The sequence below is a fragment of the Panicum virgatum genome, chromosome 9K (assembly GCF_016808335.1).
Source record: "Panicum virgatum strain AP13 chromosome 9K, P.virgatum_v5, whole genome shotgun sequence".
Classification (NCBI taxonomy): Eukaryota; Viridiplantae; Streptophyta; class Magnoliopsida; order Poales; family Poaceae; genus Panicum; species Panicum virgatum.
Genome location: NC_053144.1, coordinates 55,207,483 through 55,346,786, shown reverse-complemented (window position 1 = coordinate 55,346,786; position 139,304 = coordinate 55,207,483). Strand labels below are relative to the sequence as shown.

Here is a 139,304-nt window from a genome sequence, read left to right as displayed (position 1 = left end):
GAGTGCCCCTGTCAAGCCATTTCTTCTCGCCTCTACTCCACATGACATTTTAATATTCTGTATATGTACATGTTCCCTTCTTTTAACTTGTTGTATTGTATAAAATGCCTGTCTATGATGTAATGTAATCTCTTTCTAATTTACTGTATTTTATCTATGGTTTTCTTTTGCTCTAGTCAAATTAATAGAAGAATTTGTATTGCTTTGTATATGTCCAAGGTATGTATGAGGTGGAATGTATTATGTAATGCTGCATAAATTTCTTGTATTGTTAAGATAAAATTACAGGGTGCAACCTTGTGTACATCAAATCAATCTTGTGTTTTAGTAATATTAATATTTTCTTGTAATCTATTTTTTTCAATGGGTCTGTTTCCTCTTTTGTTTGGCATGGGGGATCTGCTTTTTATTTGTATGATTATGCTGTTTGTTTTAGTTGAGCTTAATATTAAAGTTGCCTATGTACTGTGATGTCATTTATTTTGGCCAGCTCAATTTAATGAATGAATTTGTAATGTTCTGTAAATTAAATATAGTTTTTGAAATATAATATAAACACAAAAGCGTGCATCCACATACACTTACCTTTTTTGCAAAATATAATATAGACACGAACGTTTACATACAAACACGCACACTCGCTGTTATCAATACAATCACATACCCTACCCCTATGGTCACCATTGAGAGACTGATCCGGAATATCTTGAGATTCATGAGTCACCACAACCACTTCGCTATAGTGGCACATTGTATAGCACTAAAATAATAGATCCGCTAATTCTTGAAATGAGCTATAGAGTGGCACATTGTATAGCACTAAAATAATAGATCCGCTAATTCATAAAATAAATCTCGAAAACTATGAACACTCATGCCAAATCGAGGACTAGATCTTGATGGGTAGGTTCCACCATAAGGAACATTGCTAGTTGAGCTACGCTCAAATAATGGCAAGTCAAAGTTATGTTTAATATTATTTATTTATTTTGTATATTTTAAATTTGAGTCTGTTGAGGCCATGGTCTTTTGTAATCAATTGCAAGAAACCCTTCTCCTTTGTGCACGGTGCGTCTAGTTTATGCATAGAAGTGGGGTATTTTTTGAGTGATTTGTAGCCAAATTTTCAACCGATTCCTGAATCCAGAATCCGGCTGATCAGTTAGCAAACTGAGTGATTTTTACCCATCATCACTCAATTTTTGGCAGCTGTCAATGCTACGTGGCCCTCATTCTATTGGCTCTGAAAAGTGAGTGAAGGCACTATCATTGCTAGAAAACGGCTCATTCGTCCATGTCAGTTAGTATCGGACGCACTTTGGTCCGGTTAAGATGCTCATTTAGTACTGGGCTGAAGCTACAGTGCCCCCCGGAGCCTTTTAGTTCGGGTAGATACAAAAAAGAGGTAGGGCATAACCATGTACTATTCCCTACTCTAGAATATTCTGTGCCTGTGGATAGTCCTATTGTCCCGGGTCTGACATGCCCCCGAGCTCTTCGTAGTCGAGTCCTGCAGGCATTGAGCGCTTCTGAGGACGTTCGTCGGGGTACTTCGAGAGCACCTGTACTTTCACCTGCGTAATCGAGCGCTTCGAGTGCTTTTAGAGCAAGTCGTCCATCTGTGGCGTCCATCGATAGTAGTCTTTTGAGTGCTTCTTCGGCTGCATCGAGGCTATGAGGTGCTCAAGCCCCGAATCTATATATATGGCGCGCGATGTACTCGCGCTACATATGGAGTAGCCCCCGAGCCTTAGTTTGATTTGATGAATTGGGCTGAGGATCAACTCGGTCCTCTGGGTTCTTTGATCTTCTGTCTGAAGTTTGGAACTTTTGAAAAAGTTGCCATTTATGACACGTATCCCGCAGCCCCCGAGCCTTGAGTTCGAATCCATGATTTGGGGTTAAGGGTCCAGGAGATAATACCGTGTCCTCTGCAATTTTTCTGAGCTCATCAGTGCTGCAGCGGATCTTCTGAAAAGGTGGCAGTGCGGTGTACTGTTTGCTCGTGGGTTCACGTGGCGGGTACTGCTGTAGAATCTTTTTTGTTTCGCCCGTGAATCTCCCTGCCTCTTGGATGACATGGGCTGAGCCATGGCTAGTTCGCCGAAGGAGGGTGATCGGGTGGCTGATTCTGCCGCTGGTGATGCGGGGAATCTAGTTGTCGGGGAGGCGGATAAGAAGTCTCCTGCTGCTAGCGCTGGTGAGTGTCTTTGGTTGCGATCGACTGGTATCTTCGTCGGTCTTTCGCTAATGTCTTTGTACTTTCAGAAAGCAGGGCGAGGATCAGCCGAAGAGTCCCTCTGCTGCTGCTAATGTTGGATTGGTCACGCTAGGTGTGCCGCAGCAGGAGGTGGAGAAACCGGTCGGGGAGTCTGTCGGTGTTGCCCAGGGGATTCTGGGCTGTCATTCTGCTCTCGTTGTAAGTGGCTTTTTTGTACTCGAGTACTTTGTGTGTTGTTGTCGAGTACCTTGTCGAGTACCTTGTCTTGATCATGCTTTGTTGGCAGAATCTGGCCAAACAAGTCACGGAGCAGGCTGAGTTCCTTCGGCGGACTGGAGAGGATCTTCAGTTGACGGCTGACCAAGCGTTGTAGCTTGAGAAGATGGCTGCTCTTGAGAAGTCTTCTCGGGAACAGTCGGAGAAGGTCAGGCTTCTGGAGGCCCACATCGAAGCTTTGGAGCAGGATAATTCTGCTCTGAAGGATAAGGCCTCCAGGCTGGAGGAGAGAGTCAAGACTGCTGCCAAGGAGAAGAAAGGTATTTTCTTCTTTCTTTTGTGTCTTTCGAGTAGTTTTCTTATGTTCTCATTTTTTCCTTGCTTTGACAGAGCTAAAGAGCTTATTGTTGCGAAAGGGTAATGATGTGACTGATCTGACAAATATTATGTATCATCACACAGATGTTGTGGAGAAGCTGACCAAGATCAAGGTTGATGCTGATAAATAGACGGTCAGTGATATGAAGCAGATCAGGGAGCTCTCCCAGCATTTGACTAATCTTGAGGCGGCTGCCAAAGTAGTCGTCGACATTGTCGAGAACGAGGAAGCTGGTGGCAAGAGTTTGCTGGATCGCCTTCATGAGGCCCCCCAGCGGCTCGACAGCTTCTTCTCTGACACTTCTAGAGATTACTTGGCTCATGCCTTAGGATTAGTTAAGTCCTTTCTCCCTTCCGTGAACTTGTCCGTTATTGGCGATGGGGTTGCCGTTGGCTGCTCGGAGGAGAAATTCTCTGAGTATGTTGCGGAGATGAAACCCATCGCTGATAAGGTTATCAGTAGCTTGGAGCCAGCATCAGAGGCTTAAACAGTTGTTGTAATATCCTCTTGGTTTTTGTGTAGATGTGAGTCTACTGGAGTACTTTTGTCATTGTAATGTATAGTACTTTTTCCTTTCGGTTGATGACCGATTGGCTGGTTGCCTTTTTATGAAGCTTGTCATTGGCCGTCTTGAATTATGTCTTCGAGTACCGTAGTAGTTGATTTGTTTGTCGTCTCAAGGATGAGTAGTTCCTTTGTAGGAATATGGAGCATGTCCCGTCCGAAAATCGAGTACCATGGTAGTCGATTAGGTTGTCGTCTCATGGACAAGAAAAATAGGGAGCTGGTCCCGTCCGGAAATCGAGTACCGCAGTAGTCGAATAAGTTGTCGTCTCATGGATGACGAAGATAGGGAGCATGTCCCATCCAGGGTTCGAGTACCGTGGTAGTCGAATAAGTCTTCTCATGGCCGAGAAAAATAGGGAGCTGGTCCCATCTGGGAATCGAGTACCGCAGTAGTCGAATAAGTCTTCTCATGGACGAGAAAAAATAGGGAGCTGGTACCATCCGGAAATCGAGTACCACAGTAGTCGAATAAGTCTTCTCATGGACGAGAGAAATAGGGAGCTGGTCCCATCCGAAAATCGAGTACCGCAGTAGTCGAATAAGTTGTCGTCTCATGGACGACGAAAATAGGGAGCATGTCCCATCCGAAAATCGAGTACTGCAGTAGTCGAATAAGTCTTCTCATGGACGACAAAAATAGGGAGCTGGTCCCATCCGGAAATTGAGTACTGCAGTAGTCGATTAGGTCGTCTCATGGACGAGAAAGTAGAGAACTTGTCTCTAGGGCCGAAGGCCCCGACTACACTATTCGCCGTGCCTTTGACTTTGAGTGAACAAAGAAAGGTTGGTATTCGAGGTAGTCGAAGGAGTTACCACCCCTTGGGAGGGGGAGCTCATGTCTCGTAGGTTTTACTCCTCAAGGTAGAGAGCTTGTCTCTATGGCCGCAAGGCATGTGTCCCTTAGCCCCAGTAACTCGATTCGCCGTGCCTTTGACTCTGAGTGAACAAAGAAAGGTTGATATTCGAGGTAACTGATGGAGTAAAGACTCCTGAAGAAGTAACCCCTTGGGAGGGGGGAGCTCATGTCTCCGGCGATGAGATCTTCTCTTTCCTTCAATTTAGCAGCACTCGATTTCTATCTTGGCCTTTATTGGGTGTAAGACCGTTCAATGATTTAAATATTTTTCTTCTACCAACTCGAGTAGTTTGGTGATTGAGTCAGAGCTCGGGCGAACCCATCCTAGCCTTTATTGGGTGTAAGACCGGGGGTAAGCCCAATAGATGACTCGAGTCAGAGCTCGGGCGAATCCATCCTAGTCTTTATTGGGTGTAAGTTCGGGGGTAAGCCCAATAGATGACTCTTCTTTTGGTCTTTTCTTTCTGTCAGTACGAGTGGAGAACTGAGTCAGAGCTCGGACGAACCCATCCTAGCCTTTATTGGGTGTAAGACCGGGGGTAAGCCCAATAGATGACTCGATTGCCAGTGCGGGTAACTTTGGGGTTGAGTTAGAGCTCGGGCGAACACATCCTAACATTTATTGGGTGTAAGACCGGAGGTAAGCCCAATAGATGACTCGAGTCAGAGCTCGGGTGAACCCATCCTAGCCTTTATTGGGTGTAAGACCGGGGGTAAGCCCAATAGATGACTCTTTTGAGTAACTGGCATGCTGAATTCCTTGTTGGAAGGGTGTATTGTTCGTGTTGGCTTTCTCTTTGTTGTCTTTGTTAGCAGAAGTTGGAGGTGCTCCGAATGCTTTGCAAAGAGTGCTGCATTGGAATGTCAAATGCTTTCCTTTTGGGTGCAGGAAGCAGAATCAATCGTCGATTGCTTTGGTTGAGAAGGAGGTGCAGCCTTGTCGCGACGTTGTTTTCGTGAATTGTACCCGTAGATATCAGGTATCCGGTAATTTGATGTCGGACTGTAGGCTTCGACTTCCTCATGATCTTCTCTTTTGTTAATGATGACTGTTCTTGTGTTGTGGCCAACGTTGATAACGTTGTGCAAGTCATTGTTCGAGTGGTTGAACGAGTTGATGAGTTGTTGTTGATGTTCTGTCTTGAGAATCATCTTCGGGTTGTTGTCTAGATGGACTGTGACTGTGATTCCTGGAGGGGGATTTTCGCATGTGGCTGCTGCTGTTTCAGTTGTCTCCGGTCCAGAGAGGAATTCGTCGTAGTCCAAGTCTTCCAGTGTTGTTGAATTATTTTCTCAGTTTGTAGCATCCGAAAGGAAAGCCATGAAAATTTCGCAATTGTGGATGCAAATTTTTGAATTGACGCTGTTTTCCTTGAGGGGAAAGCCTTGCTGGAACGGCAGTTCTTCGTCTTCTGAGAATTGCTGCCTCTCTCTTTGGTTTGCGGACTGCCGATCTCCTTTTGTATTGATTGAGGAAGTCGGCTTCTTGTCGGATTCGGTCTTCTTGTCCGAATCGGGTTGTAGTGTGAGTCGGTTTCCTTTAAGGACTTGGTCCGAATCTGGAGAGGATCCGAGAGTATGTCGAAGAAGGTCTTCGTCATGTGTGATGTGATCCGCTGGGGGCCATCCACCTTCAATTCGAACTGATAGTTCATTTATGAATTTGTTGTACTTTTCCAAATTGTCCCGCACTTTAGAATAGCCGCGGGGTGCGGTAATCTTCATGCAGAGTAGGGGAATTTTGAGTTTGGATGGCGTTCCACCAACGATTCATGTAGTCGTCGATTGAAATAGAGTCTTCTGCGGGGTGATTTTGAGCTAAGTGTTGATCCAGTGACCTGTGCGAGTCATCCCACAGCTTCTTTGCTTTGGACTGCTTCCAGAGAGCTTCAAGCTTGTCGGGACTGTTTAATCCTTCCATGAACAAGTCGATGTCATGTGACCAATCAGCTAATTCGTCTTTGGGAATTGGTTCATCCAATTGTTCGAGATATTTGATGAAAGCTTGATCTTGTTCTAGTTCTACAGAGTTGAGAGTCCATTGAGTGGAGGATTCTTCAAGAGTAGTGTTGATGCTGAGTATGTCTTCCGCTTTCTGGAGGCAGTGCTCGATCTTGTAATCGATATCATCGATGTTTGAAAAAGTGTTTTTCGAATGCTTCTTTTTGCGAGTGGTTTTCTTGAAGCTGGTCTTTGGCCTTTTCTTCCGAAGACTTGGTTCAGAGATGCAGGTGTAATTGGAAGGTGTGGTCTTTCTGTTCGTGGAAGTTTCTTGCTTGGAATCTTCTAGCAGTTTTTTCAAATCTTTTCCCAATTCAGAGAGTGTTTTGGCTTTGATTACATCGAATTCGGGTAGAATTTGGGTTTCGTCCGAGAATCCGACTTCTTCAAGTTGGTCGACGAAGTCGACGAATTCACGTTGTTTTGTAGCTTCCGGAACTTCTTGGGGATCTTGATCAATTGAGCAGCTTTCAAAGCCGCCTGATCTGTCGGCGATGAAGATCCAAGAACCGACGCGAAGGGAAGCCCCCTTTTTGAGCATAGGATTGTCATCGAGAGAAGCCATCGAATTCTTCTGATGATCTTTGGCGAGAGACCCCACGGTGGGCGCCAGCTGTCGGTGTTTTACCGTCGGGTTCTCCGAGGGGTATCCCGAGGAGAGTGGTTATGAGTAGGGACTCGCCGAGATCAGAACGCGATGGTGAAAGGAACACAAAGATTTGGACAGGTTCAGGCCGCCAGAGCGTAATACCCTACGTCCTGTGTGGTGGTTTGTATTCCCTCTGGTCTTGTTTGATGTTTTGGAGGGGTCCCTGTCCGCCCTTATATGATCGGGGGAAGCAGGGTTACATGGAAGTCCTAGTCGAGTTATGTTAGGATTATAGTCCGAGAGGTTCGGCTAGTTCTCGAGACCGTCGACTAGTTCTACTCCTATTCGGGTAGATACAAAAAAGAGGTAGGGCATAACCATGTACTACTCCCTACTCTAGAATATTATGTGCCTGTGGACAGTCCTATTGTCCCGGGTCTGACACTCCCTTCCTCCCTTCTCTCCTGGGCGATCGGGCGGCGTAGGCACGTGCGCGGCGCCCCCCGGACAGCTGCGCGTCGGAGGCGCCGAGGTGCAGGTGTGGCGCCCCCTAGCCGGCCACGCGTCGGAAGCGAGGGCGCGGCGCCCCCGGCCGGCCGACCAACGGCCATGACGTCGGCGCGTGGGGCCTCCGCGGGCGCCTCTGGCGCAGGGGCTCGCCGGCCTGGCTGCTGGCGCCGCTAGTCCGCTGGGAGGCTGGCGGCGGGGGCAGGCCGCCATAGGTTCCGCCGGTGCAGAGTCCCGTCGACCGAGCTGCGGGCGCCGCCGGCGCACTAGGAGGCTGGCCAACGGGCCACCCAGCGGCGGAGCAAGGCCTCCCGGCGTCGGAGCGGGGGCCCGGCCACTACAGCGACGGAGCAGGCTGAGGGCGCGGCCTCCCAGAGGAACACGCGAGCACGACCCTCCGGCAGCAGAGCCACCAAGAAATACGGCCGGTGAACTCTTGTAATTATTGTAAAATTCAGATATTATGATTCTTGTGTATTCTTGTGAAACGAAATCTTGTGATTGTTGTGTAGTACGTCTTGATATCCTTGTGTCTTGTCGAATGAATTCTTGTTCTTGTGAAATGAAATCTTGTGATTGTTGTGCCTCTTGTAAAATTGTGATTGTGTTATTTTGAAATTTATGATGACCGGCGCTGTGGAAAGAAAAAGGAAAGACAATGAGAAAAGAAAAGATAAAAAAAGCCACGAACATGGTAGATACAAAGCTATTTAGTACCGACCGGTGCTAAAAGGTCCGTTTAGTACCAGGTGTTTTGGTGCATTTAGTACCGACTAAGCGGTACCAGGCGCCTGACCGGTACTAACCGGGGGTTCCGGCCCGGTACTAATGCCCATTTTTCTAGCTGTGTATGTTTTTTTACTCGATTATCAAGTAGTCACTCCCGTAAGAAATTGGCAAAAACTTTGTTGAGCATCATGGCTAATCGAACCAAACGATACCGAAATGTTGTAGCTACGGCTAAAATTGGTTTGAGAGTGGGGTTCACAAATCAGATACGACGAACATGCCCTTGTATTTTGAAACAAGGAAGTACATTTTTTTGAACGAACGAAACAAGGAAATACTATAGTACTATACAGAGTAGTAAAACTATAGTAGTAGCCCGTACTATGCAGAGTGGGGTTCACAGATCAGATACGTTGCTCCTTAAAATTTACTGAGCATGCATGAGCAGCCCGTATCTTCGCTAGTACATACACGATCCTATATATTCCTATTACTTTTTGTAGTACTTACACGATCCTGATACTTTAGTAGAGGCTAGTAGGAAATACACGTCAGCCCATCAAAAAAAATACACGTCAGCACCAGCTAGTGGCTCTAGGTTAAAATGAAGCTGGTGGTCTCCGTGTTCCCATTATCCATGACTCCAACTGTGTAACCATCCGGCACGCCGGCGACTAGTCAGTCTCCCGGTCGACGTGTTCCCCGCAATGGACGGTCACCGGAGAAATTGCCCAGGCATTGCCGCCTGACCCTGACCCGGTGACCACCAGGCCAAAGGCCATCCGCGCGCGTGACCTCACGGTGCCTGTGTCACCGCGATGACGACTCCCTATGTGTGCCGTGACCGGCGACGTTTGGTAGACCGGTTTTCCTCCTCTGGGCATCCATCGGCGACGACGGCCAGTCCAGAGTCCACCGCCCCGGGCTCCACTCCCATGCTTTAGCTCCTTCCGTGTACCTTCCTCCCCGCGCTCTTTCCAACCTTTTCAAACCACCTTTTCCCCTCCGGGATAACCATCGGGGGGTAAACTACTAAGAACAATCGCACAATTCGCGAGCACCACAACCACAAGTTTGTTACTGGCAGAGGAGTGTACGTGCTGCGTGTGTATAGGTAGAAGCTTAGCGGAGAGCGACATGGGCGCGACGACGGCCTAGCTAGGGTGGATGGCGTCGTCGGGCGGGGACGTGCCGGCGGAGAGGGCGGCCGCGGCGGCGAACGACCTGGTCGAGGCGCGGGACGGCGCGGCGTCGCTCAGGACCTTCCTGCTGGAGCTGGACGACCAGCGCGCGCCGTGGGCGCAGCGGGTGGTCGACGCCGTGCTCAGCAGGCTGTCGAGCGCGATGTCGGCGCTGGACGTCGGCGGCGCGGCGACGGGAGGAGGCCGGAGCCCGGCCACCGGGTCCGGGTCCGGCGGCGCGAGCAGGCCGCAGCAGTCGGTGAGCTACTCGAGCAGGAACACGAAGGATAAGAAACGCAGCCTCAGCAGAAGGTGAGCGTGCTGCTTCTGATTTGCCTCTTCTACTTCGATCGATCTACTCACGATGCTGATGCATATGCTAGCTTCACCAGATCACAGCGCCCCTCTGACAAGAAGATCACCACTACGCTGGAAGACGGCCACGTATGGCGGAAATATGGGCAGAAGGAGATCCAGAATTCACCCTATCCAAGGTGCGTCTAATTGTTGATTAGAGCAGTTAATTTCATATGATCTATACTATAGATGCTCGAGTTTCGCCGTAATAAGGTGCAGATCACAAGATGCTAATGCATGCGCGCGCGCGCGTGTGCAGGAGTTACTACAGGTGCACACACAGCTCAAGCCAAGGATGCAACGCCAAGCGGCAGGTCCAGCGCAGCGAGGCGGACCCGTCCAAGCACGTCGTCACCTACTACGGCGAGCACACCTGCAGGGACCCCTCCACGATCCCGCTCGTCGTCCACGCCGCCGGCGCGGCGCCGGACGACCGTGCCAATAACCTCATCAGCTTCGGCCACAGCGGCGCCAGCGACAGCTCCGCCGCAGCCACCGGCGCCTACTCTTCTTCCCAGTACTTGGCGATGGGCGGCAGGAGCACCGCCGGTGACCAGCTATCCACGTCGTGGTGCACCAGCGATGACATGTTCAGCTCGTCGGCCGGCTCCTTCATGCAGGTTGACGAGCTGATCAGCGCGGTCGTGGGCTCGGCCGGGGTGACGTCGACGGCGACGGCGGGGTCGGCGGCGCTGGACCGCGGCGGGCTCGGTGGCATGGCGGGCGGCGGCGGAGGCAATGCCAGCTTCCCGCCGTCTCCGAACGGACTCGCCGGGTTCGTGGTCGGCTCGCTTGGGAGCATCGGCGGCGACGACGATGACTTGTTTAGTATGGATCCTTAGTGAGCAATTGAAGGCATCGACCGTGAAGCGCATGAACGATTCGGCGTGGTGATTGGTGAACCATGATTTGTAAAAGCCTAATAAGGCCTGCCGTGTCGGTGTAGCCGTGTATATAAACTTGGGTCACTTGAATCCAAAAGTAGACAATGTTAGCAGAAATGAGAAAACTCTTATTGTCGCTATCCCTCCACTATCGACTAAGATCTTATACTCTTTGTTTCTTTATTTCAAATTCTAGTTCACTCTAGTTTTGTCATAAATATAATCAATCAATTTCCAATGGTTGGGGGTAAAATGGATGGCTCACGTCGCTCGATCGGACAGCTGATAAGTGAGGAGGTACCTAGAGGTACCCAAAAGAGAGGTACCTACTATGCACCTGGTGCATACTAGATGGTGGGCTAGTATGCACCAGGTACCTCCTTTTCTTGTGGGGCCCGCGCAAAAAATAATAAGAGGGGTAATTGTCATTTCGGGATTAATTTTTTGTATCAGGGGTAAAGTAGTCAATCTATATTGACTGGGATAATATTTTGATAGTATAGTTTCGATTGAATGTTTGATCTAATATAGTTCGAGCCCACTAAGGTTGATCCCTACGCCGGCCAGTCGGGTACCATAATTATGGGACACCCTAACCCTGGGCTAAAACACCCTCAACACGCGCAAAACAGGATTCGGCACCCAGGCTGGACCTTTCCCAAACTCGGACGCCCGAAGCCACTTCAGGCACGGAAAACCCAAGTCACACTCGGCCCACGGCCCAGCACCACGATACGACCCCCCTAAAGCCTCGCTGGCCGTGGAAGAAATCTCCGCCTCGCTCGAGGGCGCCCTGCCGAGGACCCTCGAAGCAAAGGCAATCTCCGCCTCGCTCGAGGGTCACCCGACGGGGCCCTTCGATGCAAGGACGGCTCCGCCTTGCTCGAGGCACCCTCGGCCGAGCCCTTTACGGGGCCTCGGCGCAGGAGCAATCTCCGCCTCGTTCGAGACCGCCCTCGGCGGACCGGGGCGGCGGCCCAACCACCCGACGGGACGGGCGCATTTACTCACCAACTACTCCACAGCACGGAGCGGGAATTAGGCTGTGTCAGGAGGCGTCAGCTGGCGTCGGCCATCATGCCGCACAGCGGACATGACCGACGTCTCATCAACCTGCGCCCGCAACTGCGCCGCTGTTCCCAGTGCAGGACGGGTCTGCAGAGCCCTGTGCGGACTTGCCTGACGCCTCCCACCACTGTGCTGCCTACTCCTTGTACCTTTTCCCCTTGCAGGACCCTCGGAGGGCATGGGCAACGACCCCTGAACATAGTACGAGCCTCGACTGAAGCCAGGCCGGCGCCTTCCGCGCCCTGGATGCCTCACCTCATTCGACGTGGGGTTCTGCGCACTTCTACAGCTATCACCACACCGTTGACTGGCGCCATAGGACAAGGACGTGCTCCGGGCGTGGGCGGAAGGATTCGTAAGGACGATGACCATGACTTGCGCCATGCCCCACAGCGCTCGGCGACAGGGAAGACCAACTGTTCTCCCCCGGATGTAACCCTACCTCCATGAGCCTATAAAAGGGGGAGGGGTGTAGCAAAAATGGTCTCTCATGCCATATTTCAATATAATGTTTTGGTGATTGATATAGACAATACAACACTTGGACTAATATGATTGTTAAGATGACCATTCTCAGTCTTTTAGGTTCAAGTGATGACAAAGAGAAGATAGGCGTAGCTAGGCCCGAAGGGACAAGAATTGAAGAGATCGTGAAGAAATCCAAATCAAAAAGATCAAGACAAAGACAATTTGCTATCACCGGTTAAACCGATGATGAGCAAATTGCACTCATCGGTGCAATGAACTTGGCACCAGATTAACCGACGTTGGGTGTTTTACACTCACCGGTGTAATGGACTTGGAGGCCGAAGAGACAGCAGGAGTTTTACAGGCACCGGTTAAACCGACGATCAAGGCAAAGTGAGCATCGGTGCAGTTGTCCAGAGACTCCATTTTTCGGGGGGTTTCTAAGCATGCACTCACCGGTTAAACCGATGTTAGTTTTCAGAGCGTCTGTCGATTGATCAAAGTAGCCGTTGGAAGCTGTAACGGCTAGAAGAAGGGAAAGTACACTCACCGGTTAAACCGGTGTTGGCAAACCTGGAGCGTCGGTTTAACCGACGTTAAGAAATTTTGTCAGCCTTTCCCAATGGCTCTTTTGGGGTGTGTGGCCTATATATACCCCAAGGCCGGGTCATTTGCTAGTGCTGGAGTTGCTGAAAGCTTACTACACTTGAAGAACATCTCCAACCACCATAGAGCATCATTGTACATCATAGAGGCTTAAGCACACTTGTGAGAGTGCTTAGTGCTTGTAATAGGGATTATTTCTTGCGAGAGCTCCCTTGAGAGAAGCCTTGCTGCGGCAAGCATCTTGTGTACTCGTCGTGTGACCTTCCGACTTGGTGTGGAACGGCAACGACACTTTGTGCGGGGAAGGAGACCCCTCTTGGTGACAGGGGCGGGCCCAGGATTTGAGAGCTGGGTATTCAAAATTTCAAAAGGTGTAATTTTTTAATAGCTCCAAATTTATAAATTACAATGCTAAGTTTCAAAGTAAAGATCAAATTTATCACTAGTCAGTTCACCTTGTGCTCAGGCTTAATTTCACTCAGACCTGCTTTTACTTGCTCGCCCAAGACATGGGCACAATTGTTGGAGCGGCGGAGGAGTGGAGGCCCTACCACACTGCGCAAAGCGGCAGCCCCAAGATGCTCCATGCCGTGCATGCTCGAGCTGGTTGACGCCCACTAACAACCATTTCTAGGCGTCAATTTGATCAAAAAATCATGAGAGTTTGCATTTCTTACACGCATCTTTATCCAAATAAATTCCTAAACCACACTTCACCTTGTAGAAAATGCAAGATGTGTTTTTGAGCTAATATGCAGGTTGCAAGCACACTTTGGCCTAGTATAAAATTACAGAAAATACCAGAGCACCGATTCAGGCTCAAATGGACCAAGTGTAGCCCAAGAACCCAGTTCAAACCACTCAAGACAGGTCGAGACCAGCATGGATCGGACAAGGGAGGCCAGAAAAGCCCACTAGAAGAGAGTTGGGGGCTGTTGGCGCCCCGGGCTGGTCAGCCGACCAGGCCCATGGGCCCCACCGCATCTGCTTTGCCACATGGTGCTTCACCATGGCCGACCAGGCCCATGGGCCCCACCGCATCTGCTTTGCCACATGGTGCTTCACCATTGGTCCCTTAGGTCGGTTTCAAGGGTTTTAGCCCGTGGATCCCTCCTATAACTACAAGGGGAGGGGTAGAGAATGAACACACACTCACCTCTCTTCTCAAGCCCATCTTGTGTAGTCTATAGGCTTAGTGGAGTTTAGGAGAAGTTTAGTAGTCATTGAAATACCTGCAATCCCAATTGGAGTCTGCGGGTGTCATCGCTGCTTCCCGGTGGTGACGCTGGTAGGCGCCAACAGAGCCCTGCGCTCCTGCCTGGCTGCGGAGCTGACCTAGCCGCTACTCGTATCACGTCTCCCGCCCAGCTACCACGCCCGTGGCGCTGATCATTTACCCAGCCGTAGAGCCCCTACCAATGTCCATCCTCGCGGCCGACAAGTCCCTGCCTGTCTATTCGTCTGGCCCTTATCGATTGCGCCCTTGCTGCCGAGATCGCCAACTTGAGGAGCTAGAGTTCCGCTCTTGCAGCTGGGCATTGGGGAATCGAGGGACCGAGGGGACACACAGGCGCTTGGCTTGTCGGTCAAACTGGCTGACTGGCTGCCTGATCGCTAATGGGCCAGTGGGCCGTTGGGTGGGGAGGGGTGGGACGTGGGGTGCTACGATTTTCAGCACCAAACAGAAACTAGAAGTTTGGAAGCCAGTTATATTGTCCAGTATTCATAGTTTTAATTCATATACATATGCTACACTCTATATATGTAAAAGGTTTTGCCAAAAAATAATGGGTATTCACTTGAATACCTTTGATACAATGTAGGCCCGCCCCTGCTTGGTGAGAAGCTCCGATAGTGAAGACGGTGCCGTGGGTGACGCTTCGAGAGAGACGGTGGTGGTGGCCTTGTCTTGGTGACTTGGGGTCACTTAGCCTTCGCTTGCCGGGAGCCTTGGTGGCGAACGCAAGACGGTGATCAAGCGGAGAGACTCGGCATCACACTTATTCGTGTTGGACAAGTGGCCGTGGACGTAGGGAGGGACTTGGTGTCCTAACCGAACCACGTTAAATCGTGTGTCTTGGTGTCTTCACGGGAGTTTGTATATTCTCTCCCTTACCTCTTTACTTACCGTATTACATTTCCGCATTTACTCTATCTTGCGTGTCTTTACTTTCCTAGTTAGTTTGATTACGATTGGCTATAGGTTGCAAGTCTTTTAGGGGTAAGTAGAGAGTAGCATAGATAAACCTTAGTCATAACTAGCATGTGTAGGACGTGTTAGGTTTATCTTATGCAAATAGATTGAGCCCTAGGATAGAAAGCGATTAGCGACCCTATTCACCCCCTCCCCCTCTAGGGTCGGACACCCCGGTGATCCTTACAAGGGGGAACGGATCGAACGACGATGAGAACACACGTACTCGCTCCACCGATATTGGCACTCGCCTCAATCACTCCTAGTACACAAAGAGATCTGGGAGCTTCACTCTCTCTCTCTCTCTCTCGCCTCAGCTTGTACCCCCTACTACGAGCACTTTGGTGCATGTAATACAGTGCACAATCCTCTGCTGGATGTACGGCCTCATCGGCCGGAACCAGGATAAACCCAGTGTCATTGTGTTTCTTCTTGCATCAACCATCTAGAGATCAGGACATGCGGCATTTTCACTAGTTGGTGTTAGACCGTGAGGTCCGTACACCGACAGTTGGCGCGCCAAGTAGGGGCGCAGCATGACAACTCTTTTCTGTTTCCCAGTTGATCTCCAGATGGCGGGCAGACCAAACCCGTTTCCGATGGGTGTGTCGGATCCGTTCCCAGCTGGGTACGTGATCTGGTTTGAGAGCCTTGAGTTTCGGGCAACCAGCAACGGTTACCTCATCAAACACCTACCGCCCAAAGTCAGCCCCGACATCCCGGCACCGCCACCACGACACCAGAGCCGCACGGGTCGGCACGCGCGGTAAGAGCGCATCGAACGGCGCAGAGTGGCACCCCCTGACCCCCCCGCGCGGGTCGAGGCGAGCGTGCCACGAACTGGTGCCACAGGGGGAGACACTGCCCCTCCGCCATCAACACCGACAGCGACGCTGACAGGAGGCGTGTCAAGGCCACCGCTCTTCCCTTACGGGATGCGGTCTTCTGCCATGGCCAACGCGTCATCTTTCAGCACCGACATGAGTGCGTACGAGGATTTGCCTGGGCATCATCTGCTCTCGATCCGCAACCTCATCGCATCAACACCTGACAGCTCATACCCTGACTCCTCAGACGGGGAGTCTATCCCCGTGCAAGGTCGCATGAACCCGGTGTGGGATTACTCCGGGATTCGTGATCTTGAAGCTTTCTTATCATTTCAGGCTACAACGGACTATTGTCTCGCCTATTCCGATGACTCCAGCGAGGGGGGCTACGATCCGACTTGGGAGTGCTTCATCGCTGTGATAGGAGAGCCCCACGACGACGATGACGTCGCGGCAGACGCAACTCGCGCAGCGACGGCCGCGGCAAAACCAAATACGGTACCTGGGCCGTCTACCCCGGCAAACATGGCGGAGCAGCAGGCACAGCTGGCGCAACTCCGAGAGCTTGAAGCCAAGCTCGACGAGGAGCGTCGGCAAACGCAGAAGTTGCGCCACGCGCTCGAGCAGGGACGCACTGGCCATGGAACGGGAGCTCAGGAGTCGGGACGTGTTGCTCGGGAGCGAATTCTGGCGGAAGGCCACGAAGGAAGCCCCCTGGCGTTACCCAGGGCCAGCCAGAAGATCACCACGGTAGCACTCCTGATCCGCTCAATGCCTGAGCCATCTACGCCCGAGGGCCGCAACCTGCGCAAAGAGGCACAGGCGCTCCTCGAGGAAGCTGCAGTACAGCAGGCCGAGAGTTCCAGGGATTGTGGCTATTATGTGTGGATTGATCGTCAGGCCACCCAGTATGAGCGGATTTTGTTGTGTGATCTTCGTGATGATGTTTGGCAGTTGAGGAAGGAGAAAGCAGAGGAGGAGGAGGAGCAGGTTCAAAGGGTTCAGGAGGAAAATGGAGAGCTTAGGCAGATGATAGTGCTACTAGAAAAGGAGAAGGATGAATTGAAGAACAAGATGGAAGTAAAGGAGCAACTGGAGACCAAGGAGAACAACTACTTCAGTTGGTTTAGTAGGTGCATTGTAGTTTTTGCTTTGTTAGGACTATTGTTTGTTCTGATGTATTCGACAATGTGACTTGTTCTGTTAGAGCATGGGGTTTTGGTGTAACCGCTGGCTCAGCTTGCAGCTATTTCAAAGCAAAAAAAACTAGTTTGCAAATTGCAGTGGAAAACATCAGTTCATAGCATCAAATATGTACAGCAAAAGGTAGATGTCCTCATCATGCATGCAGACTTCTTCTATGGTGCCATGCTAGATCATGACACGTTGCACAGGTGACACTGGTGAGACCAACAGATAGACCCACAGGTCCTTGTTGCTGTGCTTGTTGCTGCATTCCCAGAATTCCTGGTTACCGTGGTAGTGCATCATGATAGCTCTCGCCGGTGAGACAGTTGAGATCACCAGACAAATAATGAGTAATTGTCCGTTGAACATGTCCTATCATCACCGGACGGATTTGTGCATGGTAATAACAGTTGCACTATCAGCTGAATTGATGATTTGAATTGATGCTTCTCGTATGAACTCAGGGTCAAGTTAGTGCTGTGAGCTGTGAACTGATAATGCTATCTGCCATCCATTTTCAATTTGCACTAAAGTTTGCAAATTAGTTCGATTTGCATTGAAATAGGCTGCAAGAGGAGCCAACATTTACATCAAAAGATCAGGAACTAACAGAAAACTTGCACCAAAAGCTCGGGCTCTAACAGAACAAGTCATATTATTCAGAACTACAAACAGATCTAACAAAAGAAAAGCCAAAATGCACCTGCTAAAAATACTGGAGTTGCTCCATATCCTAAGGAACAATCCTGAGCCAGCGGAAGGTGTCATCGCAGAGGCTTCGGATCCTGCATTTGTCGTTGCAGAAGGTGTCACGGCCGCTATGCTGACTCCACGAGGGTTTGGACAATCCATCGCCGTGACTAGGGACACCCTACCGCCGCATGGTTTGGACACTATGAAATGATACTTCGTCCAGCCTGTTTGGGCACTCTACCTCGGCGACTGTTTGGACAGGCAACCCAGTGACACATTGGACAACCTACCGCCATGATGATTTCGACACGCTACCTCCGCTTCGCATTGGGCGGGCATCCGATCTTCTCCGATCTGCACATCCAATAACACCAAGATTTCTTGGGGATTCTATGTACCACAAAGATTGTACTTAACTCTTAATGGCAAACATGCATTTCCATATTGAGCTAATACTTCGGTTACAAGTCCAGCGAGGAAGGTGTACGTCTATAGATACACCCATTGTAAACTGAGTATAGTACAATGAAAACCAGCTCCACCGATCTCCATGGGTACCATCAAACCAACTCTTGATCACAAGTCGTGCACGAAGAAGATATTGACCGACATCCTTGTTCTGTACAAGCAGGAAAAGAAATGATCATTTACCCATCGTAAAGAGGACTTTCTCAGCAAAGAAAAGAAAAAATTGTATGATGAGAAATGTACAGTTCTGCTGCACCGCCTTACCTACAAATCAGTCATCTAGCACATCTTCAGGGAGCTTTGTTTCCTACAAATTAAGAGGAACATTAGTCATAACTAGCATTTAGTCATAGCATCTTCAGACATCACCATGTAGCATTATATTGTTGAACTGAGGAGTACCTCAGCTCTCATGAAGCATGTACGCCGATTGTGACCCTTGCGCTTACAAAGGCTGCATTTAGTAACTGATTTACTGGAAGTTGACTTCACCTTTTTCTTTGGAGCCCCTCTGCCAGGCACATGCAAGGGATCCAATACATCTCTGATGTCTTCACAATCAGCCTCCGGGGCTTGTGGCAGCACCGGTCCATACATCTTGCCTTCATTCGCTCCTACATTTGGCAGGATCATACCTGCTTCCTGAAGAAGGGCGCTTTTGTGCTGCTCATATCCTTTAGTTGAACGAGAGGCTGAGAAGGATGCAGCCCGACTGATATTGTGTAGGTCACGGTACCTCAGAAGAGTTGTGGAATACTCATGCATGGTGCTTTTCCTTATTGGTGGAAAAGCACTCTTGACCCCCATTGTCCACCTTTCCAAAACACAGTAGTCCGGTAGCTTGCGTTCTCCCTGATGGCCCAATACAAAGTAGGCCTGGGCAAAAATTAGCCGAACCGAATTAACCGCACCGAACCGAACCGATTTAACCGTAAAATTCGGTTAAATCGGTTTTCGGTTATCGGTGCGGTTAAAATTTCTGTGCTATTCGGTTATCGGTGATCGGTTCGGTTTTTGGTAGCAGTTAACCGAATAACCGATTTAACCGACTTGTCTCCCCAGAGCCGAGAGCCCGGAGGCGAGCGCGACTGGTAACTGGTTGAGCAGCCCAGTAACAGGCCAACAGCCCACGACCACAGCCCTGTCAGCCCACTCTTCCTAACCCTAGGTCCCCAAGTATAAAACACGCACACCAGTCACCAGACCCGTCGCTCTCACCTGGTCACCCACTCACCCTCACGGCCTCACCTGCAGCCGCACGCCGCCGCCGCCGCATCTCCACTTGACCACTTCTCCAGTGCTCGTGCTCCCGGCCTCCCGCGCCCAGCAAGCCGTAGATCCGCGCGTGAGGAGGAGGTCTGCAACCGTAGCAGATTCCACACGACGGCGGAGACTAAACACTCATCCAATGTATGTTCATGTTCATCGTTTTCTCTCTCTGTCTCTCTCCATCTTAGTGTCTTTATCATGCACCAGTTTAATTTCAGTTAATCGATTTGGTTCACTTGTCTCTGTAGATGGGGGATAGGGAGACTGTCCAAACGGAAGCTGATGAAGGCATCACCACTGTGAGGACTAATGTTGGAGACCAAGCAGAACAGAAGGAGAACAAGGAGTCTTTAGAAGTGCGGTTAATTACGGTTAACCGAATAACCGAACCGTATTAACCGCAACCGAAAAATAGCGGTTAAGATATTTCTGTCTGTGATTTCGGTTAAGGTTTTCTCTTAACCGAAATTTTTGTAAACCGAATTAACCGAACCGTTTTGACCGCACTAACCGAATGCCCAGGCCTAATACAAAGAATATGTGTGAGCAGGGGGTTCCAACAGATTGCAACTTACGACAAGAGCAAGAAACCCCCTTCAGATTGCCCTCTACAGTAAATTCACATTTCACATAGATCATGATGTCTCCTTTGTCCTTCCTACCAACAATGTACTCTTCTGTATCATCGCCATCTAGGATCTCAATCAGATGACACTTGCTGGCTGCTTTAATGCTAAACTGCACCAACCCAAAAACATTAGGTGTGAACCTTTTCTTCGCATCTATCTCAAGAATTGAAGCATCTGGAGCTGTGAATGGCTCAGATTGCAAGGCTTTAATGTCATCATCAGCCTCATTTCTGCGCACCCTAGAAAGGCAGGTCTCATAGTGTTCAACCATTTCTAACAGTATCATTTTACCATCCAGTTGCATCTGAAGCCTAGCGTTGATGCTCTCACTCCATTGGTTGCTCCTCAATCCTAAATAGCACTTGTCCGCATGATACGCAGCACACCAGATTCTCCTCACCTCATACATCTGATAAAGCCAAGATTCCTTTGAAACCTCATTCTCTGCGAGGAATGCCCGCTATTTCCTCTCAATCTCTTCTATGGAGCACAAGTCATACATAGAGACCCTGAACGCTTCCTTCACTTTGTCATCGTGAACATTACGCACAAGGTTCTGCTCAATATGCCATCCGCAGAGCCTATGCGATGTATTCGGCCACACTATCCTTATTGCTCTCTGCATAGCAAGGTCTCCATCAGTGATCACTGAAATAGGATGCTTCTGAATATTAGCGTCGGAAAATGTTCTCAGTAGCCTCTCAAATGAGTTTGTATTCTCATGAGAAATTATTCCACAGCCAAAAACAACAGTACGTTTACAATGATTCACCCCAACCAAAGGAACAAGGGGCAGGTTGTACCGGTTTGTTTTGTAGGTGCTATCAAACACAATGACATCACCAAATGCTGCATAATCAAGCAGACACTGAGTATCACACCAGAACAGACTCAGCAGATGTCCTTGATCATCAGTGAAGCTCCTGAAAAAGAAATCAGCGTCTCTGCGTTCTCGTTCCCTAAGGTGTCTGATGACCGTTTGAGCATCACCAGCAGTAATTGTCCCCTGCTTATGGCGATGGCAGAAATTATACAAGTCCCTTTGTGTGTATCCAACTTTATCATACCCACCATACTGCATTTCTTGAATTTCAAAAATCTGGTATTTACGGATCCCACTAATCTCCATCTCAAGAATATCAGCTTTCTGCTCATCACTGATTCTTCGGTTGAAAGGATCTAGGTGATGCCTAGAGGGGGGGTGAATAGGCGAACCTTAAAAAATCTTAAAAATTCTTCGCAGCGGATTAGTCTGACGGAACTTCCGAACCTGTGAAGGAAGTTCCGATGAGAGTTAAGAATTTGAACGAAGTACCAGATTTCAGATGAACCTGGGAAAAGTGTTTGAATCAAAAGTTCACCAATATGTCCTAGAGTAACCTGCAAGTGAACTTGTGCAACGGAACAACACACAAAAGTAGATCAGGCTAAAACAAACTCTAGGTCAACAAGAACAAGATATGAACATGAAGAACAAGTGACACACGATTTGTTCCCGAAGTTCACTCCCACGAAGGGAGCTACATCTCCATTGAGGAGCTCACAAAGAGCAGGGTTACCCTATAACCCTTTTCCTCACCCAATCAACCACCAAGAAGGATTGAGTACTTATTATGCAAACCCACGAAGGATTGGGGTAATACAAACTTCCCGGAGCGCACACACACGAGAAGACGCACCACGGGCGACGCCGAACCGTCTAGAAGCAAGCTTCAAGAGTAACAAATGCGAATCAAAGAATGGAGATGCTTCAAGTGCTCATGAGAGGGTGGTGGCTGCTCACACAAGTCAAATCTCAAGCCTCACACTCAAATCTAGCTCTCACCCAAGCCCTAGCTTTAATCTCTCAAGGGATTGGCTCTTGGAGGGAGTGGGGAGGAGTTTTGGAACCTTGAGAGTGTGTTTGAGTCGGGGAGAAGCAGCAGCCAGCTAAGTGGGGGCGAAGGGGTATATATAGGCGAGCTCCAAAAACTAGCCGTTAGTGGGTCGGAACTCCCGACGAATTAAATTCAGCTAAACCGAGGACCCCAGATCGACACTCTTGAGAGAGTTCCGATGGGGGTCGGAACTTCCTTCCCCTGGTCGGAACTTCCGACCCCTGCTGTCAAAATAGGACTAAGTGTTCAAGTGCTTTGTGTCTCTCATGGGTTGTTAGCATTTCAGTTAATCACTTTAGCATCTCCACACCATCTTTTCGCATCCCTCTTAATAGTACGGTATTTCCTACACTCAAATTCAAAATAGAAATTTATAAAAGATCTTCAATGAAGCTCATACACCGTCTCTTAAGCAAATATGGCGTCGTTAATTGCTCTTTTTCATTTCAATGATTTTTGAACCTGTACATTTCTCAATAAACGCATTAGCTCCTTAATTGTGAGTGTCATTAACACCAAAACCCACTTAGGGGGGGGGGCAAATGCACTTTCATCGGTGCGAACGCAGCATGCAACTAAGATCTTCTGGCGCCAGAGGATGGTTGTGTTCGTCGATGAAATCCTTCACATACTACTGCCCCGTGTTCCTTTGTCGTGCAATCACAAATTTTGCACAGCATCCAACACGAGTTATACCTCGCGGCCTCCGCTGCTTATTCTCCATATTCATGTGCTTCTCTTCACGAAAACCTTCACGACTGCAAACAAACTTTCGAAGGGTCATCTCATTGTGGCCAGCGTCCCACTCAACATAGCTCCTCCTCACACTAAATCCTTTCTTAAGACCGTATGCATTATAAAACTGAAATCCTTCATCTTCACTAGCAAACAACCAGCTAACAATTTGACTGTACTCCAGCAAAGATGCAAGATCCGCCATTCCCTCTTGCATCCATCAACAGCGTTAGACCAATTAAATATCAGCTTAACAAATTCACACCTTTTGTTGATTGGTCGACTGAAATATTGACCGGTAATATGGAATGGTGATCACCGGTCGATTATGTGAGGGGAGACAACAGGAAATCGGCCGAGGGCATGGAAACATGTCAGGTGATGACAACGGTCTAACTGGGGAGTGCAGTTAAATAGCAACACGTGCTTCAGTACACCGGATATAAAATATTTGACCGGTGCATCTGATCAGTGTACACCAGTCAGACACGTGCGTGGAAACAACAAAACAATCAGCTTTAGTGCCAAGCTCAAGAATAATAGTCCGGTGGTAGTCACATCTAATCACCGGTCAAACACATGCAGGTCGAAGTCACATGCACTAATATGCTTTAAATTGATGCTACTCGTATGAACTCAAGGTCATGTTAATGCTGTGAGCTGTGAACTCATTACATCAAAAGATCAGGGACTAATAGAAAACTTGCACCAAAAGCTTGCAACAAGTCGAATTGTTCATGACTACAACAGCGTTATACCAATTAGATAAAAATGCACACATTTGGTCGCTTGAGAATGTGGTTCACGAACAAAACAATTCGCACCAATCATCCAGTACTATGTTATCATGTGATGAACACTAACGTAACAAGAAAAAACTAATGAGAAGAAGGCGGAGTCCAACTGTACATGTGCCTAGATGACAAAACACGGCTGCCGCGCGATGGATGAATCTGGTGTCGGCGGCAGCAAGGGGTCGACGAGGTCATACTGTGATCCTTTGGGGGAAGCAGGAACAAAACCGGCACAGAGGCGGTGGCGGTGGATGTGGCGGCGGAGCACAGCTGCGCCGACTAGGGCAACCCCGCGGACACGCTACCCACGGTGAAGTGGGGCGACATCCTCTGTGTAGGGCTGTCGATAACGAGCGAGAGAGGGCGACGGTGGGGAGGCAGCCCTGCGAACAGGCACCGACGGTGCTGTGGACAGGCACCGACGGTGACGTCCTCTGGCGGCGCGCGGATGAGGAGGCCAACAGCGAGGGCGTGGATCCAGTCGGCGAGGGCGACAGCGAGGGCGAGGGCGAGCGAGGCAGCCTTGCGGATAGGCAGGCTACCAACGGCGACGTCCTCTGGCGATGCGTGGATGGGGAGGCAGACGGCGAGGGTGTGGATCTAGTCGGCGAGGGCGATGGCAAGGGCGAGGGCGAGCGAGGCATACTTGCGGATAGGCAGGCTACCGACGGCGACAACCTCTGGCGGCGCGCGGATGGGGAGGCCGACGGCGAGGGCGTGGATCCCGTCGTCGCGGGCGATTGCGAGGGCGAGGGCGAGGGCGAGGGAGACGAGCGGGGGTTATGTCACGGAGGACGCGCGGGCGGCACGGGAATGTGCGTGCACTTTGTGGTGGGGGTGGGGTTTTGGGTGTGGACAGATGACTATAGTACCCTTGGCGGATTAAAATTCTCAAAAGCAATTAATTTAGGGAGGTACCTCCCAACCACCGTAAAAGGACTCAAATATAATACCTTATCTAATTTTGATTTTGTTTACACAAAAATATAGTAACATCTGTAATACTAAATAAATGTGCACTATCATAGAGATATTTCGAGCTGGATATAATTAAACAGTTTTGATGTCGTGAATGTTGATGCATTTTCCTATAAATTTGGACAAAGCTAAAAACTTAAGATAAAGATAAAAGTCAATTATAATTTGGAGCAGAAGGACGGTACTATATCCTATCACACTTACGTGCACATGAGATGCACCATTGAGTGCTAGGTCCATTTTGCACTAAATTTAGTCGCGCTAAACGAGTAACACGCGACCCTACTACGCTACCATGTGCATCTTAGTCCCTTTTGCGCTGCCACTTATTAGCCTATTATCTGCTCCCAACTTTGCAAGTGCCTTTCAACAAAAGGAGCAGCGTACGTATAGTCTCTGTTAGAGGATGTCAGCTTTCACAAGTGACATGAGCTATGAAAAACGGATATATTTTCTTAAAATGATCATTACTATATGCATAGAAACAAAATTCTATATATCCCTACAGTTTGCAAGGGAAGAAACAATGAATATAAAATAATATATTAGAATTGTGACTCTTCCATCTCCACGTGACTTTTGAGTGCCTGGATAATTTTTACAGTCTTCGTATCTAAATTGTAGATCTGAATATTCTAGAAATAAGTGAGAAATAACCAATTATCTAAAAGTAACAAATAAATAGAAACAAAAAAACCGTTTGTAGCCCAGAGCAGACGGCCAGCTCTTGGAGCTCCAGTCGCTGGCCCATGGGCCAGGGGCAACAAGGACGGCAGTGCGCACACGGCTAAGACACCCGGCCCACGAACAGGTAGCGCGCGCACACACACTTCGATTGTTCCGACTGCGATTTTTTCTTTTTTATATTAAAAAAAATCAAAATTTCAAAAATATATATCCGTTTCGAAAAATTTCGAAAATATACCCCGGTCGCCCGTGGGGTGAGGGACCTTAATGTAAATTTTTTTCTTCAAATTTACAAAAAAGTCCCTGGCCGGGGCGCGTGGGGCAAGGGGGCATGTCGCCCCCCACGGGCGACAGGGGGCCTGTCGCCCCCCCCCCCCCGTCGGGCGACTGGGAGGCCCCACCCACGGGCGACACGGGGGTTGTCGCCCCCCTCCTATATAAGCATTCTACCCCCATTCCCTCCTCATTTGAGCCCAAAAATTCCACCCAAAATCTAGAAAAAAAGAGAGGGATGAGGAGAAGGAAAGCGGCGAAGCCCTGCCGGATTGCGCACTTGTGATCTGCAGGTAAGTACATTTAGCTTATGTATTTTTCCATTAGTATTGTAGAGTAATTTAATTTAATTAGTGCTATAGTAGAACCATTTAAGTAAGAGTTTAATAATACTTTAGTTACGTAGTAGTAAATTAGTTTAGAAAATTAGTACTACGCGTTTATTATTACAATTGCAGTACTATTAGAGACGTGATTATAAATTAATTACGATTTAGAATAGAATTTCGCATATGCAGTATAGAATTTGAGTGTCATCACGTAGTTATGAATACTTATATGTTGTAGTTGAAATCCATACTTAGTTTTTACAGATTATTGAATAAGGTAATGAAGTAAAGAGTATAACTCGATAAGTATTCTGTGATATACAGATATGTCGAGCAAGATGCAATTTCAAGTATTTTTTGGTGACTACAATGTTTTGTATGGGCCAAATGGAGTAGACATTTCTGCCTTTAAGTGCACATCTAGCGCCATAGATAAACCTCTCGAGAGGAGTTTTGGTTCCATATATAAGTGGCTGCAGCGTGGGTTCCGTGTTGATCCGGAAACACATGTGATGACCGTCCAGTCTCTTGTTAATTGGGAGGGAGAAAGTGATTTATGGGAATTGATGATGATACACAGCACTGATGACTGGCAGAAGTACATGCAAGCAGCTCTAGAGCGTGGGTGGCCTCTGTCCATTCTTGTTCAAACCTAGGAGAAGACGCAAAATGAAATCCAACATGGTGCAGATCAAGCAACTCCGAGTATTCGAAGAGAGACCAACTATGTTGAGCAAGATGAGTCAGAAGAGATAGAGAACCAAAACATCGGACCACAGAGCCTTGCTAATGAGGGAGAGAGTATACAAAGCATTGTGGACGAGATGGAGACAGAAGACCAAACCGCAATGGAGATGGAAGAATATGAGGGCTTATCTGATGACGAGCTGTACTCATTGCCAAAAGAGTGGAAGGAGCATGGTTTTGGCAATCATGTCGTAGAAGACGTAAGAAATCAGGTGTGGGAGTACAGAGGGAATTAGGTAGTGCAAGGTGCAACATATCCAAACATTAAAGCCGTAAAAGATGCTGTGAGACTATGAGCCATATCATTGAAACGAGAATTTAGAGTTGTAAAGTCTGGCAGTAAAGAATATGAGGTGAAGTGTGTAAATGATGGATGTCCATGACGAGTACATGCATTCAAGGGAAAATGGAAGTCGAACTGGAAATGTTCCATTGTGACAGAGCACACTTGTTTGCTGTCAGAACTTCTTCCCTCGCATCGCAATATATCATGCGCAAAAATGAGCCAAAAATATGAGCAAATATATGGGTTGATTATGGACAACCTAAATTATGAGCCAAAAATGATTGTTCGACACATTGAGCAGACTTACCAGTACACCATTAGTTATTTGAAGGTATGGCGGGCTAAACAAAGGGTGTTCGAGATGCGGTTTGGCACATACGAGGCATCATATGATAACCTACCTCGTATGTTATCCCAGGTTGCTGCTAGAAATCTTGGAAGCTTTTATGCACATACCTCGTACCAGCCGTGACTAGGGGGCAAAGCATTCTGCAACGAGGCTTCTTTTGCCTAGGTGTCTGTGTTAGGGCATTTCAGTGTTGTTTTCCGGTGATCTGCATTGATGGCACATTTCTGACTGGAAGGTATAAAGGTCAGATACTCACCCCAATCGGGGTAGATTGTAACAACCAAATAGTTCCACTCGCATTTGCATTTGTTGAGAATGAGAACTTAGACAGTTGGTATTGGTTCCTTGAACGAGTGAAGGTTCATGTTATTGCTGCACGTCCAGATGTGTGCCTTATTAGTGATAGGCATGCAGGTCTGCTACAATCAATACTGAAATTGCAACGTGGAACTGCGACAACGCCTCCATTGTGGCCCGATGTCCAAAACAGGTGGTGCATTAGGCATATGGGTGCAAACTTCTATGACCACTTCAAGAACAAGGATCTTAAGAACATGTTTAAGAGGTTATGCACCCAAAATCAACAGAGAAAATTCAATGCATTATGGCAGATACTTGATCAGTTGACTGCAGAACAAGTGAAGGTAAGGGCATCAGGAACAAGCACGAGTCAGGCTGCAGAGGCTATGGATTCAATTGAGAAGCCATTTTCATACTGGATTCAAGGTGCACCTAAGGAGAAATGGTCATTTCTTTATGATACCAACGGAATACGGTATGGTATTCAGACAACGAACCATGCAGATTGTTTCAATATGGTTATGCGTTCTTGTCGTGCTTTTCCTCTTGTCGTAATTATTGAGTTCATCATGTATGGGTGCATGAAGTATTTCAAAGAGCGTTACATGGCTGCAAGCATAAACATCAGCAACCCCCAAATTCAGTTTTGCACAAGAGTGACATAATATATGCAACAGAAGATTGAAAAGGCCAAACTGCACCGCGTCATATCGACAGGTACAATGGAGCATAGATTTGAGGTTCTATGCAAGGATAGAACTGGTCGTGGTATCCGTAGAGATAGGGTGGTACATGAGAGTTTGATTACAGTAGATGGCAAAGCCTTCTGCTCCTGCATGAAGCCTAAGTTATTGCATTTGCCACGCTCGCATCTCATTGCGGCATGTGCAGAGTCTGGGTTGCAGCCAGGAGTATTTGTTTCACCTTACTTCAGCAAGGAAGGAGCTGTATCCACCTAGGAATATGAGGTATACGGGATTGGAATAGTGGGACCTTTCATTCAGGATAATGAGGATAAGATGTTTATTCCTGATCCAGCCACTAAGAAAGGCAAAGGCCGCCGTCAGACACGTCGTATTCGGAATGGTATGGACGAGTCCGAAGCAAACAAGGCACAAAAGCGTTGCAGCCAATGTGGAGCATTGGGTCACAAGTACAAGAAGTGTCCTCATAATGCACTTCATGATGCTGCTGACGTCGGTCCTTCTGGAAATCCTAGAGATGGAGCACCTCCTACGTTCAGACGACCATCGGCGAGAATTGCTCGTGGAAGGCACTCGGTGTCATGATCCACCAGTGTGCAGTTTGTACCTATATACTAATCGTGCGTGGAGTTTGTATCGAACCAATCTGTAATATGTAGTAATCGTGCGTCCAGTTTGTATGGAACATATCTGTAATGTATAAATATCGTGCGTCCAGTTTGTATCGAACCTATCTGTAATATGTAGTAATCGTGCATCCAGTTTGTATCGAACATATATGTACATATATGTTCTCATATATTTTTGAATGCAGGTATGGAGATGGACTCCTTGCTAGACCCAGTTATCGACTCGAGCCACAGGTCTTTCTTTGCAGCAGTTGAGCACCGAGCCCTAGAGGTGCTACGTCCTCGTCCACCTGGGGAGGCGATCTCTATACACCACGATTGGGTTGACATGTATGTAATGAAATATTTTTGTTTATCACTTATGTATTCGTCGGTATTCCTTTGTTTAAGCAATTTTGTTTATTGCAGGTTACGTGAGTCCGGTCTACTGACTCTGTGCCGTCTTGTTGAGGGTGGGCTTGTTCAGCTCGACCGATCCCTCCTGACGGCGCTCGTTGACAGATGGAGGCCGAAGACACACATGTTCCACCTCCCGTGTGGGGAGATGACTCCTACGCTGCAGGACGTGGCCTATCTCCTCGGCCTCCCTATCGTCGGGGAGGCTGTAGGTCCGCGTGTGGTGGCGGCCTCGTAGAAGGATGACCTGGAGGCATGTTTTGCTATGGTTGACCGCGTGGAAGAAGCAGGTCCGATCAACCCGCACCCGCGAGCAGCAGGTCCTTTGAATACCTGGTTCCTACAGTTTACAGTACGTATTCATTGCATATTTAAGTTTAATTGTTACAATTCAAATGTTGCATTATCAGTTGAAACCATTAATCTTAATTATTTATGCAGTCTACCCTGTTGGCTACGGATGCCGACGAGTACAGTGTGACCTGATCGCTGGAGGCATACCTACTTTGGTTGTTTGGTTACATCATGTTCGACAACACTCATGGCAACTCGGTCAATAGGATTCTCCTTCCGTATGCACGGGAGATTGCGGATGGGGACGAGGACGTACCGCCCTACAGCTGGGGTGAGGCGGTACTTGCAGCCACTTACCGTGGACTCTGCGACGGCTGCATGAAGACACATGGGAACGCTATCCTGGAGGGGTGTCCACTACTGCTGCAACTTTGGTTGTACGAGAGGCTAGCCATTGGTCGGCCCATCATCAGCCACGAGCCTTACCACGAGGCCATGTACGGCGACGAGGAGGACGACAGGCCCACTATGGGAACTATCTGGATCTAGCATCAGGTACGTTCGCAACAAATCTAATTTTGTTATTCATTGTTACACGATGCATTAGTGCACTTCTAATTTTACTTATTCGGACTGCAGAGGTCCTGGGCGCATGCGCAGGTTAGACGCGCATATCCTGAGTTTGTTTCGGAGCTCGACATGCTGACGCCCGAGGACGTTGTCTGGGAGCCTTACAGCCCAGAGGCTGTGGCTACCCGTGCACCAGCAGGCCTGTCTTCGCACTGCTCTGCGAATGCGAGCCTGTGGCTTACTACAGCCATCCTGGTTTATGACATCGTGGTTGAGGCATATTGCCCCTGGAGAGTCAGGAGATAGTTTGGGCAACGCCAGGAGTTTCCGGTGCCCACTGCGTTGGAGCGTGTCAGTCGCCAGGACCACAGGTAATTATGAATGAACTTGGCTCATACATTCGTGTCCAATCTAACGATTCTTCGTGGTCCACTTTTGTAGGTTGTCAAGGAGTGGCTTGCCGTGCTCTAATGATTGGCTCACCAAGATGCAGCCGTGGGTGGACCAATGGGAACAGGCAGACGAGCACTTGGTCCATCCAACAGGACCACACACAGACAGCTCCTTTAGGGCTTACCTCACCTGGTACTTACCCCGGAATCGGGCTCATCTGGTTTATGTTGACACTCACCCGCAGCCACACCAGGCGAGGCCTCAGGATGGCTATGCCCGACACCACGTGGAGGCACTAGCTAGCGCGGTGAGTCTCTTGATCATATTTGCATATATATATATATATATATATATATATATATATATATATATATATATATATATATATATCAATATTCATAAGATAATTCATGTGTTACTAACTGTTCCTTTACTCAATGGATGCAGTTTCTCCTTTGCAATATGATGGAGACGGACTGCTCGACTTACCTGACGAGGGTACAGGCTGGATCCCCAATGACCCAGTTTGAGCAGACAGAGGTATGGTCGAGGCAGCGTGACCAGTTGCGTTCAGTACTGCACAACTTGGGAAGCTGTGTGCAGTATGAAGACAGCCACGGGTCGTCCCAGGCCTCATCGTCGTTCCCGTGTCCGGCGACCGTGCACCGGCCGACGTCTCAGTACTACACAACTGCAGGTAACGTAGATATCTCTTTAAAATTAGATCAAGTGTTGCTACATATTTACTAATATTACAAACAAGATACGATCCAGCTACTGCGTTCGGCCATATTGGAATGTTTAGAGGGGCACCACCAGTTGGCGGACCGTATCCAAGGATGGTATCGGGGCCACAGATACCGGCCTACACAGGTTAGTTTATGTTTCGTATTTCGGTTTCTACATGTCATGGCGAAAGACACGAGCGTACGCTAACATCCGCATTTTATGCGTAGGATTCTACCCCGATGCGGGCGCCGGACCTTCTTCCTCCTTTCGACCTGGCACAAAACACTCTCTCAATACACTCACTAATATACCACGCAACATATGTTCGTTTATGTTTATATGTTACGTAGGGTTTGTTTCGAGTACGTTCGTTCCAGATAACGAGGGCGTCACCTTAGACGAACTCGACAGCTTGACTCCAGACTCACCAGGCGCGCACGGTGACCCCGATGTCTTGGGGTATTCACAGCTAGGAGGAGCACCATTTGGGATCTCTCAGCAGCAGACACCGCAACCCTACTCCAAGGGCCATGTCCGTGCCCAGCAGAGGGCTAAGAGGGTCCGACGCCCTAGGGTGGTTAGATATATCCGATGTTTGTATCTCTGATGTTTATTTGTAATGAGATAGATGTGGACCGCTTATTTGTACACTTCAACATTCGCCTCTGATCACTCTCGTATTTTCCATTACATACGATAGATGGTATATTTATGCTTCGATGCTCCATTACGACTAAGTACGATTCAAACTCGACATTATGTACATGTCCAGTGAATGCAAGTTAGGTACGAGACATACATACAAGCATAATACAACATTAACAATACTAAATGCGAATACATCTTAAACCGATGAACATCATAGGTTATAGATCATGGCATGAAATCATCTAGGTCGTCATCCCAGTTGACAGATGGTGGTGCTGCAGGTGGTGTAGTATGGCTCGACGAACCTCTTGCCTTTCCCTTTCTCTCTTTTCTGGATCTACGTTCATGTACAGGGGGAGGAACATCATGTGTTGGAGGCCATGGTTTGGGGGGCATGAAGTCATCCATGTCGTCATTCCAGTTAGCACAAGTTTGTGCTGCAGGTGGTGCAACATGACTTGACGAACCTCTTGCCTTTCCATTTGTCTCTTTTCTGGTTCTAGGTTCATGTAAAGGGGGAGGAACATCATGTGTTGGAGGCCATGGTTTGGGGGGCATGAAGTCATCCATGTCGTCATCCCAGTTAACACAAGTTGGTGCTTGAGGTGCTGCAGCATGACTCGACGAACCTCCGGTCATCTGTTCTTGCGCAGGCCAAGTACTATCACCCGAAGATCTTCTCCACCTCCTTCGCCTAGTTTGCGGTATAAGTCCACCGAAGATACATACCAATTTACGGAAATTTGGTATCGATTTGTTAATCAACTCCGTGTCCTCGGGGTAATCCTAGCATATAATTAAACAACAATGTTACTGTTTCATAAATATGGGTTCCAAATGACGGACGGGATTAGAACTGAATAAGAGTTACCTTAATATGCATCTCATACACCTCTGGCCGCATCCATATCTTACAAGAACTTTGTAGGAATCCAATGATATTAGGATGATTCGCTAGTTCACATACTCTCATGTATATCTTCCGACGTTCTAGCAGGTGTCCCTTTACATCTTGCATTTTAATACCTCGAAATAATGTGAAATCTTTAAACTCTACTACTTTGGACAACACCATCTCTATCGTACCATCCGCTAACGGATCCAACTTCTTACTGATAACAAGATGGGTCATGATATCAAGTATTATTCTAGATTTTTCTTCGGTCAAAAGGCGACATGTCCAGCAACTGAGTGTAGCAGAGATGCGGATATTGCGGTGGTTTTGCGGGCACACAAGGAGGGATAGAGTCCGGAACGAAGTTATTCGGGATAGGGTCGGGGTGGCACCAATTGAGGAGAAACTTATCCAGCATCGGCTGAGATGGTTTGGACATGTCCAACGAAGGCCTCCTGAGGCGCCGGTGTGTAATGGAGTTCTTGAGCGGGTCGATAATGTAAAGAGGGGTAGAGGTAGACCTAAACTGACGTGGGATGAGTCGGTTAAGAGAGACCTTAATGATTGGAATATCTCTAAAGAGATAGCTTTGGATAGGAGCGCTTGGAGACTAGCTATCAATGTGCCTGAACTTTGAACTTATTTCTTTCGGGTTTCATCTCTAGCCTACCCCAACTTGCTTGGGAAAAAAGGCTATGTTGTTGTTGTTGTTTCTTCGGTCCATGAAAATCCTCCACAATTGGAGGCAGTCATTGCCTTATGCTGCAATATCAATAAGGTACTGTCATAATTCTATTCTAATTCATAATTAATTTAAAAACAAGTCTGTAATAGTACTGAAATTGTAATACTAAACGAGTGTTCTAAAGCACCAAATCTAATTCAGCTAATCCGCTAATTAAATTAAATTGTTATACAATATCAATGAATTCATACGGAAGTTACCGGTAGATCACAAGTGCACAATTCGGCAGAGCTTCGCCGCTTTTCTTCTCCTCACACCTCTCTTTTTTCTGAATTTTTGGTGCAATTTTTGGGCTCAAATGAGAAGGGAATGGAGGCCAGGGCTTATATAGGGTGGGAGACCCCCTGTCGCCCGTGGGGGGGGGGCAACAGGACCCCTTCCCTCCACACACCCCCGGCCAGGGACCTCTTTGCAAATTCAAAAAAAAAATACATTAAGATCCTGTCGCCCATTGCTTGGGCGACAGGACCCCTGTCGCCCCTGGGGCGGGCGACCGGGGCAATTTTCGAAATATTTCAAAACAGACATATATTTTTGAAATTTTTATTTTTTTAAATATAAAAAAGAAAAAGCCGCTCAGACTCGTGGCACGATCCGGGCACGCCAGTGCGTGAGTAGGCGTCGCCACGCGCAAGACGCAAATTCAGTGACATTGTCGCGTGATAGTTTTGTGATATACGTAGATTTTACATGTCAGTGACTCAATGTCACGGGACAAAGTCACCGAATCTCAGTTCGCGCAGGACATCATTTGAAATAGAAGTTGGTTGAATCATTTGGTAGAATAAAAAAATTGCTATCACTACGTTTGACATATAACAGTAACATAGAATCCATTCGAGCTTTATATGCTGCTCCTTACCTGAAAATAAATATATGCTTCTCCTCCTGTTCCAAAATGTCAGGCACTGCAAGTTTCTTCCAAAAAAAACATTGCGGCTTGTTTTTTTTCTGAATAATGCACGCAATTTGGTTCCTATGCATGGAGTTTGCACAAGGGGTATATGACAGGTTGACACTCCTCTAGTTGCACTGTCAATAATAAGACTCCATTTGGTAGGGTTTCTCCTAAAATAGGTTTCACCTGTGAAGCTAAAAAAAAGTCGTTGCATCCGGCTTTTAGTTCAGTTTATCTTGACTTACAAAACAATTTCATGCTACGTTACTTCGATTTGTGCAAAATAGGTGAAGCCGAAGCCACTAAAAATACCCCAAATAAAATCTAAGAAAGAAAAATCACAATATAAGGGTTTTTCCTTCAAGCACGTGCCTGCCTGGTGAACCACGTGTTCCAAAAAAAAATCACATCACAAATAATTTCCGTCGCACTACTGTCCTAGGCCCTGGTTTGTTTGCGATAAGAGGTATAGTAAATTTTGACCAATAATTAAAAGTATTAAATAAAGATAATTTGCAAAACTAATTTCACAATCTTATATTATTTCGCGAGACGAATCTAATGAGGTCTTTGACCGCACGATTAGAGGTTAGTTACTGTAGCATTACTATAGCCAATCATTGATTAATTACTGTCATTAGATTTGTCGCAAAAAATTACATCAATCTATAAATTTTTTTTGCAAATAAACTTTGTTTAATAATTCATGCATACAAGATTCTTTTTTTGCGATAGGTGCAATAGATGGAACCAAACAGTTGCACTGCCCGTCGTGCCCGACGTGTTCCCTTGCGGCAGACTCTGGAGACTGCACTATCTGGAACCCGGTGTGTGTTTCGCGTGGCTCTGCGAAATTTACTTACGAGAATTTAGTTTTGTGTCTGCGTCTCGTTGTCGGAGATGATATCTCGCTTCATTTGATGACACGGACACCCTAACAGCGACCTGTTCTTATCAGCACAGTTGAGGACGACGCCGAAAGGAAAATTAAAACGCCACTAGCTCTTGAGCTTGGAGCCACGAAACTCCAAGCTTCGTTTTTCTACGTTTCCTTCCCCATGAAGCAAAGCAAGCGAAACTGCTGCGCTCCGCAGGCTGCAGCAGTAAAAAGTTAAAAATACTGCCGGTAATTGAGTACTATACTAACGCTCAAGATTTGAAGCGCTCCCGTTCGCTCTGGTCCCACGTGGGGTCCGGGGGTACTGTTCATGTGGGGCCTGGTACTGTTCATGGGCCCATGTGTACTGTTTAAGTGGGCCTGCGTGGACCCGGGTACTGTTTAAGTGGGGCCCACGCGTACTGTTTAAGTGGGGCCCGCGTATAAAATATATTTAATTTTTTATATAAAAAATAATATGATTTTGTATACTGCGTTCACATGTAGTAGCTCTACTGTTTGTATACTACAAAGTGGGAGCCACACCATTTGCGACCCATACACATTTAATGTGCCCCACTTAATGGACTCACGGTACTATTAGGTGCCTCTATCATTTGAAAAAAACATCAATGATGATTTCGTATACAAAATATAAAATAAATTTAACTTTTCCTATATATATGAAAATAATAACTTAGTACACCACGTTCATCTACGATAGCTCTAATAATTTTTATAATTTGTTTCCCATACATAAATTCAAAAAATAGGATCAATTATTCTTTCATCACTAATTTTATACGTTACTCTGTCAGCTATTTTTACTCACACCTAAAAATCAACGGATTTCTAAAAAAAAAAGTTATACTGTGCTTAGATGACCATTATGATAACATAAAATATCTAAATTTAATATTGGATTGAGTACAACAAAATATAAATTTATGTTTCATCATTCTTTTCAAGTTAATATCTTTCAAATAGACGCGCATCGCGCGTCAACCGGCCTAGTATAGTTAATCCCTCTTGTTGGGCGGCCCCGCCGGTCTTTCTTGACGTCCATGGCTCCATCCTAGGCATTTAAACTTGCATAAACAACTCAAAACCGCCCTACATATTTTTCCAAACAAATCCAAGGGTCTTCCTTTTTTGAAAAGACTACGTATTGTCTTCTGGTACCAAACGCTGCTCCTGTATCGAATCCGCCAAACCAGAGTGTCAAAAATAGGGCTCCATCACCAAAATTTTCCCTGAAAACATTATCATCCCTGAGCAAACTGGTTAGCATCGCACGAGATGTTGACCTGCAGGTAGGGGTGGTAAAGGGCCCAACATTTTCAACTAGAAAATCTAAGGATCGGGCCCTAAAAGGGCCGGGCTCTAAACATATGTATTTTTGAACTAAAAATTTTAAGGGCCATATTGGATTGTGAAGAGGCCACTAGGGCCATGGCCCATTACCACCCCTACCTGCAGGCCAGATCTCGAGGCTAATTAATTAAGATTACTACTACTAGGGAAAAAAACCAAAACCCAACTACCCTCTCAGGCTCTGACCCACGCAATCCCCGAGCTCGCGCCGTGTCCCACCGTGCACGGACGCACGAGGGCCGCCACGGGCCCGGCGCCCGGGCCCACCCATGACCGATCCAACGGCGCCGCGCGCGTCGCGACGCCGACGCGGACGGTCACTGATACCCTTCCGTGCCGCGTGGTTCGGTTAACTTTGTTGGCAGCGGGGGAGTTGGTTGGACTCGAGCAGAGCAGAGCAGCCGACGACTTCACCGCGCGGAGGCGTTCCAGGTCGTCCAACGCCTCCACCTCCATCCCCATCCCCAGCACCAGCCGATCGGCCTCGGCTGGATCTCGCCGGCCGCCTCCAATTGGCTTCCCCGCTCGGGCCGGCGGGGGTCTTTCTCTAGGCCTGCAGATCTGCGCCTGCGCCCGCGCCTCGTGGAAACCTCCGCCTCCTCGCGTTGGATCGATCCGGTTCCCCTCCGTCCCGCGCGAGTCCTTCCAAGCGATCGGAATTTCCGGCCGGGCCGGCGCGGGGATTCGGGCCTATATCGAAGCCAGGAGCCCCTCCGGGTGGTGGGATTCCGTAGGAGGGCGGTGCTCTGAGGTGATCAGGGCAGCAGGATGAGGGGGCCGGCGTGGCGGGCGCTGCTGGTGGTGCTGGCGCTGGCCTTGGCGGACGCGGCGGCGGGGAGGTTCGTGGTGGAGAAGAACAGCATCCAGGTGACGTCCCCCGACGAGCTCAAGGGCAAGTACGAGTGCGCCATCGGGAACTTCGGGGTGCCGCAGTACGGGGGCACGCTGCACGGCTGGGTCGAGTACCCCAGGACCAACCGGAAGGGGTGCCAGAGCTTCGACCAGTTCGACATCTCCTTCAAGCCCAAGAAGGCCGGGGGACGCCCCAACTTTGTCCTCCTCGACCGCGGAGGTGATGGAGATCATTATGTCTTTGCCCCCCCCCCCCCCCCCCCCCCCTTTTTTTTTTTGGAAATACTGTCTGCTTGGTCAAATTAGTGAACCGAATTAGATAGCCTTTCATGGAGGAAATACTCCTACAGCTGTCTAGCTCTATTTGGCATTAATTACTGGTCAGTTATCTTCCTGCTAGCTGAGGAGGTGCTGCGTGGCTTTCTATTTTTGGCTTCTATTCCGTTGGATGTAGGCATGTAGCAGTATATATGATCCTCTTCCTGTGAGCTATGGCTATCCACCTATTGGTCCGATTGAACACCTATATCACTTCTAGAGGAATTGCTTTAGTTTGCATCCGGGGAGCAGATCATTTGAACTACTTGTGGCATACAGAATTGGCAACACAGTAAATTTGATATTCATTGAAAAGGAGTTAAGAATATGCTCATTTGTATGAGATGGTTTTACCGTTTAGCTTAATTACTTTTGATGGCTATCTTTATGGTTTATTTCCATTTGTGACAAACTTGAAGTCATGCTTGATTTGTATGATTACTAATTATCAGCAGGTACCTGATTATTTGCCATATTTTAGCCTGTTGTGTTGATATTATTTGAACCTTTGTTTAGCTATGGTTCCTATGGTGTCAGAACCAGAGTATGCTAAATGATAAAATTCTATACAAAGCATATCTTCAAACTGGTGCCATGCAGAGCTGCAATAGCAAAATAAGGTTCATATTATATGTTTAAATAGAAACTATAACTGCATATGTTTTCACATTAAAGTTGGAATAGGATTCACAGGTTCTCCATATGATAGTATAGACTTTTCTGTTTCACAACCTATTCATCCTTTTAGGAGGGCTCCATAATCCATATCACCATATGGCATATAAGGCAGAATTGATCAAGGAAAATCATATATTCTCTGTTTGTTAGATAACAATATTGATGATGTTGCTCTTGTTGCAAAACATTAAAGTATTAATAGATCTTTTTTTAGACAAAGTATTAATAGATCTGCGTGCTTAAAAGTTCTGCTACGCATTACTGGAATTTTCAACCATGTTTGGAAAAGCTTATTCTAATTCTCTAGTCTATTTTGTTTTGAACAGAATGCTTTTTCACCATCAAGGCATGGAATGCCCAAAATGCTGGAGCTGCCGCAGTTCTTGTTGTGGATGACAAGTCAGAACCTTTAATCACAATGGACAACCCAGAAGAAGGCAAAGAACACCTAGAAAACATCACTATTCCCTCAGTGCTTATAACAAAGAAATTGGGAGATCAACTTAAGAAATCTGCAGAAGCAGGTGACATGCTTAGCGTTCTTCTGGACTGGAGAGAATCTCTTCCTCACCCCGATGAGCGTGTAGAGTATGAATTCTGGACAAACAGCAACGATGAATGTGGTCCTAAATGTGATATGCAAATGGACTTCGTGAAGAGCTTCAGAGGAACTGCACAAGTTCTTGAGAAAAAGGGTTACACCCAGTTTACTCCACATTATATTACATGGTATTGTCCAGAAGCTTTTGTCACGAGCAAACAATGCAAATCACAATGCATCAATCATGGGAGATATTGTGCACCAGACCCAGAACAAGATTTTAGCCAAGGATATGATGGAAAAGATGTTGTGGTTCAAAATCTACATCAAATTTGTGCATTCAAGATTGCTAATGAGACTGGCAAGCCATGGTTGTGGTGGGATTATGTGCACGACTTTGCACTTAGGTGCCCAATGAAGGATAAGAAATACACACATGACTGTGCCAGTGATGTTATCAAGTCACTTGGTAATTTGCTAATTCCCTATTTTTTATCTTTTTTAGTAATATATGACTAAGTTACTGTCAAATATCTAATGTGAAACCTCGTTACAGGATTGGATGTTGAGAAGGTAAACAAGTGTGTTGGGGATCCTGATGCTGATGAGGAAAATGAAATTCTAAAGGCAGAACAAGATGCTCAGGTATGACCGTATTCATAAAAGTAGCATGTTCGTTAACGAGCACTACATGGCTGCATATTTGCATTGATTTATGGTATGTTTAGTAGCTCTATTCTTTTATTGTATAGATCGGCCACGGTAAAAGAGGAGATGTCACAATATTGCCGACCCTTGTCATCAACAGCAGGCAATACAGAGGTCTGCCACTATTTTGTAGCACCGTCTTTTGGGTTCAAAATGTCAGTGCATCACATTTTAGTTTTTTACCCCTTCAGGTAAGTTAGACAAAGTTGCTGTCCTGAAAGCAATCTGTTCAGGATTCGAGGAGACAACTGAACCTGCTATTTGTTTGAGTGAAGGTATGTAAGCCCCCTTTTTCTTACTGCAGAAGTGTTTTCCTAAGATCTTATCTGATGTGATATGTACTCCCCCCCCCCCCCCCACCCCCCCAACCCCCGTCTCTATAGACATTCAAACAAATGAGTGTTTGGACAACAATGGCGGTTGCTGGCTGGACAAGGCTAATAATGTTACTGCTTGCAAGGTAGCTTTCTAATGACACACATGCTACTGGCACTTCACCTTTCCTTCTTTCTCAAATTTTATTTGGTAAAAGGTTTAATTGCCTTATATGAAAAATGCAGGATACCTTCCGTGGGCGTGTTTGTGAGTGCCCTATTGTGAAAGGTGTAAAATTTGTTGGTGATGGATATACCCATTGTGAAGGTACTCTATGATTTAGTTCTAGCCCTACAATGGTATTAAGTTATTTCTATAATGGATTTTTCTGATCAGTTAAGAATTATTATTACCTTGATTTTCTGTCTTGTCATTTTGGACATTACATGGCCTCCAATTCAATTACTTTTTTCCATGTTACAGATATTATTGATAAATGGATAGTATGGAAACAATTTTGATGAAAAAACCCATAATACTATTTCACAAATCTAAATGCTTGTACACCAGTGGTTCAAGTTTTGAAATGTTGACTACACACACAGTCTAAGAGATTGTTGTAATTTAATGTTGTTTGCCGTACTATGTAGCATTGTACTTTTGCACGATAGCATCTTTTATCAGATGTATGTTAGTTGATAGTAAATCTTTGATTGACATTTGCCATGGTCAGCTTCTGGTATTGGTAGGTGTGAGATCGGTAATGGAGGGTGCTGGCAGGATACTAAAGATGGGAAGACAATCTCTGCCTGCTCAGTAAGCAGATGTTCTCTTGAGACATTAGTTTTTGCTTTCCAGTTTGTTGACAGTGTAAAATCTAAATGTGGAATTCTGCAGAACGAAGTATCTGAAGGGTGTAAATGTCCAGCAGGTTTCAAGGGTGATGGAGTAAAAAGTTGTGAAGGTATCATTCAGAAACTAGATTTTTTACAGCCTTGAATGCAACATTATTCTGAAGGGGCATGAATTGATTTGTATATTGGGGCATAAGTTGATTTTTATATTGGATCAAAAAGGAATATCTTTACAAAGGACACACTGAGCATATAGCAAAGTTCTAAAATCCCAGGGACACAGATAAGAAAACTCAAGGTTCAGCTCAACCAACCATGAGCAAAGCCAATTATGGTAATATCAGAAAAGTATCGTATGAGCCTATGACACAAGATACTGTAAAATGAAGGTTTCTCAATCAGAGTTGCTACCGGCCTCCTTGCAATCACAATAGAAGACTATCCACCCTAGTGACCTGGACCCAAGAAAATTCAACTTATAATCCTACCAAATGTGTTGTTTTTGGTGCCATTTCAGCACATCTCTGATCCAACAGACACCTAAAAGTTATATGATCAACAGTTGCGCTCGTTATCATTGTCACACCCTACATCACCATCCCAGTCGCATTCAACATTGATTACCCTTATCGTTTTAGCACTTCACATTTATCCAAGACTGGTACTGTTTGAGAAGATAATCTCTTACTTGGAGATGCAGTAAAATTCACCCTATGAGCATGGTTCTATAATCCTGAATTTTGAAATTTCAGAGTAATATGAAAACATTTCGGTGATTTATTTTAATCTACCTATTTGCTGCAGATATTGATGAATGCAAAGATAAACTTTTCTGTCAGTGCAAGGGTTGCAGCTGCAAGAACACATGGGGAAGCTACGAGTGCAGCTGTGGTGATGAAAAAATGCTGTACATGAGAGAGCATGACACTTGCATCAGTGAGTAGCTGACCTGAACCTTTTTATAGCCATTGTTTCTGTCTCTTCATATTTCCCTTGCAAGCACCTGTTTAAGTGATGAGAAGCAACACACTTGCAAAATGCTTTCTTTTGTTTGAGATGATTGATATCTCCATTTAAAGAATGAAAGAAATTCGCTGCTTCTGAGTCGTCACGTAATTTCTGAAATAACGCCCAATCACGCACTAGTTGATTAATAAATAGTGATCAGCCTTACTGTGTGATCGTTCTAACAAAGCTATTATTAGTGAGATCACTGGAACTATATATCCTGGGAACTGTAAATGTATCTTCATCTACAAAGCATATGTGCCGTTTCAGTCTTAAGTTGATACCACATATGCTTTCATCAATGTGTTCTTGCCTCTTTAAAGTTTCTTCCTGTTTCTAATAAGATGCTCTATCTTTCGAAATTGCTTTACGTGAAACGGCATGTAATCATCACAGTTTTATTGATGGAATTTGTGGACCTACCTAAATGGAAATAGTTGTGTTCTGGTCATTATCAGTTCTTAGGTCTTCTTTTCCTCAAGCGTCACTCTAGTGGTGTGGACTTCACTTTAGCAGTAACTGATGCACGTGTGTATAAATAATTTTATATGTACTATTAAATGCAAGATATTTTGCGCAAGTAAAGTGGACAGCTATTCATTTCCCCTTTTTGTATACTAGTCTTGTACCATTTTCTAAAGTCTAAACGCCGTGCAGGCAAAGAGGGAACTACCGCAACTGTTGGCTGGAGCTTCCTCTGGGTTATCTTCTTGGGACTTGTTTTTGCTGGGGTTGGAGCATACGCAGTGTACAAATACAGGCTGAGGGTAAAACAACTACACGTCTCTCAATCTCCTCGCTACCCTTTAGTCTTTACTTGCAAGCGATCACATTTTGGACTTGTCTTTCTAGTTATTACTATGATGGCGATACATTTAGTCCTGCCTGATCCAAATCTTCTTTATTATTTGCCATCAGAGCTACATGGATTCGGAGATCCGCGCCATCATGGCTCAGTACATGCCCTTGGATAACCAAGAAGGAGCAAACCAGCAGCATCATGTCGCGCATGCGGATGATATTTGAAACGGCTCTCCTTTTCTGGAGCAGCATAGGATGAGCGTGCAGCATTTCACCTGTGCTGCCGCATCGGTGTACATCAGACTTTGCAGAGGTCAACTAGCCGTGAAGATATGGGTTGTGTGCGGGGAGATTTGCCGTACCATGTATGATTCTAAGAGACACATTGTTGTGCACCTCTGTTACGACACAGGATGAACAGCATAGGCATAGGGGATGATACCATCATAGTTTAGCCTTCGGTCACCTTTAGTTATTCTCCAAACTTTTGTGTGAGCTCGTGTTGCCACATTTCATACATGTCTGCAGTGTAAATACTGTTGTTCAACCTATAGATTTTCTCTTGCCATTACATGAATAAAGCTTGGGCTAACATGGCTACAAGCGCTATATGTACCAATGCTCCAAAGCATTGGTTTTACATAACTGTAGCTATGATTATGGGTCAGTATTTTACAATTGCTGTTGGAACCTGTCGGGTGCCATGATTAGAGGCACTCTAATTAGGGGACTAAAATCGCCCTAAAAACGTAAACACATGTGTTAGACAACCGGGCTTACGAAGTCTTACAGCCTCCTTTCAATCTGGAATAAAGGAAAGGACTCAAAGAAGTCCAACACGCGGTCCACGTACACAGTGCCCCATCCGCATCCCTCTCGAACCCGCGTCTCCGCCTCGCTCGAGGGTAGCGGGCATACCCTCGAGAGAGCAGATCAACTCCGCCTCGCTCGAGGCCACCCCTCGACAGAAAGGACAAACAGTCCTTCCGCTCACCTGCCCGCCGCACGGAGGCATTAAATGCCAACCACTCCTCCACAGAGCCCGGGTCTGACGGCGTCAGGCCGCCATTCCTCACAGTAGCTGTGACCGGAGCCCGTCCACCAATTCCGGTCACTACTCCACCATTCCGGACGCTGTGGCGACACTGTGGGAACCTGCGACGCAGTGAAAGACGTGCTCGGCACTGCTCCAGCCACTGTACTGCCAACTCCACATACCTCCTTCAAACTTCCCCCTCCGTGGATCCCTTGAGCGGCATGGGCACGACCCTCGGAAGCGGCTCTGGCCTTGACCAGGATATGACCCTGGCCTGCAGGACCCTCGGAACGTCGCCACGCCACGCCTGGAGGACGGTACCCCCTACAGCAACGACCACGCCGCCCGCTGGAGCTACAAGGACACCGGCGCGATCTCCGCAAGGCCAAGGACGACGCCCAGGACGACTGTCACGCCAGACGCCATACCCCACAATATACTTTCCACAGTGCTCGACCACTGCGCCCCCGCGATTCGGGGAGAAGACGACGACTTCCACGATCTCCTGTGCATGTACACCGCCCCTCCTTGTGTCTATAAAAGGAGGCGGGCTTTATCTTGGGAGGTTGGTCGATCCGGTAGAACACAACACTCAGCACTACTCACAGAGCACATACGCTCTTCTGAGCCCCGATATTGGCACTCGCCTCAATCAATTCCTCCTCTAGCAGAGACCTAGGAGCTTCCCTCCCTCTCTCACCTCGCTTGTACCCCCTACAACAGGCACCCCCGGAGCAAGACAGTACAGTGCTCTCACACACCCCTTTGCTGAACGTACGGCCCCCACGGCCGGAACTAGGATAAACCCGTGCGTGACTGTATTGCCTCTTGCATCAATCAAGGTTCTATCCGAAACATTATACTTGGAGAGCATTGATCTTGACATATCAATCAAGGTTCTATTTTTCCTCTCAACAAGACCATTTTGTTCCGGAGTGTACTTGGTTGAGAATTCATGCTTGATTCCTTTCTCATCACACCATTCCTCAACTCTTGTGTTTCTAAACTCACTTCCATTGTCACTCCTCACTTTCTTCACTTTGAGCTCAAATTCATTTTCGGCCCTTGTAAAGAATTTCTTGAATGTGTCATATGTATCGGCCTTGTCATGAAGAAAGAAAACCCATGTGTATCTTGAGTAATCATCCACTACCACAAGACAATAGCAATTTCCACCAATACTTCTATAAGTTGTAGGACCAAATAAATCCATGTGCAATAATTCCAAAGGTCTCTCGGTTGACATGACACTCTTAGTGGGATGAGTATTTGCAACTTGCTTTCCGGCTTGACATGCACTACAAAGCTTATCTTTATCAAACTTCACATTCTTCAAGCCAACTACTAAATCATGCTTCAAAAGTCGGTTGAGTTGTTTCATGCCAACATGACCAAGCCTTCTATGCCATAACCAACCCAAAGATGATTGAGTGAATAAGCAAGTGGACAAATTTGCCTCTTTAGTTGCAAAATCCACAAGATATACATCCTCATGTCTAAATCCCGTAAAGATGTGATCTTTTCCATCCAAGCTAGTCACTACAACATCATCTTTAGTGAAACTACACTTATATCCAAAATCACAAAGTTGAGTGACCGCTAAGAGATTAAACTTGAGAGAATCAACTAACAATACATTTGAGAGAGAATGATTGCTTGAGATAGGAATTGTACCAACTCCTTTGACTTTGCCCCGGCTATTGTCACCAAAGATAATGTCACTATAGCCACCAACATTCTCATCTAGAGAGGAAAACATCATTTGATCTCCGGTCATGTGTTGAGTGCATCCACTATCAAGCACCCAATGTCTTCCCCCGGACTTGTAATTCACCTACAAAGAGGAAGTAACCTTTTTAGGTACCCAAACTTTCTTGGGTCCTTGAACGTTAGTAACCACATTAGTGACCAAGACTTTTGGCACCCAAATGGCATTCTTTTTAGCACCATTTATAGGTATCCCAACAAATTTTGCACTAACATTGCCATTTGAATTTTTCATAAGCATGTAACTTGAATCAAAGGATATGACTTTCTTGTTGGTGCAATTCTTCTCAACATGTCCAACCTTCTTGCATTTTTCACAATATGGCTTGCCACTACTCTTCACAAAGGTAGTTTTGGTTTGCACAAAAGCCTTCTTCCCTTTCTTAGGAATATATCCAAACCCTTGCTTGTTCAAGGTGAACTTTTGGCTTGCCCAACAATGATTAAACTTTGCTCTACTATCATAGCATTTTCTCAAATCATTTGTCAAGCAAGTAACCTCTTTTTTTAATAAATCATTTTCCATAATGAGAGATTCATTGCAAGATGAGTTATCAATTTTAGTGCACAAAGAACTAGTAGAGCTAGAGCCATAAGATTTATCATCAATTAAATCACAACTAACACCAATGCTCAATGTTGCTTTTCTTTCATGACTAAGCAAGGTATTGTGAGCTTCCTCAAGCTTCTCATGAGTTTCTTTGAGATTCTCATGAGAAGTCTTTAGCTCCTCATAGGAATCTTGAAGAGAAGTAAACTTCAACTTCAAGTCCCTCAACTTAGCCTTTTCCTTTGTCATGAATTCATCGGCATCATTAAGCATTTCAACAAGATCATCATATGAAAGTTCATCAAGTTCACCATCTTGTTGTACCTTTGCACCACCCTTTGCCATAAGACAATGTGGCGTAGAGAAGAGTGATGGAGCCTCCTTGATGGCGATCCCGGCAACTCCCTTAGATGGCTTATCATCATCATCATCATCATCATCGGAGCTTGCATCGGAATCCCATTCAACAAAATATGCTTGGCCATTCTTTTTCTTCTTGATGAACTTCTTCTTCTTCTTTTCATCATTTTTCTTGTCCTTTTTCTTGTTTGGACAATTTACAATGATATGACCTACTTCACCACAATTGAAGCAAGTCTTGTCCACAAAAGGATTTTTTCTTGATGATTGACCTCTCTTGCCAAAGTTCTTCTTGCTCATCATTCTATTGAATCTCTTGACAAAGAGAGCCATCTCCTCATCCGATTCTTCTTCTTGGCACCCACTTTCTTCTTCATTTTTGCTATCTTGAGCTTTGAATGCCACACTTTTCTTTTTCACATCAATTTCTCCACCATGAGCTTCATCTTGAGACTTCTTGAACATGTCATGGGTGAGAATTTCTCCCAATATTTGTGTGGGAGTTGCGGTCTTCACATTTGACCTTACAAGTAAGGTCACAATTGTGTCATATCTTTCCGGAAGACATCTAAGAAACTTGTGGTTGAAATCCCCATCCGGTACCTCAAATCCAAGTCCCTTGAGGTCATTCACAATGTCATTTAGCCGGTTGAACATCTCGGCTATACTCTCATCCTTCTTCATGGTGAATTCACTAAAATTCCCTTTGAGCAAATATAACTTGGCCTCCTTCACGGTTGATGTGCCCTCATGAATTTCCATGAGCTTCTTCCATATGTCATTTGCATTTGTGAGACTCTTGACTCTATTAAATTCATTCACATCAAGAGCACTAAAGAGCACATTAACCCCTTGATCATTTAGTGTCTCATTTTCCTCATCTAGGGGTGTCAAACTCTTTGGGTCCAAAATGACATATCCATCATTTACTACTCTCCATAGCTTTCTACTCATGGCTTTGAGATGAGCCGACATCCTAGTCTTCCAATAATCATAATTGTTCCCATCAAAGAACGGTGGCTTCCCAACATGAATCCCATGACAACTAGTCATTGTTCTACTCCAAGATGGTTAAATCCTTAATTAATGGAGTACTTAGCTCTGGTACCACTTGTAGGATCAAGAACACCGACTAGAGGGGGGGTGAATAGGCGGTTTAAAATCTAAAACCAATAACACTAGAGAAATTTAATTAGTAACAAAGGAAAGCCCTATGTCATGCTATTACTATCTCTAGATGGGTTTGCAACCTAGGGTGACAAGACACAAATCAAGCTCTAGTAAAGTAAATTGCTCAAAGTAAAGACAAGAATAAAAGAGAGCAAGAGTAGTAACCGAGCTTGACACAAGAATATATCCCGTGGTGTCGATGACTTGCCGGTCACCCCTAATCCACGTTGAGGTGGATTCCAAGAATCAACCGCTCCTCTATCAAGAACCTCTTGATCTTGAGCCGGCTTGAATCAAGGAACCGCTCCACACCTCGATTCCACTAGAGTTGCTCTTCACCACTCCGGTGAGGTGAGCACAAGACCTCTCACAACCGAAATCGGGGCTCCTCAACAATCTCCTTGGAGGTGCTCCACGAAATCCACTTCTCCAAGCCGTCTAGGTAGCGGCAACTCCCAAGAGTAACAAGTTGATGACGCTTGCTTGAAGTTTCCCTAATGCCACAAAGCTCAAACTCTTGATGCAATGCACTAGGAAGCTCTCACACTCTTAAAAATGCAATCTCTAAGCAAGTGTGTGTGAGAGAGGGATGCCTTAGCTCTAATGTGTCAAGAATGCAATCCAAATGGCCAAGAGAGTCACCCAATGGCCGGGCATTGGGTATATATAGACATCCCTCCAAAAACTAGCCGTTACACTCTTTTCTGCGAAGTCGCGGACCGTCCGCGGTTCAAAAACCGGACTGTCCGCCGTTATAAACCAGTGAGTCAGAGTGCATTTAATGCATGTCAGAACTAGCCGTTAAGCCCTGGCGGACCGTCCGCGCACCAGTGGCGGACCGTCCGCAGTTAAGAGTTCCAACCCACCAGAGACTAACATCGTCTCTGGAACAACTTTGAGATTAGCCTGCGGACCGTCCGCGCCTCAGGAGCGGACCGTCCGCAGTTTAACTTTTCAGCCCAAACCAGAGAAACAACGTCTCTGGTACAAATTTGAAATTAGCCGGCGGACCGTCCGCGCCCCATGGCCGGACTGTCCGCCGTTCAACTTTGAAGCCCACACCAGAGAGACACCCTTTCTGGTACAAAAAAGAAATACAATAGCGGACCGTCCGCCCACCTGGGCCGGACTGTCCGCCAGCCTACCAGAGCCTCTGCAAGCTCTCTGGAACGATCGCGGACTGTCCGCCCCTCTGGGCTGGACTGTCCGCCAGCCCACCAGAGCCTCTGCAAGCTCTCTGGAAACAGGCGCGGACTGTCCGCCCCTCAGGTGTGGACTGTCCGCCGTTACTCAGTGAGCTCTCGAACTTAGTCTATTTCAAAACTTTTCAAAACGCCGTTAGCCCTCATGCATGCAACTAGACATTTTGAGCAAAATGGCACTAAAGACCCGTCAAGCATGAGTTCATAACCCCTCTTGATAGTACGGCTAACTATCCAACAAATCCGGTCACTTTTCAACCACTAAACGCCTTGTGACCGGTAAAATACAAAGGCCCTATTTTATACCTTTGCCTTGAGCCCGAGCTTTGCTCATCATCTCCAAAATTCCATACGTACACAACCGAATCTCTTTCATCCGTGGATCAACCTATACTCATTATATCAAATGAAATCGTTAATCCACAAACCGTTGTCATTAATTACCAAAACTCGAATTAGGGGCCTAGATGCTTTCAGAAGGAGACTTCATTGCCCTCTGAAAACAAAGATTACAAAGGGTTACTGGCTCGAAGCCGTCGAAAAGTACAAACACATTGCCACCAACGTGACAATTTTCCCTGTCTTGGGGAGGAGCGAGCGCCGATGAAGAGCACCGAGTCCTTGGCCGACATTACGACCAGACTGCTCGAGATTGCGAGGAGCAGCCCCTAGACCGCACAGGTCCGAAGGGATGCCCTTCTCGCAAACTTTCTTCTAGCTTCTCCTCCACCGAAGACCTTGCGGGGGGCCAAGCTGGCGGATAGCACCCTCTACGCCACCTCCCCGAGAGCAACATTGTCGCCAAGAGGGACGATGCGAAGAACGGCCGCCAAACCTGGCGCCGACGCCATGGTCAGGCGTCTCAACGACCCTTCAGGCTGAGGGACATCGTAGAGGCAGGGCCCCACAGGCCCAATGTTCTTCTGCTAATCCCACTGAAACTGAGGGATGGTGAGCACGCCCTCTCCAGTTTTCCCCCGCTGCTCGCAAACATTCTTCTAGCATCAAAGCCTAAAGAAGCCAGGCCACCCCATACGGGGGACAGCCGTGAAAGGCAAAGGGACACATTACGAGACTTAGGCATAGCTAGAAGTAAGAGCAGGGAAGTTGTGACACCCTAGGTGTCTGCACAGTAGTTGTGAATCTATTTTATGCATCATGTGCTTGATTTGCTTGAAAAAGGATCTTTTTGTAAATATAAAGGTTATATGTGTAATTATGATTTTATGCAAGGTCCTTTTTATAGTTATATTTGAATAGGTCGTGGAATTATAGCTTTTGTGGAGGGTGTTTTTGCAAAATTTAACGCATTTATTACATGGCAGCAAATTTTGCTTTTAAGTTTAAGTTTAAAGTGAATTTGCATTGAAAAAGACAAAATTCCTTGGAATTCAAAATCCCTCCTATGTTTTCAAAAATAGCTCTTGAATCTTTGATCAAATAAATTTTTGCACAACATCAAAGTTGTAGATCTTGAAAAGTTGAACAACTTTCATGTTGGGCACTTTTTCATTTGAGCCCTATTTTAAAAGTTATCGCTGGTTTACAGTTGGGTCCCTGGAATTTTTGGAAATTGCGTTTAGGTCCCTTTTCCCCTTCCTCCAGCTTGCTTGCCTGCTTCCCCTGCCGTCGCCGCTGTGCAGTGCCGCCACCCGCCGTGGAGGACCAGCCCGGCCACCTCCTACTACGCGCTGGCGCCCACGCGTCGCGCTGCACCTCCTCCACCCGCCCGTTGCCCTCGCGCTGTGCCTCTCCTCGTTCCGCCACGCGCCCAGAGGACCGCCGCCGGCCGCCACCTCGACGCCGCCGTGGGCAGCACGGGTCAGAGCCCGCCGCTCTCTCCTTTCGCGCGCATTAAAACCAGGAGGACCCCATCCTTCTTTTCCCTTCGCTCATTTGCCGATTCCTCGCTCCCACGCCCCAGAACAGCACCGCCGCTCCGCTCGAACACCGGCGAGCCCAGGCCCGCCGTCAACCCACCTCTCCGCAGCTCCTCCGCCCGCGCTGACCCCCTAGCGAGCTCCGCCGTGACCTTGCGCAGCTCGCAGCCCCCTTCTCCTCGCCCAATCCCCTCTGGAACCACCCCGCCGCCGTAGCCGAGCTCCGCCAGCCGCCGCTCGCCGTCAACGCCCGCTGCCGCTCGCCGTCAACACCCGCCGCCGCTCGCCGTCAACGCCCTAGCTCCGGCCCTCCTCTCGAGCTCCCAAGCCACCCAGAGGTGCGCCTCGGCCTGCTGAACCTCCCACGCCCCTCCACTCTCGCCGCCGCGCGGATTTGGCGGTCAAACCCTCGCTCCCCTTCTCTGACCTCGGCAAGGACCTCCCTGCTAGAATTCAAAGAAATCCGGGGGGTTATTTGAATAGCTTGTGGCTCAAATGAATAGTAGCAGCAAGGGCTTATTTGTTATTTCTAGCTGTAAATTTTGAAATTCAATAGAAATTCGTAGAAAATTCGTAAAATAGAAAATCTAGTTGTTCTGGAATCCTTGTGTAAAGCTCTATGCAGTAGAATCAAAATATGATGGATGTTTGTTGAAAGTTTTTGCTGTACAAATTGATTTGTGTTACTAGGTGCATAAAGGCTAGTTGTTTTATTTTTTTTCTTAACTATTACTTGAAGCCATGTCTTACAGTGAAATTTTCATGGTTATTTGTTCATGTTATACTAGTATTTCTATAAAAAATTTCGTGGTCAGTTCTCATGTGTAGCTATTTTTTTATTTAATCCTTGTTAGTAGACTTTAATTATGATAAATAGTTTGTTTTGATGATAAATCATGAAAATATTTATGAGTGTTCTTTTTGAATATTTTAGCTTGTCCATGAAGTTTGAGAACCAGTTCATGACTAGGATAGAAGTTAAAAATGAATCTTGTTAGATTGATGTCTGTTTTGTTTATTTTCTCATAATTATTTATATCCGGAATAAATTCTAAAAAATTTATGAGATGTTCATAATCATATGAAGTATGTTCTGTTAAATTTTGAGCTTCTGTTTTCCTCAGTTTTAACCTGTATAATTCAATATTATTATAGGTGTTGTCTGATTACATGAATTGTTCTGGATAATTGGCTACAAGTTTTGGGATGAATTTTTCAGGATAGATAGTTCTGTTTACCTTATGTTTGATGTAATTTTTGTTGAATTTACTACTATATGTGTGCTGAATTGTTTATTTTTTGGCAAACCATGAATTGCAAGCTATAGGATTTCAGTACCACTTGTTTATGAAGTTAGTAAGCTTCTTTTGTGCCGTTGATCATAATGCCTTGTGTAGTTAGATATGTTGAGTTACTACTCTATAAACAATTGCCCATGTGTGTATAATTTTGTTTGCTTAGCTTCACCACATCGTGAGCGTGTTTATAATTTCATCTCTTGCATCACATATAGATACGTCTGCTCTATCGGACGGGACGTACGAGCTGATCCCGGATTCCGAAAGAGGTGATCTCGAAGCCCAGGTGAACACTGCTGTACTAACTGAAGCCCCGGACCAAAGTTCGGAAGAGCCCAGGGCTGAAATAGTTAGTGACTACCGAGAAGGCAAGCCCCGGACATAACCTATATTTCAAATTATTACCATTTATTGTTATTACTTACTTGTGCATTTACAGTTCTTAGGATTTGAATTGAAACCCTAGGTGCATGATCCTAGGAACCTATGTACTGAACACTAGACCTGAGTTCGAATAACTACTAAGCTTATAGGACCGGTAAAAGTCGAGTGATTGTCTGTCACTCGCGAGCTCTATAGGAACTGCTTGTTTACTTTCTGTTATCAATATAAGGACGACAGACGGGGGTGTGTTCGATATCATGACCTTGTGTGAGACCCCGTCTGTGTTGATGAACTTGCTAAGGTCGCGGTGTGTGGTAGTGCTGGTTAAGTTTTTGAACGTACTAGCCACATGCCGTAAATATGGTACGCGGTAAGCCTAGTAGCCGATTGGACCGGGGAGTGGATATACCTATCACTCTCTCTTTAGAGACAGGCTTTTAAATTTTATTGTTGATCAACACTGCGACTTCGAGGGACAAGGTTGGACCTTGGAGCCCTGTAGTCGGTGAGAGTGACCCTATCCACAAGCCGGAAAGAAAAGGTAAACGGTTGTTTGGGAACGACCCGACGGTGTTCCAAACGTGTGTGTTAGGTCTGCCTGGCCAGGTTAACAAATTCGATTCGAATCGTCTGCTTCCCATAGTTTGGGACTGCTTGATCTCTTTGCCACACAGAGTAATAAGAGCAACATTGTTATGATCAATCTTGATGTTTGCTTAAAGTTCTACCATGGTTGTATAGTAGTTGCTTACATAGAATGGTTAATCAACTAGAATCTTGGAAGCTAAAATTTGAAAGTAAGGACCTACTCTTTATTGCTTTTCAGCAAAAGGAAAACCAGAGCCTCACAAAACCCTGCATAGTCTAGTTAAGTGGGCTACGTATACCCGTTGTTGGTTAAGTCTTGTTGAGTATTAGAATACTCAGCCTTGCTGTTGAAACCCTTTTCAGGTATGAGTTTTGAGGATCAGATCGCTAGCTTGACCTATCCCTGATCTTTGCCTCCTGGCTGGTCCGTAGAGTGGGATACGTCTTCGGCCGGCTTTGACCCTGACGAGTGATACCTTGCTTGGGCTAGCTTGGTATACTTCTGCGACGTGTTGTAGTCGTCGTTTTCTCTTCCGCTGTTTAAACTCTGAAGCTTTACCCTTATGCTTTGTATAACTGTTTTACAAACTTTGGTTCTGTAATAAGTACTTTGAAACATGTTGTACTCACTACTTTGCCTGTGTTGTAAAATTTGTGGTTGTAATATCTCTGAACTCGCCTTCGTGCAGGGTATGCTTCTTCGATCCGAGAACCGGTGGTTGTATCGGGACGTTACCCGACAGACCAAGAATTGTTCCGTTTGAAGTGCGTTTGAGCCGGTGTTGCCGTTATGGTGATGGCCTGCGCACTTGAGCCGGGATAATTCAGGTGGTTCTGCCACAGAAGTTGGAGAGGAAAAGGTGTCCCACTATCCCTATTTATAGCTGCGTCGGGCGCCAAGCCTTAAGCCTATCGCAGGGGGAAGGCTTGGACCGCCCGTGACTGCGCGTCACCCCACGAGTGAAAGATGCCCTCGGTTACCGTGCCGAGATGTGACCAGACAGGGCAAAGCCGAGCCCCTGGACGCTGAGCCGCGCAGCATCGGCGCTGGCCGACTGCCCTCGAACGGCGCGTCGCAAGGCAACCAAGGAAAGCAGGGCTGAGACCCTGAATGCGGGACAACGCGGCATTAGCACCGGCTGCAGAGCAGCAGGCGCCATCATGATCCTGGCCTGCTCAGCACGCTGACGTGTCTGGTCACCCCAAAACAAAATAAGAAGGGGAGCGTGCCTCGGCCTACTTTTTCTGCAGGCGCACTACCCCGACCGACGAGTTGTCATGTCCACCAGGCAAGCGCCCGGACGCGCACGGCGGGAACGCGACGCCGATCGGTCACATCAAGGGATAAGATTACCAAATACCCTTTGGCCGAATCCCCCGACTCGACCAAAGGCTCGGGGGCTACTGTCGGGTACAATGATTAGGGGCACTCTAATCAGGGGACTAAAATCGCCCTAAAAACACAAACATGTGTTAGGCAACCGGGCCCACGAAGGCCTACAGCCTCCTTCTAATCTAAAAGAAATGAAATGACTCAAAGAAGCCCAACACGCGGCCCACGTACACAGTGCGGCCCATCCGCACCCCCTCGAACTCGCGGGGCAATCTCCGCCTCGCTCGAGGGCTCCTCGCCGAGACCCTCGACCGCGCCCCGCGTCTCCGCCTCCCTCGAGGGTAGCGGGGTTACCCTCGAGAGAGCAGATCGACTCCGCCTCACTCGAGGCCACCCCTCGACAGGAAGGACAAATGGCCCTTCCGCTCACCTGCTCGCCGTACGGAGGCATTAAATGCCAACCACTCTTCCACAGCGCCCAGATCAGACGGCGTCAGGCCGCCTTTACTCACAGTGGCTGTGACCGGAGTCCCGTCCGCCAACTCCGGTCACTGCTCCACCATTCCGGATGCTGTGATGACACTGTGGGAACCTGCGACGCAGTGAAAGACGTGCTCGACACTGCTCCAGCCACTGTACTGCCAACTCCCCATACCTCCTTCAAACTTCCCCCTCCACGGAGCCCTCGAGCGGCATGGGCACGACCCTCGGAAGCGGCTCTGGCCTTGACCAGGACAAGACCCTGGCCTGCAGGACCCTCGGAACGTCACCACGCCACGCCTGGAGGACGGTACCCCCTACAGCAACGACCACGCTGCCCGCTGGAGCTAGAAGGACACCGGCGCGATCTCCGCAAGGCCAAGGACGACGCCCAGGACGACTGCCGCGCCAGACGCCATACCCCACAGTATACTTTCCACATTGCTCGACCACTGCGCCCCCGCGATTCGGGGAGAAGACGACGACATCCACGATCTCCTGTGCATGTATACCGCCCCTCCTTGTGTCTATAAAAGGAGGAGGCGGGCTTTATCTTGGGAGGTTGGTCGATCCGGTAGAATACAACACTCAGCACTACTCACAGAGCACATACGCTCTTCTAAGTTCCGATATTGGCACTCGCCTCAATCAACTCCTCCTCTAGCAGAGATCTGGGAGCTTTCTTCCCTCTCTCGCCTCGCTTGTACCCCCTATTACAGACACCCCCGGTGCAAGACAGTACAGTGCTCTCGCACACTTTTATGCTGGACGTACGCCCCCCCGGCCGGAACCAGGATAAACACGTACGTGACTGTGTTGCCTCTTGCATCAACATCTGGGACGAGGCACACGCAGCATCATCACTTGTTAGGTCCGGACCGCCGGGTCAGGACACCGACAGAACCTGTCAAACAGAATTGTTTGCTTTTGATGCACTGCGTATTGCCGTATTTACATGGTTATGGTAAGTACTGTTTATGAAGGGACTGCAAGCCTAGGCAACTCTGAGATTCTCCGTGCTCTACTCAAGAGAAGGGCATCAAAAGCAGCATTGCGTGCTGAACCATTGCGAATTGCGATGCTTTGCTAGGACTGCAGCGTACAGGCAGGTGCTTCAAAGGGGGAGCGAAAGAGAAGCAACAAAAGAAGCACGCGCGTGTTGCGGCTTTTCCTTAGAAAAGCACAGGCAGCCATGATACCGTGTGCGCATCGTGATATTCCTTCCTTTCTTTCTTTCTTTCGAGGGAGGCCGCTGCTCGATCGATTCCTTGTGCACTCTTTTATGCTGCTGCCATGCCATGCATTCTTGTTTTCAGATGCTCGCAGCGGCTACGATTGGTCAGGGTGGAATTTCCAACCACCCAGATCAATTCTTTCCGAGTGCTGGTGCTGGCAAATTGCTGCTGAAAAATCAGTGGGCTTCTTTCCAGGTTTGGCATGGCTCTCTAGGGAGCTAGGCAGCGGCTAGCCACGAGTCCCGAACTACCGATGCAGCCTGGCTCATCTGCAGGGTGCGGATACGGACAGCATCCGACTCAAAGGCAGCAGCGGCTACCTCTAGACCTGGTCATGGTTCAGGGCGATCCATGTGCTGCGATCGGGGCACTGTAACACCCGGATACTCCGGCCATTGGCCCGTAGACTCCGGGCGTGGAGTTACTATTTTCATAATTTGGTCATCTGGACCCACAACCATTTAAATGGAATATATCACTCTCTCTCTCACTCACTCTCACTCTCTCCCGTGACCTCTCTCTCCCTCACCTCCCTCACGGGCTCTCCCTCTCCTCCCTCTCCCCTAAGCTCTAGATTCTGAAATCTTCCATTTCAACTTGACTCCAAGGCCAAGGGAGCTTCACTCGGCGTGGGGAAATCATCTTCTACAAGTATTCCACCTTGGGGCGACATCATTTTCGAGTTTTCTTGCAAGAGGAGCTAGCTCAAGGTACTACAAGCTAGGGCTCGCCGATTTGGTTGTTTTAGAATGTTTTAGGTGATTTCCTTTGGTCAATCATCTCTATATGCATCCTCCAACTAGGATTCAAGAGGGTTTCAAATTTGGTGGGTTGGTTTTGTCACAATCAAAATTTCAGTTTTTGGGGCGAAAATGCTGTCAAGCCCGGAGACTCCGGGTATAGGCCCGGAAACTCCGGGTTTCGAAAACTCCGGGCGAAACTCCGGGTATAGGCCCGGATACTCCGGGTTTGGGACACTCCGGGCGAAACTCCGGGTATAGGCCCGGAAACTCCGGATTTCGGAATCCGGATACTCCGGGTATGAATCCGGATATTCCGGGTTTTAATATAACTGTTGGGTGTAGAATTGGGTAAATTTGGGGTAAATTTGTAGTGTTTCTATTTGGGCATTTCAAGGATTGTTGTTGCATATCGTGTTTGCATACATTCTCATATCATTGCATACGTGTAGACACTGCCGCCGAGGGAGCCGTATACGCAGTGGTTGCGGAGCCACAGGAGCCGCAGGGGCCAGCCCCGCAGGAGGAGGTTCGCGGAGAGTCGGCCCAAGGCCCAACTCACCCCAGTATTGAGCAGCAGACGCAAGGCAAGCCCCGGTGCACATCCTTCTATTTTTAAAATTATGACACCTATATATATGTTTCTATTACTTGTGCATTAGGTGTCGGAATTATCTGGAACCCTAGTTGCATGATCCCTAGGATCCCCTGAGTTATACTAGTATGTATAGGACGATAGAAGTGCTATGCTTAATAGTCTCGATAGAAGTCGAGTGACTTTTGTCACCCGCGAGATATAGGGCATTTAGAAGTCGAGTAATTTCCGGTTACTCGCGAGAATTAGGATATATTTACATTGCAGTACATGAGTTGTTGAATTTTGATATGGAAAGTTGGAGACCCGGGCGGGGAAAAGTTAGTCCCGTCTGTGTCGGTTAAGGACCGTTCGTTGTCTGGCCCTGTGATCGAGTTTGAATTGTACTAACGGCATGCCGGGAGTAGGAGGTAGTCGAAACCGGTAAGCCGAGTACTACTTTGCTTCGAAAGTACAGGAACCCGCACCCAACTCCTGGGGCGAGTCGAGTAGTCGCGGAGAATTGGGTTGCACATGTTTACTTTTGGTGGTCTCACGTTGAGCTCGGCTGACCATATGTCGTTGGGCTGGTTCCTGTAGTTCGAGGCGAGGAGGGGAATGGTTGGCATGTATAGTCCGACGGGGCAAATACGTGCCGTGTTGGTTAGGTCCACCTTGCAAGGTTAAATCGAATCGATTCGCCGTCAATCGCATCTCGGATATGAGCACCTTGATCACAACACCGCATCGTAGTAATGTTATATGGAATTAAAGTAATGTTGGAGATATCTATCATGAATTAATACCTCATGTTGTTATGATTGCTTAGCAGGTGCAAATATTAGTTAATGATTGTTATATATAGAATTTGGGCTAAAAGTGGAAAAATAAGGACCCACTTTTAGAAGCTTTTTATGCAAAAATAACCACCAGCCAGAAAGCTTTGCATGTCCAGATATGTGGGCTAAGTTATACCCACTGGTCGGGTAAGCCTTGCTGAGTATTAGAATACTCAGGGTTTGTTGCCACCATTATTATTTCAGGACCCCAGGACGTCGACTTCTGCCCCTGTTGCGCCAAGTTCATCCGTCGGGATGCAGAGGGGTGGCAGATCGTGGAGCGAGACCCGTAGGTTAGGTTTTCGTTGAGTCGTACACTTGTGGGCTGAGTGTGCGGCTATCTGTTTTGCGTAGACCGGTCTGGCCGGTCCGTGGGACCGGTCTGACCGGTGGCGTCGGCTAGTAGTGCCGACCGGTCCGACCGGTTGGTAGAACCGGTCTGACCGGTCTTGATAAATCAGAGTTGATGACTGCTAGTGTAGTCGTAGGGTCTGTTCTTTCCAAACTTCAATCATCTATTGTAAAGGAAGTATGTAAATTATTTGTATATATTTGAACTCGGCTTGTAAAACCTAATACTTCATGTCGTGATCGCCCTTGTATTTTTAAGTATTGTTGTCGTGCTTGTACCATCTACGCCCGCCTTCGCGTGGGATTTCCGGTGTTGTTTCGATCGGGCCGTGGGTTGAGAAAGGATCGCCAAATTAAGCCGTTAAGCTAATGCGCCCGATGTATTCAAATAATGATCATTAGGTTTAATTAGAGTTTTAATTTGGCGGTTCTCTCGCAGGCACTCGGCTAGCTCAGCTATGCCTGTGAATTCGTTTTCAGATCTAATCAGTTGCCACGAGCCCACCATGTGTACCAGCTGAAGGCTCGCTCTGCTGGTGAGGCTTTTGAGAGAGCGTGCCCGTGATCGATCATGCGAAACGCGGGCAATGTATCCTATTCAAGCGGCATGCACGATGTTGCAGATCTCTCTGAACTGCGGATGATTGTGGAGAAAGCCGCACCGCCATCATGGTCGTCTGCATGGATAATCATGGGCGATGAGCGGCTTGGAGATCTAAGCAGATGTAAGTGGTAGTATTTTGGGTTCTGCTAAGAGGGCCAGGATTATTTCAAAAGATACGAGGGCCAGGCCATCATCCCATGTCGGATCAGATGGCCGGACATATACTCATGAGTCTCATAGAGCTCCAACCTCCAAGTGTGATCTTGATTCAGCCCTGTTTAGATGCGTAAATTTTTTGGTGTAAAGTACTGTATCACTTTCGTTTGTATTTGGTAATTATTATTCCGTCATAGATTAATTAGGCTCAAAAGATTCGTCTCGCAAATTATAGAATTAGTTATTTTGTTTAGTAACATTTAACATTTTATACATGCGTTGAAATATTTGATGTGATGTGAAATCTTGTAAAGTTTTAAAATTTTGAATCCAAGGCCTCAGGTAGGATAACGATAAACTCCGAAAACAAAATTCAGCGACGGTAAAACCCCGTTTGGGCCACACGAATTCCGGAAAAGTACAGTTAGGCCCTGTTTAGTTCGTTTTACCTGTAAGCGTAAATTTTTTTGCGTGGGAATCTTGCCAATTTGATGTATTAAATGAAGTCTATTTACAAAACTTTTTGCACAGATGGGTTGTAAATCGCGAGACGAAGCTAATGATGCTAATTAATTCATGATTAAACAATAATTAGCGGATGGTACTGTAGCATCACTGTTGCAAATCATGGATTAAGTAGGCTCATTAGATTCGTCTCGCGATTTACAGCCCAACCATACAAAAAGTTTTGTAAATAGACTTCATTTAGTATTTCAAATTAGCAAAAAAAAATTCACTTTAATGCGTATACGAATTTTTTGTGTTTACGACTTTTTTTCACCGGTACGTGTATCTTTCAAGTTCACTATCTGACAGGCCGTGAAAGCGGAGATTCGACCGTTCATGGATGGGCATGGGCCACGGCAGCTTTTACATGCTAGGTGGCCCCGCGCAACACCTTCCTTGAATTGCATTGATCCTTCCTGCCTGCCCGGTAGGCAGGCCCACGCCGGCCCTCGCCGTCGCAGACGTTACTGCTGCTCTGTTCGGACCTCGCTGCCGCTGCGGCGCTGCTGCGGCGAGCCTGACCGCTGGCTGCTGCAAGCCTGCAACAACCGTGGACTGGCGAGAGAGAGAGAGGCGAAGGAACAGCGACGCCGGGCACGCGGTCGGCGGAGACGGGGATGGGCGCGCCCACAGGCCTCAGGCCACGCACGCACGGCGGGGGCGCAATGAATGCGTATTGATGGTGGCAATCAAGACCGGCCTGATGGCTGGCTCCCTCCGATCCGGCGATCCCCCTGTCCTGCGGGAGCAGCAGGGCGGGCTGGCGGCCGCTGCCGGGGCCGGGGCAGACGGCGCGCAGCGGCCATCAATTCCATTCCCGCCCGCCGCGCGGCTGGGCGCGCGCCGTTCTGCCGGGTGCGGCTCCCCGGCGTTCTTTTCTTTCTCAGCGCGCGGCCGATCTGCCAATGCCGCCGGGCGGGGATGCGGATCCGGGAAAATTTCATGCGCGGCGGGGCGCCGGCCGGGGAAGCGTTCGAGGGCGCGGACTCGCCGTTCAGGCAGCGTTCCCCTGCTGACCCTGCTCGCCCGTCCGCGCGTGCTCCAGCTCTGCGTTGGCACGGTTCGGGCAGCGCCGGGGGCGGCTGGATGGAACGGTGCGGGCGCTGCTGGCTCTCTCGTCTGGTGTAGCCGTGCACGGCGGCCAATGAATGGCCAGAGTGGCGGGTGCTACCAATGAATGGGTGGCCCGGCCAGATGTGCTAGCGGCGCTACGTGCTCGCCGTCTCATGGCGTGCACGCCCCGTGAAGGAGAGTTCTTTCACCCGTGGATCATAGCGGGCGGGCGGGCGGGAAGAATCCCATCACCCACGGATCATAGCAGACAGGTTCCCGTGACCAATGTAACCTGGGCGTCCGCGTATGAATAGCATGGGACCATTGCAAGGCTTGTGCCTTGGCGAGCTATATATAGATCCAATGGCGAATTTAGCAAATACATCTAGAGGGGGCTCATCTCCCTTCTCATCTTCTTTCTTCTCTTCTTTTCTTCTTCTTCTCCCCTTCTTCTTCATAATTTCTTCCTAAAAATGAAAGAGAGGCTTAGGGGGTATCCATTGATGTTGGGGAGGTAGGGGGCTTGATCCCCCCTAACCCACCCCCACCCCCCTTTGGATCCGCCCCTGTATAGATCTATGTATTCGCCTATTCAGTAGTAAACCTTTTGCTTACAGGACGCTATAATTATGCTTATAGATCTATGTATTCGCCTATTCAGTAGTAAACCTTTTGCTTACAGGACGCTATAATTATGCTTACAGTGCGAAAAGGGCAGAAGGGTCACATTCTAATTACAGTAGATGCTTACTACTGCACCCAAACAGCGAGCTTCCTAAAACATAGTTTTTGTTTTCATAATCTATAAAAGACATTGTACCAAATAGGACTTAATTTTACTGTTCAACATGAACTGAGCACAGCTGATTCCACACATACGACAGTTTCACACCATCCGCTCCAACGATCATAGTCCCCGTGGTCTTTTCACAATTCAACTTGACACATATTTTTAGCTTAAATTATATTTAAAATTGAATACAATTAGAATCTAGCTCTTTTAAAATATATTTTTAAATTATCTAAGCTAAATTTAAGACCTTTTACCACCCAAACGAAAAACCCATTATGAAAAAGAAAAACGGAAAACCGACGCAGCACCTGCCACAGAGCCACAGAGGCAGCACGCTCGCCTCAAAAGCCCCGACGACGACGAGTCCACGGCCGGTCCTGCTCGCCCGGACCGGTCCACTCACCTCCGCCTCGGTCGAACCGAGCAGCCCCCGCGGCCCTCCAGCACCCGCGCGAGTTTCGAGGAGGAAGACGCCCCCTCTCGGTCCATGCACCCGGCCCATCCCGTGCGCCCCGCCGCCCTTTTAGCCGGAGCCACCGTCCCTGCGGCACATCCCAACCCTCCGTCGTGCGGCAGACCTGTCCCTCGCCGTCCGATAAGCTCCGGTCCCTCCAGAGCCTGGTGGAGCTTCCTTTTCCACCCTTCGCTCGCTCGTGCTCTTTTTCTCACTCGCGACTCCAGTCCCCCAGTCCCCCAGCTCAGCCCACTCCCCGCTGCTCCCTCACTCCCTCTCCCCCTCTCCCTCTCTTCCATGGCGTTCTCCGACGAGGCGGCGGCGGCGACGTAGACGGGTGCATCCTGGCTGGGCAGGTACTCATCGACTTCCTCCGCTACTGAACGGGGCGATTTCCGGAAACCCATTTCGTGACAGTTTAATCACTGTCATTCGTGCTGTTCTCCTCTTTGAAATCTGCAGCGGAGAAGAAGGCGCCATTGGAAGCTCGGAGGCCGTCACCCGCAAATTTGAAAACCCCATCCCTCCCTGGAAGCTCCTTTCTTCCCTCCCAATCGCCTACACACGGCGTCTCTCGGAACATCAGGGGGCGCCTCTTGCAATTCGACGGCCAGAAAAAGTGAGGGGGGAAAAAAACTCAGCCCTTTCTTGCTGCTGGTCGTGCCCGTGGAGTCGCACCAATGCGGCCTCTCGCGCTGCTGGTTGTCGCCCACCTCGCCGCCCTCCTGGCGGTGGCTGCCGCCAAGGGCGGCGCGGCGGCGGCGGGGCTGAACGACGACGTGCTGGGGCTGATCGTGTTCAAGGCCGACGTGTCGGACCCGGAGGGCCGCCTCGCGACGTGGAGCGAGGACGACGAGCGGCCCTGCGCCTGGGACGGCGTCACCTGCGAGCCCCGCACCGGCCGCGTCTCGGCGCTCTCCCTCGCCGGCTTCGGCCTCTCCGGCAAGCTCGGCCGGGGCCTCCTCCGCCTCGAGGCGCTCCAGTCGCTCTCCCTCGCCCACAACAACCTCTCCGGCGACGTGCCAGCCGAGCTCGCCCGCCTCCCGGCGCTCCAGACGCTGGACCTCAGCGCCAACGCCTTCGAGGGCCCCATCCCGGAGGGGCTCTTCGGCCGGTGCCGCGCCCTCCGCGACGTCTCGCTCGCGGGCAACGCTTTCTCAGGCGACATCCCGCGGGGCGTCGGCGCGTGCGCCACGCTCGCGTCGCTCAACCTGTCCTCCAACCGCCTGGCCGGCGCGCTGCCCAGCGACATTTGGTCCCTGAACGCGCTGCGCACGCTGGACATCTCCGGCAATGCCGTCACCGGCGACCTGCCGATCGGTATCAGCAGGATGTTCAACCTTCGGGAGCTGAACCTGCGAGGCAACCGTCTCACTGGTAGCCTCCCGGACGACATTGGGGACTGCCCGTTGCTGAGGTCAGTGGATCTTGGGTCCAACTCGCTGTCCGGCAATTTACCAGAATCCCTGCGGCGGCTCTCCACCTGCACATACCTTGACCTGAGCTCAAATGAGTTCACTGGGAGTGTTCCAACATGGTTTGGAGAAATGGCAAGCCTGGAGGTGCTGGATTTGTCAGGGAACAAGCTTTCCGGCGAGATTCCGGGCTCTATTGGTGGGTTGATGTCATTGAGGGAGTTGAGGTTGTCAGGAAATGGGTTCACTGGCGCCTTACCTGAATCAATTGGTGGATGCAAGAGCCTAATGCATGTTGATGTCAGCTGGAATTCTCTTACAGGTGGACTGCCTAGCTGGGTCTTTGCTTCTGGAGTTCAATGGGTGTCGGTGTCGCAGAACACATTGAGTGGGGTGGTAACAATGCCTATGAATGTTTCTTCAGTGCTTCAAGGAGTAGACTTGTCGAACAATGCCTTTTCTGGAGTTATTCCATCGGAAATCTCGAAGCTGCAGAACTTGCAGTCGCTGAACATGTCATGGAACTCGATGTGTGGAAGTATTCCAGCCAGCATTTTGGAGATGAAGTCACTGGAGGTTCTTGATTTGACTGCCAACCGGCTAAATGGTAGCATTCCAGCTGCCATTGGAGGAGAGTCATTGAAGGAGTTGAGGCTAGGGAAGAACTCTCTCGTCGGCAATATCCCGGCTCAGATTGGCAATTGCTCTGCGCTTGCTTCACTGTAAGTTTAAGAACCTCTTTCTGATTCAATCCAACTAGTTGTATAGCCCGCGCATTTGCGCGGCTAGTATTTTAAGTTTAAGAACCTCTTTCTGATTCAATCCAATATGTAGGCAAATGTTTGGAGCTTTTACATGTTAAGCTTTCTTATTTTCTGATGTATACTTGACTACTATCTCTTGCAGGGATCTTTCAGATAACAATCTGACAGGAGCAATTCCAGAAACGATTGCCAACATTACCAGTCTTGAAATTGTTGATCTTTCTCGGAACAGGCTCACTGGTGGTCTACCAAAGCAGCTCTCTAACCTCCCCCACCTGCAGCAGTTCAATATTTCACATAACCAGCTCTCTGGGGATCTCCCTCCTGGTAGCTTTTTTGACACTATCCCCCTATCATCTGTGTCGGACAACCCTGGCCTTTGTGGCGCAAAGCTTAACTCTTCTTGTAATGGTGTGCTACCAAAACCAATAGTGCTGAACCCAAACACCTCTTCCGATCCAATATCACCAATTGAGCCTGTGCCTGATGGTGGCCTCCATCACAAGAAAGCCATACTGAGCATATCAGCCCTTGTTGCAATTGGTGCAGCTGCTCTGATTGCTGTCGGTGTCATTACCATTACTGTTCTCAACTTTCGAGTGCGTGCCCCTGGATCTCATTCTGCTGCAGTCTTGGAGCTCTCAGATGGTTATCTCAGCCAGTCTCCCACAACTGACGTGAATGCAGGCAAGCTTGTCATGTTTGGAGGAGGAAATCCAGAGTTCAGTGCCAGTACCCATGCTCTTTTGAACAAGGACTGCGAGCTCGGGCGTGGTGGTTTTGGCACTGTCTACAAGACCACTCTTCGAGATGGGCAACCTGTTGCCATCAAGAAGCTCACTGTGTCAAGCTTGGTTAAGTCTCAAGTTGAATTTGAGAGAGAAGTGAAGATGCTGGGCAAGCTTCGCCATCGCAACCTCATCGCACTCAAAGGGTATTACTGGACACCATCACTTCAGCTTCTTATTTACGAGTTTGTAGCTGGGGGTAACTTGCACAAGCAATTGCACGAGTCATCCACCACAAATTGCCTGTCCTGGAAGGAAAGATTTGATATAGTTCTTGGTATAGCAAGAAGCCTGGTTCATCTCCACAGGCATGATATTATCCATTACAATCTGAAATCAAGCAACATTCTACTCGATGAATCAGGTGAGGCTAAGGTGGGAGATTATGGGTTGGCAAAGCTACTTCCAATGCTTGATCGTTATGTCTTAAGCAGCAAGGTACAGAGCGCACTTGGTTACATGGCTCCAGAGTTTGCATGCAGAACAGTGAAGATCACAGAGAAATGTGATGTGTATGGATTTGGCGTTCTTATTCTTGAGATCCTAACAGGGAGGACACCAGTGGAGTACATGGAAGATGATGTGATTGTGCTCTGCGATGTTGTAAGGGCTGCTTTGGATGAAGGAAAGGTGGAAGAGTGCGTTGATGAGAGGCTCTGCGGGAAATTTCCACTGGAGGAGGCTGTTCCTATCATGAAACTTGGTTTGGTCTGTACTTCTCAGGTTCCTTCTAACAGGCCGGACATGAGCGAGGTGGTGAACATCTTGGAGCTGATCAGATGCCCCCAGGATAGCCCAGAGACTGAATTAGGTTAAAGCCCTACCTCTCCCTATTTGCTGGTTTTTATTTTTTGAGATCCTTCTTTGCTTGGTAACTGATCAGCTGGTGATGATGGAGGGAGTTCTATTCTATCTAGTGTGCTTAGATGATAAGAGCAATTTGTGAAGCGTCTAGCTAGTCTTTTGATGGATAGAGAATTATGTAACGTGTGCAATAGTTTGAAGGCCTCCCGGGTTGTTGATGTGTTTGACTTAGATCCTCATCAGTAAGGTGTATGGTGTGGATCCTCTCACATCAGTCCTGGTGGCTTCTTTGCAAGATCACTGTAATTTCTGCTTCGGTTACATGCAACTTGGCGCAGCTTGCCTGCTCTCCTATATTATTATGAAAATTGCCGCATTTTGGGTCTTTGCTATCCAACTACCTGTGACAGTTTTTTTTATTGTATTGTATTGTACTGCTAAACCAAACAAACTGGCAAGTACTGGGTAGTCGCAATAGCAAGTACCAGTCAGTCAGAGAAATCTTGTGTGTTTGTCTATCTAACCTGGAGTACCTGACTTGCTTGGAATCATGCAGACAAATCACACACAGTGACCCCACCTTGATGACTAACCGTAGCGTGTACAACTGTACAAGTACAAAGAACTGAAAATGCTAGTACAAGTGTACAAGGCTCTCTTTAGATCTTCACCCGTAAATGTAAAAAAAACATCACATCGAATGTTGGGACACATGCATGGAGTATTAAATAAAGTCTATTTACAAAAAATTTTACATGAATGGGCTGTAAATCGCAAGACGAATCTAATGAGTCTACTTAATCTATGATTCGTAATAGTGATGCTACAGTAATCATCCGCTAATTATGGATTAATCATAGATTAACTAGTATCATTATATTCGTCTCGTGATTTACAACCCATCTATGCAAAAAGTTTTGTAAATAGACTTCATTTAGTAGTACTTCAAATTAGAAATATTCCAACACAAAATTTTTACATGTAAAGAACTAAACACGGCCAAGATTGTCCATCTGTCTCTTTCGCATGTACTTGTTCCCCTTGCATTGCTGCTAGAGTATCTTGGCTTTTAGTCTCCTTCCCGAGGGAGATAAACATGGTACAAGGAAAAAACTAATCGTGCTACCGAACAGCATGGATTGGTCAAAGTTTGGTGATCTGACTGAACTTGGGGGCGTCTATTCATCGCTTTCTGCGATTGGAAGGCGTCCCATCGCATCAGCGAGCGCCGCCCCCGCCGCCGGCAGCTTCCGCGGCCTCCACCGCCGCCACGCTAACCGAGGTCGCATCCCCGCCCTCCTTCGACGCCACGTCCCCGCCCGAGACCTGGCCCGGCCGCCGGCGGCCACCACCCCGGCCGGCGGCGCTCCGCCGCGCCGCCTCGCCGCCCGCCCACACACCACCGTCCACCGCCGGTCGATTCCTCCCCCCCCCCCCCCCCCGCCCACCTTCTCTTCTAAGTCCGGTGGCCATGGAGCCTCCACCGCCGCCGCCGCCACCCCAGCAACCCCGGATCTAAAGGCGGCGGCCGCCGCCCTCCACCACCCCGGCCGCCGCCGGCCTCGCCGGCGGCCGCTCCCCCCACCAACCACCATCGCTGGCCACCCCCTCCCCTCCCCCGTCCCCTAACTCGCCGGCGGGTGCTCCCCTCTCCCCTGGCTGGAGGTGGAAGATGTACAGGAGCGCTTCTGCGATAGCTTGGCACGAGGTAGCACGCGCAATGAATAGCTTTCCCGCTGAGCCTTGCATTTAGTAGCTCGCAGCATAACTTGTTAGGTTTCCTAATGCATTAGCTGATCCTAATTAACAATGTCATGTATATCAGGGCAAGGCATGGCGTGTGCATAAACAAACAGTGAAGTATTCAGGTACCTCAAAATGCAGGAGGAAATGATAGATTATGAAGATTGTTTTGGCACTGCATCTGGAGCTGTGTTTTGCAGTGAGCATAATCTTGGCAGTTGTTTGGTCCCCAGGACCTACAACTATTCACCGGCCATGGCCCAACCACGTGGTGTCTTTTTTTTACCTTATTTAAATGTGCTCTTGTGGATTATGCTCTCAGCTCCCGGTTGCTTTTTTGACTCTCAAATCAAGATCCCTGTAATGTACCAGACTAACGTGTACGTGACCCCAGCCGGCTTCCTGTCGTGCAATCTGTCCTGGAAGGTTTGCGTTTGGCCGTTTGCTGCTTGGAAGCACTCACTCAATGGCATTCCCGGCTCGCCATGGTATCCCTTGCTCTGTCTGAATGGCAATCGGTGAGGGCGCACATAGTGTTACGCCTGACCTGAGGACTGAACACTTCTGAAGTCGTCTTAACATGAGATGGTGCCATGTGCAAGCGCATGCTTTGCTAGCGCCACTGGGTGGAGGACAGGTCACAAAAGAGCAGCCTTGCACTTGGCCCTTGGCAGCACGCTCTCTGTCCTTGGGTTCAGTCGCTCGGCACCCGCCGGGAACGTTTGAAGCAAAAAACAGGGCGGGAGAAGCAGGGTGGGGGAGGGAAGAGCAATGGCCACCTTTTTTACCATCGTCAATCAGATAGTGGTAGGGCAGGTCCAATGAAACAAAGTGCTTTTAGGAGAATCTGAGGGTCCTGCCGTGCGCTGCCTGGGTTGGGGCTTCTTTCTCTCAAACATATGATTGCCCCATGAGAATCCAAAGTTCAGATTGTTCAGGGCTCAGGCACCGGGGGGCATCTGTTACTGATTTACTCCATCTAGAATGCTTGGCATGATTCACTAGGCTATCTCATCTCATCTGGGATCGATGCATTTCCTTTCCGTCACGGGAATTCCATTCATCTGGAATTCACAATTGTTTGCTAAGGACTTGTTCGGTTGCACACGGTTTCATTCCGGGCCCGGAATGATAGAAACAATAAGAGATGTAACAAGAGACCCGGATTTATTCCGGGTCGAAAACTACTTGCAACAAAATAAACTCACAATAGATATAACAAGAGACCCGGAATCAATCCATGAGTCTAGAGACGGGGAATGAATCCAGGTCTTTTGTTGTATCTATTATGAGCTTATTTTGTTGCAAATAGTTTCCGACCCGGAATAAATCTGGACCTCTTATTATATTTCTTATTGTTTCTATCATTTCCGGCCCGGAATGAAACCGTGCGCAACCGAACAAATGGAACAAATTCCTGTATAGCTTGTCGCCACTAATGTTCCCAAATGGACAAGAGAAAGTAACAGGAGGAGCAAAGTTACCGGGCGGATTGGAGTTGGAACCTTTTTAGTTGGTGCTTTTAGCAATGGTTCAGTGGACCAAAAGGACGTGTGCGTTCATGATTAGTTAGTTGTATAGGAATGGAGAACAAAGTAAAGCAGGACTAAGACAAAAAGCTCGGTTGGTGGTTTGGAGCCTACTTGGTTGGATTTCAGATTTTTGCCCAAACAAACTCATAGCTTGCCAAAATCATACCATACCAAAATTAGAGCAAGATTTAAGGCCTATTTGGCACACATGGACTTTTTTGAAACTTTATAATGATAATAATATATAAACATTCCATAGAAACACAATAAAACTTATGGGTTCAAAATGGTGCTTATAGCTGGTTGAGAGATTATATAATAAAAAATATAAAAGCTAATTTTGTATGTTCTTATGCAAGTTGTTTCTCTTTTAACCCAACCAATGGCTTACTTTGATGCGACAACGCCCGCTCTATGATGAATGAGATGCTGCTGCATGGGCTCTTGGGTTATGACAGCCCAACGAAAGCCATGAGTTGTCATCTCAAATCAAAAGAAAAAGGTTCATACCCGTCAAAAAAAAGAGGAAAAGGTCCATAAATTGCTTTTGGTGAGAGACACATTTTCGACCTTATGCCTGGCCCATAAGAAATGTGCCCTGGAACTAATTCAAACAACAATACCGGGCCTCCAACAAGCACGTCATGCAAAAGGCCTTGTTTAGTTGGTGAAAAATTGTTGGGTTTAGTACTGTAGCATATTTCGTTGTTACTTGACAAATAATGTCAAATCATAGACTAATTAGGCTTAAAAGATTCATCTCGTACTAATCAGTTAGACTGTGTAATTAGTTATTTTTTTCAACTGCATTTAATGTTCCATGCATGTGTCCGAACATTCGATGTGACGGGTACTATAGAAATTTTTTTGAAAACTAAACATGATCTGGCATGGCGAGCTAGAGCGAACATATGGGGGGTGCACCATTAACACAATATTAGTTAGTTAAGAAAGCATGGCGAGTGATCCTGTGAGTGGTTTGTTTGTTTATACAAATATATTCTCTTTTGGGTGTTCTAATACGTGTTAGTCTAACTCATATTTTGTTCCTTCCGAGCTGCACCCATAACATTTTTAAGAAATATTTATGTCTTATTCTTATTGTTGGAGTAAAGGAGATCAAGCTTACTTCCTTAAAAGAAGATGCAAAGTAACTTTTTATGTATATTATTAATGTAAGTCTTCCTCTTTTAAGACTCTCTTCCATGTGCATTTAAAATTACCCTCGACATTCATGTTTCGAACCTTTATTTATTCATGGACTCGCTCATCATGATGCGGACACGCGTAGGGCCAACTTCCGAAATCCGAAGGATGCAATATGCGATATTTAAACGGGCCGGATTTAATCTTAACCCATCAAAGGCAACAATGAAAGCCTGCAAGCAGCAGCCAGGAGTTACTATGTCATTGTGTGCGTCATGGGGCTTGGGCTATGGCACCCCAGCTCATAGGCCATCAAGGCCCAGGGTCCACATTTGCCACCTGATCGCTGAGTCCATAGCTAACGTGGCCTGCAATTTGGAAGGACGATCCTGGGCCTCCAAGAAGCACGTCGTGCGTCGGCGTCGCGTCGCACGGCACGAGAGCTTCTCTCCCTCGTCCTCTCGCTTCCCAACCACATCTCCTCGGCTCGCCTCCTGCACACGCCCATCCACCATGGCTTCCCTCTACCACCACTCATCCTTCCCACTCTCCCCGCCCCAACAGCTTACCGCCCCCGAGCCCCCCCGCGCGCCGCCTCCCTCCTATCGCATCTCCACCCTGCCGTCCTCATCCCACCATGGCAGCGCCCTCCCTCGACCCTCCTTCGCGTGCCACTGCAAGGCCCCGCCCCGGGACCACGACGCCGAGCTCCTCCGCGCGCTGCAGTCCAACGGCAACGGCACCCTCCACGGAGAGCCGGCGCCGCCGCAGGTCCTGGATTCGCGCTCCGACGGACCGGGCGGCGACGGGAGGGGCGAGAGGCCTCGTCTCTGCGCCCGCGACTGCGCGAAGCGGATCATGGAGCTGCCCGTGGAGGAGCGGGTAAAGGTGCTCGACCTCCTGCAGCGCGACGACGCGGCGCTCACCGTCTCCGACTACAACGACATCCTCTCCGCGCTCGGGCGCGCGGGCGACCACGCCTCGGCCGTCGCGCTGTTCCGCGCCATGCCCGTCGCACCCGACGCCCACTCCTTCGCCACCGCCGTGCAGTGCCTCTGCCGCCTGGGCGCGCCCGACGAGGCCAAGCTCGCGCTCGACGAGATGGTGGCGCGCGGGTTCCGCCCCAACGCCGCCACGTTCTCCACCGTCGTGGGCTGCCTCTGCAAGCGCGGCCGCGTCACCAAGGCCATGGAGGTGCTGGACGCGATGCGGGCGCTCGGGTGCGAGCCCACTATCCGCACCTACAACAGCCTCGTCGGCGGGCTCTGCTACGTCGGCCGGCTCGAGGAGGCGCGCGACCTGCTCAACAAGCTCAAGGACTCGCCCACGACGCCGGCGGACATCTACACCTTCACCATCGTGCTCGACGGCTTCTGCAAGGTCGGGCGAGCGGAGGAGGCCACGGCCATCTTCCACGACGCTGTCGGGATGGGCCTCTCGCCGACCATCTTCACCTACAACGCGCTCCTGAACGGCCACTGCAGGGAGGGGAAGCCGCTCAGGGCGTTCGCGCTGCTCATGGAGATGTGCGGCGGCGAGGGCGCCTGCCTGCCGGACAGGATCAGCTTCAGCATCGTGCTGACGGCGCTGCTGCGCGCCGGCGAGACCGCGGCGGCGTGGCAGGCGTACAGGCGGATGGAGCGCGCTGGGTTCGAGGCGGACGGGCGCGCGCTTGACACGCTGGCGCGAGGCCTGTGCCGGCGGTGCGCGGCGGACGCGTCAGCGCTGGGCGACGCCCGGGAGGTGTTCGCGAAGCTGGTGGCGTCCGGGCACGAGCCGGTGTCGTACACGTACTGCCTGATGGCGCAGGCGCTGGCGCGCGGCGGCGAGGTGGACGCGGCCGTGGCGCTGCTGGAGGAGATGGTGCGCCGGGGGTACGCGCTGCGGAAGCGCGCCTACACGGACGTGGTGCGCGCGCTCTGCGACCGGGGCAGGGCCCGCGACGCGCTGCGGGTGCTGGTGCTGGTGATGATCGTGCGGGACTTCGTGCCGGGGCGGAACGCGTTCGACGCGCTGCTGGGCGAGCTCGGCCGGCAGGGGCGGTGGACCGACGCCATGGCCGTGTACGCCGCCGCCGTGAAGCGCGGCGTGGTGGTCTCGTGGAAGCACCTCGGCAGGGAGGAGGAGCCCGTCCGGCTGGGCGTCACGCAGTGACCGCTGCCTGAGCGCAGGATCACACCATCTCTGCCACTGCCACCACGAGGCGTGTTCGGATTCGGCTGCCGGCGTCGGCTCCCAGCTGCGTGCAGATGCACGACTCTCCGACGAGGAAGAACGCTAGGCTTGCATTGGCGTGCGTGGATTTTGGCGATTTTTTTGGGAGGAAGACACCAGGAATGTACCAATTTTCTGTAAATCATTTCTGCCTCTTGATCGGATTGACCGGGCAATCGAATTTTCGACCAGCGTCGCTCGGTTTCCGAAGGCTTACACGCCTCAATATTCGGTACGAGAAGCTGAATGTGTAGTGTACTAAAAGCTTGATTTCATGGCTGATTCCTGGAGCCTGGTACCAAAAGCTGCGTCAATTGCCTAACTCGGCTGCATGCCTGCACTGCTCGACTTTCACAAAATTCTCTCTTTTTCTGCCATCCATTCGAAGCTGTAAACGCCACAGAGGACTTTATTTATAGACAGCGCCACGAAAAAAACACAAGCACTGACTGACGCAGGTCAACAACAGAGTCTAGCAGCAGCATCCGTGGTGCACATGCTCCTTCAGGACTCAGGAGGAAGCAGAGTTGAGTGAGCATCGATCGACCTGACACCTGATCGATCGTCTGCTCGATAAAAGCTTCGAGCAGCTTCACTCCTTGGCCATCTGCTCGATGACCAGCGGCGGCTCCTCCTTCTTCCCCCTCCCCTTCTCCCTCTTCCCCGTCTCCGGGAACGACGGCAGTATCAGGGCCGCCTCCTGCGCCCGCACCAGCTCCCTGAAGTCCTTCTCGTGGGCGCCGAACCCGGCGGCGACCTCCGGCCCCAGCATCGTGCGGAGCACCGAGGCGGCGCCCACAAGGAACTGCGGCCGGTTGCGCCGCGCCGAGGTCGTGAACCCGAAGAACTCGAACGGCCCGTGTAATTAAGACTAATTTCGGCCATTAGTTTTAAATCTTCATAGTTAAATCGCTAGAGAATAATCTTTCTGTCAAAGTTTGGTTAGCTCGGCTCGACCGGTCTGACCGGTTGGGAGTCTTTTTAATTCCCTTATCCTCCCCTAATATTTATCTCTTTCACTCAGCTCTCTCTCCTTCCTCCAGACAGAGACGAGCATAGCTCGTTCCACCACCGCCGCCCCTTCCATCGATCTCCTCCCTCCGGTCGCCTTGCTTCGATCACTTGCGCATAGAAATTCCCCACCACCTCCTCCACTTTCCCCAACCTCTAGCCTAGTCTCTCCTCGGCCGAATCAGCGAGAATCGAAGCTCCAAGCCTCCATGGACAGTAGCTCCGCCCCTCATTGTCGATCCGCCTCTCCGGTCGCCTTCCGCCCAAACAAGTCCCCAAAATGGGTTCGTGGTGAGCTCCTCATCGTCCTCGGCCTCTTTCCCCATGGATTCCGGCACCGAGCCGCCCGAGACGCCGCCGGTCATGGCCCTGCGCCATGGCTCGACTAGGACCGGTCTGACCGGTTATAATAACCAGTCTGAAAGGTGGAGCTCTTTAATTCATTTGACGAAAACTTGCAGATTGCATACGAATTCAAAGAAAAATCCTAAAAATACAAAACTAGTTTTGTTTGAATGCTTAGATTTAAATCTCCAGGGGGGATTTAATTCTTGTGAAATGACCTTTTTGCCTCCGATAAAGTTTAGGTTGTGTTTTAGAGTTGTTTAATTATTTTCGGTAAATAGGTTAGTTCAAAAATTATGAAACTTGGGCAGTGGCTTGCTTTAGGAATGCATAGTTCATTGCAAAAGTTACAAGTCTAGAAAACATCGTTTAGTATGGTAATCAACATATCCATGTACTAGTATGTTTGTTGGATAATAACTAGTTTATGTTTAAGAAAGATAATGGCGCATACAATTAACACATTTTATCAGCGTAGTGTCATGCTAATTTTTGATTCATCATTAGAATGCACGGATACTCCAGAAAATTTGTACCCGGATAATCTGGGCTAAAACCCGGAGTCTCCGGACGTGTGGGTTTGTAGCTTTTTAATTGTTAAGTTCATCATGAGTAGGCTTAAATAAATGGCCGCCTTAGTAATAAGAACTAGCTTCTTATATGAAAAGTTAGTACTTAATTATGAATTGTTCCTAAACTAACATATTTCCCAATTAATTAAGGTTATACTTTTAAATAATCTCTTAGAGTTGTCTAACTATTTTAGCTTCCTATGTATTACTTCTTTGAATTCACCCCGAGATTGATTGAGTAAAGAAAGAGTCTATTAGTTGTAGCTTGCAATATATATACTTAGGACAGTGCTCGGTGAGGACCGGTCCGACCGGTCGGAGGGACCGGTCCGACCGGTAGGGTGCTTGGGGTATTTTGGACCGGTCTGACCGGTGTGGCGGCAGCTGAGCGGGTAGGGTTAGAGTAGTTGGTCCGAATCGTTAGCAATTCTCCTCAGTTATGGGTTATTTTTGTAAATATGTAATTCATATATGCATTCTCTCATATCATATGCATATGCACACATGTAGATTCCAGTGCATGCGATCTGGTGACTATGGAACAGGTGTAGCCATGAAGCCCAAGAGCTAGCAAGGCGGGATTGGGAAGGAATTCGTGAAGACCCGGCCCAATGGTCGGAAGGGCCCAAGGCCGGAAATAATATTAGCACTAACTTAATGTTACCCTCAGGCAAGCCCCGGTGCATGTCCTACTATTTCAATTTATGAATAACTATGTATGTTTATTACTTGTGCATTACGTTTCAGGAGTTATTTGAAACCTTAGTTGTATGATCCCTAGGTTTTTCTGGGCCTCATACTAGTATGTGTAGGGCGGTAGCACTGCTATGCTTAATAGGTTTCGGTAGAAGTCGAGTAATATCCTGTTACTCGCGAGATATAGTATATTTTAGAGTCGAGTAATTTTCTGTTACTCGCGAGATATAGGATGTCTCTATAAATTGAATATATAGAATATTGGAAGATGCAGGAAAGGAAAGGAGTTGGAGACCGGGCGGGAAATGTTTAGCCCCGTCTGTGTCGGTTAAGGACCGTACCATTGTCTGGCCCTGCTGATCGAGTTTGATATTGTACTAGCCGCATGCCGGGAGTAGGAGGTAGTCGAAACCGGTAAGCCAAGTACTGCCTTGCTTCGAAAGTACAGGAACCCGCACCCAACTCCTGGGGTGGTCGAGTAGTCACGGAGAATTGGGGATGCATATGTTTACTTTTGGTGGTCTCACGTTGAGCTCGGCTGACCATATGTTGTTGGGCTGGTTCCTGTAGTTCGAGGCGGGGAGGGGAATGGTTGGTGCGTGTGGTCCGACGGGGCATACGTGTGCCGTGTTGGTTATGTCCACCTTGCAAGGTTAAATCGAATCGATTCGCCGTCAGTCGCTCTCGGATATGTGCACCTTGATCGCAGCACTGCATCGTAGTGATATAATATGGAATATGGATTATACATTTATGATGATGATTATATTGAATTATAGTATATTTGCTCTACCATGTGTGCTCTAGTTGGTTTAGGCAAATATTAGATTATAGTTAATCTATATAGAGCCTGGAGCTAAAATATTGAAAATAAAGATTCACTTTTAGATGTTTTTTCTGCAAAATAACCACCAGCCAAAAAGCCTTGCATGTCTAGATATGTGGGCTAAGTTATACCCACTAGTCGGATAAATCTTGCTGATTATTTGTTGATCAGGGTTGGTTGTTTACCCTATTTCAGGTATAGGAACTAACTAGATTTCACATCGGTGGGCTCGATGTGGCGCATTATCTTTATGTCTCGGTAGTTCTCGAATTATTTAGTTTGTTTTATTTATTCTCTAGTAAAAATTCTCTGTAAGTTATATTCTCTTCCGCTGCTACTTTTTTTGTAAATTTTCCGCTGCTACTTTTTTTGTAAATTTTAAATTCAAGGCTGTTTTGTAAAAGTCTTAATTATATTTACTATTTTTGTAAGATTTTATCGTGCTGGTACCTTCCGCGCGCCTTCGTGCGAGACTTCTGGTGTGTTTCGATCGGCATGTGAGTTGAAAACAGCCTGTCAAGTTACACTTAATTAAACGTAACCGCCGCATTTTAACTCGGCGGGTCTGTCACAGCCCGCCCGCGACGCCACCTGGCAGAAGGGGGAAGTAGCGCGGGATCCAGAACACGTCGCCCTCGCGCACCGCCGCGCTCATCGCCAGCGACCCGTTCGGGAACACCACCTGGACCGTGCCCTCCCCGCCCAGCACCACGCCGTACTCCGTCGCCCGAGGGTTCACGTGCGGCGCCAGCATCGATCCCTGCACTCACGCAGCAGACGCGCATCAGCTTCAGCTAGTCATCTCTTCTCTCCGATCGCGCGCGGGAGGCTGATCTCAGCAGGCTCTTACGGCGGTGAGGTTGACGAGGTAGACGCCGATGTCGGAGTGCTAGAGGGGCTCGTAGCCGTGCTTGTCGACGGCGATGGTCCAGCCGTAGGCGTTCCGGAACCCGGGCTTGCTGTCGTACAGGTTGAACGGCTTCGGCGCGCCGCCCGTCTTCTTGCCCTTCCTGTTCGCCTCCGCGGCGCCGCCCGAACCTCCGAGCCCGATGAACCGATTCACCAGCTCCCTCCACGACCACGTCGGCCGCGCATCGTCGTCGATGTCTTCCTCTCCCCTGCCCCCCGGCCTCCACGCGCCGGCCACGCCGCGCCGCGCTCCCTGCTCCGCGCACCGCGCCCGTTGCTGCCCTGCCCACGCTCCTCGTCCCCGCCGCTCCCGGGCTCCGCGGCGTAGTACACGATTGGGCCGCGGGTTTGTGCCAACAAGACTCTTGCCAACTCCTCGTAGGTCGCCTAGTATGGATACAAGACATGCAAACAGTTATGCCACACATCAGCTAGAGATTGCCAATACATGTTGTACGGTGTGATTTGTTCCAGATTGATCTCACGTTGAAGGCAATGGCAAGCGTCTTCGGTTCGAAGCCGGCGAGCACTGACGCCGGGTTCCCGGCGCCACTGAGGAAGAAGGACTGCATTGGATCACGGCTCATCAGTGCGAGACTATATCTGGGGATTGCAAGTACATGCTCACTTTAATTTTAGATGTGCTAAATAAGAAGGAAACATATCAGGTACAAACCAACTTATCCCCGTGTAGGCGACCTGATACGTTCCCAAATAAAAAAGATCTAAGCTGAATAGCTGATAATGTTCTCTTCAATCAAAAGAAGAAAAGATGATAGATGTAGTGTAACACAAAGAGTCAGAGACCAGATACGGGGGTCCGAAAACGAGGCTATCGGAGGCGTCGATGCTGCAAATGATCTGCAGCCTCTGGCCCTTGCCGGTGTTGACCATGTAGAAGGTGGAGCCGGCGTCGATGTGCAGGACGTCGCCCATCTTGAACTTCCTCTCCACCAGCTCGTCCTTGTAGATATAACCGACCTTCACCTTCCCTGCCCACCACAAAAACAATCCAGCTCTTGATTCCGCAGGAATAATCAAAATTTCAAACTGCTAAAAAGCCGTGTGAAACTGCAAGCGAGATCCATACATACCTCGACGCACGAAGAGGGTGATGCTGGAGTTGAGGTAGTGCGGCACGAACAGCGTCTTGGGCTCCATGGTGATGAAGCCGATGTGCATGAGCCCCTCGCGGCACCAGACGGCGGACGGCGGCCACGGCTGGCCGCGCACCACGCGCACCTGCCCGCCCTCCGACTCCACCACCTTCTCCACCCGGTCCAGCACGAACAGGCCCTTGCCCTCCCCCCTCTCCTTCTCCTCCTCCGGCCGCCACCCCACTTCTGCCTCCTCCCACCCCCACTCGCTGCCGTGCCGCAGCGCCGCCGCCCCCGCCGGCGCGCACCGCGACGCCAGGAGCAGCAGCAGCGTGAAGAGCAGCGGCGCTGCCATCACGGCCACGCGACCCATCGCTTCGCTCGCCGTCGATCACTTCCGGAGTTCGCACTTGCTAGCTTGCTCTCGCGGCCTCGCCCCTGATCTCTCTTGGTCGGCTGTGTCCGCCCCACCGCTCTTGCGGTGCGAGGCCGTGCCGCCGTGGGATCATATAGAGGCGACGGGTGGGAGGGGAGGGGCGCACGTGTCGCCGTGCATGGCGCGCCTCATGTGCGCCACGTAGCGAGCTCACGGTCCAGCAGGGAGTTCTGGGTGGCACCGGTTTTCTTTACTGTTCGATCGAGAGGAGAGCGCGTGCGCGTCGTTACTCTGCGCACCGGCACACGGCTACGTGCCGGGATGATCTCTGAGCTGCTCTTTCCGTTGAAAGAGCTACAATATCGGTTGCAAATTAAAAGTTATTTAAATTATTATAAATTTATATTTTTACTATGTATCTGAACATAATATTTATCTTAAAGGAAGAGTTTTTTTTACACTCACGTGTAGCTACTCTCATCATCAATATACCACCTTACATATGTTCACATACTCATTTATCACTTTGAGTATGTTCATATACTTATTCTAACATACTTTAGAGGTATATACATGAAAAATTTCAAAAGTAGTCCTATTTTTAAAATATATATGATTATACCTTATTATTAGTATATAAAATAAGTATTTCTACATATTTTATGTATGGTTACATGCCTAATGTATATACCATCACAGATGTTCAAGTATGATCACATACTCTATGTACATACTCTTCGTTGAATCAGATACGTAATATATGATGAGATACACATGTGGGAGTAGCTACAAGCAAATGTAGAATGGAATTTTCCTTATCTTAAATATATAATAAAATTTATAGAGGTTTGTTACAATGATTATAAAGTACCAATTGGGTAGGTACTTTTGCTTTGAATTTTTTCTGACCATTGATCAATGGAAGAAAGAAGGTGATCCCAGAAATTAAATTAAATTAGTATTGCTCTCACTTTTTGGTATTTGGTCCTACATTTTTATGCCACCAGATACTTTAGTCTAGGTACTTCTACGTATTTTCTAGTATCTTGATCGCCATACAATTCTATCAGATAGACAGATCTTATTTTTCAACCATTATAAAAAAATTTCAAATTTATATATTTACATTTAAAATTAAAATGATTACAATTTAGAATAGAGTAATTAGGTACGTGCACTCTTTGTATTTTATACTTATACTCTTGACGTTAACATAAGCCTGCTCACTTTGTAGAACCGTGTACTGCCCATCTCAAATACAAGGTGCGGTTTTACCTTCGTTTTCTTTTAATTTTATAATACACATAAAAAACTAACTTCTCCAATTTGATGTAGTTCACTTTGAGGATCAAAAAATGTGGCCGTGGTGACTGGTGAGTGCAAGGAGCGGTTTACTTGGTACTTATTAGGCTGGCAGGCACGATTTTTTTTTTTGATCGTTCAGCACTAAACTTCGGGGATCATGGCCTCGTGGGCAAAAGAGAGTGGGGACCATACGCTCGCTAGTTGTGCACGCTGCACGGTAACGTTCCATTCCAACCAGCACGTCTCGGCGCGCGGCACGGACCCGACCCGACCCGACCCACTGCCGCACCGAAAGAGAAGGCGACCTGTTTCGCTCGTCTCCGTGGGCGCGCACATGCTGCTACGGTGACACTGGCCTCTAGGCCTCTAGCGCCCTCCCTCTCAGCCTCCTCCGGTCCTCCCTCCCCTCCAGATCCCACTCCTCCACTGCGCTGCTCCACCCCACCACCTCATAAAAACCAAACCAAACCCGAAAGCACCACGAAACACGGCAGCAGCCGCAGCCTGCGTGCGTGCCTATCCATCCTTCCTCCTCCAGCCTCGTCGGACACACCTCCCCGGAGCGGCAGCGAGGGAGGGGCGGGTCGGCGCCGGCCTCGCAATGCAGCACCAGCAGCAGCAGCCGGAGCCCGCCGATCCGCCGGGGCGGGCGTTCCCGCCCCCGCCCGCGCCGGCGCCGGCCGCCGCGCGCGGGGCGCACCACCGACGGGCCAGATCTGAGGTCGCCTTCCGCCTCCCGGACGACCTCGTCCTCGGCGGCGGCGGCGGCCCCGACGGCGACGGCTTCGACGAGATCGGCTCCGAGGACGACCTCTTCTCCACCTTCATGGACATCGAGAAGATATCCTCCTCGGGGCCCTCCGACCGCGACCGCGCCGCCGAGACCTCCTCGCCGCCGCGCCCCAAGCACCGCCACAGCAGCTCCGTCGACGGCTCGGGCCTCTTCTTCTCCCCCGGCGTCGGCGGCGGCTCGGGGAAGGACGCCGCCGCGTCGCTGGCCGAGGTCATGGAGGCCAAGAAGGCCATGAGCCCCGAGCAGCTGGCCGAGCTCGCCGCCATCGACCCCAAGCGCGCCAAGAGGTGCCGCCTCATCGATCTCTCCCCCTCCCTACCTGTCCATAGCAGCTTAGCTACCAGTGCTCGACTGCTCGGCATTGTTGCTCAGACCTGGTCTCAGTCGCCGAGTGATCGACCTACTCCAGTGATTGGTCGGTGGAGAAATGGTCGTATACTAGATCAATTCTTTCGTTTCTCCGAGGAGGCGAGTAATTAGCTCAGGCGTAGAGGACAATCATGCGTGCATGCTTTCTGATGGAAATGCCAGGTTGTTGAAGGAAAGATGTGCATCTGCGCCTTGTTTTTTCCCCTTTGTGCGCACTGTGCATGGATACATGGCATTGGTTGGTTGGTTGATTGGTTGGGGGGTTGGGAGTTAAGGTACTAGTGGCAGTGCTTTAGTGCTTGGTTGGTGGGATTATGGATAAATGTTTGTTTCTCTGAGGGTGACTGCTTGTGCTTTTCTATGCCTTTTGCTGGGTGTTGGGGGGTTGATCCTTTGATGATGATTGGCATATTGGGAAAAGGGGGTGGGCGAAAAATGGGTAACCGGAGTTCGCTTAATTTCTTACCTGCAAATGTTATATTTCCCTGTTGTGATTTGAGGATTTACTGTTGAAATGCAAAAGGCATATAAGCTGGATTGCTGGTTTCCAGGATTATATTGCTCAGTTTCGACACTTGGGAAAGATGATACTAACCTGTTGGGTGAGACTGAGAGAAAATGAAGCACATTCAAATAGAGAGTCATTGCGAATTATTAGAACTACGTGGATATATTAATATTGAAGGGAAGTAAGTGTACAATCATTGAAAGCTACCCAATCAAATCAGAGATATTATTCAGGCTCTAATCTTGCTTGCCTATTTTGTTTATGTTTCAAGCTCTGAACAATTTATGATTGTCATTGACTCATTGCTAGAAATTTTAGTGGCACCTTGCGAATGGTGTTGTAAGCAGTTGGGTTTTTCATCTCTAAGAATCACATGCTGTAATCATGCCACCAATTATAGTGATCTCCCTAATAGCAAATAATGTTATCCAAACCATGCACTGTGCAGTTGATAACTTGTTATCCACAATTTACAGTTAAATTTTTAATGCTTTAAAATTATACTGCATCATTACCAGTTTTCATCTTTATGGTTCTCAGACATTCCAATTGTTTGATTTGCAAAGTTAATAAAAAATGGCAGTCTTAAATATATTGCGGATAAATGTTGCATTCAGAGTTTAGTCACATACAAAAACAATTGATCGACAAATGTGTAGAAAAAGTTCATTCATGTATTAAGGCCTGTTTGTTTGCCCATGAGATTATATAATCCAGCTTAAAATCTAAAAAATAATCTCACAAGGAAACAAACACTCCGGCTTATTCACCAGATTATATAATCTACACTCCCTAATTATAATAATCCATAAGCTGCTAAAAACATGCTTATTTTATTTCAGATTATACTCAAATAATCTATGTTGCCAAACAGCTCATAGATTATATTTCTCAAGTTTATAATGATCCTGATTATATAATCCATCACCTATAAGCTAGATTATAAAATCTTGCTCGTAAACAAACAGGGCCTAAATTGTTCAACACTTCATCTTCTCTTTTTTAACGAAGCTCCTGCTTCTACTTAGTAGAAATGTAGAATGTGCTGGCTGTTGTAGAATTGTAGTATTATCCATCTGCTTTGGGACCTGATCCATTTTTCCTCTAAATTAATACTGGAGAAGAGGAAGTGAAGGTATAATAGTCAGGTTGTGGCTAATGTTCCATGCATGATTTTGTGATCTTTTCCTGTAATCATTTCTTCCAATGACATTGAAGTCTTCATTAACATTTTGTATTCATTTTCATGCAGAATTCTAGCTAACAGACAATCGGCGGCTAGATCAAAAGAAAGAAAGGCTCGTTATATAACAGAACTTGAGCGGAAGGTTCAAACACTTCAGACTGAAGCCACCACCCTTTCAGCACAACTCACACTATTTCAGGTACATTTCCATCCATCTGTTATCTCATGGATATCAGGTCAAGTTTAAGTTCATGCTGTTTCGGAAAGTGGTATCCTTCAGGAGCTAAGTGACCATTTTCCTTTGCAGTCATTTTAAGAAAACATGAATATATGAATCTATCCCCTGATCACAGGGCACTAATTAAATTGCAGCTTCTTTGCAAATTGCATCTAGCTTAATTCTTGTGTATCTTCTGACAACTTGTGTAGCTGTATGGACTAGGAGTCTAGGACTCTGCACATGCTGTGATCAGTCTAAGCATCCCTTGCATTATATTAATTCTGGCGTTGTGAAATTTCTGAAGAATTATATGTTGATGATCCGTATGTGGATTTTATTGATGTTGATTGTCAACTTTGACTGTCAGCTTCTGGTTATTGCTATATTTTTATATGGTGACTGTTGAAGTATTTTATAGTTTACTGGCTTGCTATACTGTTCTATTAAGTGCGGCCGTGACCTTTATATATTGCCTTCAATCTCTTGCAGAGAGACACAACTGGACTTTCTGCAGAAAATGCAGAGCTCAAGATAAGGTTGCAGGCCATGGAGCAACAGGCTCAACTGCGTGATGGTGAGCATTGTCCCCTTATTGAAGATAACATAGTTTATTTGTCTATTTGACTCCTTGTTTTTTTTTTATTTTCCTATAACATGAAGCAATAATAAGGCAGTGCAATATATTTTTGACAATATATAATCGAAGGTCATTCTATTTTTCTCAGTCCCCACTCATTCCTTTTCCATTTCAAGGCATTCTACATGGTCAATTGCAAAAATCTTTCAAAGTCAAGTGCCTTTTGACATGATACCCTTCACCTAATTGCTATTTGATATCCTTAGTTTTTCTATACGCGGGTTCAATTTTACTGCAACTTACATATTGTGCCATGAGCTAGAGTGGCTTATACTATATAGAGCATAATGCGAATTATTTTTTGCTGACATAAAACAAATTAATTACTAGAATTTGCATTGTGTGAAGTTCTATGTTCTACTTGTACATTATAAACAGTCAATCTGATATATTTTGCAGCTCTGAATGATGCACTGAAGCAGGAGCTGGAGAGGCTTAAGCTTGCTACTGGTGAGACGACCAATTCCAGTGAGACATATAACATGAGATTTCAACATGTCCCATACAACTCTTCATTCTTCCCGCTTTCCCAGCAAAATACAGCCCCACACCCGGGTAGTGCCCAGTTGGCACCATCGTTCAACCCACCTCATCCCAATGTGCCAAATCACCAGATGCAGTCCCACCCACACACTCTCCCAGATATAATGCAGCAAGACTCTCTTGGACGGCTGCAGGGTTTGGACATTGGCAAGGGGCCTCTGGTTGTGAAGTCAGAGAGCAGCTCGATCTCCGCAAGCGAAAGCAGCAGCACCTTCTAACGAGGCCTACACATCAGAATCCACAGTTTCATTAGATCACTTTGTTCATAGCCTGACATCCTTGTGCTGCTTTCAATTCTGTAAGCTTATTTTTTATTCAATTCATTCGTTTAGTTGAATTGTCCGTAAATGCATGGACAGATCATACCGTGTTGTAGAATGATCCGGCAACTCACGTCTTGTTTGTTTTGGGTTCATTTCCTGTGTGCCATGTTTGGTAATCAGGGCATTGGGAGTGGAATCTCTGATGGTATTGTGTTGTTTTTAGCCATGTTGTCTTGACCTCCATGGATTCTCTTTGGAACATCCATGTATTCGTGCTACCAAGCTAGTTTGATCCATGTACACTCTGGTTGATGAAATGGTGTCGCTTTGAGGAATTTCAAACATCCATCAGGCTACAGTACATGATGTTTCAACATCTGCGACTAAAAAGCAAAAAAAAAAAGAAATGATGGTCATGTTGGGGATTACACTAATTTGCATTTGGAACATTGGTAAATACACTTACTGTTGGTATTCGCTAGTTGGTAAATACACTTTACGGTGGCGGCGCAGACCACACGGGTTGCTGCGTCGCGAGCTGCGCGGGCGCAGGGGACAGCCGGGTGGAGATGCAGCTGGCGACTGGGGGCCAACTGCCAGTGAGAGGAGCTGCGGGACCCAGAGAGGGAGAAGAGAGGAGATTAGAGGTAGAGGACATTTCGCGCATTGAGCTAGGTAGAGGACATTTCGTGACCTGAGCTGACCGTGCGTACATATGAGGTCTGCGTGCCGTGACACATAGATAAATGTGGTAAAAATGAAATAGCTCCAAAATAAAGACGCTAAAATTGTAAACGTCGTTGTAAGAGTTATATTTGGATGATTGCGTAATGGTAAAAATTGTAAAAAAAAAACCCCAGCACTTCCGTCACTCCGTCAGGCCATGCTGGCATGCTGCTGGGGCCACAGCCCACAGCCGCGCTGCTTCGTCCCCGCCGCGCCGTCCTCCCGCGGCAGCGCCAGCCAAGACGGGGCCGCGTGCTGGCGCCGGTTCCAGCGGAGGCGAGCATGGCTAGCGGAGCTGCAGGCCTAGCGCGGCGGCGCCGCTGTTGCTTTCAGCCTTGAGGTGGGTTGCAGATAGGGTGTAATTTTTGTGAAGTAAGGAGCTAGGCTCGCTCGAGCTCGGCTCATTCACAGCCCTCCCTCTGTTTCTTAAAACTTTCCCTTCGCTCGGACTCTCTCCTCTCCCTTTCTCTTCCTTCCCTGGCGGCGACGGCTGGGCGAGCGGCGTCGCCATTCGTCCTGTCTTCGCCCAGCCCTTTGCCGGCGACGAGCGCATCCTCCAGGTATGCCCGCCCCTTCTCTTTCCTTCTGCTGTGCGAGACGGAGCACCCCAAACCCTAACAAAACTTTTTATATTCGGATCTGAATCCAGTTACAATATATTACCTACTAACTTCGATTTCGTTTGCAAGAATTATCGGGTGTGCATGTGTACACCCATGTCCTATGCTGGGTTCGCCCCTGATTTCTAGGAGATTAGGACATCTGTTGTATTCTCTTTGGCTATATGTTTACATATTGTCTCGGAAATTTGATGTCATCTGTGGCATGCTTCCCTACCAATGTTAGCAGATGTTGGTCCTGCTAGCATATTGTATTTGGTACCTTGGATGTGTGTATATGCTGTGTGATCCTGCATCGTGTTTCCAAACTAAGATCTTTCCATTTGTTTATAAAATGCCTCTGCCTGTCTATGCAATATGTCAGTGAATACATGTCGTGATCCTCAAAAGCTTGAGGATCCCAAGAATTGAGAATATACAGTATAGTCTTTTTTGTATAGGTTAAGAATCAAGTTTTGCTTGAGAAGATATAATGTATTATCAAGCTTTTATCTCTCCAGCATCATAAAGTGTATTAAATAAGGTACTTAGACATATACATGAATTGTTCTAAAGAATGAAATGGTAGTTTAATTTTCCGGTTATATCCAAATTGAATCATTGGATCTGAACTTGGGAGGACCTTGGCAAAAGGAATTGTGGTGTTTGACAAAAAGGCAGTAATAATGAAATGATATTTTTAAGGCATATTTTGTATTATCGAGTCCAAGTCACAAAGGTATCTAAATTGCAATTTGTTCAATTCAGAAAAGTTGTTACACTCTATAACAGGCTTTGGACTTTTCTCTGCAGCTTACACAAGAAATTTTCTTTTATCTCCACTCCACCTTCTTTTCTGATGGCACAAGCAGCTATCTGCAGCCTTTTCATCATTAACAAGTCTGGTGGCCTCATATACTACAAGGTATATTCCTGGTTTCCCTATCTCTTTTTTGAGCTATATCTGTTAATATGAAGAATCTGCACATTTCTCCAGGAGTATGGTTCAGCTGGGAGGATGGACACCAATGACAGTCTTAGATTGGCAAGTCTCTGGCATTCAATGCATGCTATCTCCCAGCAACTCTCCCCTATCCCTGGTTGTACTGGCATTGACCTCCTACAAGCCCATAACTTTGATCTCCACTGCTTCCAATCCCTCACAGGTATGTAAACTTCGATCTCCACTGCATCCAATCCATGGTTGAAGTTTTTTTTTTTGGGCACTATGGGGTTCCACCTATTGGATCCATTCAAGTTTTACTGTTGATAAACGTGCACAGATTTACCTTTTCTTGTTCTGCATGTCAAGAGATCTCATTATGTTGCATATTATACCCCCAAAGCATATGGTTATGTGCCAGGCCATCTGCTTTGTAGCCTTTGTGTGTGCAGGAATACCTCCATTATCACTGTTACTTTTCTACTTAAGTCAGAGGACACTAGGTTACTGGGTCGAGTGTTCACCAGAATCCAATGTGAGAACGTTTGCAGAATTGTAGCATATGACGTTACTTATCAGGCAGTATTGAGTGCATGAATATGCTTATGGTAGAAAATGAAGATTTTGAAACCCATTAACCACTTATCAGTTTGTTTGCTAAACCAATTTTGTTGTAACCATGGATAATTTCATTTGGACTATCCTGCAGCTAAATTGTACATTTGGCCATTCGGGTTAGACTGATTTATCTCTAGAGTAAGCTTGTGCTGCATCATTTATTATTTGTTTGAGATGTGGTCTATGTAAGTAAACTGCCCAAATTGGCCCGACTCACAGATTATCATGATCCGCCTGTCCCCCCTATGGTGTCTTCAACCACTTGCATTTGATATTATTAGTGCCTAGCTTTGCTCATATGCCATTGTTTGTTTGGCTAATTATATCACATTTGACACCAGTCCTGTTACTGGTCTGTTCCGGTTGCTTCAGGGACAAAATTTTTTGTTGTATGCGAAACCGGCGCGCAAAATATGGAGACTCTGCTGAAAGCAATATATGAGCTGTACACGGACTTTGTTCTGAAAAACCCGTTCTATGAGATGGAGATGCCGATCAGGTGCGAGCTGTTTGATCTCAACCTAGCTCAGGTGATCCAGAAGGATCGACTCGCCCTTCTGGGTCGGTGAAACTGAAACATGAAAACACTACCGTCCCAATAGTGTGATTGATAATTAATTCTTTTTTCTAAGTTATTACTCTCAGCTATGCTCAGCTGGAATCGTACTTGTACTGGTGCATAATCGATAACTTCAATATGGTGTATGTGTTTGCTGGAATATAGAGTTTTGCATACAGGAAATGCTGCTGCAAATAACAACTCCATGGAATGCAGCTCCCAATCGCCCATTCATACATCTACACATGTTTTGCCTGTGATGAGCTTCGAGGCTTGAGATTGCTTGCATCAGCAGTGTTGCAGTAATGTTCAGGTGGCATTCTATTCTTGGTCCGTCAATCTGAATCCTAATTGGAGTCTCGACAAATCAATCGGAATTTTAATCAAAACCTGAGTAAATCAATCATAATCTCAATCGGCACCCGAACAATCAATGCATCGCACGATCACAACATGGTTCGTACACAAAGTGAACGAGTGTAAAGTATCATATTACCTGTAGCAATGTACGGACACTATACTAGTATATTATGCTAGGCAATTATGCACGTATGTTGCTACGGGCAAAGTTGGCATAAGCATTAGGTACGTATAGTTGTCTGTACGTTAATTTATACAGATTTATGTGAAGAGCCATTGACGGAGGACTGGCTTGACTTGTATACGGAATGGGCCTCACTGAGGCCCAACTGTCAATGATACAAGATAGGTAAAACACGTAATTTTTTTTGCTTTAGTCTGCTTTGTGTCATTGACAGAAGCTTTTAGTCTGTCCCGTATGCAAGTCGGATCAGCTCTCCATTCACGACTCAATCCGAATAATTATACGTATTTGATATTTATACCAACTTTATCTAAATAATTATACGTATTCGATATTTATACTAACTTTATCCAAATAATTATATGTATCCGATGTTTATATAAACTTTATCCAGATAATTAGTATCCGATATTATACCAACTTTATCCGTAGCAACACACATGATTGCCTAGTCTATATCTATATACCTATACCTATACCTATTACTAAAGCGAGTAAGGTTTCCACCCAATTTTTTGGTTTGGTTGTTTGGTTTGGTCCGCCTATGTTATTGACAGGTGGGCCTTAGTCAATTCTGTATGCGAGTCGACCCCCTCCGTTTACGACTTGATCACGTAGATCCCTAACATACGGGCATCAATACGTATCCGATACTTATACCAACTTTGTCCATAGCAACGCACGGATATAATTGCCTAGTATATTATTAAAGTGAATAAACTTTCCACCCAAATTTTGGTTTGGTACATTGATTTAGTCTGCCTATGCTATTGACAGGTGGGCCTGACAAGCCCTGTCCGTCTACGACTCGATCACGTAGATCCGTACAAATTAACACATGGGCACCAATATATATTCGATATCTATACCAACTTTGTTCGTAACAACGCACGTGCATAATTGTCTTAGTGTATAAAAAAAAATCCAACAACGTGTGCTTTAAAAAAAAACATTCTAATATACTAGCTGTATAAATCTCACTTTTTTTACAATGCTAAACCGAATATGCCTAGGAACCTGTTTGTACAAAATCGGCATGTGTAAAAGGAAAAAAATAAATCTAAACCCTAATTTCCAAACCAAAGGGTACAGAACGAAGCGAAACAAGGAGGCGCCCCGCGGAACGCTGCTAGTGTCGCACTGTCGCCGAATTCTCTCTACCACCCCTCCTGCATCTCCACGGGCCAGGGCGGCGGCGGAGGCGAGGCCGGGAGGGTGAGATGGTGGCGGCGGGATCGCGAGACGACGAACTGGTGATCAAGTCACCCAACGACCAGCGCTCCTACCGCCTCCTTCGTCTCGCCAATGGCCTCTGCGCCCTCCTCGTCCACGATCCTGAGATCTACGCCGACGGTTACCCGCCTCAGGCCTCCAAGGCTCACGAAGACGAGGAGATGCAGGAGGAAGAGGGTGAGGACGACGAGGATAGCGATGAAGACGACGCAGGGTACAGTGGCGAGGAGGGTGATGATGACGATGGAGAGGATGAGGATGAGGACGTGGAATGGGAGGAAGAAGATGATGGGAGCGAGCCGAACAAGAGGAAGGAAAAGGGTGGCTCCGAGCCACTCGTTAAGAAGGTAGCGATTGATTTTCTGTTGTTCAACCATTACTTTATTAACTTAATTCTGGGGTGGATTTCTATAACGCTATTAATCGAACGCTAGGATCAAGTTTGATTTAGTGGTATTTAGGAAGGATCTGCTAAGTGGATCATAACCATTGTAACAAGCACCTAAAACCTTCCTTCTAGTTTTAGAGTGTTTTATACTTTTATGTTCGGACCTGATATCAGTTCAGTTGGTGCTCTTTAGTTGTCAAGAGCAATTTGTTGAGATTGAGGTGACACTGTTGGCTGTTCCATAATTAACCAAGTGCTCGGCGACACGAGTTTAATGTGTGCCTATGGTGTAAATCCAACACGACTTGATGTAGGGTGATGGTGTGAGAGGTATCACTCAGTTTTAGGGGAATTTAATTTTTGCTGTTTGGTGAGGAAGATAAGTTACTTGTTAAGAGTTTGGCTCCATGGTGGAAGTTGCTGTCTGTTTCCGCCACAAAATGACACATTGTGTTTCAGGCTGCTGCTGCAATGTGTGTTGGGATTGGCAGTTTCGCCGACCCCCCCAAGGCACAGGGCTTAGCGCACTTTCTGGGTATGTGATCTTTGTCTTTTCTATTGTACCAATCTTGCCCTGCCTGTTCATGCAAATGAAAGCTTTCCCTGTTTGTAGTTAAATGAAAGGTGGATTTGATCAGATATCATTAGTTGTGAAATCTGAAAGAACTACCCTGTATACCCTTGCTCTGTTCTGATGTGAAAGAATTCTACGGTTTTGCAGAGCACATGCTTTTTATGGGGAGTTCTGAATTTCCTGATGAAAATGAGGTTCGTACAGCATGCATTCTTTTGCCCTTCCTTTATGTATGGCAACATCTGTGATTGGCTGTACTGTAAACTTTTTGTTAGTGTTTAGAGGTGATATAGTGAGAATAGCATACTCTGCTGTTTTTGTTTGGTCATTCAAACTATGTTTGTCTGAAATGTGCTGGCAGACATGGCCACGGAAGATGTCTTATGTGGCAGAGATAGCACAGCCATTGTATCGATTTGTCTAATATATCCGGCAAAATAATTTGTGTTATAGAAGTCTGCTGCAGTCCACTGTGCACACAGTCAAACAAGTTTCTAACACATCTTGATCCTCAAACTCAGACTTAAGAAGTCAGAACAAGATTCATCCTTCCTTTCTGTCCATTGGAAAATTTTGTGTTGTGATGTCATACTTTGTACTCTGCCTTCTGTATATTTCATTTTTTTCTGGGAAAAGCAATTTATTGTTTGCTTCTCAATTATCCTTGTTTTCAATCTTTCCGCTGTTTCTTTATATGCATCATTGACTTACGGCCAAATAATCCCCTCTCATCTTGCCGAAATACTACCAGAAAGGTACTTCAATCTGTCCTTTTTCAAGTATTCAGTCACAGGATCAATGTATCTTTATGTTCAGTTAAAGTATACCTCAGAAACGGTATGAAGGTGAAAAGTCTAATGATACATGAAACCTGGCACATTATCGCTCATTTGTAAACAAGAAATGAGTTTATTTTGGAGTGCTAGTACTCATTAGACAGCAGTAGTACTGAAAATGTGCGCCAGAACTTGAACAATCACATCCCCTTATCGACCATGATGTGCTGCGAACAGTTGTTGCACCACGTATTTTATTTGGTTTACTTTAATGTTCCTTTGTTGCTTATGATGTCAAATGATGCTAAGTGATAGTTTTTTACTTTCTTTACTCGTTACGTTTAGAGTGTTGATAATTATATTTACCTGAGAAAATTATTTTTGGTTTCAGCGGGGGGCATGGCTCCCGTTGGTCATCCTATCGCCTCTGTCCCTGATTTGAGTTACTTGATGACTTTTCTTATGTAGTATGACAGCTACCTGTCCAAACATGGTGGTGCGTCCAATGCTTTCACTGAAACCGAGTACACATGTTACCATTTTGAGGTCAAACGGGATTATCTAAAGGGAGCCTTGGACAGGTAGCTCTCATCCGTTCACTGTTGTTCTTCATTCTACTGCTTTCTTCGTAGATGAATTCTGTATTACAGTTTGAAACTTATATCTGGTTCTGATTCCATTCTTAGATTTTCTCAGTTCTTTGTATCACCTCTTGTTAAGGCGGAAGCAATGGACCGTGAGATATTAGCAGTGGACTCAGGTCTGTGGTTATCTTGTTCTGGCTAGGCGTTGCAATTTCTTTGGATCTTTGAATAACAAACATTGTACAATTATATTGCAGAATTTAATCAAGTTCTGCAAAGTGATAGCTGCCGCCTTTCCCAACTTCAATCCCATACCTGTTCTCAAGGGCACCCTTTGAACAGATTTACCTGGGGTATGTTCATCAGCTAGACATATTTTTGAATGAAATCAGTTTGGCACTCTCATTCTGTGCTATTCATTGAATTGCATTGGACTGAGCTTTTGATATTATCCAATAGGTAACAAGAAAAGCTTAGTTGATGCGATGGGCAGTGGAATCAATCTGAGAGAAGAGATTTTACAGATGTACATGAAAAACTACCACGGAGGAGCAATGAAGCTGGTTATAATTGGCGGAGGTGAGCCTCAATCTTATTCTAGCTGTAAATCTCATCCATGAGGTCATGCTCTTGCTCTTTTAACTATTTATTAATGTTTTATGATAAACTTGTTTCAGAACCCCTTGATATTCTAGAAGGCTGGACCATGGAGCTATTTAGCAAGGTTAAAGCTGGTCCTCTGTTGGATATGACTCCAAAGACTGACATGCCATTTTGGAAGTCAGGGAAGCTTTACAAGTTAGAGGCTGTTAGGGATGTGCATAGCATGTACTTGTCATGGACACTTCCTTGCTTGCACAAGGAATATATGAAAAAACCAGAAGATTATTTGGCACATCTCCTTGGTCATGGTAAATGCTTTCAACACATTCACTGTCTTCATTGCTCTTCAATGAGGTTAATATAGCTCGATGCTTGAATGCAAAGCATGTGATTTATCTTCAATTTACATTCTGTTTGATGTTTGTGACACCCTCGCACCCCTCCCCTTGGAGTTCTCTAGTTGTTCACTGGCAAAACTTATACACCTTGGAGTTCTCAAGTTTTTCATAAGATAGTTGCAATCATTTTACCTGGTTTTGGATATGTGTTACTGAAATTATGGACAGTACTTGTAGCTATGCGCTACACATGTGGTGATTTGCTATATCCTTGTATGGACCTGAGTGTTCTTTTATCTCATATTAGCCTCTAGAAAATTCTTTGAATTTCCACAGTGTGCATGTTTCCTAGGAATCTTTCCATTGTTGAACCAAATTATACTGAAAACGATCATTTAAATGCATTTGATAGTTAATGTCTTTGTTTAATGTGGATTGAAACACATAAAGCAAACCTTTTTTTATGAGCCTAATAACAGGTTATTTTGTTTTTATTTCAGAGGGCAAGGGAAGCTTGCTTTATTTCTTGAAAGCTAAAGGTTGGGCAAGCTCACTGAGTGCTGGTGTAGGAAGTGGAGGATCAGAACGTTCCTCTTATGCCTATATCTTTGAAATGTCCATCCACCTTACTGATTCAGGGCTGAAAAATGTATGCAGGTTATCCAATATTTCTCATTTGACTCATATTTTTGATGGACCAAGTTCCTTCTCTTTTCTCAGAATGCTTCATGTGACTTGCATGACTCTTGTGTTTTCACCTTTTTTTTCACAAGCCATTATCCCATTATTTGTAGAAAAATAAAAAATGTAGATCTGCAGGGAATGCCTTCCTTTAAAGAATATTCAATTTGATATTTTTATGCATCAAGTCTTGCTATCTTGTCTGCCAAACATTGTAAAGACTAATCTGTTCAGTAGTTTCCTGCATAGACTGTTTTCATATTCAAACTGAATAATTTGGTTGATAGAAAAGACATTATCACCTGTCCATGTTGCATTCCTCAAAGAATGTCTTGAATATGTGTTGTGAGTCAATGTCTCAATTGGTTTTGTATTGTCACATAAATCTATCTTTGTCTGATCCTTAACGAGGGTTTGTTCAGATTTTCTGGAATCCTATTGGACATCAGAAAACTTAGTTCATCCCCTCTCCCCATCCAAACAAACCATCAGGACGAAGACAAAGCTCAAACCTGTCACTGATGTTAGTTATCAAAGTGTTCCTGGTGTCACTGTGACTGGGTTAAGTTAATGCATGCTTCTTTGGAAGAATCATATATCATGTTTTGTTTCAACTATTTGATTGGCCTTTAGAAAGTGCATTTGTGATGTTATTTATAGATTTTGCCATTTATTGCTTTGAATTTCATTTTTAGTGAAGTTTTCTTTGTCTAGAGACATCCAATTTGTTTGCCGTACCCTTCTAAAATATTGGGCATCATGTACTTTTTGCAGGTATTTGAGGTCATTGGTGCTGTGTACCAATACATAAAGTTGCTTAAACAGTCTGAGCCACAAGAATGGATATTTAAGGAACTTCAGGACATTGGGTACATGGAATTCAGATTTGCAGAAGAGCAACCTCCAGATGATTATGCTGTTAATCTTGCAGGTTTTAACCTTTTCTTTTCGTACTTGTTTCTCTTTAGTTTATGTAGCGGCGCCGTGTTTACTGAGTTGAGTTTTTTCTCTGCAGAAAATATGCTTTTTTATTCTGAAAAGCATATTGTTTGTGGAGAGTATATCTATGAGGACTGGGATCCGGAATTAGTCAAGCATGCTTTGTGCTTCTTCAATCCAGATAACATGAGAGTTGACTTACTCAGTAGATCATTTGATAAGCAGTCAGAAGGTAATCTGTTTATGATGCCACTCTCTGCATTGTGATCGTCTTGTATCTTAAAGCACCTTCGCTCCTGTGACAAGCTAGTTAACACTCGTTTATGCATTATTCTTTTTATATCTATCACATAGGTTGCTTTTGTTACTGATGTGGCTTATTAGTGCACTTTCTTTTGCTGCTGTTGCGTATAGCATTATTGGGAAGCATATTGTTTTAACATAACAATAGAATCTTACTTAAAATCATCTAAATGGATAGTCTCACTAGACAGCACAACTGCCAGCTGGCACTTAACGTCATAATAACCAAAGACTCTTGTAGTCTTGTTCATGAATGATCACAATATGTACCCTAAATTATGAGTAGCAAATGAGGGAAGTCTGCATTTTTTAGTATACATAAAAACAGTCCTTCAACCCAACTTTCTTAACATGGGAGTGTGCGCATCTTCTGTGTGCATGCATTTGTAGTTAGTTAGGAATGACAATGGCATTGAGGTGCTTTACCTTTGTGGCTTGTAGCTGTAGGCTTCTGTAGAGCTGCATTAATTTTTATAATCCTTGACCAGGCAAAATAATTTTCCTGTTGTGTTCATTCTGTTTGTGCAATTATTTAAAATAACATCCTGCTGGTTATGGAGTTGCTACTTTCACACTTCTGATGACATGACAAAAGCAGCTAAAAGGTTAGTGATGAAAATAAATATCAGATCTAATGCAGTTTGTTGCATGCAGCTGTTCAGTGTGAGCCATGGTTTGGTTCACAATACATTGAGGATGACATTCCATCATCTTTGATTGAAAGTTGGCGAAATCCTGTACGATTAGATGCAGATTTACATTTACCTACGAAGAATGAATTTATCCCAGGGGACTTCACTCTGCGAAACGCAAACTCTCCTAGATCCTCAAGTGAAGATAACCCTCGTTGCATTGTGGATGAGCCATTCATAAAGCTCTGGTACAAGATGGACATGACATTTAATGTCCCTCGTGCGAACGCTTACTTTTTGATTTCTGTCAGGGATGGCTATAGCAGCCTCAAAAACTCTGTCCTGACAGAGCTGTTCGCAAACCTTCTCAAAGATGAACTTAATGAGGTCCTCTATCAGGTTGGTACTGTTGAATTTTTCTATTTCTCTAATCACATGACAGAAGTCTACTCTTTTTATGCCAAAATTGAACCCTAAATTCACCTTCTAGAGTGGTACATTCTGAATATGTTTTTTTATAATTTGTGTTGTGGTTATTTTCATTGCCTTTTGCTTCTTTTTTCTATCATACTAAGAGCAACGAAGAGTACTAGACATGATGCAAATGGGAAGATCCAAGCTAGGGTGGGTATCTGCTGAGGATCCTTTTGTAATGTTGTTCAAGTGATAATATGGCAATATGTCTCAGGAGTTTTATTCCTTAAAGCTATGAATCTGCTTTTAGTTGCTATAAACGTCTCAAAATGCTATCGTGCTTCTACGATTGTGTTGTTTTTTTCTCATCACTCTTTAAAACCTTACCTATTAAATAAAGTTGCTGCCCTACCACGTATTCATGCTTGAATCTCTGTTAGTTGCCTTGCTCTTCTTATAAGATATCAGAGAACTGGACCGACCTTCTTTTTCGTATTTACAGTTTTATTTTCCCTGCTAATTATCTTTACCTAGCGTATCTGCCTCTTGATTTATTACTCGCCACTTTCTCAGGCTTATGTGGCTAAACTGGAGACTACGATATCTGTTGTTGGTAGCAAACTTGAGATAAAGCTTTTTGGTTACAATGATAAGCTTCCAATTCTGCTGTCCAACATCTTGTCGACTTTGCAATCCTTCTCTCCGAAGACAGATAGGTTTGAGGTAATGTATGTTATGTGAAACTTCTTTTAAAATAGGGTAGTCAGAATGTTTTTTAATTCTGATGCTGGCTAGGAAGTCTTAGTTTTGTTGTGTGAGCCTTTAATTTTAGGTAACATGACAAATGGCCTATGATAAATGCCCCATAATTATCAGTGCTAATTTCTGTAAGTCCCGTTATAAGTTTCCCTTTCCGTGTTAAGTGGAGCTTCTATGCAACAATATAGGATAATGGAAATTTTGAAGCATAAAAGATCAGATATCCAGTTGACAAGCAGGTTTTGTTATTCCCATTCATTGGCACATAGATCTATCTGAATATGTGCCACAAAAAGATGATTGGACAGACACCTCTTGAATTGCTGATATTTTTCTTTCATTTCTTGGTTTCATGTTTCTGATTCTGTTTGTTGCTTTATCTCTTTTTTTGCTTCTTAGAGAAAAGTAGCTTTCATGAATTTCAGATAATTGTCCTGTGCTTGTATTTTTCTTTAATTTTTGGGTTTCCTGTTTCTAATCTGTTTGTTGCTTCTTGCTAAGAGTTTTCATGATAACTGTCTTATGCCTGGGCCTAGTTATTTTACAGTGACTAAAATTGCCAACAGCCTGGCCTAAATGCTTGTTTAACCATGTTCAATAAGTTGTTTCTGGGTTTGCTTCGATTTGTTCCACCTGGCCACTGGCAGCCATAGTCTATGCATTTTTCCATTGGCAGCTTGGAGGGACCAAGGCGCTTGCTTGAATAATGTTTCAACTTAGTTACTATAGCGAACTTATATGTTTTTCTATCTCCCTCTTATGCCTGCTAGTTAACTTCTGTGAGGATTGAGATTAGATTTTCGAAGTATGCCACCAATTTAATGAACTTCTGCATGATGGTATTTCATCTGATGTTTCACTGTGCATTCACCAGGTCATCAAGGAAGACTTGGAAAGAGCTTACAAGAACACTAACATGAAGCCTATGAGCCATTCTAGCTACTTGAGGCTACAAGTCTTGCGTGAAATATTCTGGGATGTTGAAGAGAAACTAGGAATTCTTATGAAGTTAACATTTACTGATCTAGTAACATTTATACCGAAGATCCTTTCCCAGGTTCGAAGTAAATGACCTCCATCGCATTCGCATTACATTCTTTCACTCCGATACTTCTGCTACCACCGTTTCTTAATGATGTTTGAAGATGAAAGATGTCTTTTGACAGTGTGTTTCTGATAAAAAAAACTTGAGAAATTGGTGTTCTTGCCCCTACTTTGCAGTGCAATTGTGATTATACCCTCATTTTCCTTAACTTGGTGATTTTGCCCTTGCTATTCACAAGTCAATGTGATTTTGCCTCTATTCAACATGATTTTGCCCCTGTTTTGACTGTTGACTAGGTGCAAAATCACATTGACTAGGGGCACAATTGCGTTGACTTGTGAATATTAAGGGCAAAATTACAAAGTTAAGGAAAATGAGGGTAAAATCACAATTGCACTGCAAAGTAGGGGCAAGAACACAAATGCCCCAAAGATCTTTTACTTGTCATTTGATCCATGCTACCTTGTTTTCTAGACTATGTAAAACCATTATCTGTTTGCACATATGCAGTTGCACATTGAGGGACTCTGTCACGGCAACCTGTCCGAAGAGGAGGCAATTAATATATCAAAAATATTCTGCAGTACTTTGTCAGCTCAGACACTACCGGAGGAAGCAAGACATGGGGAACGAGTTATTTGCATTCCTAATTGTGAAAACTTCGTTAGAAGTGTGCACGTGAAGAATGATCTTGAAGAAAATTCTGTGGTTGAGGTGGGCTTTTATTCTGGTGCTACTATAGTACATTCCTTTTTGCATGTTCTTTTTACAGATGTGATTTGAAATGTCTGATTATATGGTAACAATATCCCTGCCGGCAGCCTTTTGTTACCTGTTATGAAAGGCTGTCCATGAGCAATGCACCACATTCTGAGAGGATGCAGCTCTAAATTAGGCTAGCATCTGTTCTTAGAATGTGACATGGTGTTGTAGGGGCACATGTCAGTGACACTGACACATTAGATGGTCTTTTCCAGCTAAATGACTTTTGCAACAGTACTGAGCAATGTTCCCCACAAAATGATTAATTTCACAAAGGATGCCTTGCTGGAATCCTGGAACCTTGGGTCTTCATTATTTCTGAATTCTGATGTATGCTTATTGTTGTCAGGTCTATTACCCAGTTGAGCAAGATATTGGAAAGGAGGCAACAAGGCTCAGGGCTATTACAGATCTTTTTAGTAGCATTATTGAAGAACCTTGCTTTGATCAGTTGAGGTATGAATATCACACTTCATTGTTTTGATGAGTTAGAGTAACTAATGTAATCCAGCTCCATGATACAATACTGTGGAAACTACACTCACATATTTTATGAGTATAATTATTTACAAATATGCTGGTTTAGGACATTTCTTACTTTTTCCTGGAAAGATAAACTTGGCTACTGTTTATATTGAAATATCTTTGTTAATTAATTTTCTTGCTATTCTTATTATAGAACGAAGGAGCAACTTGGTTATACTGTGGACTCTAGCCCACGGATGACCTACCGGATGTTGGGCTCTTGTTTTCGAGTTATGTCCTCCAAATATAGCCCTGTTTACCTGCAAAGTCGGATTGATAACTTCATCAATGGTCTATCTACTCTGCTGGTATGCTTCTATGCTTCTGCCCTATTCTCGAACATGTCTGCTTTAGTTTAGGGCGTGTAGGGCATGAACAATGCAAAGACTCTTAGACACTTCAAGAGAGAGAACAAGTGCTGCATCATCAAGCACTAGGGTCCTGACCTACAATAGGATCAACTATTTTATGATGCTTAAATAGCTTGATAATTTAGGAGCCCGCTTAGCATTCCTTGGTTCAACACATGCACAGCATGCTCAAGTGATTACTTGGCCCCAAGCACTTGCCTCCACCTTTCACGGCATGCCCAAACAAAGTGTTGAGTGCTTGGTCCATGATCCCTAACGCTAGCTGACACCATGTAAAGGGGATTAAACTGCCGCTAAGCATCTGCTAAGCATGAGTGTTGCATGTGGCCTTGGTCCCTTATTATATTAATTTATCTTTTCATTTGCACATGACAGATAGTATAGGCTAATCTGCATTTTTGTTTAATACTTCAATTACTAAATATTTAAACCGACATGGCCCAATTCAAACTTTCTTTAACCTAAGTATTACTGCATTGTGCATTTTATTCATGTCATCCAGAAACATAAGAAATATCTCAGATTCACATAATATTTAATTGTTAATATACGGTTTGTGGATTTTAGGGGTGCAAATTGGTGTCCCTTAGGTGCACCTCCAATTCTCTTTAGTTCAAAATTTTGTACTACTTCAAAGTGGAATTCTATTTTGGAAAAGTAGTTCAAAACTTTGAACTAAAGAGGGTTGGAGGTGCACCTAAGGGTCACCTATTTGCACTCCTAGTGAATTTTCAGCATTTTCATGCTGTTGTATCCATTTTCCTGCCTCAACTTTTTGGGCCAAACTACTAGTTTCTGGAGGTTGAAAATCAATCAAAATTCTAATCTAACAATTTTATCCTTTTGCTTCAACACGTGTGTACTCAGGATGGGCTCGACGATGAAACTTTCGAGCACCATAGAAGTGGTTTAATAGCTGACAAACTGGAAAAGGAACCATCACTTAGCTACCAAACTGATGATTATTGGTCTCAGATTGTTGATAAAAGGTATGATTTGTTTTCCCATGCAAATATTCTGCATTTTAAAAGTATTGCATAGCATATTCATGGAATTACTGTTCTGGTTATTAGTGCATGTTTAAAATTTTGTTTCAAAACGAAAATAAAAACAAACTAATATTATGAAATGTCATGCTTGAAAGAAAGAAAGAAAAAACTTCTAGTTCTCGAAAGCGAGTCATGCAGTGCTGTAACAAAACATGAGGGATTATGAGACTCATTGGCCGTTGGCCCATTGCTATTGCTTAAATTTGAGGGATTGTGCTTAAAGCAAGCATTGCTGTTTGGATTTTGTATGTTGCGAGTTTGGAATGGAATTCCTGTTCTTGTCCAATCTCTTCTCTTCCTTATTACACTCCCACTGCTGCTGCCGCAAGGCAGCTTTTGCCATTACCACCCTGGAGAGGAAGTCATGTGGTCATGCTTCTGCTGCCATCAGCTTGCTGCCATGCTCAACAAAACAGCGTGAGTGTTAGGCCATAGCTGCTGTGGATGGTGTGGAGTTGTCACCTCAACAGGTGAGCTCTGGCCAGTGGTGGATCCAGGACAGGAAGTTCTTGATCCCTATCCTTACATGCTAGATCTGCCCTGGCAGCAGTGTCTGAAGAAGGTTAGTAGTTGTTGTGTCAGCCAGAGCAGGGAACTAGCTAGAACAGGAACTATCGGAGAGAAGAAGGCAAGGGCAGACTTGACATTTTGGGAAAAGAAATTCTTACCTCACTTCAAAACACTAACTGCATCGGCGAAGCTATTGACATGATTCTCTTTAAAACGTAAAAAGCAAAAGTTCACTCTACGCCCCCAAAGTTTGTTTTGGTTTACTAACCCCCCTCCCCCTCTCTCAGATCACTTTTCACCTTTTGTTGCTTACCTCTCCTAGTTTTGCTACGCGTACCAACTGCCAAGGTCATGCCGGTATATGGCTGTTCTGGTCTTCAGGATGCATAGATGCCAGAGCTCACTTAGAAAAAAATAGAAGACAAAACAACGATCTAATTTCAAAGTTTGATGCACCAACATGACTAGTTGTACTTGTGGGGCAGCCTGCGGCGAGAGGCATGTTCGGATTTTAGTACTTGTATTTTTTTAGTTTGATGCATCAACATGACTAGATGTATCGTGGTCTGCTGTTGTGAACATGTAGGTACATGTTTGATATGCCAAAACTGGAAGCTGAAGAGCTTAGGACAATTAAGAAGGCTGATGTTATCGATTGGTATAATACATACATAAGATCACCGGCCCCAAAGCGTAGACGACTAGCAATCCATGTGTATGGTTGCAATGCGGACATCGCTGAGGCTGCCAAACTCCAGGAACAGTTGTGGACTGCGATTGATAACGTACAATCGTTTAAGGTTTCGTCTCAATTTTATTCAAGCCTCTGCTGAGGATGGCACTATCTGTTGCTGTGAAATCACAATTCCTACAGATGAGCATCTCCAAAGAAACATCACAATTCCTACATATGAGCATCTCCAAAGAAACAATTTTTAGCAGACATTTGTGGACGTCTGGATGCACAACTCGGACATTCCCGAGGCATGCCAAGGTGCAAGAGTGTCATGGACAGATGGACCATAACAAATGACTCAGGATCCTGCTGCTGATAGACGCCATGTGAACCTGTAGTTGGTCTACAGGCAAGAAATTGAAGAGCATTGTTGTGACCTAGCATCAACGTTCATAATCCCATTGTTTCTTATATAGTTGGGCAAGAATCAGTATAGGGTTTTCTTTGCGCATCATGCAGTTTCATTTTTTATCAAACAAAATATGGCTTTGTTTCTGCTTTACGCCAAAAGAAATATTGCGTTTCTGTTTGGCGTTGCAATTCGTGGATATACTCCTTTGGGTTTTGGGGGAGCAATATTTTGTCCGTTAACATATTTTGGATGGTTGGAATCAATCCTGAGAATTTTCGAAGACATCGGTTATAAATTATAGGTTGTTTGTCTTTTCTAGATACATAGCAAGCATTTTCTATGCATCTAGACACATATTTGGAAACTATGCATTTAAAAAGTCGAAATGATCTGTAATTTGGAAATTTCGAACGGAAGAGAAGTGCATAATATGTTTTTGTTTTTGCTTTACGCCAGGAAACGTTGATTTCTCTAATTTGGTGTTGTAATTCATGAATATATATACAATACAAGAAATCTCCTTTGAGGAAGCAGTATTATGCAGATAAACATATTTAATATGGTTAGAATCAATACTTGGAATTTAGAAAGGCAGGTCAAAAGTGCACCATTAAAGTTATTTTACATTTGTGGTGGATAATTGTTCGTCACGTTCGCGCCCCGATTCTTTCGTCCACGCTGTTCTCTTGGGTCTTTCAACCGATCGCACTCTGCTATCACAGTTACTGATGGACCTTGACGCCGATACGGGAACCTCTACAACCGGATCAAACTGAAGCCACCCCCCTCGGCGACAGCACACGCAACGCTCCCGGGCCATGGCGCGCAACAACCCGCTTCCCAATCGGTCTCCCCCTGCCTTCAATCTCAACAGCAAGTTACAAATCGAACGGCTCGCAGGTACCTCGGGTGGACGGTGCGTTTGCCCCTGATCCCGGCGTGGCGGCGTCCAGCGGCCCTGGCCACCGGCGGGAGAGCTGGGAGGGGATGAGGGAAGCGAGAAGAAGCAGCTCCTGACCGCGAAGACGAGAGCGCATCCCGCTCCTCACCGGCCAGGCAGTGCCGCCAGGAGCGCCCGCACGTCGCGGGTGTCGCAGCAACCACGGCTGCCCCTCGCGCGGCGAGCGCTCGGGAGCAGCGCGCTGCCGGAACACAACGTCGACGGAGTGGGCACGGGGTGAGTGCCTGTCGGTCTGCCACGGTGAGAGCATGAGCTTTCAGGCTGTTGGGCAGGCATGGAGCTTTCTTGCCAGCCCCTCCTCGGCAAAGGGCATGCTGCTCGCTGTAGCAAAAGGGGAAGGGAGCTGATTGCCAAATATTGGAACGGAAAGGTATTTACTCTCTTGCTTCTCTTTTTCACGAAGGTGTCTGAGCATGTATTTCATTAAGAGGAAAGCAATACGACCATTGTATTTCATTGCAGAGTCTATTAAGACGAACACAGAGAACCACCAAGCAAGTGAGGGACGACCATAACCACAAACAAGAATAGCAAGAACAACAGGAGAGCAGACACACCCGAACCCACGAACCTAGTCAAAACCACACCCCTGAACCTGCTAAAAGAAACTACACCACCAAAGATGTAAAGGTCTATAACACAAGTAAGGTGGCAAAGCATCCACCCGACCAACCAACAACGGCGGCAAGGCATCCGCACAAAGTGGACTCCAACCAACGATGATGGCGGTAAAGCATCCGCCAAAGCAGCACAGCGGCAAAGAATCCGCTAGCGAAGAGAGGGGCGGCAAAGCATCCGCCAACCGGCGACCAACACAACCTGAGCAATGTAGAGGAAACTAAGCGAAGGCAGGCAGAAGTGGATCCTCTACGAGAAGAGCAGGCGACCACCAGCGGCAAGAGCTTCCAAGACAACGCCTCCAAGGAGGGACCGGCGCAAAAAGCGACGTCGTCGTCCGACCAATATGGTCTAGATTTTCACCCGGAAAGCTCACCGAAGAGGAGGCATAGGGAGAAAAAGTGACGCCTTCTACAAGGTAAGTGACGCCCCCAAGCGTCGCCGTCACCGGCCCGCAACCAGACCAAGCCTTTCGCCTTCACCCCATACCAACCCAGAGCTGATGACAGCAAACGCCGCCACAGGGAGGCCCACCGGCATCACAACTGAACGGGCTACAACAGGCAAGCACCCAACGCGGCCAGGAGCCCCCAGCCACCCGCCCGAGGCAGCGGCGAGAGGAGGACAGCCCTGGGAGAGCGGCGTCACGGCCAGACGATGCAGCGGCGGCCAAGCCAGGGAGCCCTCAGCCCCCGAGGTGGCGGCGACGCGGACAAGAGCACCCCCGCCCACCCACGATGCGGCCAGGAGTGTCCCCGGCCACCCACGGCGGCGACGCGGCCACGGGCCCTCGGCCATCTGAGGTGTCGGCGACGCGGCCAAGGACGGCACGCCCACACCCTAGCGAGGCGGCAGATCCGGCCATTGGGGGCCTGGATCCGGCCCCGGCAGCCGTCGGCGGCGAGGAGTGACGAGGATGTGGGGTGGGAGGAGGAAGAAGGTGGGAGAGAGAGAAAGGGTGTGGGAGCGCTGGTGGAGCTGGCTTCGGCTTGGCCCCGGGCCGCCACCGGCGGCGGAGCACGGGGAGGGTTGTGGGCGGCGGCGCCGCCAGAGTCGCCAACAAGAGCGGCGCGGGGGGAGGGGGGGTGCGACGGAATCCAATGAACCTCGAGATACTCTCTTGCTTCTCTTGTGCCACTGAATGGAAATGTGTCTAATTGATTTGCAAAATCATGAGCATTTTCAGAGGCTGATGCATAGGGGGCAAAGTAGTGTATGCCTCATATCAATGCCTATCTATATATACTATGTAGACGGGATCCACTAAGGTCATTTACTTCTATTTTTCCTGCGACCATGTTACGCCACGTCACTTCTATTTTTATTGCCGTTAGATCATCGGTGTCCTCTAAAATCCATTCATCCATGTATCCACTATTGATGGCTTTTAAGCTCATCGTCTGACTTCTATGCTCTCTTCGTGCAACTATAAAAGACGCTCAGCCTCTCATAGTTTATAAAAAAACTCTCTCAAATCCCGCAGCAACTTGCGGGGAATCACCTAGTACTAGCTATTTTAGCGCACTGAATAATCCAATCGCGAACAAACATCGAGAGCAACCCATGCTACCTAAATTTCACAAATCTAGAATCTGTAGTGTGCGATTTCAGTTTCCTCTAAAAGCTTAACTGAAGGCGCACAGCATTGGGGAGCAAAGTAGCATATGAGTGAGCTGATTTTGTTTGTTTAGAACACGCCTGGACGCGTGTTTCATTAAGAGGAGAAGTGAGCTGAATTTGTTTCAGCACTTTTTTTATGTACTAGAAATGTTTTTTCAGAACAGACAAGCGAAGATCGCCCTAGCCCATGTACTCGAAATGTGATAATGCTTTTTGTTTACCAGCTTAATTTGGACCATTGAGGTCAGTTGTTCCAGTTGGAGCTTAGAGAGCATGGAGTAGTTCCAGCCTTCCAGGAGATGGAGTCAGGTCTGCAGCCTAATGAGGTTCTTGCGTGCGGTGTTGAGAACTTGAGATGCAGACACGAGGTGCCCAAGAATCCAAGATGGCACCGGCTTGACATCCAGCCATCCATTGCCGGCGTGCATCTGAGCATCTCCTGTTACAGGAGGTCATGCTTTCATCAAAAGCATCTTCCCGACACAACTTGTGAAAGCTCAGATGCCCTATTGGTATTTTATAAAATGCACCAGAGCCAATCTTGCAACACAATGGTTGTAGTCATATTAGTACAACTCTTGTGCATTTCAGTACGATTTTGTTAGTCCAGCTTTTAGAAACTAAACACGTACGTAATTCGACTCTTCCGTTGAAACTTGTAAAGTTTTATAGCATGAACATCAATATCTCATATATGAAAATGTCTTAAAAATCCAATGGTAATAAATATGTATGATATAATCTACAAAATGTTACGGTAACTCCTGATCAAAGATAACAAAATTTCGAATCTTGGGTTCAAAGTGGGATTTCTTCGGAAATGGCAGCTGTTCTGACAGAAAAGTTAATGGGCCCTAAATTTTGGCCCAGCAAGCTATACGAATAGCCAGCATGGATGATGGCCCAGCACAGGGAAGGCCCGCCAGCTCCAGGATTCCAGAGGCAAGATGGATGCGGCCGGCCGGCCGGCCGCCGTGCGTGCTCGACTGCTCGCCCAGCGGCTATTCCAGTGTTCGGACTCCCCCAATGTCGCGTGCGGCCACTAGATTTTTCCTGACGCGGTCGCTGCTCCCACTTGCTCTTCCCAAGTCGCAGCGGCGGCGGGGGCGGCTGGGGTCTAGCGTTTGCGCGGCGAGGGCTTTCCCCATGGCGGCCTCGGGGTTCGGCGGCGGCGAGGCGTTCCGGCTCTCGGCCGCGCCGGGGGCCGGCGCGCTGAAGCTGCACAAGGGAGACATCACCCTCTGGTCCGTCAACGGCGCCACCGACGCCATCGTGAGTGTCGCGCGCCTCCTTCCCCTTGCCGTCGATTCCGTTCTCGGTTAGGGCGCGATCCGTACATGCTTGGCGATTGGGTTGGTGTTGCTGCTGATACCCGTACCTGCAGATTCTAAATCAGTTGACTGATACCACCTTAGTTAATAGTTATGGACTTTACGCTAGCATGCCACTTTGATTCCAGAAGCCGGTTATAAAGTCCGGTGATGAATTTTAGATCAGGGTGAAAGGGACTAGTTGATAGATAGATGCACAGAATCAGTGACTTCCACGGATAAACGATTACATCATCCTTCTCGGTGTGCTAGCATATATTCTATTGCAGTGTTATCCACTTCCTATCTTTAGCTTGGTGCCATGACTATGATATAGTAAAATAGTTTACATTTCCTGGCTGCAGCCTGGAAAATGGCAGTTTAGTTTAAGTTGGTCTATGTGGCCTGATCCAGTTGGAAAATAGTCCAGATAAATAAAAAGGGATCTGAACCAAGTATGCATGTGATCAATAGCTTACCTGGATGGTGTATGATGGTGATTCTATAATTCTGAGCCTTCTTAACTAAACTGAATACATTCAATTCTGAAAATTAAAGGATCTAACCTAGTCAACTATCATCGTATGGAAGAAGCCTTTCTTTGTTGGAGGAAGCTACACTTGGCCAAATTCCTTGTTAAAGTATTCCTTAACTTTCTTGGAGCAATGATCTGAGTATGTGATCGGAAAATGAGGAAGATGACTGGTATTTATTTCGCAGGTTAATGCTGCTAATGAGCGAATGCTAGGAGGTGGAGGTGTTGATGGAGGTAACAAGTACAAAGAAAATGCTTTCGACAACTTTTATAATTCCATTGATCAGTGATGGGCTATCTCACATGAACTTCATATCCGTATCTCAGCAATACATCAAGCTGCTGGACCAGAATTAGTGCAAGCATGCCGCAAAGTTCCAGAGGTCAGACCAGGAGTTCGTTGCCCAACTGGAGAAGCTAGGATTACTCCGTTAGTGCCTTATTTTATTCATTTTGATTATTTCATATAAAATTGGAATGATCCCTTCTAAAGTTTACATATTCCCCCACTCGCTACTAAACGTGGGCAGAGCTTTCAAGCTTCCTGTGTCCCGAGTGATTCACACTGTTGGGCCCATATATGACATGGACAAGCATCCAGAGGTGTCGTTGAAGAATTCCTATGAGTAAGTCCTCCTGTTTGTTTTTTTTTAATGAAAAAGCTGTGCTTGCTGTTGAGTCATTGAAAGTCTTTCCTGATCTGCATGTGCTAATTGCAGAAATAGCTTGAAGCTTGCTAAAGAGAATGGCATTCAGTACATCGCATTCCCTGCTATATCTTGTGGTGTTTTTCGGTATGTGCCAAGTTTTAGTTATCACTCACTCGTGTACCTAGCTTCTGTGCAGTTGGGTCCTTTCTCTTTTGCAGGATCTAATTTGTAAAGTTTGACGTGACTTGATCTTGTGCAGTTATCCGCCCAAAGAAGCATCGAAAATAGCTGTTTCTACTGCACAACAATTTTCGGAGGATTTCAAAGAGGTTAGCTGTAGTTCTACTTCTAAACCTTTCACATTTCAGTACTACTGTGGAACTTGGGAGTCAAAACACCATTGCTTCAAAACACCATTGCTACAAGAAACTATAGAACAAATAATTGATAAATAAACTGAATGCGCATTACCATAATTGCCACGGACTTTTAGTGCTGGAAAACTGGACAAACCATAATGATCGTACTTCTGTAAATATGAAAGTATTTTCCGTTGTCCCTTTTGCTATGAAGGCTTTTCAATTATCTTGATTAAACATATAGGTCATTCATTGTGAAATATATGCGCAGGTGCATTTTGTTCTGTTTTCAGATGATTTGTACGAGATTTGGCGCGAGACTGCCCAGGAGATGCTATCACAATTTCAGAAATGAGTGGTCCTATAGTTTCTGATGCGGCTGTGTACTTGGCTGCTGTCCTTATTGAGATGCGAGAGCCAGAGGCTGTTTACCGATGTAACAACTATAGGACATTTACATCTTTAACCATGTCGTGCACTTGTGGTGTAACGTCGAATCAATAAGGTTTGTGATACCACGAAGAACTTGCAATTGTTAGTCACCTTATTTGTTAATGCTGAAGAAGGAAAGAGCAACTACCTGTCAGATAACCAGGTGCCAGGTTCTGCGAGATACCAGTTTGCCGTGTGTTTACAACACAGTAGTTATCTCAAAGTCAGAACGGTTCAGGGCTGACTTGGCTGTTGACAAAAGTAACTTTTGCGGTAGGTTCACCCGTCAGATGGCACAATATCATATGCCCCTTAGAAGCAGATATATCGTCCGCTGCGAGTATCGGCTGCTGTACGAGATTACGCAAACCACTTCATTTCACATTCCAATGGTAGTTACATGGCAACCTTTTACCCAGTTTGTTGCAAAAAAGCTCACCGAAAGCTGTACAGCGAGTTACAAATTTCTGCATGCCTTTTCGTCACAAACCTTATTGCTCAAGAGTACATTGCAACGGTATCTACGGGAGGCTTTCTTTTCCTATTGTCCTAAATCTTCACTTTCTCCCTGCTTATGGTACAAAATTGCTTGACTAGCTTCACCAAGTATCAGTCTTGTTTATCTCTGATAAAGCTTCTCGGTAGTCTACTGATCACATTTTCGTCAACTATCTTGTAATGCCTTGATATGTTCCGGTGGACCATTCCTGCATACCTATCAACGTGCCCCTGGTACTTGTTGTACAATGCAGGTATTGTGACCAAAGCAATGGTTCCTGTCACGCAGCCATTGCAAAATTAGCACTGTAATCAGACAGACAAACCGAATACAAACATACAAGATTCAGCCTGCCCCCTTCGATACTGTATATTCCTAAATGTGTAGGGCACAAAAGTCAGTCTGAAGTATGATATATGCAGAACATACCTATGTAAGCAAGAGTAATAGAAGAGCAGAAATTGCCAATTACAGATAATAGCCAAAGGACAAGCACAACCTGTGAAGATAATTCTGTATCAGCAACCACAGGAATACCAAATAATCAACAAGGATAAGCATATGCATGATAGCAAACCTGGAAAAAGAGCCGGAAGTCCTTGCCAAGAGTAATATCATGCGCTATCATTAGCATGTTATTGACTTTGACGCGGAATGAAGCTGCAGCGTTGCTAACCATCTCCTCTGATAGAACTAACTCAGGTAGTGGCCTAGGCTGCCTGGAGATCATTGACTAGTAAGAAAGCCAGTGAAAGGCAATTCCATCAAAATTTGAAACAGAGTGGAAGAAAGGATTTGGGTTTCTTACCTATTTAGCAATCCAGCTAGTTTAACCCTTAGGAACTGCACAAGTATTAAGATGAGAAATATATCACAGCAGATGGTCAAGAATGACAGTCCAGACTTCTCAAACAACAACCATGCCATAGTAGCACCAAATATAACACCAAATGTAACACGCCCTCGCCTCCATAAGATGAAATCAGCAGCTGAAAAGTAGGAATTAACATTAGCATGAATGAGACAAATGGATGACCTGATGCACTTTATTAGGACATAGAAGTAGCATATATAGCATTTAAATATTCAACAACAGAAATAAAGTGAAACCATGTACATTTGTATCAACATCTTTGCACACTTATGTCGTCGTCATTGACATACATTTTACAGTTCTTCAGAAATCATTGCTCACTCTAATTTGTGACACTAGCATTCCTTCTATTCAAATGTAAAGATCTCTAGAACCCTGAATAACCTAGTGTTTTCTTCAGTTCTTTAAAGGTTTTCACCATTTCTATGAGAAAGAATGGTTGGCCAATCTAGAAATATCTATAGAGACAGCCTGACTGGCAAGGGCGAATGTCAGTGCAGAAGAAAATATTAAATATCACATCACTTAAGATTATCAACTAAGTATAGGAGATGATGATAGAAATTGCCTGGCATCTGAGAAGAAGTACAACCACAGTGTACTTCACAACCTAATAGGACCCGAAACTCAATATGCTGCGTGCTCCTACATTACTAATCTTTCATCAGAATGGCTTCCCAATTTCAGCAACCAAGCATCAGGTCCAATTCAGTGCGACGAGTATTTGAAGCCTGATTGAGTTCATAACAACTAGAATTCCAATTAAAACAGCTTGTTACTCCTTGATTGCAAGCCCACATCCCAACACAGTAATATAGCTTCCGAACCACAGCACACAACCCCTATAATGGTCGCGCATGCTTGGCTGTGCTGTGCTACCCTGCAAATAGAAACCTAATAACTGACGAGACACCATTTCTTAAATTTGCAGGTGTAAACCCACCGCCGTTCAGCACAGACACGACGCTTGATCTAATCCAGAACGGCGAGGCTGTACCCAAATCGATATCCAATTCGACGCAAGCAAATCGCGCGGCCGCAGCAACAGGACGCGGAACTTAGCGCAACCCTGGGGGCACGGGGAGTTGGGGGAGGAACAGCGGACCTTTCCCGCCGCCGGCGATTTGGTGGACAGAGAGCTTGTGCCCGCCGGCGGCGGCTGAGCTGCAGGGGTCGGCGGAGCCCTCGATCCCGCCGTTGGCGGCGGCCTCCGCCCCTCCGCCGGCGTCCATGCGGGAACCCAGGACTCGCTGGTGGGATCGGAGGGGTAGAGAGGAGACGACACGAGACCGGCGCAGTGGAGCGAATGCTCCGGAGAGGCCGTCAAGGGGTGGGGAAGGGAAGCGGTTCGATTCTTCTCCTCCCACGACGCGGCGGCGGTAGGACCGAGCCGAACAAGGTCAGCACGAGTGCGCCGCCATAATTTATTTTTCCCTCCCTTTCTTTCCGTTAATTAAGCTGGTCTTGTGATGATTGATCGTGCCGCTGGGTGATTAGCGGGCATAACCCTTTCGGCGGACGGACGCGGTGGGCTGGATCGAGATCCGACGGCTGGCTGGACGAACTGGGCTCTCCCGGAGTAAATGGAGCTGATGAAGAGCCAACCGGGAGCATTCTTCTCCGCTTGGACAAATTTTGCTGGGTCAAAGTCAGGGCCCAATTCACTGTGACTCCGTTTAGTTGGTGAAAAATTGTTAATTTTGGTACTATAGCATATTTTATTGTTAATTGACAAATAATATTCAATCATGGACTAATTAGTCTTAAAAGATTTATTTCATGGTAATCAGTTAGACTATATAATTAGTTATTTTTTCAACTGCATTTAGAGCCATGTTTAGTTTCAAATAAGTCACATACTTATAAGTCAGGTGACTTAAAACCAGTAACTTATAAATCATGGGTGTTTGGTTGGTAAGTGATTTAAAAGGTGTGGGCCCCACGCGGAAAAGGGAGATTTATAAGTTGGGGTGGAGCTGCTTAAAACTTATAAGTTGAGGTGACTTATAAATTAGGATTGTTTGGCAAATTAAGTCACTTTTTAGCTTATAAGTAGATGACTTATTTGGAACCAAACGAGATCTAATGTTCCATGCATGTGTTCGAACATTTGATGTGACGGGTACTGTAATTTTTTTTGAAACTAGTAAACAGGGCCTATAGCGATTTGCTAATCTTAATTTAAAAGCCCACCTAGTATTTTGATGCTATCCCGATCCATTTTTTTAAAAAAGGATCGGTCCAAATTTAATATTCCATTCAGAACAATGCGCTTATACGCATGAAGTGTGATGCAATCCATCTTCTTTAATTAAGGTCGACGATTTCTGATCCGCGGGTTGAGATTTAGGCTGTGTTTAGTTCATAATTTTTTTTTGGATTTTGGTACTGTAGCATGTTTCGTTGTTATTTGATAATTATTGTTTAATTATGGACTAATTAGACTTAAAAGATTTGTCTCGTTATTTTCAGTTGAACTGTGTAGTTAATTTTTTTTCAACTGCATTTAATGCTCTATGCATGTGTCCGAAGATTTGATGTGACGGATACTGTAGGAAAATTTTTGGGACCTAAACAGGGCCTTAGGTGTTTGTATGCATGGTCGTCTTCTTCATGTCGGGGTCTTCTACCTTGAGGCTTCTTCATTCTGACACCCGACGCTGGCACAATTCTGCCTCTTGCGTCGGCCATCACCGTTGTGTCGAACTGCCGATGCCGATGTGCTTCCAGAAGCCGGGAAGTGCATCCGAGTCCACAAGCCCTCGCCGCCGTGCTCAAACTGATTTTCTTTTTTTGAAAACTATGCTCAAACTGATTGACTTTTGGGAAAACACACCATTTTCAGGCAAACAGATGAGCTGGAAATAGCGTGAAATACGCAGGCCAATTTGGCGAGACACGGGAATTCCTGCTTCGCTCTGCCTCCCTTGTCGGTTTCCGGACTCCGGGTGAGCTGATAAGGACGGGGCCGTTCGGCAGTTAGTGCTCCAACGGAAACCACCGCGCGTCCACGCCTCTCGCATCGCATCGTCGTCATCGGCCCGTCGTGCTGCGAAGAGGGCCGCACCAGGCGCCACGCACGCACGCGCCGCCGCCGGCCGCGAGAGGGAGATGATCAGGGGATGGACGGACGGATGGGTCCATGCGGCCTTTCGGTCGCGTCGCGCCTCGGCACTCGGGAGTCGGGAACGCCTTTCTTGACTGTTTCCTGGCTAGCTTCCTCCGATCCTTGTGGCCGCGGGCTCTTCCCCGCCCAAGCCCGGCGGCGGCGGCGGGAATCGGGATCGCGCCACGCCAGCGCGCGCGGGTGACTGGACATCGCGGCTCGCGAGGTGGACGGCGTTCTCGGCCGCGCGCCGCGCCCAGAGCGCGCGCGCAGGCCGGCGGCGGTGGAAGGGCGGCTGCTCGCGGCGACGACTTGGCCGAGCGGAACAAAAGGAAATGAAGTACGTGCGGACAAGCCGCGGACACGTTGTTCCTTCGGTGATGGAAATCGTGGCACCCAACCCAACTACTAGTTCCCTTTCCTGCGGTCAACGGCGCTCGGCTGGGCCTCGGTACGGGCGCTTGGCAATTGTTCCGGCAAAGACGCAAAGTCCCGTGGCGGATCGATCTCGCGTTCGATCATCATCCCTCAGCCCGCCACCGTTCAGGACTTTTGTAGACCCAGACGCCGCGGCCTGCTCCCGGATTCCTTGGGCACGTAAAGTTTTTTTCACTGCGTCTTTGGTAGGGTAAACTCGGACCGGACCAACCCAGCCACGGCATGACGCCAGCCACAAGTCGGAACTGGAATTGCTGTGTGCGGTCGTAACCGAGCAGCACTAATCCCATGTGCGGTTTTAACCGAACCATCCCGCCCGGAGTCAAAGTGTCCGATCCGTGCCATGCTGTCGAGGTGCCGGCGACCCGGCGTGTGCCGCCTCACTCCCCCCACCCCTACCCCACCGCAGGCCCACCACGCAGGGAGGAAAACCGCGGCCCACGGCCCGAGGCTGGGCGCGCGCGAGAGTCACCACGACGACGGTTCCACTGGGCACCGCCTGGTCCCATCCCCACCTCGGCGACGCGCACGCACGCAGGCAGGCTCGGCGACGCGAGCACTCACACTCGCCTATAAAATCCCGGATCCAGATAGGGACGGCCGCCAGCGCCAGGGCCTGCCCCACCACCGCCACCGCCTCCCCTCCGCGTCCACACCAGCAGGTTTCCTGTTCCTTCCCCTCCCCGGCATCCCCCTCCTTCCGCGCGCGCCCGACGCGGGGCACTCGCCTACCTACCCAGCCCACCCCCCCACCCCTGGAAACCCGAGCAGGCGAGCACCGCCCTAGCACTCGTAACGGCTCCGCGAAAACCCCAGGGACTCGGTAGCGAGTAGGGACTAGGGACCGACCAAAAATCCCCCCTCCCCCCAAGCACGTTTCCACGAGCTCCCCCTTTCCGTTTCGTTTCCACGATTCCGGATGGCCGCCGCAGCGAGGTAGCGGGCGGCGACTCCCGGGATGGCGGCGGGAGGGAGGGGGCCTCTGGCGCCGGCGCCGGCGCCGGAGGCGGTGCCGGCGGCGGCGGGGGCCGCGGCGGACGAGGTGGTGCGCCGCGTGCGGCCCACGGAGGCCTCCGAGCGCCGCCGCGCGGAGGTCGTCGACTACGCGCGGAGGCTCGTCGGCTCCGCGCTCGGCTGCGAGGTGCGTGCATCGTCCTCCCGGCAGCGCGGTGACGGCCGCGCGCGCGCGCGCGGCGCCGGACGCCCGGACCTGCCGTGTTTGTCTGTTCTCGTCTTTTCGCCTTTTCGGGTATTCGGCGTGGATGTGCTCTGATTTGGCGGGTAATTAGTGCACTCTCCCGTGATGCCACCCTGACATGTCTCGGGATTCTCCTCTTGTCTGCTTTGCTCCTTTGGGAGCCGTTTTGTTAGTTTAACCTTCGTTTTCTCTTGTTTATTAGTTTAGTTTGGTTTGTTTAGTCTTCTTCCATCGCTTTCCAAGGGATTTGACGCGATGACTTTCACGAGGGGCTTAACTTTGATTATTCTGTGAGCTTGTACGGATCCGGATTAGCTCGTCAACTATAGGGGGTTCACGAAGCCTTTGATTGTTCTGTTTAATTCGTACGGATCAGGATTAACTATTTGCTCGCCGCGGGTCGTTATTGTTCAGCTTCGTTTTTTTTAAAAATAAATTATGTTGTGCTGGCATTTACGGTGGCGAATTTGGGATCATTTCTTTTTTGATAGCTGGGTTCTTTTCTGTTGCCATGAGCATAGGAATTGTTGAGTACCTTTCCGTCAGTCTGTGACTGAGGTGTGAGCTGAGCTGTGCCTTTTTAGCTTATGTACACGTTCCTGTCCGACATCCTTTTCTCGAGCAAAACCGGACGCGTTTCTGTGCTGTTGATTAGAGGGTTTCGTGAAGCATTCAAAAGAACCTTTTGTGTCTGCACGAGCATTACGTCGGACGGAAGGGCGTGATATCCTGTAGGAAAACCAATTTCTATCTGGCAAGTTTCTTACCGGAGAAAGTATAGACAAACTTTTCTATCTTAGCAGAAAGAAAAAAGAAGTAAACAAAAAAAATTGGTTGTAATCATGGTTTAATTTTCAGTTTCTGCCCGTGATGGCCTGCTTTACTAGCTGGCAGCAGTGTCGGCTTCGAGTGTGCATATCCAACCACCCATCCATCCGTGTTGACTCATCCACGTGGAATTTACTGAATAGTTTGGCAATTGAGGAATGCTGTTGTGGAATCTTCCTGGCATGGTGACTCTGCGGTAGAGGATTTGACACAGACGGACTGAGACTCTGCTTTGCACCGACAGCTGCCTGCCAACCTCCTGCTTTCAATTCTGCATTTCTGCTGCCATGTACCTAGAGCCGTAGAGCGCGCATTGTTGGAACACAGTTTCATTGTTATTTTACTGATTGAAGTTCAGCAGGAACGCTGTTTGATGAGTCGTACTTTAAGGTCTGCACATTTATATATGTGGAAATTCTTAGCACCTCACCCACAGATGGTAGATCTTGAAAACTGGTCCTTATTTGTTGCTATTCTGCCAATCACTTTTAATGCGTACGTGATGCACCTTTATAGCTGGATTTCCTCACAGCGTGTGGCTGCTGTAGCATACAGCCATTAGCCCTAGATTTGGAGCCATGTTATGGTGCTTCTTCATAGCATTTGTCGATGTCAATAATTACGGTTTGCTCCTTGGAAAAAATTGGCATTGTGGAGATAAGTCTTTGCTGAATTGCCATCATGTGACTGTTACTGGGAGACATAAGTACAATGTTCCATGTTTTTCTGCTATGCCAAAAGTTTTTTTTTTCTCGGAAAACGCAGGAGAGCTGCGCATCATTATATTAAGAAGGAGGGGGTAGGAAACCCCAGGTGATACAGTTTAGGGCCTGTACCAACCCAAACAAGGAAAAACCCCGAAAAACTATTACAAAAACACTACAAAGCGGGGCCTGACCAACTAGGGCTAAAAACTAGAACTTATGCCACATGAGATCCGAGGGCGAGGAGGTGTGACACTCCTCGAGCCCCGGCAAAAGACCACTGATGCAGTTCTTCCCTGATACCCAAAATAACACAAGAGACACTAGGTGTAATCCCGTCGAAGACACAGCGGTTGCGGTGCTTCCAGATGGTCCATGCTCCCAAAATAAATATGGAGTCCAATCCTTTTTTAACTAGACCATCAACTTTAGTATTGACATCCATCCACCACTCGAAGAAGGATAGATTGTTCTGTGGGGCCAAGGTTTGCAGGTTGAACATTTGCAATACTCCGAACCAAACCTGTCGGGAGAAAACACATGCCACTAGCAGGTGGTCAGCAGTTTCTTCAACCTGATCGCAAAGAGGACAGGCTGCCGGGTGGGGGAGGCCCTTTCTGGTTATGCGATCGGCTGTCCAAATTCTGTTAAGAGCAGCCGTCCATAGAAAGAATTTGCACTTGCCTGGTGCCCAGCTCTTCCAAATCTGTTTCCAAGGGCCAAATCCAGTAGCTCCAATGGATAGAGCTTCATAAGCTGATTTAGTAGTGTACTGACCAGTAGCAGAAAATTGCCACACGTGCACATCGTCCACTTCTGTTTGCAAGGAAAAATTAGAGAGGACCTCCCATAACTCAAGGTATTCAGCTAGGACTTCTAGTGTGAGTGCTCCTTTTATGTCAGTGATCCATCTTGCAGCTGTTAATGCGTCAAAAACCGATCTTTTCCGAGCTCTCGGGGCTATCGCAGCAAACAGGTGAGGCACCAGCTGGTCCAACCTTTGCCCATGCAGCCATCTATCCGACCAAAAACAAGTATTTTTCCCATTACCTACCTCAGAAACAATGGCCACCGAGAAGAAAGCCCTAACCTGCTTTGGAGCCTGGATGGGGGAGAAATTCCAAACCTTATTGGGTTCCGTTTTTTGCAACCAAAGCCAGCGCAAATTGAGAGCCCAACTGAGTTGCTGCAGATTTGAAATGCCAAGGCCACCGAGTTCAATAGACCTTGTCACTTTGGGCCAAGCAATGAGACAGTGCCCTCCTCTAACATCTTTTCGACCCTTCCACAGAAACCCTCTTCTACACTTATCAATTGCCTTCAAAGCCCATGGAGGAAGGTTTAAAGCCATAAGCAAATAGATTGTCATGGAGGTGAGTACCGATTGTACCAGGATTTTTCTTCCAGCCTTAGTGAGGTAGAGTGAAATAAGCAAGGAACATTACGAGATGCCTAGTGGCATTCTACCATTTCTTTACCATATTTGTTATCTGAAGAATAGCCAATTTATAACTTTATATTAATAGCAAATCATTTCTTCATGAAATGTCTTGTTGAAGACCTGGAAATAATTCAAACTTTCAAACTGCAAGTTATAGCTATAGGCTTTATCTTGAGTAATGCAAGTTTTGGTTTTGACTTATATTAACCATTTTGTTACCTATAGAATGCCTTTCTATCTCATGTAGACCTGTTCTGTGTTAAACATGTTGGCACATTGATTTTATGATTAACTATCACTGTTTTACTGTATTGCTCAGGTTCTTGCATTTGGATCGGTTCCACTTAAGACTTATCTTCCTGATGGGGATATCGATCTTACTGTCCTTGGAAATACATCTTATGATAGTACTTTGGTTAATGATGTTTCCTGCATCCTTGAGTCTGAGGAGCAGAACAGTGATGCTGAATTTGTAGTGAAGGACTTGGAACAAATCAATGCTGAGGTTCATTCTCATTTCCATTTCTCTGATGTCGTAATCTTATCACTTCTCATTTCCTATACATTCCTAGTCGTTTTGGATGATGGTTTATGCAATCTCTGATGTCGTAGTATGATCACTTCGCATTTCCATTTCTGCTCATTTAATAAATTCTTATACATGTAGAGTTAAACTTCAGGGCTGTGTGTTTCATCTTCCTCTTTGACATGTTATTTATTGTTTTGCACACCGATCTAATTATCTGAATTATATGTCCATCCAGGTCAGGCTTGTTAAATGCACTATTGGAAATATTATAGTTGATATCTCATTCAATCAAACTGGCGGGATCTGCGCACTCTGCTTCCTTGAGCTGGTGATTAATGCATTTTATTGTGTGAAATCCTATTTCAAACATATACACTGTTCCACTTCAAAGCCTTTCCTGTTATTTAGGCACTTAGCTTGTTGAATGTGTAGGTTGCTCAACATTGGTTTTCATGCTGTCTAGTTATACTTTTAAGTTTTTATCATACCAAGTCATTGCAAATAACGATTCCTTCTTCAGGTTGATCGTAAAGTTGGTAAGAACCATCTAGTTAAAAGGAGCATCATATTGATCAAGGCATGGTGCTATTATGAAAGTCGCCTACTAGGAGCTCAACATGGACTAATATCCACATATGCGCTGGAAGTACTTATCCTTTACATATTCAATCTATTTCACAAATCTCTCCACAGCCCTCTGGAGGTATGTCTTGGAAGAATGTACTTGTTTCAGATATTGAACACATAGTTGCTCTTTTGGATAATGAAAAGCTCACATGTTTTCCATCTCCCTGTGTTTTTTTAATAGGTTCTTTATAGGTTTCTGGAATATTTTAGCAAGTTTGACTGGGACAACTATTGCATAAGTTTAAATGGCCCTGTTGCTTTGTCATCTTTGCCAAACTTAATTGGTGGGCTACCTCGCAATCTTTTCATTTCTTTCATTGGCAGAGTAATCACCCGATGCCTATTATCTGAATTAACTCTAAAATTTATCCTTCTTGCAGTTGAAGCTACAGTTACACGTATTGATGACTTACTGTTTGACAAAGAGTTCCTTAAGAGCTCAGTGGATAAAGCAACTGTACCTCCAAGAAGTTCTGATGCATGCTATACGAGATTTCGTCCGAAACATCTAAACATAATTGATCCACTGAAGGAGTGCAACAATCTTGGCAGAAGTGTGAACAGAGGTCTGAACTAACCCAAGATATGTCTATGAATCTTATAAGTAATCCTCTACATCTAGAGATGCAAGTCCTAATCATTTTGGGTGATTGGGTAGACCCAAAAAATTGATAAAATGAACCAGAATAGCATTCCTTGTAACTAAGAGAAATGATCTAGAATTGAATGCCATCGTAATTAATTAGTTGACCCGAAAACATCATTAGGGTACACTTGCATCCTTATACAACATCTTCCTGCCTTCAAAAATTACAAAGTGGATAAGCTTGCTCAGGCATCATAATTTTATGCCGTCCTGCTGTCTGTATGCAAGAATTGCATAAACCCATGCATACCTAGCTTCGTGTTTGTGGTACCTCATCAGCTAACTTAGAATGGTGATTTTGTGCAGCTAGCTTTCATCGTATTCGAACAGCTTTCTTATATGGTGCTCGAAAGCTTGGCCATATCCTCATGTTACCACCAGAAGTTATTCCTGATGAAGTTTACGGTTTTTTCAAAACCACTTTGGGAAGGAATGGAAGTGGGGTAAGACCAGATACTGGCAGCAATGGTGCATTTCATGCTTCCTTTGGTACTGGTGAGGCTCTTTTGGAAGATATATATAGTATGAATATCTCTTATGATGAACAGCATGAGAACACAATTTCTTATCATCTTTCAAAGAGCTTGGGTGATAAGAACTTACATTTTGGAAAGAATGGACCTACACATTTAAATAGTTCTTTTCCAAGGGTCCACAACACTGCATTAAGTACTGGTTTAAGTACGAGGTCATCCAATTCTGTCTGTCATGCACCCGAACAAAATTCATCATTTTACCAAAGTAACGGTCACGCTGGCAGTAGAAATTGTTACTCCAACCATGAAGTGGAGCAGGTATGTCACTATACTGCCAAAGCCTTCCACATGGATGATAGGCCATCAATACAGTCACAAGTTCCTGTGGAAAAACAAGATCTTCGTCCTCCACCATTGAGCTTGCCTGATCTATCAGGGGATTTGGATTCACAATTTAGATGCCTGCGCCAAGTTCAGTACCACCTCGAATACTTGTTTGATGGGTTTTTGCAGTCTGTTCACGAAGCATCTTCTGCTGATATGTTTCGCAATCACATTCCTGCCCATAGTGTCTTGTTCAACAGCGATGCAGGAATGCCAAGGCTACTATTGCCTTCATCTGCTAAAAGCAATGGAGGGAATACATCTCCTGTTTTTTGTTCTCGGAGCACGGAATATGTTTCACAGCATTTACAGAATGAGAACCCGTTGGACAGGACTTGGCAGAAGAACGTTTCATTGCCCTCTGGAACAAATTTTTCATCCAACGGACTCTCACCATCTTCTTCTAATGCTGATTCAGAGGTTTCTTCTGTTTCATGGTGTTGTAGCTCTGAGGATAGTGCTGAGATGCATGGAAGCGGAACCGACATGCACTTTTCAATAAAGGTATGGAGATGTTGTTTGCCAATATCTGATCTTTCGTCTGTGTGTAGCTACTAGCAATTTGATATTCTTCTGTTTTCACAACCTGGGTGATGTTTTTATTAGAGCTTGTCAGTTTCAAGAAAAAAAAAATTGGTCCAGTTTGACCATTTTTATTATTACTGCCCATCGTAACTTAAGCCGAACCAGTTAGTTTGCGAAACATTTACTGGACACTTACAATAGAAAACGTGCCTGTTAATATACTATGATTACAATGTAATTTTCCATTTGTTGTATTCCAGAGATATGATATTCACAAAGAGCGATTGGTGCCTTCAACAGAGAATGGGAAAACACTGTCAAATCAACCATTGAGGTTTGAAAGCAACCACAGCTCAGGCACAGGAGCAAGATTTGTGTCTCCCAGGGAGCAAGTTGCACAAGATGCTAGAACCAAGGAACTACCAATAGGTCAAGCATTGAAGATACAAGGATACGTTCGATCAGATAGGAAAATTGTCGAAAAGCTCAATTTTCATACTCAAAAGAAATTTGTTCGACACGAAGATGAAGCAAGGCATGTACCAAAGTACTGCCAGGATTTATGCTCGAACAAGAACTTTTTGCAAAAGCAATATGATACTGACATGGAGTCTACACCAGCTCCCAGTGCAATGAATCAGATGCCAAAACATCAATCATTTAACATTCCAAATACTACAAAGTGTGCTGGAGCTAGCCTATGCAAGAACTTGCCCATAAAGCAGAGATTTGGCACTAGCAAAGAGCATGAGATATTTGATTGGCCGACAAAGCAAAGACCGATTTGCGAGCCATTGAATCTGGAAAACAGACGAAGTGGCTGGGATTGCTCAAAGAAGATATCAGCTGGAAAACAAAATTGTTATAACCACAAGGAGCACCTGCCTTTTGTAGGAGGCACAGGGGACATGCCATGTAGCAATGCAGTAAACTCTCCAAATGGTTTAGAAAGGGAGATTAATTCAAACAATCTCGTTGAAAATGGAAGTCGCCTAAGGCCACTGCTGCCAGAGGTGTTACTTTCTTGTCATAACATCAATAGCCAAGAGATGCCTCCAGTATCTAATACTTCTCAATCATACTTCCCTGTTGCAAATGGTCAACCATTGGAGACTATTGAGTTTGGATCTTTGGGCCCTTTTGCATTGAAATCAAACAGAACTACTAACACACAAACTGCCATTACAGATGCCCCTCCATTGGTGTTACAGAGGTATAGAGCTGCCACAACCGAAAACAGGTAATTTGGTAGTAGTTCATAGCTTTAAATTATGAAGTCTACAGATTATACATTCCTGCAACTGCAACTGTTCATAGCCATTAAATGCGAGATAAATGACTGGCGAAGTATCTGGTATTTCTGTTCTAATTGGGAGTTGGGGACTTTTTTTTAGTAAAGGGAGTATAGGGACTTTGGGCCTGTTTGAATGTCCTAAAATTGAGCGCTAAACTTTAGCACATATTAGTACTCATATCCCACTGTAAACTTTTTTAAGTCTTGGCTGAAGTTTAGCCCACCCCATCCTGTTTGGATGAGCTAGTGCTAAAGTTTAGCACATTTAGACATTAGCATTGGCATTTGGATCGAAACACCCTCTTTGTCATGGAGTACCAATAGGTTTGTGTAGTAGCGAAATCTACCATACACTAGAATGTTACTCCCTCCGTTCACTTTTGATAGCTATATTTCAAAAACTCAAATGTTCAAAAATGATAGCTATATTTGCTATTGGCATGAGCTGTGGCAATAAATAGCACTAGTAATAAGGTGTTCCCAGTTAAAATATTGGAGGACCAAAAAAATCTATGTTGCATTTATAGATTGATAAGCACACTTGATGCTCTTGGTCATTGTGCTATATGGAAATATATCAATCAAAACTGAATGGAGTATGAATCAGTACATGTCTCAGTTCTGTACGAAGCTTTGAATATTTGACTTATGCATTTGTTTCAGGCCCCCAGGATCTTGCAAAGTGGGTGATGAAGATGAATTCCCACCTCTTAGTGCTGGGATCCGGTGAGAACTTACATAGGTACAGACGAATACAACTGATCATAGAGTTAGCGATAGGAGCTGACCAGTTGAGCTTTGTGCAGAATTTTCATGGGAGCATAGATACGAGGATTGCGAGTGGCATAGTATACTCTACCTTGTCAAATTTACTTTCATGTCAGTAGTTACACCGAAGAACGTTTATACAGTTATGTTCAGCACAGCTTAGCAGGATAAAAAAAATCAGGTAAAGTACTTGGGAGTTGGTTTAGCGCACTACTGCTGATGTTTGCTTGTTGCATTTACTTTTCTTTGCTTCAGCTTACTCCATTGGTCCCGCTTCTTGATGAGTCAAATAATTTTAAATTTGATCAAATGTATACAAATACAAAATTATTAACATTTATATCTTCAAATAGAAATAGATTTAGTATGAAAATATATTATATGACTAATCTAATAATACTTATTTTATAATATTAATGCTATTACTATTTTATATAAATTTGCTTAAATTTAAAAAAATTTGAATCTCGAGGAGCGAGAGTTGCATTCTTTTCTGGACGGTCGGAGTACAGTCTAGTGTCGTCTCCAACGGAAAAGGATTATACTACTTTGTACTGCAATAAAGATAGCGATAGAATTATAAAAAAAAAGATAACGATAGAATGTGAAGGTACGCCATCACTCCAGCCGGTCCGAAATTCTGGCGTCGGAAATGCCCGCTCCGTTCGTACGTCGTACTGTACAATACTGGTTCCTTTTCAGGCTCCCCTGAGGCCCTGACACCAAGGACATCTTCCTTTTCTCCTAAAATAAAAAATAATCCACCTTCGGACAAGGGCTGGCTGGGACTCCTTTCTTTTCTGATCTACTGTAAAAGGCTGCGCATCCATCCTCTGTAGTACAGCTCAAGGAAAAGGAGGTCATCCTCCGGGGCCGGGGCCGGGCCGCTATCGTTTTCGGCTTCCCCTTGGACTCGTACTGGTAGTGGCAGCTGCCGAAAGGCAGAGTTGCAGTGAGCCGTTTCACTCTGATAGCCGGACGTCTGATCGGCCTGCGGGCAGCAGCTGCCGACCGAAAGGTTTCGGCAGCGGTGCAGCCAACGTTTCACCAATCTAGAAACTCTGACGGTCTGTCCAATCAGACGTTGAAACCATTGTACCTTGACCTGGACCCTTTTGCCCACCATGCTTGATGTGATGATGTCCGCTGCAACTGCTGCTCTGTGCCGAGCAGAACATTTCCGATTGTTTCTCCTCAGCCTCCTCCACACCGCCGATCCCTCTCAACCCTCTGTTTTCGGGTGTTACCACTTTAGCTTGGGGTGGCTCCCACTTGATATTATCTCACCGAAACGAGTGCGGCTTCATGCACTTGTATATGAAACTTGATGACCTTATGCTGCTCCCACTTGATCGTTCGGTTCCCTTATCTAGCCTGGCCAAACTTGCTTTTCTTCTTAATTGATCTGGCACCTGTCTTCTTAATTGCTTGTGTCTTGTTCTCCAAAGAGGAAAAAGAAAAGCTCCTCTCGTGCTTCAATATAATACCCAAGATTGCTCTAACGCTTGATTCACAAGAAAAGGAAAAATTCCTTTCAAAAAAGAAAGGGAAAAACAAAAGGAATTGCAGTAGAATGTCTTCTGGCGGCACACTAGAAGCTTGTCCCTTTGTACTCTTCTCATGGAGCCCGTATCCAAACACCGAAGCCCACTACAGTCACAGTGCCAGTGATCACAGCTCGGTACAGATCAGTGAGCTAGCTCCTTACTTTTCCTCAGCACTGTTACTGCTGCGAGGACAAGCAGTGGAGCGCAATCCACCGGGCCCCCGTCAAAAGCTTCTTCTTTTATAGCTCGCTCTAGGCACCACGGTGCAGCTTTCGTCCAAGGCTTTTTTCTAATGTTTTCTTCTCATGCCCTGCTTCTCTCTGAATCAAAAGGCCACCTTTTGCCTCGTCGCTGCCACAACGCAGAGCAGGCGAGCAGCGATGCGCAAGGGACGGTGGCAGAGGCATGGCCGGATGGCCCCTGCCGCGGTGGCGCGGCTGCCATCTCCTTTCTGCTTTCCTCGCCTGGCAGGATGGCCAGGGGCGTGCGCGATCGCAGCTGAAAGCAGCTTCGTCCTCCGATCCGCCCTGGCGTGGCTGACAGCGCGATCCTGCGCGGCGTAGGGGATGGTCTCCGGCTTCGTGCGCTCGGCTGGCCCAGAAGCGAGTGGCGGCAGATGCTTGCGCGCAGGATGCCGGACATGGCGTCTCAGCTTACAGCTAGAGAAGGATGTGGTAGTGGAGGCTGCGGGCAGCAGATCTGTAGTTGTGGCCGTTTCACTTTCACTCTGAGTAAGCTTTTTTGTGGCCCATGGTATCCCGGGCAGTCGATCGGGTGTCCATTTCCCATGGACGGCGGCCTAACCTAAGCTCACCAATTCGCAATTTGCGATAGGCATCAGCCTCATCCTCCCTAAAGGTTGAAATCAAGAGGACGGAGACAGCACCACCTCATTGCGAACCATCATGGCAGACGACGACCGGCTCTACCACACAGGCACCGCGCGGTTGCGGGGTACGAACGCTACCGATGCGAGGCTAGTCGGCTGGTGGTCCGGCGCGGCGAGGCCGGCCGGTTCACCACCACCTTCGTCTCACCTACCTGCCTGGAGTGAGAGAGTGAGACCCAGCAGGAGGGCCTGGCCGGCCGGTCTCCAAAGGAAAATCCCGCAGGGTCGGTCGGGTCGGCCAGACCCAGACGGGTGATCAACAGCTCAGTCGGCATCGATCCCCTGCTGCATCGAGCTGTAAAGGGCGCGATTCGCTTCGCTTTTGCCAAGCAAAGTGGGGGGCGGCGGCCGTGCGTGCGTGCAGCGCGCGCCACCGGTTGCTCTCGCGTCGCGCGCGCGCGCGCTGCTTCCATCCTTGGACCTCACGGCGGCGTGCCGGGCCGGCCGACACGGCAGGTTCTGCAGCCAAGCTCACGTAATGCAGGTACAGTGTAAGATCCAGAGCGCGACGCGGTTTTCAGCAAGAATGTGCAAGAACAGTTAGTGAAGACTGGAGAGCAATGGAATTTGCTTGTCCTCAGGACGGGTAGTCGCTAGTCGGTCGATGGGCGGCCTGTACGGTCGGCATGGAGTATGAACACGGCGAGATCCGGGCACGCTGACGCAGTCATGTCATGCGCGCTCGATCGTCACAGCTCACACGGGGCAATACGGTTTGTTCTGGTGCTAGACGAGCAGCCTGTGCCTGGCGAGGAGGGACCACACGTGGCGGAACGCGGCGACGACGGCGCGGTGGTGCTCGGCGGCGTTGAGCGCGAGGTAGCACGCCAGGAGCTCCTCCAGGTCCTCCGGCGACCGGATGCCGTTGGCCACCACCATCTCCACCATGCTCTCCGCCATCTCCCGCTCCGGGTCCGACGACGCCTTCACCACCACCAGGCTCTCGTACAGCCACCGCCGCCGCCTCGCGGGCCCGTGCCGCCGCAACGGCGACGCCGGCTCCTCCGCCTCCTGCTCCGCAGCCACTGTCGCCTTCCCCTTCTTGCTCGCGCCTCCGTCGTGGTCGCGCCGCCGCCGATGATGATGCCGCCTCCTGCCGCCGGCCGGCTTCACGTGGAACCCGCGCGCCCTGGTCGACGGCGTCGTGGCGGCCGACGTCGTCGCGCTGGCGCTGCTGAAGCCGCCGCCGCTCTCCCACGCGTCGGCGACGGCCGGCCTCGTGACAATGCGCCGCAGCTTGAGCTCGGGCGTCCCCGGCGGCGCGTCGAGCCCGCCGAGCCGCCGGTCCCCCGCGCGGCGGTGCACCACGTCGACGCGGACGTCCAGCGCCATGTCGGCGGCGCAGGGCAGCTCCTTGTCCTGGCGCGCGCGGTCCGCGCTGGCGAAGTAGTAGGACGCCCTGTTCGGCGACACGGCGCACGCCGCCGCCGGCGGCGCCGGGCGCTGGCCGGTCGGACGATTGTCCGCGCGCGCCGCCGCCGCGTCGGCGGCTTCGCTTCCGCATGCTGCGGCTTGCTGCTTGCCCTTCTTCCTCCTGAGCTTCTGGAACCATTTGGGCGCCGGCATGGTGTGCACTGGCGGGAGCTGAGCAGGGGGACAGGGACAGAGACCGGAGTCTGGCGCGGGCAGGCTGCCGCCGCGCCGAGACAGGGGAGTTGGTGTGCGTGCGCGGCTGCGCTCCCTGTGGACGGCAGCGCAGCGCAGCCGTTTGTTGAGGTGGCGATCGCCTTGACCCGGGCGGGAGTCGGGACTCGGGGGAGGCTGGCCTGGGAGGATGATGGTGCACTGGCTCGGCTGGCTGGTAGCTGAGGCTTTGGGTGGAGCACTGAAGAGACTAGTGTTATATTGGGAAGTGGAGGAAATGCTGCACTGAAGCGGATGAACGAAACAAACCAAGGAGATTGATGACAGCTGCAGATCGGCAGCGCTACAAGTGTAGGCTTGCTGCCTGCATGGACCGTGTGAACTACCGGTGCTTTTGGTCAGGGCAAATTGGTTGGAGAGAGAGGAATACAAGTTTGGTGATAAGAGGCGAAAGAAATCTCCTGCTTGTTTGATGGAAATGCAAGTTTTAGAGTCAATTTGGATCCAAGTGCTAATAGGTGAAGGGCTAAATTTTAGTACTAGCTCATCGAAATAGAAGTAGTGGACTAAGACTCCGTTTGGATCCAAATGATAATAGGTGAAAGTGCTGAACTTTAGCGCCAGTGTATCCAAACAAAAGTACTAATATGGTGAGCTAAAATTTAGCCAAGACTCAAACATTAACAAATAGGTGATAAAGTTTAGCATTCAACTTTAGCTCCTCCAAACATGGCCGGAACTTTAACCAAGACTTCAAAAATTTAGCATATGTTTTTTTAGAAATTTTTTTAGGATATCTATAAGTGCTAATATGTGCTACCCTTAATGGACGGGGAATGGAAGTGGACGGATTGAGCTCCCACAATCACTTACTAGGAGTGGTGTACTCCTACTAGGTAGGAACTATCGTTTTATGTGAAAAATTGAAACACTCCTCTTAACCGTCCATTGTAAATGTGTGCGGGGCGCGCCGGCCAGCAAATGCGTGGGAGAAATGCACTGCACTGCTGCACCGCGTCTGCATGTTTGCGCACGGCAGACACACCAAAGTCGCCTCGCCAGCAGGGTCAAAAAGCTACACGGCCGGCCTCAGGACGCACGCATGCACGCATCAGAGGCTGTGTTTAGTTGCAAAATCTCTCACTCCAAACTTCACTATTCATTTATCACATCAAATCTTTTGACTCGTGTATGGAGTACTAAATGTAGATAAATAAAAAACCTAATTGCATAGTTTTGATGTATGTTGCGAGACGAATTTTTTGAGCCTAGTTAGCCTATGATATGACAATATTTACCACAAACAAATGAAAAGTGCTACAGTATACTACAGTATCCGATGTAATCCTTTTTACCACTTTTTTTCAGATCTAAACATACAGCCAGAGTTGTACGCGAGCTGCTGATGCGCCCCACAGGAGCTCCGGTTTCCCGCGGCGGTGAGGTGGGGCGCAGCACCCCTTGCCCGTGCCGTGCGCGCCGCGCTCGTCCGGTGCGGTCCCGAAACTTGGAGCCCGCGAAACGAATGCGTGCCACACCCATCGCCGGCGCGGGTTGCGCACGTCGTCGTTTCCCCCGCATCATAGGCCGATCGACTGCGGCGACGGCTGCCGCGCCGAGAGGGCCGTCGGTGCCGCTGGAATATTGGCGTGGCAGCGGACGGCGGCGGGCTCACGGCGGATCTCGAGCCGGCCGGTGGATCGTGAGCTCCTGCCACGCCGCGCTACTGTACGGCAGGCAGATTGAAGGCAGCATTGTGAAACGAACCGTTCGAGCGGGCTGGATCGAAGATTCGAATGGACGGGGGCGCCAGCAGCCTGCCTGCCTGTAGCAGCATTCACAGCTCTTAAGTCTGAACTGAACGGAATGGTCGGTTTGATGAGCCCGGTCGCTGCGTGCATCTGTAGTCTGTGTGTGCGTGTATAGTATGTCTGAACTCGTGTATCCGTAATAAGATGCACTGTTACTACTGTATGTCTGCTGCAGTTCTGCACAGGCGATGTGTGGGCATCCCACTAGACAGGCAGCGGCGGATAAGATGCCATCATGGCCAGAACGAAGATCCGGCAGCGGGCCGTTGGTCGTCGATCCGCACTCGGTTCGCTGCATCCGACCAATAGTATTTTTCTTTCACACCAAATCAGTACCAATCAACAGCCAGCAGTATTTTTCTCTCACAACAAATCAGCACCAGCCACCAGTCACAGTACAGTGAACAGAGTGCCAGTGCAATCATCATGCAGCTCGATCACGATTATTATAAAAATAGAAAAAGTTATGCAGCTCATGTTCTAACACATGCTTCCTCTATGCGTGCTAGTGCTCCCACCTTTAGAGTCCTAGCTGTTGAATAATTAGTCAATTGTATAATTCAATTTTGAAATAAAAAAATCATAAACATGACTAGATCTGGTATGAACAGTTCTACCATATTAGTAACAAGACGCAACAGGATCATAATCTCAAAAAATATGGTTGAAACAAATCAAATAACAGTGTATGTACTGAGCTTTGGCCTTCGGGAAGACCAACGACTTCGACGGGACGAAGACGGTCTTGCAGATGGAGTGCAGCAGGCGATGTCGTAGACGACGCGCCGCAACACCTGGCTTGGATGAAGGACGATCCGTGATGAAAATCGTTGAGCAGTCGCGCCGGGCGCTTTCCAAAAACCTTATTCACCCTCTCAGTGCAGGATCCCAAAGGCGAAAGTAGACATGCTCCCTCGTTCACCAGTGCTCGGGATGGATTAGGCTACAGTGGCAGCATAATAGTGAGAAGAGGCAAAAACCCTAGCTTAAGTTGATATATTTTCTGATGGCAGCCTATGAGTTGAATATATAGGAAAGTCATATGGTCTCCTCAACTTCCACTAGCAATATGAGATTAAAGATTTGCACCACATGGACCTTTTAAATTTATTTGAAATAGCTGAAATATTTAATGGGCCAAGCCCAAAATCCTAACCCCTATCATTTCTAAATGACGTGAAATGGTCATCAGAATTCAAATGAACTCTAAGGGAAGCCGTAGTCAGATAGGACACAGTATTAACCACCCTTCCTCTGAATTTATTTACTCCTATCTATATATCATATCTAGATATATAAGTAAATAAAATCTATCTATAAAATTAAATACGATTAATAATTTAGAAAGGGAGGGAATACGAGTCATGGTGCTATGTTGAGTATTGTTGAAACTTCAGGTGAAAGAGCTCGTTTGTGGTGCTCACGAGTCACGACACGTCGGCACCTGCGCTCGTCTGCAGGTTCTGTCTCGACGGAGTCGTGTCACCTCACCTCACCTCACCTCCCCCCGCCGCGCACGTGCCGAATCCGTCACGTCGGCCTGACGGGTGCCGCGGCCCGCCCGGCCGGCTGCCGACGCGACCCGATCCCTGGAATTCAGCCGGCGCGCACGCCCCCACCGGCAGGCGGCAGACGACGACTGGACTCTGGAGGCGCCGCGCGGCCTCGATCAGCGGCGGCCGTGTCGTCGCCCGCGGCGCGGCGGACCGGGGGCAGGGTGCCGCCGGGGAGATCTGCCTGGGATCCGCCCGCGGCCGTGGCGGGGGCCGCCCCCTCCTTTCTTCCGCCGTCCATATGCCGCTGTCGCGTAGTCGCCGTCTCATTCGCGGTCGGCTGGCCTGGGCTCGATCGGCCTGGCCGAACGAGAGCGAGACAAGCCAGCTGCAGTACGGCTACACCCGGTCGTCGTCTTGCGCTCGCGTCGCGGGGCACTCTCCATGCATGCATTGCCGCACGTGTGCGCGCCTTCAGCCACACGGCACACGTGCGCCGCAGTGCACGTGTACAGTATATTGCAAATGTAGCTTATATGCTGGTACGTTGTCATCATATACTGGATGTTTATACGTATATACACTACTACAGGCTTTTTGTCCCAGTTGAAAAATTTTGTTGTCCCGGTTTTCTAACCGGGACCGCTAAAGCGACCCTTTTGTCCCGGGTCAGGCAACCGGGACAAAAGAGGACCCAACCGGGACCAAAGGATCTGCCAGCGTCGACGTGACAGGCACCTCCTTTATCAAAAGATCATTTTTTCTATTTCTTTTGGGTTATTTCTATTCCATTTTAGATTCAATTTTGTATTGGAATTTAAGTGGAGTGTGAACTCCACTAATATAGAAAAATATAAATATATATTCATTTATGTAATATTAGTCCTTAATTTTTATCATATATATATATATATATATATATATATATATATATATATAGGAATTCACATATACAATGTGAATTCCTATATATACGATAAATATTAAGAACTAATATTACATATATATATATACATTTATCTATATTAGTAGAGTTTATATATATATTTACATACATATATGTATATATGCTCAGATACATACATATATACTTAATTACATACAAAGTGCAACACAAAAGTCAATTACATACAAAGTGCAACAAAAATTTTACTTAATTTTATCATATTTACTCCTATTATCTATGTTTGACACGCCATCATAGTAGAATTCTCCTGCCGGGTTCAGGATCTTGTGAACAATAAATCCGCTCATGGCTTCTTGAATCGCCAGGATCCTTTCCTCTGGTATGAGTGTATCATGCATTTCATCAAGCTGTGGAAAAATAAGAATATTGATTAGAACATTACAAAATAAGTTGCATGCAACTATGATAAAGTTTTTTACTTACTTCCTTCTCCCATGCGGTTTCGGTCTTTTGAGGACCTATTAGGCATTGATATTCTCTATGACATAGTATGCACATAAATTAGTTCCTTGCGCCTGCCTCCGACACTTTAAGAGAAATAAATAAAGTAATTAGCTATCAATGTATACATATATATTAAAGGATATGAAACATGCAAATAAAGTAGAATCCCATCCGTACCGGAAAGTTTGTCTTCCATTTTAGTTCGGCGCTGAAATTGCCACTATGCTTTCGAACGAATTTCTTCCAAACACTGAACATGAACCCAGATGAATAATTAAAGATAGTTGATTTCAAAAGCAATGGTGATTGAGGTGGTATGACAAGAATTAATTATTTGTTCAACATGTTGCTCATGTCTTTGTATTGGTCTGGATCTCTCTGCAAAGAGTCCAAAACAACTGCTAAGCTCAAGTCCGGAGATATGACAACTAATATCCAGTGATCTCTGCAAGATTTCATGTACGGTTAATAAAATTTAGTTATACAGAACTAAATAGTTACATGGCAGAAAAGACTTACGCAAAGTTGTACGGAAATAGAATAAGACCCTTGTAATGTTGAATGCTTAAGTACTTGTACAAGTTTTTGAATGTTTCTGTAGGATTGCTCTGGAGAGTCTTGCAATTCACAACCGTTGGGTCCACGAAGCCGATGTGATAATACCCTTTTTTCCGGCATGTTTGAATCTCCATCCTATGGGATACAAAACGAAGTAAGAAATCTCCATCCTTAGTTATATATGGTAATGAACAAGATTTAAAGAACGCACTTACAGAAGCCACAAAGTGACGATAGATATGTCGAGGGCGTCCTGATGGTATAGTTGGTACACTTCTTCCCAATCAATCCATATGATGGCCTCTCCACGAAAGAAATCTTCATCTCCAATATTTGCGCCATGAATGAAGTTGCAATCTCTCATCGCCTTGATGTACAAGTCATGTAGCCTTCGCATTTGCATTGGAAGCAACTGCACAATATGTGGGGGGACAAGGCTGGTGCCCTTCTTATATGGCCATCTCACCACTGGAGCTATCGGATACTCTTTCAGCGGATCCGGATCTTGATTCGAAGCCCCTATTATCTGATCAGTAGTGAGTTTTGCTGATTGCAAGAACCTAGAAAGACTTGTTGTTTCTGGTTTAGAACAACTAGCGGTTCTATTGATTGTTTCTGTTTGGCCCCGAGCTGTGGAACACCAGACGATGACGACCCTGATTTCCTCTTGTCGTATGATTTATTAATTAAGCGGTCGTAGTCCAAAAGCGGCGGTTTCTCAATAAACTTTCTCCTATTCGATTCCTTCATTTCAATAAAAAATTTTAATTTAGAAGGGTCCAGTGGTTTATTCAAATTCTCTGGCTCCGTCTTTTTCCGCTTCTTTGGCGGTAGCGGATGAGGTGAGCCAGGAGATGGCGGCTCGGCATGAGTAGTCGACGGCTGCCTAGGAGATGAACATGCATGAGAGTGTTCTTGGGAAGGTCCCGGAGACGGTAGCGGAGGAGGTGAACGACGAGCGGGTTGCGGCGATGCCGGCCTTGATCCCTGATCGGTAGGCTTGAGGATGATGTACCGCTTGTCCCATAGGATGTAATCATGAATGGCGTCTGCTAGTGTTGTCTCCCCGTCACCTCCAGGAGTATCGAGCTCGAGATTCTTCCAATCATTGCACACTTCCTCAACCCCAACTTTAGCGTATCCAGCCGGGATCTCCTGCCCATGGTACACCTCGCCTGTTGTGCTTGGCATGGCGGAACCGTACACTACCATGAACCTTAAGTTCTTACTGCAAGTTTGAAGTGCACAAGTTGTCCGCTGGGTGATCTCATCCACTAGATAGTGCTGCTCGGCCGTCGTATCAAAAGCGGCGATTCCCGTATCGGCAGGGAGGCCCGTGGAGGTGCAGCTGCTTTTACGTTGAGATAGGCTGGCCGCCTCGACATTAGGCTCTGCAGGCGCTGTTTGCTGTTGCTGCTGCTGGCTCATTGCTAAGGCCACCTGGCGTCTAACCTCATCTGCCATTCTTTCATCTTGTGAGAGGAGTTGTTCCTCTAGCCTTTGCAAACTAAATTTCCATCTAAATTTGCAATCTAAATTTTCAACTAAATTTCCATCTAAATTTGCAATCTAAATTTCCAACTGAATTTGCAAACTAAATTTCCAACAAAATTTCCAACAAAATTTCCATACTAAATTTGCAAACTAAATTTTCATCTAAATACATCTAAATTGAGGTTAAATTACAAACAAATTAGTGCACTAGACAAATTAATGTGAATCACAACAAATTAACTTCAATTACAAAACAAATTAACTTGAATTACAAACAAATTAATACACTAAACAAATTGAATAATAAAAAACAGTAGCCCTCAAATTTGAACCTAAAAGTTGAACCAAGGTATGTTCAAATTGAGGGCTATTGTTCCATCAAGCAGTGCCCTGCAGGGCCGCCCGTCGGCCTGCATGCCGGCGTGGGTAGGGGGATCGGGGTGCGGCTCACAACAGGGGACACCACTATTTTGATTTGTGCTTTTTTTTTATCTTGGACTGCCGTGTAAAATGTGTTCCTATTTAGCTCGTACCCTTGGTACGTTAAGATATTCCAAGACAGTCCCCTAGACAATAAGAATAGTTGTTCACCTATATCCATGTTATGCATTATATGTCTCCACAACTAGCTGCCGAAAGTGTCGATGTGTTGACGTGTAATCCAGATCTCAGATTTTTTTGGGAATTCCGCGGTTAGAATCTTCTTATGTTCCTCGATATACGGATCCACCAAGAACGATTATTGAAGAACCGCATAATGCGCTTTTTTGAATGAGTCATCATCTGTGCAGACATGAGATTTTTTTCTCTAGTGTGCCCTTTCTATTTAGTCTCCCCTCATACCGCAATTTAAGGACCCCAATCGGTTTAAGATCATCAATAAAATCAACATAAAAGTCAATAACCTCCTCTGTTTCGTACGCACTGGCGATGCTTCCTTCTGGACAAGCACGGTTACGAACGCATTTCTTTAGTACACCCATGAACCTCTCGAAGAGGAATATGTTGTGTAGAAATACAGGTCCGGGGATATCAATCTCTTTCACAAGGTGCACTAAAAGATGTGTCATAATGTTGAAGAATGATGGTGGAAATATCAACTCAAATCCAACAAGACATTGTACCACATCATTCTGCAGCTTTGTAAGATGGACTGGGTCAATTATCTTTTGAGAAATTGCATTGAGGAAGGCACATAGCTTCACGATGGTTGACCGCACGTTCTAAGGTAGCAGCACAATGGAAAGAAGTTCAGTCATAAGCACGTGGCAGTCATGAGACTTTAGGTTTGTCAATTTCTTATCTTGCAAATTTAGGATTCCTTTTATATTCGATGAGTACTTAGATGGGACCTTAACACTGCTCAAGCATTCAAACATGCTTTTCTTTTCTTCTTTGCTAAGAGTATAGCTGGCGGGACTTAAATAGTGTCGTCCATTGTCTCACTTTTCAGGATGTAGGGCATCTCTGTCTTCCATTCGTTACAATTCCTGACGTGATTCTAGTGTATTTTTATTCTTTCTGTACACTCCCAAGAATCCTATTAGGTTGATGCAAAGATTCTTTGTGAGGTGCATCACATCAATTGCATGGCGAACATCTAAGACTTTCCAATACGGTAGCTCCCAAAAAATAGACTTTTTCTTCCACATGGGTGCCAATCCGTTGTCGCTCGAAACAGGTTGGCTACATGGTCCCTTTCCAAATACTACTTCTATATCTTTGACCATTTCAAAGACGTTGTTGCCAGTACGGTGCATCGGTTTTGTTCAGTGGTCCGCCTGCCCTTTGAAATGTTTGCCTTTCCTTCGTACCTGATGTCTGACGGGAAGAAACCAACGATGACCCATGTATACACACTTTCTACAGTGAGTCAACCATATACTATCGGTATCCTCCAAACAGTGTGTGCAGGCTCTATATCCCTTGTTCGATTGTCCCGACAGGTTACTAAGAGCAGGCCAGTCATTAATGGTTACGAACAACAATGCTCATAGGTTGAAGTCCTCTTGTTTGTATTCGTCCCACATTCGTACACCTTCTTCACTTCATAGCAATAACAGTTCCTCGACTAATGGTCTTAAGTACACATCGATGTCATTTCTGGGCTGCTTTGGGCCCGAAATAAGTATAGGCATCATGATGAATTTCCGCTTCATGCATAGCCATGGTGGAAGATTGTATATGCATAGAGTGACATGCCAAGTGTTGTGTCCACTTCTTATCTTACCGAAAGGATTCATGCCATCCGTATTCAAACCAAACCTTATGTTTCTCGCAACCAAGGTAAAGACGATATACGTTCTATCTATTTTTCTCCACTGTGACCCATCCGCTAGGTGTCTCAACATTGAGTCTTGCTTGCGTTTCTCTTTGTGCCATCGCATAAACTTAGCATTTTCTTTATTTCTAAACAGACGATTCAAACATGATATTATAGGCGAGTACCACATGACCTTGGCGGGAACTCTCTTTCGGGGATGCTCCCCCTCGACATCCCAAGGATCATCTTTTCGGATCTTGTAACGCAATGCACCGCATACGGGGCAAGCATCCAAATTCTCGTAGTTACCTCGGTAGAGAATGCAGTCATTGGGACATGCATGTATCTTCTGCACCTCCAATCCTAGAGGGCAAACAAGCTGTTTCGCTTCGTACGTCGTGCTAGGCAATTCGTTGTCTTTAGGAAGCATTTTTTTTTCAAAAGTTTTAATAATTCACCAAATCCCTTGTCTGATACACCATATGTTACCTTCCATTGCAGCAACTCCAGTGTGGTGCCAAGCTTATTCAACCCTTCCTCACATTCCGAGTACACCAATTTGCGATGGTCCTCTATCATCTGCTGGAACTTTAGCCTCTCTTTTTCACTCTCACAATCTTCACGCTCATCGCACAATGCCTGCCCAAGCTCGTCTGTGGGCTCATTTTCTGCAGCATCTGCTTCAGGCTCTTTCATGGCAGTATCATCGTCAAAGGCACCGAATCCAGCATGGATAAAAAAAAACTAACATCATCACAATCTACTTCTTCATTGTCTTCAATCATAACACACTTTTCTCCATGTTTGGTCTAACATAAGTATTTGGGCATGAAACCATGACGGAAAATGTGACTGTGAAGGGTTGTTCTAGAGGAATAATCTTTATTATTCTGGCAGTGTAAGTATGGGCAGCACATGAAACCGTTCTGATTGTTTGCATCGGCGACATTCAAAAAATAATGCAAGCCATCAATGAACTCTTTGATACGTCGGTCAGTTTTGTACATCCATTGCCGGTCCATCTACATTGTTTGAATAACATGAATACAAAAATAAAAGTCCAAATTAATACTATTCTTCATACACTACGATTAATTAAAAGGTCTACATAATACATCACACAAATATAATAATTTAAATGGTCCAACCTAAAATAATAGCAAATACAATACATGCATGCTAATACAAACTACTCACGAGACCTATTGGACGAGGCCACGTGAACTGCCTCGCGAAGTCTCCCCATATTACGGTCAAATTCTGCTAGCCTTGGCGCTTCACACCTTGCATTATATCGAGCCATCAACTCGCGATTGTCATCCGTACCATGTAATTCGACATTAAATTCACGCTGAAATTTGTGATTTTCTCGACCAAGTTCAAAGCATTGAAATGCTCTCTTAACCCAACGACGAATACGACATCTCAGAAGTCCAACACACTCATCAGATCGGAACTCAAAGGAATGTCCGGTGGTCTCCAGTTGATTGCGTACCGCCGCACGAGCAGATGCACGATGCTCCAATGTACTCACAGGTGGCAAATTCATACTCCTTACACTTATGTTTACAACAATATAATGAAAACACATACAAAATACAACTAATTAGTCATAATACAATAAAAATTAATAAAATGCTAAATAGTCACATTGTAATATATACATACTCATATTCTAATATATATACTCTCATTGTAAACAAAAATCTAGTTTCAATTTGTAATAAAAATATAAACTCTCTATACATGGAAAATCACACATCAACTCTCTATACAAGAAAATCACATATCAACTCTCTATACTCATCTAGATAAACTAAAACAAGTAAATCTATCTATATATGCATAGCTAAAAGTACGACACACATTTGAGTTCAAATGGTATAAAAATGAAGAAACTTTCTGTGACATTCTGTCACATGGCTTAATAGGATTAATAGGATACTCATACCAATAAGTTATAGCTTCTTTTTCGGAAGCCGGTCTCCAAAGAATTTCGAGGTTAAGCGTGCTTGGCCCGGAGCAATTTGGGGATGGGTGACCGACCGGGAAGTTATTCCCGGGTGCGCACGAGTGAGAACAAAGTGTGCACAAAAGACATATGTTGGTCTGTGATGATATTTTGTGTCCTAGAAAGCTGCCAGATGTAAGCGGGCCCGGCCTCGAGGAGGCGGGACGTTACAGAATGGTATCAGAGCCGACTCTCGTGGTTTCACGGGCACGTACGGGCGTAAGTGTGCGGGCATGAGCACGGGCGCGTGGCGGATCAGTGCGCGGGCATTTGGGATGCGCCGTTGGCACTGGACGCACGGACGTGGCACATGGGCCATTGGCACTGGACGTACGGGACGTGGCCAAGAGAGGACGTTCCTGGCTTGGGATTGACCGACGAGGACGTCGGTCTCTAAAGAGGGTGAGTATGTGACATCCCGACCCAGGATTTAATAGGATTAATAGGATACTCATATCAAAAAATTGCAACCTCTTTTTCGGAAGCCAGTCTCCAAAGAACTTCGAGGTTAAGCGTACTTGGCCCAGAGTAGTTTGGGGATGGGTGACCGATCGGGAAGTTATTTTCGGGTGCGCACTAGTGAGGACAAAGTGTGCAGAAAAGACATGTGTTGGTCTGTGATGATAGTCTGTCCTAGAAACCTTCTAGATGTAAGCGGGCAGAAAAGACATGTGTTGGTCTGTGAGGATAGTTTGTGTCCTAAAAAGCTGCCAGATGTAAGCGGGTCCGGCCTCAGGGAAGCGGGACGTTACACTTTCTCAATCTAAAAACACCTCCCATTTTTCTATTTCTAAACCATAAAAAATAAGGTACACAAGAAATAAATGATGAGAGGAACAAGATCAACCTTTACAGCTGTTGAATGGACAGAAAATCAAAGAGTCTTCACAAATCGTGGACGAAATGGGCAAGAACTCCCCCCACCCGAGCCGAAAACAACAAGAATACTGAGCTGAATGGCTCGGGCGGGGGAAGGAAGAAAGGGAATATAGGCCGGAGTTCTTTTGTCCTGGTTGGAGCCACCAACCAGGATCAAAACCCCACCAGTGGTCCCGAACAGAGCCACCTACCGGGACAAATGTGGGGGCTTTGGTTCCGGTTGGTAGCTCCAACCGGGTCAAAAGGTCTCTGTACCTCCCATGCTGCCCAGCTAGTCGTTGGACTCGGGACTAAAACACTCTTTGATTCCGGACCCAAAGACAGCCGGGATAAATGGTTTGGAGGAAAGGCCTGTTCTGTAGTAGTGATATAGCGATACTCGAGTAGAGTATTCCAATTAGCGTGTGTGTAGTAGCTAGATCAACGTGTTCGTGCAAATCAAGGGAGGAGTAGGTACGTACTACCAAGAACTCGAGAAGAAAAGCGAGCCCGCTTTTCTCACGCCTGGCCGGCCGCGGCCGGGTTCATGGCCCGGGTTCGTGCCGGTGCTGGGGTCGGTCCCTGGAGACGGAGAGATGGATCTGCGCCGGACGGGTGAGGCCCACGCATGCCGCGGCTTTGCCCGGGCATCGGCATGGCGCTCCGTCGTCGCCACAGCGCCAGCGCCAGCGGCCCGGCCAGCAGTGCCCGCCCCCGCCCACCACGCGCGCACGCTAGCTAAGCTGCGGGCACTTCCTCTCTTGCTTGGCATCCCTGCTGGCGGTCCTGCCTCCTGCTGGTTTTGATTTTTGCTGGAGATAGAGACGACAGCTTCGTCCATGGCTCCGCGCGTGTGGGAATAATTTGATTTTTCCGGTGATCTTGTGTGCGGCGACGGCGAGAGGGGGATCGGCGAAGTCTCCCCTCGTGTACGTACGCAGCATGCATGGACTTCGGCCGTAGGTTGCTGGAGCTCCGGACAGCCGGTGACCGGTGTGGTGCTGGCGCGGCGGTGTACGTGCAGTACGTGATGGCCTTGATGGGACAGCGAAAGCGATCGCGATGGAGCTATAGACATTGGCCATTTGGCCCCGTGTGTAGTGTA

The 139,304-nt window shown here is 46.9% G+C and overlaps 11 protein-coding genes and 1 pseudogene across 19 annotated transcripts; 9 read left to right on the top strand and 3 right to left on the bottom strand.

Moving 5' to 3' along the window:
• The first annotated feature begins 8,950 nt into the window (after positions 1-8,950).
• Positions 8,951-10,627, top strand: LOC120652453 (transcription factor WRKY19-like). Of its 2 annotated transcripts, none has more exons than XM_039930276.1 (3): positions 8,951-9,558; positions 9,630-9,740; positions 9,863-10,627. In XM_039930276.1, the coding sequence occupies exons 1-3, from the start codon at positions 9,233-9,235 to the stop codon at positions 10,443-10,445; spliced, it is 1,020 nt and encodes a 339-aa protein (XP_039786210.1). In that variant the 5' UTR covers positions 8,951-9,232; the 3' UTR covers positions 10,446-10,627. The 2 variants fall into 2 exon arrangements, with proteins under 2 accessions (XP_039786210.1, XP_039786211.1); XM_039930277.1 differs by having other exon boundaries at positions 8,953-9,558; positions 9,639-9,740.
• A 26,128-nt stretch (positions 10,628-36,755) lies between these two features.
• Positions 36,756-43,124, top strand: LOC120652451 (vacuolar-sorting receptor 1-like). Of its 2 annotated transcripts, XM_039930274.1 has the most exons (12): positions 36,756-37,476; positions 38,579-39,262; positions 39,350-39,438; positions 39,546-39,615; positions 39,693-39,776; positions 39,885-39,961; positions 40,062-40,143; positions 40,550-40,632; positions 40,714-40,780; positions 41,475-41,606; positions 42,336-42,445; positions 42,597-43,119. In XM_039930274.1, exons 1-12 carry the CDS (start codon positions 37,173-37,175, stop codon positions 42,702-42,704), a joined length of 1,890 nt encoding a protein of 629 aa, XP_039786208.1. In that variant the 5' UTR covers positions 36,756-37,172; the 3' UTR covers positions 42,705-43,119. The 2 variants fall into 2 exon arrangements, with proteins under 2 accessions (XP_039786208.1, XP_039786206.1); XM_039930272.1 differs by having other exon boundaries at positions 36,784-37,476; positions 40,550-40,780; positions 42,597-43,124.
• Positions 43,125-61,938: 18,814 nt separating this feature from the next.
• LOC120652449 (probable LRR receptor-like serine/threonine-protein kinase IRK) lies at positions 61,939-65,989 on the top strand. The gene is made up of 3 exons (XM_039930270.1): positions 61,939-62,189; positions 62,296-63,970; positions 64,155-65,989. The coding sequence occupies exons 2-3, from the start codon at positions 62,514-62,516 to the stop codon at positions 65,614-65,616; spliced, it is 2,919 nt and encodes a 972-aa protein (XP_039786204.1). The 5' UTR covers positions 61,939-62,189; positions 62,296-62,513; the 3' UTR covers positions 65,617-65,989.
• A 4,464-nt stretch (positions 65,990-70,453) lies between these two features.
• Positions 70,454-72,543, top strand: LOC120652446 (pentatricopeptide repeat-containing protein At1g09900-like). Its single transcript, XM_039930269.1, has one exon. The coding sequence runs from the start codon at positions 70,539-70,541 to the stop codon at positions 72,177-72,179; it is 1,641 nt and encodes a 546-aa protein (XP_039786203.1). The 5' UTR covers positions 70,454-70,538; the 3' UTR covers positions 72,180-72,543.
• Positions 72,544-72,640: 97 nt separating this feature from the next.
• On the bottom strand, positions 72,641-78,068 carry LOC120652447 (annotated as a pseudogene).
• A 1,716-nt stretch (positions 78,069-79,784) lies between these two features.
• LOC120652445 (transcription factor RF2b-like) lies at positions 79,785-84,173 on the top strand. Of its 2 annotated transcripts, XM_039930268.1 has the most exons (5): positions 79,785-80,456; positions 82,299-82,431; positions 82,942-83,026; positions 83,489-83,539; positions 83,623-83,796. In XM_039930268.1, exons 1-5 carry the CDS (start codon positions 79,978-79,980, stop codon positions 83,646-83,648), a joined length of 774 nt encoding a protein of 257 aa, XP_039786202.1. In that variant the 5' UTR covers positions 79,785-79,977; the 3' UTR covers positions 83,649-83,796. The 2 variants fall into 2 exon arrangements, with proteins under 2 accessions (XP_039786202.1, XP_039786201.1); XM_039930267.1 differs by having other exon boundaries at positions 83,489-84,173.
• A 627-nt stretch (positions 84,174-84,800) lies between these two features.
• Positions 84,801-87,555, top strand: LOC120652444 (trafficking protein particle complex subunit 4-like). Of its 3 annotated transcripts, none has more exons than XM_039930265.1 (4): positions 84,801-85,181; positions 86,034-86,145; positions 86,218-86,386; positions 87,154-87,555. In XM_039930265.1, exons 2-4 carry the CDS (start codon positions 86,080-86,082, stop codon positions 87,348-87,350), a joined length of 432 nt encoding a protein of 143 aa, XP_039786199.1. In that variant the 5' UTR covers positions 84,801-85,181; positions 86,034-86,079; the 3' UTR covers positions 87,351-87,555. The 3 variants fall into 3 exon arrangements, with proteins under 3 accessions (XP_039786199.1, XP_039786200.1, XP_039786198.1); XM_039930266.1 differs by having other exon boundaries at positions 84,811-84,961; XM_039930264.1 differs by lacking the exon at positions 84,801-85,181 and having other exon boundaries at positions 85,207-86,145.
• A 1,435-nt stretch (positions 87,556-88,990) lies between these two features.
• Positions 88,991-101,772, top strand: LOC120652443 (nardilysin-like). Its single transcript, XM_039930263.1, has 19 exons — positions 88,991-89,464; positions 89,965-90,040; positions 90,227-90,273; positions 91,324-91,436; positions 91,542-91,615; positions 91,697-91,792; positions 91,899-92,018; positions 92,117-92,350; positions 92,881-93,029; positions 93,836-93,992; positions 94,077-94,232; positions 94,958-95,334; positions 95,923-96,072; positions 96,983-97,165; positions 97,664-97,867; positions 98,265-98,371; positions 98,595-98,748; positions 99,679-99,800; positions 100,957-101,772. The coding sequence occupies exons 1-19, from the start codon at positions 89,105-89,107 to the stop codon at positions 101,201-101,203; spliced, it is 3,126 nt and encodes a 1,041-aa protein (XP_039786197.1). The 5' UTR covers positions 88,991-89,104; the 3' UTR covers positions 101,204-101,772.
• Positions 101,773-105,533: 3,761 nt separating this feature from the next.
• LOC120652441 (macro domain-containing protein VPA0103-like) lies at positions 105,534-108,102 on the top strand. Of its 2 annotated transcripts, none has more exons than XM_039930260.1 (7): positions 105,534-105,929; positions 106,688-106,736; positions 106,830-106,932; positions 107,033-107,128; positions 107,222-107,296; positions 107,412-107,481; positions 107,805-108,102. In XM_039930260.1, the coding sequence occupies exons 1-7, from the start codon at positions 105,549-105,551 to the stop codon at positions 107,883-107,885; spliced, it is 855 nt and encodes a 284-aa protein (XP_039786194.1). In that variant the 5' UTR covers positions 105,534-105,548; the 3' UTR covers positions 107,886-108,102. The 2 variants fall into 2 exon arrangements, with proteins under 2 accessions (XP_039786194.1, XP_039786193.1); XM_039930259.1 differs by having other exon boundaries at positions 107,783-108,102.
• Positions 108,103-108,303: 201 nt separating this feature from the next.
• Positions 108,304-110,727, bottom strand: LOC120652442 (reticulon-like protein B16). The gene is made up of 5 exons (XM_039930261.1): positions 110,422-110,727; positions 109,251-109,431; positions 109,020-109,161; positions 108,872-108,941; positions 108,304-108,719 (listed from the first exon to the last, which is right to left on the bottom strand). Exons 1-5 carry the CDS (start codon positions 110,546-110,548, stop codon positions 108,553-108,555), a joined length of 687 nt encoding a protein of 228 aa, XP_039786195.1. The 5' UTR covers positions 110,549-110,727; the 3' UTR covers positions 108,304-108,552.
• A 2,845-nt stretch (positions 110,728-113,572) lies between these two features.
• LOC120652438 lies at positions 113,573-122,620 on the top strand. Of its 3 annotated transcripts, none has more exons than XM_039930256.1 (10): positions 113,573-114,001; positions 117,351-117,536; positions 117,796-117,888; positions 118,081-118,263; positions 118,369-118,471; positions 118,568-118,753; positions 119,140-120,197; positions 120,479-121,458; positions 122,176-122,254; positions 122,319-122,620. In XM_039930256.1, exons 1-9 carry the CDS (start codon positions 113,819-113,821, stop codon positions 122,240-122,242), a joined length of 3,039 nt encoding a protein of 1,012 aa, XP_039786190.1. In that variant the 5' UTR covers positions 113,573-113,818; the 3' UTR covers positions 122,243-122,254; positions 122,319-122,620. The 3 variants fall into 3 exon arrangements, with proteins under 3 accessions (XP_039786190.1, XP_039786189.1, XP_039786191.1); XM_039930255.1 differs by having other exon boundaries at positions 113,574-114,001; positions 122,176-122,238; positions 122,319-122,479; XM_039930257.1 differs by lacking the exon at positions 113,573-114,001 and adding an exon at positions 114,130-116,963 and having other exon boundaries at positions 122,176-122,238; positions 122,319-122,479.
• A 2,610-nt stretch (positions 122,621-125,230) lies between these two features.
• LOC120652439 lies at positions 125,231-126,698 on the bottom strand. Its single transcript, XM_039930258.1, has one exon. It carries the CDS (start codon positions 126,280-126,282, stop codon positions 125,443-125,445), a length of 840 nt encoding a protein of 279 aa, XP_039786192.1. The 5' UTR covers positions 126,283-126,698; the 3' UTR covers positions 125,231-125,442.
• Between the last annotated feature and the right edge of the window lie 12,606 nt (positions 126,699-139,304).

Excerpts from the sequence above, each read along its gene's own strand:
- LOC120652451 (XM_039930272.1), top strand. The coding sequence starts at position 37,173 with ATGAGGGGGCCGGCGTGGCGGGCGCTGCTGGTGGTGCTGGCGCTGGCC. Across the intron at positions 39,263-39,349 it reads TGATGTTATCAAGTCACTTG|GATTGGATGTTGAGAAGGTA; the intron begins GTAATTTGCTAA and ends ACCTCGTTACAG. Across the intron at positions 39,616-39,692 it reads CAACAGCAGGCAATACAGAG|GTAAGTTAGACAAAGTTGCT; the intron begins GTCTGCCACTAT and ends TTACCCCTTCAG.
- LOC120652441 (XM_039930259.1), top strand. The coding sequence starts at position 105,549 with ATGGATGATGGCCCAGCACAGGGAAGGCCCGCCAGCTCCAGGATTCCA. Across the intron at positions 106,933-107,032 it reads GGAGAAGCTAGGATTACTCC|AGCTTTCAAGCTTCCTGTGT; the intron begins GTTAGTGCCTTA and ends AAACGTGGGCAG. Across the intron at positions 107,297-107,411 it reads ATATCTTGTGGTGTTTTTCG|TTATCCGCCCAAAGAAGCAT; the intron begins GTATGTGCCAAG and ends GATCTTGTGCAG.
- LOC120652439 (XM_039930258.1), bottom strand. The coding sequence starts at position 126,282 with ATGCCGGCGCCCAAATGGTTCCAGAAGCTCAGGAGGAAGAAGGGCAAG.
- LOC120652453 (XM_039930276.1), top strand. The coding sequence starts at position 9,233 with ATGGCGTCGTCGGGCGGGGACGTGCCGGCGGAGAGGGCGGCCGCGGCG. Across the intron at positions 9,559-9,629 it reads AAACGCAGCCTCAGCAGAAG|CTTCACCAGATCACAGCGCC; the intron begins GTGAGCGTGCTG and ends TGCATATGCTAG. Across the intron at positions 9,741-9,862 it reads CAGAATTCACCCTATCCAAG|GAGTTACTACAGGTGCACAC; the intron begins GTGCGTCTAATT and ends GCGCGTGTGCAG.
- LOC120652444 (XM_039930264.1), top strand. The coding sequence starts at position 85,912 with ATGATATTTTTAAGGCATATTTTGTATTATCGAGTCCAAGTCACAAAG. Across the intron at positions 86,146-86,217 it reads GTGGCCTCATATACTACAAG|GAGTATGGTTCAGCTGGGAG; the intron begins GTATATTCCTGG and ends ACATTTCTCCAG. Across the intron at positions 86,387-87,153 it reads CTGCTTCCAATCCCTCACAG|GGACAAAATTTTTTGTTGTA; the intron begins GTATGTAAACTT and ends CGGTTGCTTCAG.
- LOC120652442 (XM_039930261.1), bottom strand. The coding sequence starts at position 110,548 with ATGGACGCCGGCGGAGGGGCGGAGGCCGCCGCCAACGGCGGGATCGAG. Across the intron at positions 109,162-109,250 it reads CTAGCTGGATTGCTAAATAG|GCAGCCTAGGCCACTACCTG; the intron begins GTAAGAAACCCA and ends AATGATCTCCAG. Across the intron at positions 108,942-109,019 it reads ACTTCCGGCTCTTTTTCCAG|GTTGTGCTTGTCCTTTGGCT; the intron begins GTTTGCTATCAT and ends TTATCTTCACAG.
- LOC120652438 (XM_039930255.1), top strand. The coding sequence starts at position 113,819 with ATGGCGGCGGGAGGGAGGGGGCCTCTGGCGCCGGCGCCGGCGCCGGAG. Across the intron at positions 118,264-118,368 it reads CTCTCCACAGCCCTCTGGAG|GTTCTTTATAGGTTTCTGGA; the intron begins GTATGTCTTGGA and ends TTTTTTTAATAG. Across the intron at positions 120,198-120,478 it reads ACATGCACTTTTCAATAAAG|AGATATGATATTCACAAAGA; the intron begins GTATGGAGATGT and ends GTTGTATTCCAG.
- LOC120652446 (XM_039930269.1), top strand. The coding sequence starts at position 70,539 with ATGGCTTCCCTCTACCACCACTCATCCTTCCCACTCTCCCCGCCCCAA.
- LOC120652445 (XM_039930267.1), top strand. The coding sequence starts at position 79,978 with ATGCAGCACCAGCAGCAGCAGCCGGAGCCCGCCGATCCGCCGGGGCGG. Across the intron at positions 80,457-82,298 it reads GACCCCAAGCGCGCCAAGAG|AATTCTAGCTAACAGACAAT; the intron begins GTGCCGCCTCAT and ends ATTTTCATGCAG. Across the intron at positions 82,432-82,941 it reads CACAACTCACACTATTTCAG|AGAGACACAACTGGACTTTC; the intron begins GTACATTTCCAT and ends AATCTCTTGCAG.
- LOC120652449 (XM_039930270.1), top strand. The coding sequence starts at position 62,514 with ATGCGGCCTCTCGCGCTGCTGGTTGTCGCCCACCTCGCCGCCCTCCTG. Across the intron at positions 63,971-64,154 it reads TGCTCTGCGCTTGCTTCACT|GGATCTTTCAGATAACAATC; the intron begins GTAAGTTTAAGA and ends TATCTCTTGCAG.
- LOC120652443 (XM_039930263.1), top strand. The coding sequence starts at position 89,105 with ATGGTGGCGGCGGGATCGCGAGACGACGAACTGGTGATCAAGTCACCC. Across the intron at positions 91,437-91,541 it reads CTAAAGGGAGCCTTGGACAG|ATTTTCTCAGTTCTTTGTAT; the intron begins GTAGCTCTCATC and ends TTCCATTCTTAG. Across the intron at positions 99,801-100,956 it reads TCTCAGATTGTTGATAAAAG|GTACATGTTTGATATGCCAA; the intron begins GTATGATTTGTT and ends GTGAACATGTAG.